We start from the raw sequence: 144,179 nt of genomic DNA on the forward strand, positions 1-144,179 counted from the left end.
ATAGAAACCTGATGTTAGTATATGGGTGTGACGAGCAGACAGATGAAGTTGAATCAATGCCATGCAGCTGTAACTGCCGTGGTGGCAACAGCCTGGCTCTGGCAGCTCTGGCTGGAGAAGAGGGAGCTTTGTGGGCTAGCTAAGAATGCAGGGTTTAAGAATTTGCCATCAGTTGTGCTGTCACCTTCCTGTGCTGGTGCTTGGTGAATTAGGTTTTCAGTGCTTAAATCATGGAAAAGTGGTTATAGAGCAGAGGAACATGGAGCAAACAACAGCAACACAGCTCTTCTAGAGCCAAAGGCTCCAAGTTTCTCATCCTCTACAGTAGTGATGTGTCAGTTCAGAAGGGGTGCTGTAGGCTCCGCTAGTCATGCTCAGTCTAAGCTTATCTATAACCAACTGAAATTCTTTACAGAGAGGTGGATCCATGCCACCAAAGTCCCTCTGAATAACCCTTTCTTTGTGTGAATTACAGAGGATAGTTTTTAAAAACAATTGTACAGTTGCAGCTTAATTGAAGGCATTTAAAAACCTCGCTAAGCCAAGATTCTGTTAAGCAGCTTTTTAAGATTTTGTCTAGAGGAAGCTTATAGCAGAGCCTAGCTGCCATCATGTGGAAAAACGCGAGAACTGCAAGGAAAAAAAAAGTACAGGAAATTAGCGAAGTAATGACATGTTCTTCCATCTCCAATAACAAGGTACATTTTTGCAAGAACTTCCATTACAGTTTTTTGGTTGTTTGACAAAATGCTATTTTATTATTGCATCTGAATTATTCAAAGCTTGGCAAGGTCCAAGTGTGATTTTTGGCAGAGCTGTTTTTAGAAATCGTTCAAATCCAAGTTCTGTTTTAACTAAATAATTGAAAGTTTTAAGACAAAGAGACCTAAGAAGATAGCATCCTTTCCTGCCTGCCATCTCAGTGTTATTTTTGGTTGGTAAGAGCTATTTGCTTTGTGTTACACTCCACAAAACGAATGACTTGCTAGAAGTAGCAGTTGAGAGCAGATAGGTGGGAAGACCCTAAGGATAAAGTTGGGGAGGGGGGAAGGGAAGGAAATATTTTGTTTCAGTCCTGCACCTGAAAAGGATGGAGGGGAAAGGTATGTGGTATGGATCATTCCCTACAAAACACATTAGGCTTTTGCAAAAGGAGTACATTATGTGAGCGCAGTTTGGCAAATCATTCTCTATAGGCTCCAAGAATGAATGAGCACTGCTCATCAGAGAGCTAGGAAATGTACCTGAGCTTTAAGCCAGGCAAAAGCACAGGCAGAACTGAAATTTGACATGATGAGCAAAAGGTGCTCTTAGAAAATGGAGCAAATCTATTAAATTCCTCTCTGGGGCAGCACTTGCAGGGACTACAGGTGAAGGGAAAAGCAACTGTGCCCAGAAAGCCTGTTTCCCTTCACTGTCTGCTGGGAGAATTCCTTGATACTCAATTCCCAATGACAGCATAGGTCATGAATCTGTCTTCGTCTGATCTTTGTCGTGATTGCAAGTTTTCCATTGTGTGTGTTGCTTTTTGTGTTACTTCTCATTTTAAGTATTCTGTATATTTGCTGTTTTCAGGACAAAAGGACTTCACAACTCAATTTGCTGCGGCCTTTTGCTCATTTTTCAACAAGATAAGTAACTGAAACTTGGGAAAATAATCTCTAGGTTTCATTCTACTTATAGTTTTATATATTGAAATATGCCTGTTAAAATTAAACTGTTACCTTCTTATTTAGAGTCCTGGCATGCAAGAAAACCTTATGGTGAAAAGTGGAAGAGAAAGGATACTATGAATTATTGTGGTCTGTTTCTGCACAGTACCTCATAAGTCTGCTGAATAAATAGCATTAGATACGAAGTTCTGGTCATGCAGAAGCTAACTGAAGTTTCAGGGATAAAACTTTGACCCTGATGAAGCCCATATACAGTATGTTACTTAAGAATAACTACCGTAAGTGAGGAAGGTCCTTACCTGACAGAGAAGAGATGATCAAGAAATGCCAGAAGAGAGGGAGAAGGTAACACAGCTACATTAAACACTTCTAGGAAAAGCAAGAATTGCTCTGGCTTTTAGAAGCTGCTTTTAAGAGCCAAGTGATAACGTATCTGTTTGAATTTATCTCCCAGTCACTGCAGTCTCAAGTACCTGCAGCAGACCATCAGCACTTGTGTTGCTCTTACAGCAATAGATTAAATACATATTTACTGTAAGTCAGCATTTCAAACTCCATCCTGTCTAAGAAGTATGTAACAGGTGAATTACTGCCCTTAATTTCAGAACAGAATAATTGAATGATAAACTTTTTCAGTTTTTTCTCCCGTATCTGAGAAGTTTCTGGCTGAAATAGGCAACCCACATTATGCAAGTTTTCCGTTCATTGCTTTGGGAAATAATTGAAAGTGCAAACAGTAAACATGCTGTAAGGCTGTAATAGTCTAGAAAATACTTTTAAAATGCTGTAAAATATTTTAAAAAATGGCTTCCAGTGCATGTCTTTGCAATTGAGTATTTTGTCTTTTATAATAGAGATTGGTCTGCCCACATTGTTGGGGTTTGGGGAGGAGGTGTTGGAATCACAAAACCTGCAGCTGCTCCTGAGGAAAAATGAGTTTCTTTACTTTCCTTGATCACAACTCCACCAAATCAACAGGAATGTAGGAGGTGCTTTACCATTACTGGTATGGGTTATTTGTTTTGTTTTTTGTTGTTCATTGTTCTGATAGGAACAGACTGAAATGGAGGCAGTGTAGATGGCTGTGGTAACTCATCACAAGGCTTCTGCTCTGATCAGCAGGAGTTACCAGCTATTTTGGTGATACTGCCCCATGTGGGTGCTTAGAGGGGAAGGGTTATATACTCCCACGTAACCCTTAGCTTTGCTGTATTTTGCAATACCTGCTGTCTCTATGAAAATGGCTTGATTTTTCTTTCATCCTTCTGGCAAAGGGTCTGATGTAGCTCTTCTTCTCTGCTACAGCAGAACAGGAATTTGGGGGTTCACATGACATGATTTGAGGTGTAGGTTGTTAGTTCTTCTAGTATTGTCATTTTAAGTCCCAGCTTTTTCAGACATCAAATACACGTGTCTGGGATCCATGTGGTACCAGAGGATCACAGCAGCAAGGAAATCTTCGCTCTGGCTCCCAAGCGAGACTCTGTTTCCTTTACAAAAGGTTAGGAAACCAGTTGAGATTATGGCATACAAAGGATCTGATTATGAAATTATGGGAATATTAGCAATCAGTAATTGGTAGCTTTAAAAAGCTGTTTTCTTTTATTCTGCAGCATTGTATTCATATGTCATCTATTTAACTATGAGGGAATGATAGTGTAGAGGATGTGATGTATGACATGCCAGTTTAGAGGCTTTTTTTTTTTTCCTTGTTTGGAAACGTATTTTGGTCAAAGTATGGGAGAGGAGCTGTGACAGCAGCTACTGCACCCTCATACTACAGTCTCATTCAAGAGTCCAACCAGTGTTATCTCACCAGGTATGTGTTTCACATCCCCTTTTCTACTTAGGTTCCAACAAGTTTGAAGTAGAGGTTCAGAAGTGTACTAACATACTGCCACTTTGTGTATTGTTCTGCCATTTTGGGGCAGAATTTGGTATCAGCCATCTTTTTAATAATGGTACTAACATGATTTGTTTAGTTTGTTCACCTCAGATTCAGCTCTACTGCTACTTATTTGAGAATGTGGTCACCTTATAGCTGTACTCTGACCTGGTTAATGATGTGACTGAAAGGATTTTATGCTGTAACTATGCAAATGCATTGAAACAGTTGAAAATATTAAGCCGTTTGTGTTCAGGAGTAACAAAATGTTACAGATACATTGAAACACAGGTGAAAAGGCCCCTGCATGTGTGGGGCATGCATGTGTTTGCAGGCCTAATGTATGTTCACAAATAAAAAGCTGTTACAGATACCTTCTTCCAGCCATCTGATTCCCTGGAACAGTAAATCTTCATGGTCTGGCTCTAGTGAGAGATGAATACCTGCTACTGTGACGGGAAGGAAACACTACGCCAAGTCTGACAAACAAGTGTTCCTAACGCTGGTGTACACCACCCTCATCAGCTCTGTTACCTGTGGGTAAGTAAAAATCATTAGCTGGGAGGATATATGGAGAAACAGTAATATAGTAAGCGGAGCACCAGCAGGCACTAACAGAGAACAAAATGCCGCCAAGAACTTTGGAGACAGAAACAACAGAGCTTGAGAATCTTTAAATACAATCAGAAAGCAAAATCTTCTAAGAAGCCTTGCGGGCTGGGTGGGAATCACTCTTGACTCAAATAAGGCAGGTGTTAGATTTGGAGTATCAAGCAAGAGCAATTAGCTGATTGACAGGGTGTTAAAAGCTGAAGTATTGCTTTCTTAGGAGTCTGCTATCCCTGGCATTTGTTCCTTTTTCAGAAGTTTTATTCATAGATGTGCTTATCTTGCAAGTATCTGTCAGTTCTCCAGTTTGATTTCTTTGACTTGTGATAAAACTGCCTACCTGTGACACTCATACACTGCTGGAAAACCTTGAGGGAAAAATTCTACCAGTTGCCTCTCAGCAGACCCTGGGACAAGCAGTGCCTCTGCTAGAAAAATCACATTTTAATTTGTTGTGTGTTGTACTCAGCCCAGAGACCAGCTCTTTGCAAATGCCTCCAAAGCATGTACTCACAGGATGGTTCTGTTCATGCCTGCTGTTGATGAGTATGGCTAACATTTTAAAACTGCTGCAGGGCTGCAACATTTTGAGCCCAAGACTGAGATCGCGTTCTCTGTTTGAGTCCTGCAGAAAATCCCCTCACAAATCTCGCAATGAGTCCGTTTCCTGTGGTAAAAGTATTTTAACATTGGGAGCATCACTCAGGCTTGTGTAGCACTTATGTAGCACTTGTGTAACACTTGTAATTTGTGCAATGTATGTGTGTTTGATTGTGTTTCACACATGATAGATAAGGGGATTATGTTACTTGCAGCATTGCTCTAACACCTTGTTCCAGTAAGGCTGTGATCCTTGTGAGGTTATTTGGTGCAAGCAAGAAAGAGCAGTTTTGAAAATGAATCAGATTCAGCCAAACCCAGAGAACTGCAACATTTTGACAGCAAGAATTAACTGCCAGTTCAGCAGAAATCCTAAAGCTGAAACATACTTGTAGATGCATTTATTTACATAAAAATAAATATGCACAGCTGCAATATTTGCTTGCCCTGTATCTTCCTCTGCAAGAAAAGTTGGATTTGCTGACCATCCGTGTTCTCTTCCAGTGGACAGACCCACTGTCTTCACTGTGTGCACCAACAGACAGAATAGTTGGCTACAGACTCCGTTTTGCCTCTGAGGGGCTGTGTTCAGAGTCCTCCTAATCCAACCCCACCTTGAAAGGAGGAGTATGTATTCTACATATACTCCTAGGCCCAAGAGCAGCTGGAGAGAAGAGAAGGCAGGTAACCTAGTTCCCCAAAATGTAAACATTTTTTTATTTAATGCCTTTCACTCATCACAAGGTACTTTTCCCCCACCCCCAACCCCCCAAACCAAGATGGCAGCATAAGGCACCGTGTAGACACATGCACAGTCCACATACCATCCATGTAAGATTTAAAAACACAGCTATAGTTCTTACCGGCAGTCCCATGTGTCCTTATTGTTACTGTACACAACATGATTTTCCCCAGAGATTGTCCTGGAGAAATGAACTCTTAATTTAGAATGGCAGGACTCTCCCCACCCACCCACCCACCCCAAAAAGCCAGATTAAAAACACAGGTACAGAGCTTAATACCAGAGTAATGAGATTAGTTCATAAATTAAAAAATACAAACAAAAAAATCAACAGTTTCACTCTTATTTTCAGAAGGTCCCATGTGATATGATGTACTATGCACAGAGCATGCTCACAGACTCTTTATTATGTCCTCTTCCCCTTTTAAAAGAAAACTGACAAGTAGACCCAAGACTTCTAGTGTTTGTTGTCGATGGCAAAAAGGCAGTTACAGCTCTGTGCATCCGGCTTAAGCATGTAACTGCAGGCTCCCCAGAGTTATCTGAAGGCTTTTCCTCTGTTCAAAAGAAGAAGGACTTGGTACAATGTTCTTTGGCTGCAAGTTCTTAGAGGCTTCCACTGAAAGGGTTCTCCTTCAAAAAAAGAAAAACTGCAGTTGCTGTGGGATTTTTTTTTTTTTTTAATAAGAAAATGCTGAGGAATAGGCGGAACCGATGTAATAGTTTGAGTGAAGCCCTCACAGTGCTAAGATGTTGGGGTCTGCTACAAATATTCAAGTTCCAAGGCGTGCCGAAGAGCTTCCAGGTCAGCATGACAAGAGATTCTCCAGAATGGCATGTTGTGCTAGAGTGAAACCAAAAGAGGGTTTTTTGTTTTGTTTTGTTTTGGTGGATGTTGTTGTTTAATACTGAGATGAAAACAAATTTCTTAATTTGGACCCTCAGTAACAGAGCTTTGTACTTGGGCCACCGGGTTGTCATGGTGTCACAGGCAAGGAGGCTCATCTTAGAGAGAAAGGAAGGAAGAAGGAAGTTTCTATTTGCTGAGGCATTTCTCCTATGCAGAGAGGAAGGAAAGATCTGCCACAATTTGTGAGTGTCCTGCTTCAGGGATGATGTAGGATGCAGGAAGACTTTCTGAATGTACTAGCCTCTAAACTTTACCCTTGTATTTTTTTAGGGATTAATTAAGAAAGTTTCTAGAATTTCAGTACTCTTAGAAACAATTTTCTTGCCACTTTGTGATGTTTGTCTATAGTAACAAACTATACAGAATCTTAAGCATTGTAATCCTATCCTCTAACACAAGGTTCAAAGTTATTCTGTTTGCTGTAAGTGAAAGCCAGTGCATCACAGCCAAGTAAACAATATATTTATCACAAAATGAAGTTATTTAAACTTACAAAGATGCAATACCATACAGAGACAACATGCTTTCTAACAATTACTTCCCTTTCCTAATTAACTGGAGCAATAGGTCATGCTACATTTCCTGGAAAGGTAGGAACTGGTATCATTGCTCAGATCGATTTTTCATTTAGTGTAACACCACTGCCTCAGAGAAAGGTGCAATAGGTTTATATGACAATCCGTCCTCAACGAAGTCTCCCAATTCTCATTTTTGAGAGACTATCATATGTACTTCTGCCTTCCTGTTGTTCAATTCATATTAATTGTGATAAATCTGAAGTCATGTATACAAATGTCCAAGTTCTAACCAGTCATGCCACTTGATATCCTAGCATCTAGACAAATCAGCTATGACCTACTATTAGCTTCTTTATGATAACAAGATCATCTAATGAGAATTGTGAATATACCATAGGAAAACAAAACATCTCTGAAAGATTCCAGCTTTTTATAAGTGCTGTGAAACAAGAGAGATTCAATTAAACAAAGGACCTGAGATGGAAACTATAATCTGGTAAGGTATAAATAGTTCTATCAAAGTCCAGTTCTAACAACATAGTTCCATAAAGATTAGCAATGGCTGCAATTGCCATGGCCACTTTTTATGTGAAAATATCAAAATAATTAGAATTTGTTTTTAAATGTTAAATTCAACTCTTCTAGGTATGTTCTGGTCAGCCTGTGGTTTGAGCTGCATTTGTTTCTTATCCAAAACAATTCAAACAATTTTACTTTAGATCAAAGATACGCAGCTCATACTTGCACTTAGATTTTATGATAAGATCATTGTTTTCTTAGCTTCCTCCCAAAATACAGGTATCTGTACAGTCAACGTGAAGTATGCAGTAACTAAGCCTTAATTGACAAAGTGTACTGTCTTTCTAGTGTGAGAATAATTTCTGAATTTATCACTGTAAACATACTGTTTCTGAATAAATAGCATAAACAAAGCTTTAAAGAAGAGATGATGCTGATGAAGGGAGAAGATCCTTTTCCAAGTCTACCTACCTGTATAAAAAAACCTCCAGTGTAGTGTCTATTGACATGCATCTGATGTTTAAATACAACTCAAGTTTCCCTCTGGTATGTTGCCTATCAGTAAACAAATGCTTCCTTCAAGCTATTCATCAGTGTGTGTAGAAACAGCAAGCAAACACAGACCTCTGAAGTGCCTGGACTCCATTGCTCTGCAATTTCACTTTAAGAAGAAGAGTTACTTCCTTCTCCCTTCCCTTCCCCTGGTTATTATTAAACCCCTCCCATTAAATTATCTATTTTTCCTTCTTTAAAGGGAAGAAAGCTTGGTCTCTTGGCCTCTCCTGCTGCTCAGCATTTACAGATTTACCACTCATCAGACAGGTGAAGAAAAATGACCCACTAAAAAAAGGAGATATTATCAGTGCTGTCGGCAAAACAGTGAAAGGCTCTTTGCCTGCCCTCTCTCTCCACTTTTTTTTTGTATAGAGCTCAGGTGTGTAGAAGTCTTGACTAATGATAGTCATCAATCAAAGGAGGTGACAGCCCAGCAAAGAATGTGCTCCACTAATGGGAGAGCTGCTTAGGCCAAGAAACACAAGCAAGAGGACTCTTGAAATCCTGCCTCTATGAGCCCGCTGAACCTTCCCACATCTTCATACTGCCAGGGAGCCTGGTGGCCTTTGATGCAGTCATGTTCACTGACCCACTACCTTTGAAGTATGGTACTGGGCTGTCAAAAGCAGCAGACTATTATCACTTCATTCCCAGTCATGCATTCTGGACTCATCTCTGAGGACTCCTTAACCCTTCATGAACTAGAGAACCCTCTGCAAATCTGAGCAGTTTTCAAAGGGGTGGGATTTGTTGTTTTATTAGTAAGGCTAAATGTATTATAAGAAGGAGGGGTTTGATGATGACTTGAGATACAATTCTGGGGGTAGAACATGTGCTGACCACCTTATTTATTTGCTGGGATTCTTTTGTTCCTGGGTTTATGCACCCACAGGAATTAGATTTGTTTGAAAAGTCTTTGCAGAAGCTTTGTTCAGAATGAGATGTCAGGTCCTCCAGCATAAAGTCAAGCCTCACAGCTGAGTTACCGTGATGTAATATTCTGTCTATTACCTAAGCTACCACAACCATCTGTGTGTCTCCTAAAAACTAATCAGTTTGCTGAAGATGGGCCTCACGCAGTCAATCCCTGCATCTAGATTCAAGTGCAGTGCTCCTGAAGCAAATGCAATTCAATCACATTGCTGCAGGTACAACAGGAACACAAAATTCAAGATGCACAAAGATATCTTGAAATTAATGCTTGCCATTAGCAAACTGTATTCCTGTCTCTGTAAAACTAAATAAACAGAGATTCCAGGCAGGCTGCTGTCCTAAAGATTAGGAAATGAAAACTGTGGCACTTCAAATCTCACGTTGCACAATTTAGTTGATAAATGTGACTACTTTCTGTCTTCAGTTGTTACCTTACTACCACTCTTGTGTTTCTCTAATACACTGACATCATTTGTGCATGTCAGAAGGTACTCCCTTGCTGTAACTCTAAATCTTGTTTTTTTTCCTTGTAAATCATTGTAACCAGAACACGGGCTTTGGTCTTCTTAAACTTTGCTTGTACTTTCTCCGAGCTCTGGAATCCCAGCTTCTCTCCTCTTACAGCCTACTGAAAAGAAAGATGCTTCAACTGGTCCCTGAAACTTCAATTCCTGTTTCACAATGAGTGAACTGTGGACACTAATGGCTGTAGAACTCAATTGGATGCAAGGGTTAGTCCATTTAATTATTTCTATGTCTACCTATGCCAGTGGGCTATTCATCAAGCATGAAATGCTACAAACTGTGGGCTTATCATTCCTGACCATACTGCTGTCAGAGTTTTTGTTCTACTTCAAATTCTGTATACCTTCCCGATTTCATTTTGCTTGTGAAATCAATCACACTGATCAATAAATCATTAATATAGGCAACAGCTCAGTACTGGTCCTTTTGGTATTTACTGTAATGATGTTATGCCCTATGACCTCACTGAGTCATAAATAGAAATAGAAGTGTGCATACATGCATGTTCTAATAGACCATTCAAAACTAATTCCAAGAATTTGGACTTCACAAAACAAAAATAACAACAACAACAAAACAGCTACAGATCAGAAATTCACCCTGCTTGCTCATCTGAGATCACACACTGGAGTTTTCCTTTTCTTGTGTTTAAAGCCATCTTTATTAAGCAAGAATGATTCCTGGAACACGTGACAGAACAGCTACCTGAAAAATTTCACTAACTGCCAAGGTGGAGGGAGGATTTACAGTATGAAATAGCTCACATGGTTGTTAAGCCATTTACTTATTAAGAAATTAGACCAATTCTAAGCTGTTTCAAATGGAGGGAGCTTCATTAAATGCTTAAGTAAAGAATGAGCCATTGAAATGAAAATGTGGAAGAATCCAGGATGGCATCCACAAACTGTACCTTTTTTGCTCCCTGTTCCTCTTCAACACCGTCTCCTATTACAATGTACACGGCTTTCCTTCCAAACCTTTGCATTATTCTTTCAAAACAGCTTTCTTTCCCTGAGAAACAGAAGGGAAGATGCATATTTTATCTGTACACATACAACAAGTGGGGCTGACATTCAGGTACTGGAACTGAAGTTGGAACCTAATTGAACTTGCTGCATTGCTCATTTTCTTTAGAAATTAGAACCCAACTTAATCTTCATGTGAGATGGATTCTTTCCATCCCATGAAAGCTACTAGCACTTTCTTTATCAGCTGAAGACTTCTAAGTGCTGCAAGTTTTCTGTAACCATTGTGACTGATGAACTACTTAGACTGGCCATTGGTAGAGTGATACAATGGTCATCATTTTTAGTTTTGAGAGCCCTCTTCTGCTTGTTCATAAAAAACAAACCTCAAAAGTTCAAACACTTAAACCAAAAGGGACAGAAAACAAAGCAAAAAAAACCTCCAAGCCAACCCTATCAATATTTATTACTCTCACAGCTTCATAAAACTCATTCAGCACACTTGACTCCAGCAAGAGCAACAGGATCCAAACAGTGTTTCTGTAACACGTACAAGCAGACTGCCTTCCTTCTAGCTAGGTGCAGTTAAGACCCAACATACTTTAGCTGCTCCACAGGGTGGATATTTTTCAGACTTGTTCCCTCCCAGAGATGCTTGGGAAGACTTGATTTTTTGTACTCTGTACTAGCTTAAGTATGGTCAGTCAGGATGCAAATCACAGATGTGTAAACATGGAGCTAAAATGAAAGTTCACACATTGCTTGTTGTGATCAGGTTGAGTGGATGTGCCTGACTTAGGGACAAAAATTCAATCTATCTTTGGTGAGGCATAAGTTAGTTTGTTCTTACCCGTTTTTGTTGCACTGTAAATATTTTCAATGGGGAAGACAGTGCCCAGTCCATAGAGAAGAACTTTTGCAAGAGCTGGTATAAGCTGAGTTGTGGTGACCAACACATTCACACAGTTAGGCCTAGAAAACAAAAGTTAGTAGAAATGGCAATATGTGTTTCTCTCTTTTACTCTAAATCGAAAGATGGCAGGAAGCAAACCTTTCTTGCAAATGCAAGTTCTCCAGCCAAGGGGAATTATGGAGCTAGAAGGATTATGCAGCTAGAGGCAGGTAATCTTAGTACTGTTATTGTCTCTTTATCAATTTAATAGAATGAAAAAAAAAATACAAATCATCAGCAGTGATGCAGCCTTACTGCACGCATGCCAGGATCTATTCTGCAGGAATTTAAATGCTATCTAGGTAATGGCCATGCTTTTGTTCTTTGAGTGAACATGTTCAGGGATAGAAGGGCCCTTTCCTTCTCTAAATCTGTGCACAGGAAAAGTGTACTACAGAGGAGGCAGTCATGGAAAAGCAAGAAATAAGGGCTGGTTTTTCTTTTGCTCAGTTCATCATCTCAAGCTAACCCCAACACGTCTGACCAACATGTGCAGACAGGCCTCCCACAAGTTTGGCCAGCAAAGTCCTATAAATGTGTCTCAATTTGTTTAGAGGGAGAAAAAAAAGGGAAGCAAAGGAGATCCTGGATCAAGCCCGTAGGCAATTCTTTAAGCTGTTCTTACCGGGAATGTATCAAATTCAGCGCCTTCAGAGCATGTGTGAGCCAGAGATCAGTCAGCGCTTCAAGTTCTGCTCTTAACTGCAGCCAGGTTTCCCTCTTAGGAGCTCCTATTAAACCTGTAGGCAGGGAAAGCATCTTTGCAGAAGCACAGAAAGAGAGCTGCGTGGCTTTGTATGTAGTATGCCAAAGGCCTCCCGGCTGTGTTCTGAATCCTGCCTCTCCTAAAGGCCTTTCTCTTGGCCTCAGTGCAGGCTGCTCCCCTTTACCCACAGCCACATCACTGCAAGGTTCTGCTCTGAGGTCCATAAACCCAGACTGCAACGCATGCCTGTGCTACTAGAGCTCAGCTTCCTTCCTCTCTGAGGGAGTAGTATCAGTCACCTGCAGTCTGCAGGACCACGTTAAAACATCTTGGAGTTATCACAGAGCTCATACGGGAAATGAGCAAGAGGACAAAAGAGCCGTGTACAGGGGCTGATGTCCTGAGCTGGAGCCAGGAAGGTTTTTGTTTTCCTCCCGAAAAAGCCGTGCACCATTTCTAGTAAACGTGGGAGGGTATTCCTCCAACAAAACAACAACAAAAAGTCTGCGTTTTAACAATTCTTAGTTTTACTTCTTTCTTGTCACAGACTTGTTGTTGAAGTTATAAAAGAGAATCAGAAAAACCTATTGGAAGAACTGGTGGTATTGTTTTAGGGGAGTTAAAAGCAAGTAGTTATGTTTTCAGACAGAAATCAGTCCTGTGTTCTTCTGTGGGGAATAAATAAATAAATATTTAGTTTTAAACTTTTTGCTTGCTTACTAGACATTTTGGAAAATTTGAGAAGGCTGCCCTCTGGCCAAAGTAATAATAAAATAAAGCCCATGCTCAGACTTCAGTCCTTCTCCAACCATTAAACCAAGTATTGTAGCATATCTTCTAAAAACCTCATACTGAATCCTCATTTAAGAATGACTGCTGAAACACTTGCTCAGCTCAGTGTAAAATATTCTTATCACAGTGTTCTCTACACCTCCTCTACAGCATGCTTCTAGCAGGGTCAGAAGTATTTGAGATGATGAACGGCATGCTTGCTGCCTGGCAGTAAATACTCACCCCCTACATTGTTTTTGTAGGTGTTGTACATCTCTTTCACCCGGCGGTAGCGGAATGCTAATTTCCTCATCCAGTCAACTCCCCCGTGAACGCCTGAGCCCAGACATAGATTTGCACTGGCAGTTGAACTGTGAAAGCCATCTGCAGAGAAGTTATATGTGCTGGGAGAAGGAGGAGGGAAGGGGAGAGGTCATTATAATCACAGTCTATACAGTGCCAGCAGGGAGCGGAAACAACTGAAAAGTGATGTGGAGTCAAGTGGCAGCAGAGATGTACACAGCACACGCTGTACAGCCGTGGAGTTCATCTTTGCTGCCTGCTCTCACCCACGTACCCCAGAAGGGTGTGTGCCACCCTGCCTAATGCTCGTTTCCACTGTGTAACTTTTCTGTGCGCAACTAGAACCAAAAGATTTGGAAGGGCATTTGTGGCCCGTTATTTTTCATTTACTTGAATGATTTATTTCCAGGCTAGGGAATCAGCCTGGTTGCCAGACCCATGATCCCACACAGTCATTAGCCTCATCTCTGAAAAAAAAACAGCGACAACTACCACAACTGTAAGCAGTACAGGTTGTTTAGCACTTCCTGTCAGTTCTGAGGTTCTCTGGACTACAAAACATCTGACTGTCCTCAGGTCACTGAAAATCCTTACCTGCCTGTCATCCAGGCTGCTAAGCTGCAGAAATAGTCAAATCTTAAAGAATTTTTCTGGCTGCTTGGCTATATTGTTAAACATGAACTGAACACATTAATCAAGAAAAAAAAAAATAACTAAACAAGCCTTAAATGCCTGCACTGTGTAAAGCTTTTTAAACAAAAACTGAATGAAAACTTCAAAGCAACCCCAGGGTAATTACCACCATGGGTGGGGGCTAGTGGCAGTTCCACTGGCATTCTAAACTGACAATGTCTTGGAAGGCAGCAAGCCTGTCTTCTTCCAGGTGTTTGTTCCCGTCTTGAGCCCTCCTTGATGCACCTCGCTTTCTATCAGTGCAAGCATTTCTTTAGCACTGAGGTGCATCAGATCAGGGAACTGTTCCAGTTTAAAGACAACATAGTTTAAAAACAAGCAAAGAAGTTGCTTTTCAGCTGGATCAATTCCCTGAAAATATGGCTGGGGGTGGGGTATGGAGCAGCTCATGTTATCCTAACATGTTTGCTGGATGGCAGCATCAGGGTGGGTTTCAGAGCTTCAGCAGAAGGCAGACTGGGCTGCAGTTGAAGAGGGCAGCTGCACTCATGGGACACAGTCTGCTGGGTCAGGTCACACACCCAGCGGAGTCAGACAAACTGAACCAGAGCAAGGGAAGAGACAGAAATGCTCAGTGACACAGACCTAGTGTTCCTGGGCTAATCTTGAAGCCAGCTCAGCTTAATGTGCTTCCGGTACCTCACTGGGGCAGTAGCCAGTGCATCTACATTCACATCCTGATTTACTATGCAGTAATTTCCCCTTCTTGAAAGCTCTGAGGGCAATTTATTTCAGTATTAGAACATCCAGATAAATTTAACATGCTTAACGTATTTCATTTAGCTCAACTTCATATACCACACAGACGAACCATAAGCATGAGAAGTATCTACAACTGAAACCACTTAGGGGCTTTTCACAGGATTCATGATACACTATTAGCTTACAGCTTTTGTTGTTGTTGTTCACTCAAAGTAATTGCACTGACTGAGATAAAACCCAAATTATTATTTTAATCAATGTCTGAATATTTATCCAGACTCACCTGCTAACAAGCCACAGGAGCCAAAGGACCAAAACATGCATGTGCCATTTCAGTGCGTTACAAAGCACAAACCATCAATTCAGTTTCAGCAAAAAATCTTTTGAGTGTTCTCTACAGAAGGAGAAAGCTCTTCCAGAAGACTGCTCCTTTGTTTTCTATGCTGCTTCTGCACCAATTTCTCAAAACAACCATCCACAAAAACACAAACTAAAGTTTTTTAAGAGCTCTGCATATCTTTTTCTTGCACTGATTACAGTGACTACAAGCAAAACTTTGGGAAAGGTAAATGTAATCGTACAAAAATAGTTTTTTTGTACATGATTAATGAACTTAAACAGGCAATATTAATAGTTAGTGCAGTTTTGGTGTATGTTTACACCAGTGACAAGGCTGTGGCTTTGGCAAGGACGACAGTCCTTACGAGTAAGCCCATTTATTACAGATTGGGCAGTGGGAAACCTTTCAGTCTGGTTTTGAAAGGGTTTGGCTACACTTGAGCCAACTGGCTGGCCAAATCATGTTGGAAACCAGTGTAGTCAGAGCAAAGTTCACCCTAATTTTAAACATAATTCCTAGAATGGTTCAAAGCTGAGCAAGGTCAGGGCTTGACAGTAGGCACAGGCAAATTAATGTGTGAACAGCAGCTCTGTACTTCTGTGCGTTTAATAACTGCAGACAGCATGGAGCCAGGAAGGGGAGAAGGCACATGGCCAAGGAAGTTGTTTTACAACACTGACCAACCCCCTGCTATTTTCAAACAGCTGGGGACTACCTGGCCTGCAGCTTCCACCCGGAGATCCCATACCTTAGATCTTGACCATTATCATCTGACGATACATCATCTATGTGAATCTGGTCACAGTCCTGAGAAGCGTATGAAAAAAATACATCAGTAAATAAATACTTTGAAAAAACATTTTAAAGAACACTTCATGTAATGAAAAATGACTTCAAGGCTAATGCTACGAGAAAATCTTACACGTTGCCAACATTGTCTAGTACAGTATAGCCAGCTAATTGTTACAAACAATATTACACAGCACTTGCATAAATAACTAAATGTGTGTGAGACAAGCTGCTACCTAAAGGCACAACAGCTCCTTAATAACGCACTAAATGGAATTCCTTCCTATGCAGATATGAGGGAGAGAGAGGGGCTTGTCTTTTAGCCAGGAAAACTGTTTTGTAAATGTTGTTATACATGATAAGGCACAGATTTGGCAGCCTCTCCCACTGTGACAGTACTGCTTTGGACAGAAGGTGTATCCCCACATAATTATAAGGGGAGATCTGTCTCAGAAATTTCCAGAGACACCTGTCCTGTTGGTGTTTTCCCAGGGCATACTGAGGGGGTTCAGCTTCCTTTGATGTGCAGAGAAGCACTGAAGAAGGCACCCTTTCATAGCCCTGTACTGCAGAGTTAAGAAATAATATGTCAGTAATGAGGAAATCTACGGACAGGAAATTTAACCAGAAGGTACACTTAGAGCTCAGCCTGCATGAAGTACGTACTCAAGATCTTATCTTGCAAAATTCTTCATTGTTTGAATCATGGAGGCCCTGCCTCAAAAACTTGAGAAATGTTGTTTCTATTGTTTCCTTCCTAGTCTTAACACCATCATTAGAGAGAGGAAAATCTGTAAGCTTCTCCCTACTGCCTTAATCTCTTTTCTCTATGATCCTTGTAGGTAAGGAGAAAACAGAAAGCCTTCAAGCTGGCAAACACTACCCTTTGTTCTGGCTGATTTTCAATAGAAGTAAAAGCACAGTTGATATAAGGAGACTGAAGTCAGAACAACTACAGCTAACTAAGGAACAGTTATCCTTTACCACCACAGTATTTTATAAACCACACGATCACCTACCTTACATAATTATAGGCTTTATGAATTCCTTTAAATTAGCCCATCCAAAAAAGAAAAAATCCCCAAACAAGTAACTAAGCTTGATATCAATGGCAAAATGTCACACATTGTTCTTGCTCATAATCATGACATTTTCTGCAGAACTTGTTTTAGATAATTCTCAACAAGTCATCCAATTTTATCTTGTTCTTGTCTCCTCAGTCCTCTTCATCAACATATGACTGAGGTGTATACTCTGTATAACCGGAACCAAGTAACTGTATTGCAGATTTCTGCTGGCACCTCTCTCTCTTCCACCCACTGTCATTTTTTAAGCCCCCCTCTCCATAGCTGTTGTAAGCCATGCTGGGATAATATTGATGCAGCCCACTCCATTTCAGTTGTGTGATGCAGGGCATTAAGTCAAGGGAAAGGTATTTGTGGAGGGATCTGTTTTTCTCATTTATGAATGAATTGTTCTGTACACTGAAGTGTGACAACAGTAGCTATCACATTTCTGACTTAATAAAATACCATGACACTTGGTGAGACACTACCTCATAGTCCGCCGGCTGAGCCTATCATGTTACTGGGTAAAACACAGGGAAGCTGGTTAAAGCAAGAATGTGGACCGTGTTTTACTACTTGGTTACGAGACTAATTTTTCATTCTCGCAGAATTTCCTTGAGATCTTAGTGAGTGGGGAATCAGGGCAGGATATCTGGGCTGCTGAAAAGAAGGTCCAGATTGTCTGAATGGAAGTCTGCAATGGAAAACCCAGTTTCCACATCTGCTGACTTTTTAAAACGATACTCTAGGATCTCAGAGGTACGTGATCTGTTGAATGTGCAACCTGTAACTGAGTCAAACGTGTAAGACCTAGTCAATCCTCCAAGCTCCTGGAACGGAACTGTTCTTACTGTTGTGACATCTCCAGGCCAGTCAGTGATACACAATCTGCCTCCAGATGGGAGCAAGCCCTTGAACCCACACAGAAAGGTGCTTGAGCTAGCACAGCTTTGAAATGGTACCACAGGCTTGGAAAAAGCTTCTGCTGCTTCCTTGTGAAATACAAGCTGGTTCTGAGGATGCATGGAGAAGCTCCTTCAGTTACTACTTCTGCTCTCTCTGCATATTCTCTAGATTAGTCTCTTGCACATGTAGAAACAGCTTGCAGACATACAGGTTGTCCATTTTTGTATCAGTACTGTGTTAGATAGTTTTAAAAAACATCTAATGAATTCATTGATCACTTGAGCTCACATCTCTTCTTAAGGTGGGGATAGGGGGTTAACAGTTCCCAGAACAGGAAACCTCCAGGGAGGGCTCTGAAAGGCAATAACCTGTAAACACACTAATCCCCTTGTTTGCTAATTCCTCATCCCCTTCTCGGTCCTGCTGTCCTTCACACCTGCTTTCTAGAGTGCTAGGCAACGATATCTCCAGAGGGAGGATGAAATGTACTATTTTCTAGCTTGTGTTGCACTGTAAACAAAAGGAGCCTGGGAGAAAAAGCACAACCCTGAAAAGCCCAGAGTCCATACTTGAGCTTCACCATGATCTGTAACCGTGGTCAATTCCTATTCTGCCTGATTTCCCAAAAAGGGAACAAAGAGTGAGAAGATTTCCTTTCAAGTGTATTTACTCATATAGTCTATAGTGTGATCAGAGACCTTTATAGGCCACACCTTGTATGGCCTGCATTTGCAGACAGTAGGGATCTAACCTGCCTGTACTGCAACTGCAGTCAGAGGTGATGTGTCCAACAAGCACCAAAGTGCTACATGAGTAGGTGAATTAGTGTGGTACACCCACATATTTATAATTTGAAAATGCGGCTCAGCAAACACACGCCTCTCACTTGCCTGGGTTGTGCTTCTAACAGCCTCCAGAACAGGGCAATACTTGTGTGGCTGCATACCCTCAAAGCTGCCCTTGTCAAGGTTTGGTGCCTTCATTCTTTGTTACAGGGCAGCCACACCATTAAGCTGTGTTTTAATAAGTATCGACCCTCCTCCTGCCCAAATCTGCTGGAAATAAATCCATCTTCTAAGTTCTACTACTCAAGAGTTAACTTGCTGGCAGAGAATCCCTTTCTGTAAGAAGACCAGAAGTATTTGGTAAGAGTCTAGGCCTAGGGCTTCTCCATTCGCCCACCTGCCCTGGAAACTGGTGATCAGCCTCCTGCTATCCTGAGGGCTGGGGGTGAATCTTGTGGGAAACGGGCCTCTGCTAGGCTGCAGCACCAAGAGAGGCTGGGCTGTAGCAGCTTATTTGAATGGATCTGCTGGTTCTACTTTTCACACACGCCCAAGATTCCCCTTCTCTGGCATAGCAGGAAAAACGCTTCCAGGCAATGTATCTAGGAAGAAGTTGCCTGAATCCCACCCAGGAAGACCCTGAAAACATACAAAACCCTGGCCAACAACAGGGTGCCAGGGAGCAGGATGGCACTGCATGTGGTTCAAGGCTATGGCACAGGTGAGGCGAAGGCAGAGTAACAGTGGCCTGACTCCTGTATTCATTTGGCAGTTTTTTTATAGAAGCAAGCTCTGAAAATTCCTGCTATTTATTCATCTGTCATCCGCTGAGCTGACAGCTTGCATCAACTGCAGTAATTCATTCTCTTGATTTTATCTTGATTGATAAGAGCAGCAAAACAAAGGGCTGCCTAGTTTTCTTGGACAAGTTGACAGTGTGTTGCCATAGAGGAAAGCCCTATTTTTCTCTCCTGTCTTGCTGAAACATTAAAAGAAGTATGATGTGCCTGATATAATGCACATATATGCAGATAATATATAATAAATATATATAATATATATTATATATATATATATATATAAAATAAATAACGCCTGATAGCATTATTTCTGCATAAGGCAAGAATCACGTGGCTTTGATAGAAAAAAACAAACAAACAACTATTTCCAGTTCAGGCCCCTCACTCAGAATTTGAAGCCAATTTTTTGCTAGGCTGTCCAGTCACAGCCTTACCAGGCTAATGAGGATTACATAAATGCTAGCAAGGACTGTGTGAACCTTGCTGTATCTATGGGCAAATGATTTATCCTCATCAGGCACCTTCTAGGAATGTTTCAACAAAGCTTTATACCCTGGCAGCACCTTCTGCTCTGCACAGCACTGAAAACTGCAGACAGCATAATAAACCAGTCCTCTGTTGCCAAAACAAGGTAATAATTGATTTCCTTGTCCAACCTGCCTCTCTGGTGAGGAGAGATGACATTTCTTCTCCCTCACAATTGTCCCCCACGCTGAGGCAGCCATACTTTAGCTGCTTCAGTATGCTGGGCACCCCCAAAATGCCTGAACTTGGCTAAGGAAGGATTCATGCCAGAGAAATGTCTTGCTATGTTTAGTATTTCCTAACAAGAGTATTGCTTTAGTACTGAACAGGGTGACAATCATACCGCTTTCTCTGTTACAGCTTCTTTCACCTGGCCCCACCATAGAATATGATCAGAAATGGTTTCAGCCCTGTACAATTTTAGCTTATTTTGTGTTGCACAGGTCAGTGTTATGCCACATGATGGTGCTAATGCATATGGTAATCTTTTCGGGTCTAGAACTTGAAGCAGCTTCTGTGCTTTTTTTTTTTTTTTTTTTTTTTTTTTTTAATCTATTTTTTTCTCAAGTATATCATTCACTGTGTCTTTTTCAAGCCCAGCACTTGGTGATGTACAACCCTTAAATACCACATTGTGAACGCTCAAGCCTGACTTTCATTTACAATCCAAAACCAAGGAGTAGGATGGCTAATGAACAGAGATGGATGACTTCTGTTCTCGGAACACAGAATTTTGTAAGGGACATTCACTTCTTTTGAATCTTTCCTTATCCATCACTTTAATTACTGAAATGCTCAGCTAAAATCGAAACACCTTTGTTTGTCTTTGATTTGAAAAAAAAAGTTTAGTTTGTTTCACTTGTCAAGCATGAGTCAAAAGGGAAGACTGAAAAAAAACCAAACAGATAATTCTCAGTAAGCAAACCCCCAGATTGTAAGGAGACAGGTGGCAGGAAAGCAGGCACCTCCTGTAATGTGTGGAGGAACACAGTGCAATTAAGCAGTGAAGGAATCAGAAGTTCTCACTGAACTCATCAGGCACAGAAAAAGTTTTATCCCATTTTATCCAGCACAGAAACAAACCCTTCATTTTTCAAGTGAAGAGAAAGTCCGCAGAAGCCTACCGAGGGATCCCAGAACTTTTTCCTCCAAACTCCTCCAAGCAGTACTCTTGACTCCAAGATGCCCACAGCACAAACCCATCCTACTCACTGTAGGTGACTCATTCACATAATTTCTACTGATTGCAAATTAAAACAACTTTTCTTCAGCACTATACAGCTGTTTCTCAGCTGGTGACAGAATTTTGCTTGCATGACTTTGTTTGGATTTCACTATATATTCAGAAGAATTTTCACTTTGTATTAGGAAGGCATAGCCAGATCGTAACAATCTGCCATAATGCAGACAAGGAGGAATTTTTCCTCTTGGTCTTTCATGTAGAAACTCACACAGTTTCATCCTGCAATGTGTCTGCACTTGAGCAGACCTCCTGCTCTGCCTCTGTGTGCAGAACAGAGCTTCCTCAAGAACAGACACTGTTTTTAAAACCTCTGCATTGCATCATAGCTAATTGTTACCTGCCCCATAGGATCTATGCTAATTTAGCTTAATAAAATTATTAAATAGCAAATTTCTGGAGAAGCAGCAGTAATGTCCTCATTATTAGATTTACTGAAACTGCCAAAAGCCATCATTGTTACTGTGTATTTAGAAAAAAATTCCTTAACAGAATGAAGATGTCAAAGGGACATACTAAAAGTATGCTTCCAATAAACCATCTAAGGCCCATTTCTTTGGGGTCAATAATGAAAGTTTCTTGGCCAGAAAAACAAGTTTGTAGAGCAGATGCAAATGATTAGAAAGAAAGATGCTAAATAAAATAAGCAGCTACATACCTCCAGGTCATTAAAGAACAGATGTGTATCTGCAAGGTTGAAGATCATTTCTTCCATCATAAGACCTATCCGCACAGACGTTGTAGTGTCCTGTTGAGGGAGAATCATTTTTTTTTCCCATTCATTTCAATTTCTTTTTTGGGGGTGGGAGATCTTAGACACAGGATCTACACATTCCTTTTTCTGAAGATACGGTCATTAAAGTCATTTAATTTACCAAGTGTATCTTAGCATGATTTTCCCATCCCTTTTTTTTTTTTTCTTTTTTTCTATTTTCTCTACTAATCAGTTTCTGTTCTCTGAAGGATGGATATAGCTCACCTTATGCATTTCAGCCTGTACATCCAGATGAGTTTAACAAGAACATTTAAACACCTGAGACTGTATAAGAATTGCTTCAGTAGGTTGGACAAAGAAGTAATTTCCAATAGCATCAGTACACAGCAGCTAGGGGACAGTTATGAACAACAGAGCCCACAGAGGGTGATTCTTTCCAGACCCTGTCCTTTGAATCAGCCGTAAGAGGCCAGCATTATTCTTTACACATGAAAGTAGACTTTCAACGTCAAGCAGCAACACGATGAGCAGAATCTGAAAACAGAGCCCACAAGTTCAAACATAAATTATCTCTCTTTCTCTAAAGCATGCAATCTGCATCTCGCTATGCTTGGGTCTTTACTGCCATGCTAACTTGGGTGATGAGCACAGAGAAGGACAGAAAGACAGACGTGTTGTTCCCACATCAGAGCCCACTGTGTGGCACAGTGTGTACTGGCCTTGGTAGCATAAGTGCACATGGAGATGCAAGAGCAGCCACACTGGTGCAAAGCTCTTCCATCTCTGCTGAAGCTCTCTGTTTGTTTAACAGTACCAGCAGAGTTAAAACAATCCCATCCTCCCATGCAAACTCAATTACAGCAGGATAAAATGCTTGTCAAAGTCTGACTATTCTTGCTCAGGACAGGACATGCTCTGCAGTGGCATAAAGCTTACTTGCAGAGCCAGAGATGTCATACTGGCAGTTACACCCAAGTAACTACACCTATTTATAAAGTGAAGACAAAACAAGATTCCTTATTAAAATGTTGGATCAGTCCATATGCCATTTGAACTGGTGTTAGAAATGGTGACATGCACTTAATGCCCCTGCCTGCATAGATTGACTGTTTCACAATTTGCTTGTTCTGCAGTTTTCTTGTATCAGCAGGTCCTCCAGGTCTGGGTCCAACTTGGCCCCAACTTGACCCCAGACAGGGTCCCAACTGCTTCCTTAAAGGGAACAGCAAGAAAACAATGCAGAAGCTCTGGCTGCCTACAGAATTTTAAAAACATACTTTTTCATGAATAAAAGAACATGAAAACACACATGCCAGCAGTTCTAAAACAGCTCCTGTACGTGTTAAGCACCTGTGAAGTTTTTAACATCCTGCTCCTGCTCCTACCAAAATCAGTGACAGAACAAGTACATTCCTGTGCAGCTCTAATGCAGGATGTCCCAAGCAATATGGGCCTCCTGTGTGTTTAGTTGATTTACTTTAGAAAATGATTTTTCTCCCTGTTCTTTGCTACCCAGCTAAGACACCACAACTGCCCGTGAGAGGGCCACCACTTCACTTCCCCGCTAAGTCACAAACACAAGCTTCAATCAGACCAAAGCAGCCAGGCTGACTGTTTGGCCAGGGAAGCTGCTCGCAGACAAACCCGCGTAGAATTGACTGTTACTGGCTGACTGCATGTGTGCAGCAAAGCCACTTGGTCCCTCATGCTGCCCCTGTGGGTAGGGGGACAGTGGCCACTGGACTCTTACGCCTTGGCGTACTCCTTCAAAGCTGCTTCCTGGGCACGGTGTACAGACCCGGGGATCTGATGCTCTGAAATACAACCAAGGGACATGCTGCACCCAGCCTGGTGCACTACAGTATTAAATAAACCGCAGCCACTTTTCCACGTCTCCCCTCCTCAAACAACCGACCTTGTTCCTAAACTCACAACAAAAGCACAGACATGTTCTGAGGCAAACTAGGTCTCTAGCAGAAAGTTTTATTATTCATTCAGAATATATTCTTCTTCAAAAATGCAAGTAAAAATAATTTACAGTTAATTTGAAAAACAAGCTCAAAAACATTCTGCCCATTCAAACTAAACAACAACAGAACTTGAAAAAAGAGCACTCCCACAACAGGCTTTTATTTGTAATTCATCTTCATTAGGACAGGGATCTCTCATCTTTACATTCATGTGGGTGGTTTTCCTCCGCTAACATTACAAGCCATGCTAAAATGTCAGATTTATATGTAGTCTTTGCTCTAATTTTCTGCAGATTTCTGTGGAGTCATGTTATTGTATGACAGGACAGTAATGAATTAGCTGAGGAACTCTAACAGGGAGCACAATGTTTGGAGGATGAGTACATTTCAATCAACCTTTGCGGCAGATGCTGTTGACATGGATGGTGTATTACACGCTAACCTAATTATTACGCATTCTTGGTGTAGTTCTCTTTAATTAGAGCAGAATGGCTGTGGTTTCAGCCATGTGTGTGACTCACGAGCACTGTGCCCATCTGAAGAAAAGCTCAGTCACTGATGTTTAAACATGCTTATTGCTGTTCCTGAAAGAAGGGCACTTTCTCCTCTGGGCCAAAAGTAAACTCCACCAGGCTTGCCTTGAACATGTCTACCTTTAAGCCCCAAACCTGCTCCCCTGATGAGGGGCAGGGACACAGGTGCAATTAGGGCATCTGACTGTGGCCCCATGTGAACAGCACTGAATCAAATTTTACTACCCAGGTGTAGTTACATGAGGGAACTGTTTTGAAGAAAATATGCTGCTAGGAAGAAATGATTTTGTAAAATAGTTTTTAATGAAGCAATTTATTTTTATACATTTCAAGGATCATTAGCCTTTAAACCTCTTTTAGGAAGTCTCATTCGTTGGTATCTGTCATTTATTCTCTAAGTTTTGTCTTTAGTTTTATTGGTATTAATCACTAACAGGGAGTAAGAAACATTTCCACAGTGTATGGAGTTACCTTCTCTTAAACTAAACAATATGGAAATTAAACTGTAGATGAGAGGAAAAAAAAAAAACAAAAACTCTTTCTCTTGAGATATAGAATATGATGGAATGAAAATAAAACAGAAAAATGCACTTTACCACCCAGAGGGGAAGTCGTTTGGGGAAATGATTTGGCATCAGTGCTTTCACAGTATGGATATTTCCTCTGCAACAAGGCACGCTTCCAAGTCTTAAGCTGATAAAGTTAAAAGGCAAATCAGTGCTCCCAGTATGATGTAGGTGTCTAGAGGCATGAGGCCAGGGTTCCACTAGCAATTATTTATTTGCATTACTGTTGCACTGACCTAGAAGCACTAGTCCCAGACTTGAACCCCACTGTGCTAGTTCTACCCACACAGGAAAAACACAGTCCCTACCCACAGCTTGCAATTCAAGTATGAATAAACAAGAGAATCAGACTGATGGGCAAGCACAAAAATGACACAGGTATATCAATGAGTCATTAGAATTCTCTGTATATGGTATAAAGAATTGGAAAGAGAATTATGATTTCTTTTTTCCTGAAGATGTTAATGGAGAACTCTTCCTAAGTGTACATAGAAGTCCTGAAGGACTAAAGGATAAGGCTGTGCTGCAGGCGATGCCCTAGTAGACTGCTAACGCCTACGTTAGAGCAGTCTGAGTTTAGCAGAGCAATGGGAAGTTGCTGTATCCATAATGATGACTCCTGCCAAAATGTATTACCATAGGAAAAGTGCACCCTGGAGCCCTAGGAACCAGCTTCCTCAATAGCAGATCTAGCCAATGTTTTCTGATGCATGTGAAGCCCAAGAACGAAAGGGCTGTGGTCAGCTTGAAATTGTATCTCCTCTAGGAACCACTTTTTTTTTTTTTACAGTGAAAACAGATTCACCTAAAACCTCGACCCTGAGCGTTTGTTCAGTAACATTAGAAGCGCGAGGTCCTACCCCTCTGCTAATCTACAAGTCATGCTTTCACAGACAAGGACAATGAGAGGCAGGGATAGAAAACAGGCAACAAACTCCTATAAATAAAACCTCCAGCACCACAGTGCGTTTCTGTGTGCCTCACCTCTGCAGGGCACATTGTTGGAGCCTTCTGTAGGGTTGATGTTAAACAGCCCCAAAAATTACACGACAGACCAGGCACCCCAACAGAGCTCAGCTCATGACTGATCAACACAGCCTTAATGGGCTTCTTCCCGTCAGCTGGATGGGATAAGCATCACAGCAGTGGTGCTCGTTTTGAAGTACTCATTCCCAAAGAGCTTGATACTCCCCCTAACTGCCACACCTTCACTTCCATATTTACCTAGTAGTAGTGTTTCACAGCTGCCCATTTCTGCTCAGCGTACATCCTGAGAGAACTGAGAGGTAAAAAGCCCCCACTCCACTTCTTCACAAAGTATTAAAACATAAAAAGAGGAAAATAAGCTTTTTTTTTTTTTTTTTTTTTAAAAAAACAAACAAACAAACAAACCACATTTCGATCAAGTATGTTGAACCTAAAGTGTATTCCTGGACATGTCTCCCTATTGTGTCTGTCACAGGATGTGACTTCTAGCTAAGGAGGACTGATGTGCTGTTGCCTACTGCCGACAACGCTGTGAATGAGATAATTTTCAGTAGAAGTGAGGCACTGCCAGCTCCCAGATCTGTAACTGCTTGCTGGGGGGCAGCTTTACTGCCCTTTCAGTGGATAGCCCTACTAGAGGAAAACACAGAAAAGAGAAGCCTCTGAAACACTCTGCAGGGGAAGGCAAAAGTGTCCATTCACCAAGGGGAATGTTTTCTTTCTGATCCCAAAAGCATAAGCTGACACATTTGCTCTGAATATTGCTTTTGTGCTGGCTAGTTGCATGCACTGCTCCTCTTTGAACTCATTCTGTAGATGTGAATTGTTACATTTTAAAATCACAATTTTAATTCACTTATGTCCTACAAGCTAAAAACATCCTTCCTAAAATTAATTCTGTTTCTGTTTCATTTTTCTCACTATGAATAACAGGATGACAGAAGGTGGCTAGGAACTTGATGAGCAGCCTTCAGTCTGGCCTTGCTCAAAAGACAGGCTCACCTATGCCTGTGTTGCTGTATCTTCACTATTAAAGGTAGCATTACCTACAAAAAAGCCCTTGCTGGATGCAGCCACACTTCAAACTGCACTGTCAGCATCCTCCCAAATGGCCTTCTCACCACTGCTCCTGGAAAACTGAGCTGGATTTTTCATAAACTGCTTATACTTGCCCTAAAGAATGCATTAAAAAGACATGTTTGTTAACACCTGCAGTTACTACTAATCCACTTGGCTGGATGTCCACAGCCAGCTCGCCCCTCTTGTATAGCGTAATTTTGAAAGGAAGCAAGAAGCAGACTTATCTCTGGCAATCTCTCAAGTGCAAGTCACTCTCAACCCCAGTCCTGGCTCCAAATCAGCCAGTTCCAATCCTCTGCCTTACAGGTACCCTGTTCAGACATGCAGGCCATTAGTAAAGGGGCAAAGCTGCCTCCTTTGAGACGGGTAACAAATCCGCTTGTTGTCTGACTCCGCGTCTATTTAGCAACGTGCCAATTAACCCAACATTCAAAATGTTAGGACAAAGACATTTGGAGCGTGAATCTTGGACTCAGACCTTCCTACCTCCCCACTTAAATAAATAAATAAATAAATAAATAAATAAAGCAAGCCCTTCTACTTAAAACCAATCACTGTCTTTAAATCCCTGTCAAATACCTGTTTATACCATGAGCAAATAATTACTTTTCTACAAGGAAGAAAGTATTAATTAAGGTTATTCATCAGACTCCTATTCTGTAGGGTTTATCTGCCACAGGTGTCAGCCAGAGGTGAGAGACGGATTAGTATACAATCAAGGGCTTTCTAAGTTAAATCTCTTCCTTGTGGTTAGCTGTTAATAATGAAGTTGTCACCAAGAGAAAGAATTTAATAGTTTTAATTGGGTTTAATTACTTGGAAACTCCTGAAAAATGGACCGGTTTGGTTGTAGTATAAAAATAATAAAAAAAGCAAAGACACAAACGCCACGTTTGAACAAAGAGAGCCTGTGAGAATAATCATTCTTTGGTTGTAACATTTTATACCTTGATCTGAATTTGAGACATTAACCAGGCTTTCCCATAAAAACAGAAAATTAACCTTGTGCATCAGTTCTAGTTCCAGTAAGTCAAGGGGGGCAGCTGCTGCGCCTGGCCCCATGGCCGTGCTGCCTGCCTAGTATGGGTCTGCCCACGTCCCTTTCTGTCCTCCTGTGTCCCCATCTGTCCCCTTGGTGTCCCTGTGTCCCCCCATCATCCTCTTTGAGGGTGAAAACACATTTAGCTCTTTTACTAGATTAGAGCTTAGTTTTGTTTATCTTTTTTTAATAGAAGCAGGTAACTTCTAGACCCACCTTCTCAGAGCTTTTCAGCTGAGAGTGGCTATTTGTGAGACCACTGGTTTTAAGTACCCAAGTAGTTCAGGAGCTCAAACTCATTTTTTGAAGTGACTTTGTTTCTTTTGACAAAGAATTGTCCTTTTTCAAATAGCATCACCCACTTTTCTCATTTCCAGGCTCTAAACTTTTTGGCCCCCAAAATGAAGACATACAGTTTTACCTAAACATTGACCTATCCAGGTTTGTTAGACAATCTACTGAATTTAAATGATGTCTCTACAGTCATTGGAAGTGTGACCTCATGGCGAGTCCAAGCCAGACAGAAAGCAAGTATCATTTAATCCTTTTCTTCAGATACCTTTCAATATTCACCATTGCTGTGATTTGGGAGGTACTTCCACAGTACTGCGTACTATTTACTGAAGGATTCTAACTCACTGGCATGGTTCTGTTCAGAAATGGCTGGGGACTACACCTTGGAAATTACTACAATAAGCAAATGGATGTGTCAGTAATTAAATCCTCACATTCGAGAAGCACACAGAGGTTGAAAGGGTTTTCCTCCCTCCTCAAATGAGCTATGCTTAGGGAAAAGCAGGAATAACTAATATATACAGCGCCTGAACCCATGGGTGGATTCCAGGCCTGTGGGAATACAGTACCTAAATACATTTTAAAAGCTGGGCCATAACGCTCGAGAACAAATGGAAGTTTTTTTTAGGAATCGTACTGGGTCTGGCTGGGATGGAGTTAACCTTCCCCACAGCAGCTGCTAAGGAGGGGGGTGAGAGGGGCTGTATGGTACTGAGCTGCCTATCACTGTTAAACCACAACAGTAACACGAAAGGTTCACAACCAAAAGTCTACAAATAATTTCTTTTTACCATACAGGGCATAAATGTCAGAAAAGGAGTGGATTTAAACCAAATACATGTTTTAACCCCCTTGCCCTTCTCACAGGAAAATCACCATATTTCTATGTAAGCCCTTGATAGCTCTGTGAAAAATACAAAACTCCCAGAAAGCTTGGTGGAAACATCGTGGTGTGTAAACCTCAGCACAAATGCGCATTTGTAACATGCAACTTCCTAATGCGAGTTACATTCCTTTATTTTTTGATACTACTTTTCCCTTAAAAATCAAGTCACAATTCAGCGACATGGGAAAGCAGGTTCCCTTTACTCATGCTCGTTAGACAATCCAGCATTGTTCCTGACATGTATTTTATGTCAGAAATAATCCTTTAATACTTCCAAATGCCACACATGCACTTTGCTTAGAAAGCCCTCGGTTCACCTAAGCTGCAGTACAAGAGGTTACATCTACATGAGCTCAGAGCATCTCCCATGCCCAGCATTGAAGCTGTTGTGGGTCTGGTTTTGCTGTTTCTGCTGCCGCTCAAGCCAGGACAGATGATAAACACAGATGTTTGCTCCCGAAATACACATTTGAAATAATCAAATAGCTGGAATTATTTACTCCCTTCTCTCCAATAATGAACTAATAATTGATATAGCAGCATGTCTAAAGTAACAGACTTTTTTATTACCTGCAGTGATTGAATGCTTTTTTAATTTAACTTAAAAAGGCATTAAATACAAGGTTTAGCCTCCAGTGGGTAAAAAAATCTCCAACTTCCTCAGAAAATCCTTTCCAAATTGTATTCATCTTGACTTAATCCATGATCTACTGAGTGAATTAGGCTCTGTTTGTTTTGAAAATCTATTTTATGGAGTTCCAAGGACTGTGTTTTCCTTAGGAAGGGCTCATTCTGCCTTTCTGACCAGGATGCCTGCTAGCAGCCCTCCACATAGGCCTCTGCAGGTTTTTAACATCCCAAGGTGCCCCACACATATGACTAACAAAATGTAAATAAACACAGCTGAGCCTGTAAGAAATTGGAAGGTTTTCTCATTAAAGAAATAAAATAAACAGATGTCCTTAAGCACTTTGGCTCATGTTTGTCAAAGGAATGGAAAACTCTCAGATGTTTGAACAGCAATAGTGATAGCCACATCTCAAGTGAGGGAAGAAGGAAAAAAGCAACAGCATGGCACTTTGAATTAACTAATGGTTCTCAAGGGAGGGTGCTTTTGATTTGAACCTTAGCAACTTCTACAGATAGTTTTTAACAGCCGAGCAATAAAATGGGGTTTTATTCTTCCTCAGTTTGTAAAGTAGTTAAGGACGGTTTTGGCCATTAGAAGCATGAATCACCATCAGATTTGATTAAATCCCTATGGTGTTTCAATCAGGTCCTGGCTTTAGGGTCCTGTGAGGGAACAATGCAAGGAAAAGCACAAGCTACTCAAAGCATTCAATGAAAGCAGGGAAAAAAAGAAAAAAATCAACTCTGTGTTTTTAAAAGGACCCCAAGTAGGGCCACGCAAGAACTTTTCAAGGACTTTATTTTTTATATTTTAATTGGTAATGATAATTCACTTAAAGGAAAGCTTTTTGAAAGAACATGTAACTGCCAGTGGAACTTCTGAGGGATCTTAGATCTACATCAACATTTCTGGTGAGAACAAGACAGCCCAGTTCAGACAACCAACAGCAGCTCTGACGTTCATCTGAAATGGCAGAAAATCATTTTCAGGTCCTCTCCTCAGCTGGGCCAAGCAGTGATTTTAGTTACTTTGTCCAGAAGGTCTTAAGGCCCCACTACTGCTGGAGGATGCTCTCCTACTCCCAAGCATACCTGTGGCACTGCAAGTCCCTCATAACATCAGTGTGTGCCCCGTGTCCACCACACTGATACCTGGCTGCTTACAACTTGGAGAAATCTACTGTTGCCACTTCTGAAATGTAAAATAAAATGCATCTTACAGGGAATTTTATGAATCTTAACTCCTGAGTATCAGCAGACATCAAAGTGCTGATAAAGATCCAACACAATTCAGGTATTTAGACTGTCCTCTGGATTTGTTCCATTTAGTTCCAGGATTTCAGAGTAACTCATGCACGGAAAGATTAATTTTAATTCTAGATTTTAGTTTAATTGCATTTCATTTTGACACTAAAATCCCGTGGACGTGTTTTACTAAGGAGTATCTCAACACAGAACAAAAAACTCACATTCTGGAAACAGTACAAAATCGTGAGAAAAGGAATTAGCCTCACACATACCCTTCATCTAGGGAAAACAATGCACTTGGTGCACCCTTTCTTCCTGATACTAGTCCTCTGAAAAGTAAGAGAATGAATCTGCAACATAATACTTACATTTCTATGAAAGAGATGCAGAAATACTTAATGCTTTAACAGATTATGGAACAAGCTTGCAAATATCTCAAGTCAAGGAAAAAGGAACAGACTTATGTGTTCTGTTTTTTTGGCACAGAAATGCTCATAATCTCTTTTTATTGTGTGTGAACTAATACTACTAAAAGAGTCTTTCCATGTTGTGCCTTGCTGCCTCAAATGGCTGAGGCCCCTTGACATGTACTCAATTCACGTGAAATCCCAACAGCACTGTAATAGATTTTGATCCATTTTTCCCATTGTATTTCGTTAGTGATTTGTCAGGCAGATCTCTGCAGACACAGTGAAGGCTGCAGCCACCTTCCTGCTGAATGGGAGCTCTATTATACATGTCTGAAGGGATTGAAAGGGCTTGGTGATCAGCACATTAAGCTATAATGATGGTTTATGTCTGGTGTGGTCTCTAAGCACTTGGTAAATATTCTGTACCCATGCAGTGATCAGAAGCCTGCAGAACAGGTTTCTAAAAACTCCTGAACATAATATCCAGAGTTAATTGGCTATAGAATTTTATTTTTTTTTTCTTTCTCAGGTAGTCTCCTCCTAAGAAATGAGGGGGTGGAGAGATTTCCTCAGGTTTGACAGCTTTGCTGCCCCAGCCATTTAGACTGTGACTCCGTGTGTTTGTGCAGGTATGCATCCATTCAACCATGGGCAAGAAAGCAAAAGGAGATGTGGATCCGTAGGCCACTCTGGCTGCCACTGTAAAGGCTGTACTGCAGGGACCATATGGGAAAGACATTAAGACCCCATGTCTGGTGACTAATACACGGAATAGTGCGCAGAGTTTGACAGAGGGGATTAGAGGAGCAACACAGACTGAGCCATTCATTCGTATTTCAAGCTTGAGTAATTTCTGTGCTTTAACTTCTATTAATGCTGTGAGCAAAGTATTTTCTAAACACCCGAGACCAACTGCTCATGCACTGAGGAACCCATATCTATGGCAAGGATCACCGAGGTTTCCCTCAGATGAGTTTTATACCAGACATACAGAGAATTTTCACATGAAATCAGGTCAGAATGCATGCATTGGAGCACTAATCATTAATGTCCAAGAGTCATGTAATGACTCTAACTGGTAATACTTTTGTGAATTCTTCCCCACAGCTTTTTCTTCTTTTTTTTTTTTTTTACACCTTTTTCTTCCTTTTTCTTTTTTCTATCCAAAGTCAGATTGTTTTGGACAGCTCCCTACTGCCACCACCACCAAGAAAAGAACAATATGCATAAGCACTGTGATTTTGTAGCTAAACTACACAGGAGTTTAGTCCCCAGTCTCTGAAGCTAGGTTGATATTCCTACTTCCCTTTCTCTCCTCTCCCAGGAAAAGTCACCCCAGAAAAAGGTGTTATTTTTCAGCTTAAGTGGCTTCATAGTCCAGTTTTCTGGGTGGCTGCACAGCAGCTCTACCAGCACAACCAACAGGACAATACTGGGACAGGAATGTTGCTCAGGGAACAGTGAATATCGTACAAACTGGCACACTTTCTGGAGGAAGACAGAACCAAGACCTTCATGTGTGAGATTTAATTCAGGGCACGTGCATGTCTAATCACCGGCATGTAAATCTTTTATGATCAATTATATATAAGCATAATAATTTTAGGCCCTGATACTTAATTTACTTTGAGATTAATGCTTCCTATGTTTTTCACAAAGTAAGAGATTCTGAAATACTATTAACCTTTGGCTCACTGCTTTGTTTATATTTGATACTTCAACTCACTTGAACATTTCTGAATTGTGTTACTATTTAATGGTTCCCAGGACAGCCTGCCTGAGTGTGCTCTATTTCCCTCTTGGTTTATGGTCTGTTCCAAAGCCCACTGAAGCCTCTGGTTGTCTTTGGATCAAGTTGTTAGTCTATAATACTTTTATAACACAACCATTACCTTATAGAAAAGCTCTGAGGAATTTAAAACTGATGAAGCAAATGAAGAACTAAAAAAAAATCCTTCTACTGAAGGTTCTGAGTTTTCCCCTGAGTTTCCATTTTCCTGTGCTCTTCTCTCTGTAGGCTGCTTCATCCCCACGATGATTTCTGCTACAGAAATGGCAGCTTTTGCCTCCGCGGCAGCCCATCAGCAATAGCTTGCAGTCACTGTGATGGCAGGGCTCCTCACCTCGGCAAGTCTGTCACAGCTCTTGGCCCATCACCGTATGTCCCCCATGTAGCAGATCCTGATCCCACATCCTCTGAACTTGGACAGGAGGCAGCAGATGAAGGGAACTGCTTCGGAGCTTTTATGCTGGGCCAAAATATCCCCCCACACAGTGAAGGGAATTCTCCATATGCCATTTGCAGCCCCTACTCAATCCTAAGTATGACCACATCGCAGGTCTACACCAGCTCAGTTTATATTTCCTGATCCTGCCTAGTTCTTTCTATTTTTTGCAGGCAGTAGGTTTGAGCTTACACATGTATACCTCAGACTGCCTTATTCATTATGTTCCCTGGGAAAAGTAACCACTTCAATTACTTTGTACAACATGGGTCTGAATAAATCCCTGCTTGGAAACACATGCTTGGTTTTCAGAGGGTGCTGCTGGAAGTGTTAGCAGCATTCCAAATGCTGCAGTAGACTTCCACACCACAAACACCATTTTATATCCTTTACAACTGTGCACATCTAACAGCAAACAATAAATCTATCTTACTAATTACACATTCAGCTTGTTATAAGTGTCGTAAAACAAGTACAGCTGCTAAAGCCATGAAATGATGTCAAATCATATTTCTGCTTTCTAGAGAGAAGCAGGGTTATTTTCCAGTCTCCTGATGAAGTTGACTGTTCAAAGCCATGTGTGGAAACAGCTGCCAACTAGGTCATCCACTTTAATTAGGTAATGATATTGTCTTTTTTCCTACCCGTTTAAAAGTGTTTGACATTGTGTAATTCAAAGTGACTTAAGTGTTTATCATAAAAAGCTGCCTTAGGAAGAAATTGAAGCACGTGGTACTAAATCCAAGACCCAGCATTTTCTCCTTAGCAGCCAAGTTGTGTCTGTTCAGCCACAGAGAGTTGCCTAAAATACAACTGCCAGTGTTTCAAAGGGGGTATCTGACGCACGGGCAGCTGAAGATCTGATTCCTAAAACTCTCAAAAATGTATTCCACTGCAGCTGTATGGGAATAAGAGCCAGTAGTCTTTATGGCAACCTAGACTGACTAACACAAAACTTCTCCTAAAAAAAAACAAAAACCAAACAAAACAGCAACAACAACAAAAAAAGTTGTCTGAGATTCAAAAGAAAACAGCATTCTAACAAAAAATTAAAAAATGTTACCTCATTCAGGCCAGAGTTACTGCTCTCTGGCTCCTGGCTAGGCTCTTTCTCACAGAAGACAGACATTCAAAGAACATCCTGATGTCCTATCTAGCAGCAGCCAACAATACAAGCTTTAGAAAAACATGGGGCTACTTGCAACATGAAAGAGAGGTAAATTAAATTTTCACATTAGAAGGAAATACCACAGGACATATTTATACAAATGTGTCTGAATAAAATCAGCAGCATCTGTTTGAAAAGATGTCTTATTAGCTGCCCCCACAGTTCCCAATGCAATTTGGCTGGGCAAGCAGTAATGTTAAAAAAATTAAGTTTTACCTTCCCATATCTGGATGCAAAGGTTCCCGTGAGTAAGGAGTGAAAAATAATTATCGTCTCATCCAAATCCCACACAAATACACGCTGTGATGACAGATGGGGTGGAAAAGAGAAATACAGTTACACATTACGCAAATGCAAGAATTTGTTCATTCAGGAGATATGTCCTGTTGGACTAGAGCTTTTTAAGATCTCAAGCCCATTTAGAGCACTGACTGCAGATGCTTTGTGAAAGCATGCAAAATGAAAGATGAAGAATTCTGGAACTACGTGCGTTCTGATTGCCCTGAGAGTCTGCTCTCCTAACAATCACAGACATCACCTGTTGTGTGTCAAGTTGGGGGAACAAAACAGCAGACTTACAAGAAGCACAAAGTAAAAAGACGTACATATGAAAAACAGTCTGAGATGCTAATAATACAGAAACTGTGTGATTATTCTGACTACCCAATTTAAAAGGCTTCAGTTGTATTACTGATTTTACTCTGGCTCTTACAACTCACTCATTTGATAGTCGGTTTTGCTAATAGATGCAATCACTTCTCTTTGCTGGATTTATGTAAGTTAATGTCATTACCTCAATCTCACTGTCAGCAGTAGGAGAAGGATCGTTGCTTCTTTTTGACCGGGCTCGTACCTTGCCATCCGAACCTCTGTGATGTCTGTCTGTTTCTATATCTTTTGCTGGTGTTGTTGCATATTCCCCTATTTAGAAAAAAAAGAATTCCATTATAAGCTTAGTTTTTGCACCGATCATTATAATAAAAGCAGGAAAGCTTTTAGCGGAGAGCACCAGAAACATTATGAAAATGCTATCAGAAAATCTCTTTTCATGTCAATAGCTGACATTGTTAGAGAAATGATTTATAACTTCTAAGATTAGTTGCAACGATTTCAGAAAGCACCAAGTCTTTATATAAAACATTTTAAAGTGGATGTGTCACTTCGAGAACCTTAACACATTTTTAAATTAAAAACAAACAAAAACAATATAACTTTTTGAGTTTTACCCCCCTCTCCTCCTTTTCCAAGAGAGAAATTAGAAAGTGGAAAAGGAAACGAGGATCAATTCAACATCTGCAAAAATGATGTTTTCTTAACTCGATGAATACTCATGATTAAAAAGATACTTTCAACATCAACTTTTATCTTTAAAATACATAACTAGCCTGTTTAGCTGTATTCCACTTCACAAGGGACAGTAGTTTAGAAATAACTGAGAAGAGACAGGTAAAACTTCCCTGTATAAAGTATCTGTTTTGATTGGCTGGAGTTTCTTAAACCTGTCCAGATTTCACTTACCTTACATTACAAATCCTTTTCAAACATATTTTTCTTTTCACCTTGCTAAGCTGTGGCCTCTCCAGCTTCCTATAATAACCATATTCTTCTTCAGAGCAGCTTGGATTGTGCCTAACAAGCCTTTTTTGAAGCCACGCTTTCTCAAAAAGGCTGAGATAAGATCTAAGAACAGAAAATCCTCCAACTGCTTTCAGAGCAATCTGTGACCACTTCTTTTTAACAACCAATATTAGTTTATTTTTCTTTCAGAGCAACCACAGATGTTCAGATTTGTTCCATAAGTCAGCAGACCTACAATGGGCGTATACTGTTATCATCCTCAAATTACGTGGCATTTTATGTAAATGTTATTGCATGCCAATGAAAACTTTAGTAGGGAAGTGATATCTGAAGACTGTACTTGAACAGTACATTGGAGGATCATAATCCGTCAATAATTCCATAAACCATTTAAGCCTCAAGACTTTAAAAATTAAGCGCTCAAAGAGAGGCCACAAATTCTTAAGACTTTTTGCATGAAATTCATCCTGAACTTTTAACTTAGACAAACAGTTTATGTTGATTTTTTTATAAAGAGAGATTTTCTCTTAATGAACTTATTTATGAATGCATATATTACATTTTGTTATTAGGAGTGAACACGAACCTTGATGGAGATGTGCGCTAATAAGTGAGGAAACTCTGGGGCTTTTTCAGAGCATGCCACTCATTGCTAAACACATTAGTACTTCTTACTAATCTGGATTTTGCATGTAATTATTTTCTACCTTAAGAGGAGATCAAACCAGGCGTGCTCATGGAAACATCACAGGATAGTCTTACAGAACTTGTATTTTCAAGTCTCTTCCCAAAATTCTGTGTTGTACTGTGTGAGCAGAACTGTTATGTGCTAGGAAATCTCATTTATCCAGGTAAATGCATGTATTTAACTAAATTCCAACAACAAGGTTACAGTGCTTATGTCTACAGATGGCTGGAACTGCAAAACTAAGAACAGAAGAAATGCACCTACCAGACAGTGATTCTGTGCTCTGGCTGGTGATATTGTGAGAAGACTCCTGCAGCGAATAAGTGGAGGTTGGGATGGCTGAAGGGCTGATGCTGTTTGTGGACATGTAGGGAGAGTTGTAGGAGGAGCTGTAATACTGTGAGTACTGGCTTTGAGGAAAGCTTGGGTATGATGAATATTCCTTTGAGGAAAAAAGAAACGTAATTTCTGTGTACGACTGGTGTTATGAATAAATAAGGCACCACATACAGCAAGGCAGTCTTATCTACACATGCAGCAAGTCATGGCTCAGGAATACTTTTGCTAAAGAACCACATTTCTTTCACTTATGAAATTTCTCCTCCTCCCAAATACATTCCTACTTTATTAGAACTAGCTGGCCTCAACAAGAGGTCAGAAATCAGGCAAGTTCTGCTTTTTCTATGGGATTTTATTAATCAGCGCTGACACATTTTGCATCATAGGGTTCAACAATTCTAGTGAAGGAGTGAAGTAGGCTGCATTTTCCCATGATCAGCAACATTTTCTGATAAGCTGTTCAAATAGGATACAAAAATCAAAAAAGCAATCTAACAATTGTTTTGCAGAAATGCTCACACTTGAGATTGTCCCACTGCCTCAGTAAGAACTAAATGCTGGAATAATCTTCCCTGTCTGTAGAAAAAATGAACTAAAAACATGAGGTGTGAGAGATCTCAGAGCTGAGGTATCATGATCTTTGTCTTATTTTAAAAGGTCCCAAATAAACTCTGTAACGCTCTGCCCATCTGTTTTTTGTAAGAAGCAGGATGACATTGAAATACATTAGAAAACTTCTCTCTGGATAACTAAAACATAAAAAAAAATGTTTCTTTTGTTTTTAATTGCAGCCCTTGTTCTTGTCCACCTGGTTTGCTTTTTCAGATACAGAACTATACTGTCTTTCAACAGTTTTTGTTTCCTCAGAAACATTAATTACCATCATTTATTTTATTATAAAATAAAATTAAATAATAGTCTTTAGAAAGACTAAAAGCCCTTTCCTTCTTAACTGCTTACATCTTTGTCTATGACACAGCTATTTCATTAACTCTCAGTCACCATGGAGCTCTCAAGAACAAAGATGACTCAAGTTGTCAAAATAAAATTTAAGCTGAAAATGAAATGAGAGAAATTCATTGTTTTCTCTTAAAGAACATCATAAAATGATGAAAACATCCCACTTATTTTTCTTTTTTGCAGGTAACCTCTATACTTCAATCAAATGCACTTCTATTAGTGTTTATTGACCATGTTTGTAGCCAAAACTGAAGTAATAACAAAATTGCTCACTGTTGTCATTACAAATATGAGTCAGAACAAGTACCTTGCTGTCTAGTGATTGAAATTATTGCTCCACAGCTAACCAAAAAACATTTTCTGGACAGTGTATGCATTTGTTTGGTCCAATCAAGAAAAGCCATCTACTACTGCAAAAACATCTGTCTTGTGCATATATGCTTGCTGTTTATTTATACACACACATTTCTCAAGGTATCTGAAGCATGAAGCCCACAGACAGGTGTACTCTCCAAGAAGGAAGCACAGAGAGACGGCTCAGATGGCTGAGTATTCAGCACCTGCAAACACCTCTTTCAATTTGTTCCTATTTATTACACAGTGCCAAGACAGCAGAGGACAGGATCCTAAAAGGGGAGCTCTCTGTGTAAGATGGAAAACATACCTGAAAGTTGTAAGATGGCAGTGAAATGATGAAACTCCTGGAACTGCTGTGCAACACCACAGCAGAGACTGCCAGGAGCATGTGTTGATACACACATCTTGAAACTAACCGCCAGGCCACCCAAGCAGACCAAAATGGCACATGGCAAAACACACGCTAGAACCTTCCTTAAATATATGTAAGCACCAGGGTAATCTCTCTGATCTGCCAGTCTCCCAGGTGCTTAAAATAAGTGGCAAGGTTACCAATAATAAATGCTGAGCCATACCTGATGCACAGCACTGAATCCAGCAGTATTTGTCAGGCCATTGGCTCCCTGGTAAATCCCTGTTGTGCCTAAGGGAGAGAATATCACGGTCATAAAACACAGCAGCAATCAAAACAGTGGGATATGTATAAATAAAGAATTTCCACCAGGAAATAAAGTACCTGCTCCCCAGAAATAAGCGTATCATAAATCTTGACAAACATAGGCTGTAAAGACTGCAGGCTAATACTGAGGTCTGCTTGCTGAAAGACGTTTAGAGACAACAACCCCATTTAAAAATCTGTCACTTCTTTTTCTGATAAATAATGGAAACTTTTTTTTTTTAATGATCTTTTATATAAGAAAAAAACTGGATTACATTTGCAGTCACACACACACACACTTTCATGCATAGGTATGTCCTGGAATCTTGTCTTTATGGACCAGGTACCTAAAAATTTGTAGGTTGTTTGAAAATTTGTACCCTGGTGTTGGTAACCAAAACATAAGAAGCTTCTGAAGCTTCTGGACCAGCAGGGAGCAAAAACATTGCTTCATCCTATGAAATAATGAAGAGAAAGGATGGACAGGTGAGTTTTACATAGTTCCTTCCCAACAAAGTAGCTGATATCCATCCAAGGCTTCTTAGCTGCGGGAAGCATTACCGCAAGAATTTCATGGGCAGAGAAGTAAAGGTTCAGAAAACAGGAGGTTCGGACAGTCCTCCTTCGACAGATGACTGAAAGCTTCCTGTCCTCTAGACCCCTTTCTAGACCCCTGAGCAAGTTCTAGCCTTGGTTTAACTCCAGTCTATGCTGTTTCCCATTTCAAAATTTTCCTGTTTGTATGGATTGAGAATTTCTTTCGGGACCATGTGGCATGATGTTAATCTATACCAAAAGTCTTCTTTCCATGTTGTCAGGAGTGTTTGCATCAAGGGATAGCTTCATGTACAAGTTGCAAAAACTGGATTATGCTGACTCCATCCTAACAGAAGGTGGTGGGCTCCAAAGGGCACTCAGCCCCACTGCTTCCACAGTGACCTAAATACAGTGAAAGAGGTCAGATTTTGTTGCTGTGTAGCCACAGTGGGCTCTTGCCTAGGCTTCATTTTGTCACCTCAGAGCATGATCAACTGAGAAATTGGCCCTAATAAAGAGCCTTTTCTTCTTAACATGTTTCTTACCCTAGGAATGATTTTGAGCAGTGCTATTTTAGCCACATGAAGATGTGGAGAGAGTCATGTGGCATCTTTTCTCCAAAGGTCCACTTGCTTGTTTTTATTTTAAGACACAAGATTAGCTAGGGAATGGACAGCTGAACAAACTCCACTTTGCCAAGTGCAGCTACAAAGCAAAAGCAGTGAGAAGTAAGTCTCACGCCAAAAAGAAACAAGAGGGAAGATCTGCCTTCCAGAACTAATTAGCTGCCACATGTAGCCTTCAAAAATAAAAGAGGGCAGAGAGGAGGAAAAGATGGTGCAGGTGAGTGCTGGATCTCTGGAGCCTTCTTTGGATGCTGGCTGGGGAGAGCTGAGCTAGCGCAGATGGGTTCAGGTGATGCCTCCCCCTAGTATTCAGGAAGAAAGCCAGCGCAGCACCTGATCCCTCCTCCTCTGTACAGCCCATATGGGGGGGACCGCCCAGAGCAGCATCCTGACAACAGCAACATGTTCAGCTATTGGCATTTCCCCACCTCCTACCTATGCCAGGCTTTGCTTTTCCACATTTCTTCCAAAAAAAAAAGTGATGAGTATACAGCAGGAGGAATCTATTCCTGTGGTAAGCAAGCATTTCTCACCACGGTGAAGGGGAGTAATAGAGCCCCAGCGCTTACAGGCAAGAACAACTTTCACAGAACACAAAACAGCTCTTGTACACCAGAGCTCCAAACAATACAGGGGGGAATTTCTGATCCTCCTAAACTGTCATTTAGAAACAATCCATCATCCTTTATTAAAGCTGTCAAGAGGGGGATAAGTTACCTCAAGGGACTCACACTTTATGTGTAAATTGTGATGAGAACACGTTTATTGCTGTGCTACCTGCGCATGATACCATAGCTTCCCAGTTTCCAAGTGATCTGAGAGAATTACAAAAAGGAGAGACCTGCACTACTGGAACGAGCTTACTTTGAGCTTTGCACCACCTGTGCAACACCAGTGGGTCCGTGCACACATGGTGGGGTGCGAGCAGGGAGAATAGGGTAAGAAATACAGGGGTGAGAGAATGGGGAAATGACTCCACAGCTTCCTGCAGTGCGCTGTGACTAGATGCTACCTGGTGGATTTTGCACTGTGGTTTTGTGGAACACTTTTGCCATTTTAGCTGAGCTACCCCAGGTGCAAGTTCAGGTAACCCCACAAGCTTTCACAATGCGGCTCCCTCTGCCCAGCAGGTTTTCAAAAGGAGGGACTGTGGTGCTGAGACAAACTAAACGTCCTATTTATTTTTTTTTAGCTGTGTATAAGCCTGGTATTTCCCAGAACCTTAACTTCAGCAGACCTGGGAAAAGATTTTGGGAAATCAGGTTTTTCACTGACTCTGTCCCTTGACAGTATCCCAACCGAGTAGGAGTATCACTCGAGTATTGTTTGTCTAAACTGAGATCAAACACAGTCCTCTTTTTCTTTCTTCTCCTACAGTACCACACTAGGAGGAGGGAAGCTCCCCCACCCCAGGAATACTCAGTGCTGCGAAGCTCGGTATCTCCTGGCAGCTCAGCCTTGCTAGAGCAGAACAGGTACAGATAAGGACACTTGAGAAAACCAAGCAACCAAAGCTGGTAAAAATTCAGATTTTCTTCCCAGCTGAATAGGGATAAAAAGCTGGGGAAAAACAAAACCAAACAATCAAACAAAACAAAACAAAACAAAAAAAAAACAAACAAACAAACAAACAAAAACCAACCAACCAACCAACCAAACAATGGAATGAAACCAAAAGATCTTGAAAATCCAGGTTCAGAAATACTTCCTTGTAATAATACTCAACATCAATGTTTGTCTTGGGGACTAGAGCTGTCTCTCACGGGGACGACAGCTCAGTCCCTGTTCCACTTTACAGGCTAGACTTCCTGGAGAAACCACATTTTCAATGTGGAACAATCAGTTCAAATGGAAGGCAAACAAACAAGCACCACAGTCAAAGAAGAAAAGGATAAAACCTCCCTTTTCACCCAAAGAAGCGCAGAGAATGAGCCCTGCTAGTTACAGTTTCTGTGAGCAACCTCACAGAACTGAGCCACTCAGAGACACATCAAAACTGGCCCCAAATGTTTGTTTTTTTCCTTCCTAAGTTGTTGGTTAGAAATAAAAATTTCAGTAATAAAATTAATTTTGCTGCATGAAATTTCAGTTTTGCATCAGTAGATTTTACACTCAAAAACCACTGGAAAACAAACCTTACATACTGGCATTAGCAATTTATCATTTTTCTTCAAATGCCTTCCTAGATAACAGCACTTGAAATATTCAGAGGTAGGTTGAAACGACACTAGAAAAGCAGTGGTTATGTTCCCTGGGGCACTTCTAGGAAGCTGCTGGGGAAGCAATGTACAGAAATGCTTGTCCCCCTCTTGTTTCTGAATGGATACCGCCCATTTTTACAGGAGTTTTACTTTCATATCCACTGGCGTATTTTCCCGACGTTTGAAGACAGCACGCTATCTCAAACTGCAGCTGATGTTACACTTGCAACACCGTAGATGAGCACATGAGTAATTTGTTTCTCACTATCTTGGTAGCTCAATGTCGAGTAGTTGCATTCAAATTCCTGCTTGCAAATCAGAAACAAGCCTACGATCTCTGCTTTTGCATCTTCTCCATATGGAATATGGAGAAGTTCACATCTGCGTTCAATCAAACCAGTTGCTAAATGTCACAATGCCCTCATTCACAGGTAGCTTAAAGAACATTTAGCTGGTAATAAAACAATCTGGATTCTGGAGAAGAATAGCTCTTCAGATGTATGGTATCAAAAACTTTCCCTTTAAAGTAAGTATATCACAAACACATCTGCATGAAAGGACACCACATAAAAGCCATGCATATGCTGTACATATTCAGTGCCATGGCTGCTTGATAAGTAGATGTGGCCCTTCCTTCTGTGAGTGTCCAAGGGCAATATTTATAGAGAAACTCTTTGTGAGCTGTTTGATGTTATACATTCATACAGATGGATTTCATTTGCTATGTTTCCCTCATTCCAATTTTAATTCAAATATTTTCAAATCTATACCATGGTCAAAGATAATTTTCAATGGTGTGTGTGTTGCTACTGCACAAATTTCTGTGCACTGCACACCGGCTCCTCCTTCTACTCAGACTCTCCCCTTTCCTCTTTCTATTGCTGCAGTTACAGGCTGCATTTCTTCCTTTCCCTTTCAGGCAAGGGCAAGTAAGGAAAGAAAGGGAATACTCACAGTTATTTTCAGTATCTTCAGAACTAAGCTCTGGCACGGCTAAAAAAAAAAGTTTTGTTTCAGCTTATGAATACACAGTACAACATAGGAATACTGGTGTCTTAGAGAGTTGTGACTGCAGAGATAGAATGGACCTCTGGTGCAGTTCGGATCAATGCTACAGCAAGCCTGAAAGTTAGTTTGTGTTCTTGCATTACACAGGTCAGAGGGACCCTGTCATCAGAAGGGTGTTTGTCTCAGTCTCCTATGCTGAATATTCTTATATAAGAATAATCCACTATATTTAAAAGAACAGATGGTTTGTACTTCCAGTATTCAATGAGACACTCAAAAACCAGAGGAGACAGCCAGGTTCGACAAAGGTGGACAGCAGGGCACTTAACACAGCTCCCTGGGTAGCCAGCACTATTTGCAACTCAGAACATGGCAAGCTGGACTGAGACAAGGGGGTTTGGAGGAGACCTGCCATGGGCCCTTCTGAATACGCCTGAAATAGAACGACGACATTTAGGTTGAAGTGCTTCCTCTAACTCGGAGATGAATCACACAGCGGTTTTAGGGGGAGTTCTCTCAAAGGATCATTTGATCACTTAGCACTAATAAAATAAATGCCTACAGGGTTCAGTTGAATTGCATGGTATTTCACAAGTTTGCCTATTACGGCTTGTATAATCTTACATTAGCAAGCTGTTTTCCTAAAGGAAACAATGTTGACTATGAGCGAGGCAAGGAAAGGCCATAATCTAACTCCCAGCAGAGTGTGCATTACTCTATGCCATGAAGAACATCTGGATGAAGATTTGCATGGTCATTCAAAAAGGTTCCTTGCAGTGCTTTAGCTCTCTGACAAGCTAATGTTTCCTGTAGTAAATATTGCCTTCTCCAAGCTGCTACTTTTTAGCAATAGGTTAAGCACTCCTCAAAATTACCTCCTACCAACTATACTCCAGTGCCTTGTAATGTTCCAAATCCTACAACATCTGCCTGCATTTATTGGGCAAGAAAACTCATAAAATGTTGCACGGCTGTCAGCTGTGGAGGTATTTCAAGACTATCTGACCTGTTAAAGGAGAAGAAAAACTCAACCCATATGTACTTTGTAGCATATTGCTCAACTGTTTGCCATTAGGCATCATGAACCCTTCCCCAAAAACAGTCTTGTATTTCTGTCTGAACGGGCTCAGACAGTATGGGAAAGAGCACACTATATTAACCTAGATGAAAGCTCGGCTCTATCATGTTATAGCACTTGACATCAGCAGTGTCTATTAAAGAATATTGCTCCCAGGAGCATACAAACACCTCCTGCAGATAATAATCCCTGACATGCAGCCCATTTAAAATATGCCCCTTCTCCTCCCACTACAATCCCATCCACTCCAGCTAACCTGACCAGGTGTTTGTAGGCACTTCACATGGTGATATAAAACACAGTTCACAGCACAGTTTTTCTGTGTCAAAGCTCTTCCCTTGCTGCCTGCTTCTGGGAGCATCCAAGGCACAGAGCCTCAAAGAGCTTTAACGAGTGATAACCAGGCCACTTGTACAGGCCTGGCTCTTACCGTGCTTTGGAGCCTGGTCACCTGCAGAGCTTAATCCAGCTCAACAATGGTGTTAAAAGTGCTGTGATGGTTTACATTCACTCTCAGGATTTGAGCCCTGGGAAAGCAATTCAAATTTATTTTATTTTATTTTATTTTTTGAGAAAGTGTTCCTTTTAACCACTCCAATCCAATGATGTTGCAGCTACAGAAGAAAATTGCATTGGATTGTCTTAAAGAACAAATTGCAATGAAATGTTTTAGGCTAAAAAGTGAACATCCTTAGAATAATGAGGTAGATTGTTTCTGTGCAATCCCTTGTTGAAATAAACAATCAGCAAAACTGACTTTATCTGGGAGACTCCATGGGCACTGAAGATGAACAATTCCTCCTGCTGCAGGTTTGATCCGGGGCACAACCCTGCTGCAGCCCCACCGACAGATAACTGGACATGATAAAAGAAAGCTGGATTTGACACCTCCTGTTCTGTTTAGTGGTTATGAGTTCCCAGGTCACCATTAAACTCAAGCAGGCCCTAGAACTTCCGCTGTCATGCTGTTCTGGCCTGTGAGCATAGCCACGTATCTAGCAATTCCCTTCCCCCTGAGCAAGACAAATATCTATAAATACCAAAAGAAAAGAAAAGAGCAAGCTGGGCAGCATGTTTCCACTCTTTGACCCATCATTTAGGATCATGATAACTTTACTGACCGCTTCCTAGAGCCAGACAATTGCCACAAGGCTTTTCCAGCCCCTCTATGCACTGCTTTAGTACTGCAATACCTCCGGGAAGCTAAAAAAAAAAAAACAAACAAAAAAACAAACAGGGACCAACAGAGGATGCTCAGAGAAAGGTATGAAAAACAAGACAAAAGCAGAATGATCTGCCTGGTACTGCCTCATCAGCTTCAATTAATCTGCCAGACACAGACTTTCTAAGCCAAATGCATATCCTCTTCTTTTTATCCTTAATAACTCTCAATGGGCTCTTGGACTCTTCTTCAGACAGTGCAGGTATTCTTGTAGTTCTACAGGTCACAATACTGTCGAGCACAAATTTCACTATTTGAACCCTGCCAATACAAATAGAAAGTGTATCCAAATTGCATGTAAAAAAAACAACCAACATGCAAGAGGGTTATCTGATGCCAACACAGCAGTTAAGAAAGTCCTGATTTGCAAAGCCTGTGCTAAGTGAAGCAGAGTCAGACCCTATTTGTCCACAAATATCAACGCAGTCTCTGATCATATGATTGCACTCTATTTTTTAAGGCTCTGTTTTGAGCATTACCTCACACAGCGCTTGAAAAGGAGATAAAACAAAAAGCAGTACAAATACTGCACCAGTATTTTGAATCATATGTTTCCTAACTTTCAAGTGCTTGACTATTCAGGTATGCTAATTGTTAATGTAAATTTTCATACGTAATTTTATTCTAGGTCTTCTATTGCCTTGTAGGTATTTTCAAGAAAACATTATTAGGTGTTCCAAATCAATTATTCAGTGAAGCTTCTGTAACACTTTAGCATATTCCATGTGACCTGCGCTATAACTGAATAATGAAGGCCAAGTTCATAATTTCTCAAGCTGTTACCATCTGATGATTTTTTGACCTACAAAAATGAAGAAAATACAATTCATAAACAGAAGTCTCCACAACACCCAAACATCTCTGCAATTCAACTGCTTTCTATGTTGATGTTGCATCTATATGAAAGAGAACAATAATTTTAAAATTTCTTATTTATTTTTAAAGCAGAAATGTTAACTGCAGATTTAAGCTGATTCAAACACATATGCCACCTCTTAGCTACCAAACCTCCATTAAGATATGAAAAATGTTCCCTTTTTCTCATCCACTTCTTATTAGCTAGCTCTCTCTCTTGTACAAGATGTCAAAACTGTGATTTAAGATCTCATTATAGCAAAGACGTATTGTTTCCTTTGAAATACATGCACTCATCTGGTCTCTAACTGAGGTCTCAATAGAAATCTCTATATAGCCTCATGTAAAGGGATTTTAGGGTAATATTTGACCATTTCATTATTCATATTTTTTCCAATCTGTTCAACCGTAAAGGCATCTACAAAATATTAATATGTAAAAAGGAGAACAAAGATCCAGGAAAGGAAACCTTTCTAGGATAAATTAAAATCTTGGCTTTTGTTTTGCAGGTCTCCTTGCAGAAGTCAAATCATTACCTAGACTTCAAAACAGCTAAAATAGACATCTTAATTGCCACTTCTTAAGCCCTCCTTTCTTAATGGCTATGAATAACTTTCTGGCTGTTGCTCAGGACCGTAATCTTGGAAATCTCTCATAGTCATATTATCTAGGTTATACCTAAACTTTAAGATTTTTTTTTTGCCTAATATATGGCCTGTCCGATCCATGCAGACACCTTGTTGCCTGATATATGGCCTGTCCAGTCTATGCAGTGATGATGTACAAACAGGATTCACCACGATCACTGGGCAGCACTCACACTTTTTATTTCAACATCAACACTCAGACAGGCAGCTAGATGCTATGGATATCAGGCCTGGAACAGTCATTCTGATGTTTTGTACAAGACACCCCCAGAATTTTTTGTGGTAAACCTGTGAATTGCCTTTCATTCAAGCACACCTGTCTGAAACTACCTGTATCTCTTAACACAGAGATTTGGACACACTCCAAAACACAGGAACCATGCTAGGAGAACGAGGCCTCATGAAGCATACAGCAGCTCTTCACAGCAGATAGCTGGCTGTGGGCAAAGCTCTTCTCCACACAGCCCTCTCCACACCCTCCTCAAGCACCTCGGCAGACATGAGATACCTCCCAAGCACACACTCTGTCTCAGAGCAGACTCCTGGTTTCAGCTGTGCCACTATCACAACACGTTTTCTGACACTACTTCAGAGTTTCCATGAGTGCAACTCAGCCATGAGAACCTGTGTTCCCATACAAACTTTAAACCCTACCACAAGCCCTGGTGTTTCTTACGGATGAAGGCACCGACAAAGACACGTTACGCTGCTGATAAGCCTCGTTAGAGATGTTTAAGACTAGTTGTCAGCCCCTTTCTCTCCTGCAAATACACATTTGCTTCAGAAACATGCACCCTGGTGTTTACTGCCTCCCATGGCACATCCCTTCCTAAGTCCCTCCTTGTTTAATAAGGACCTAGGAATGTATTTTAATATCAACTACAGTAAGGTTTCTGAATAGAAGCACCAAAAAAAGCAGTAAACAGGAAAAGTTAAGGCAGGGCTTTCTCCTTGGGTCTCAGTAGCACAGATCCTTGAAGCTTACAGTGCATCACTGTCAACACCTTTGCTTCTCCCCATGAGTTCCCTCTCCTGTAAGATAGCTGGTTTTTAAACAAAGTAAATGTAGCACGGTCGGCCCCTGGTGTTTAGAAATCTTTGAAAGGGAGGCTGTGCTGTTATTCTGGGGAAACTTGTATTTACACTGTAAAAAGTGAGGTCTGACCCCTCCTGAAGAGAGGCCTCTCCCCGCTGAACTCACCATGGAGCAGAGGACAGCTTTGCTGCCACAGTTTGAGACTGCAACTAATGCAAACCAGCTGTGAAGCAGCAGCTTTTGAAAGAGGCTACTCATTTGCTATTGAGGTTTTAATTTTATGAATCTAAGGCATCTGATTGACAGTTTGCTGAGAATATTTTTTCCGTCTCCTTTATTTTCTGGGACTTATGGGTTCACTATCTGTATGCCAAAGTGTGATCCACACTTCTCAAGTGTAAATTGAGATTTACCCTTCTTGCACATTTCATCACTAAATATTTAAAGAATCGAGCTTAAAATTAAACATGTCACTTCCTTTGCAAAATTAATGCACGCAGAACTAACTGTTCATGCCAAATAGATATTTACGGGCTCACATTAAATATGTAACACACAAACTTGCACACAAAGTGCAAGAAATTCAGGCATCTCTTTGAAAATATTATCCAGATACTGACATAGGCCAAAATGTTTCAAGCATAATAAAACATTTCAATCAGTTAAATGTTCAGATTTTACTTTGTCTCAAGCATAAGCAATTCCACAAACATAAGCAACATCCATGATTAGTCCATTTCAAGTCAGCATTGCACAAAATATATGCCACTTTCTATTCATTCATTACTTGACAGCTGATCAGAACAGACTCTATAAAGAAAACAAATGCTCAGCAGTAGCAAGGAATTTCACTGCGTAGGTCTTTGGCCCCAAATTTATGTCTGTACTGAACTCAATACTACTTTGCAATTCCTTGGCAAAGGAAATTTATCCCAGTTACGTAACTGAATTTTCCTTTGTAATGTAAAAAGTATTTTGTGGGTAGATGAATTTGGCTATTAAAAAAAAAAGGTCAAATCTTTTCCTGCCCAACAACAGTATCTGCAGTTTTAACTGTTGTGCAATTTCATAGTTTCATACCAGCTGTCATTTTAGCAATAACTGAAGAGCGAGACATTGTCTAGGAATTAATGACAAGCTGGGAAGAGATGGCCTGATGTGCAATGAGGGGGTAACACATGCTTATGTGACCACAGGAAATGCTCTATAAGCTGGCTGCTATTGCTCTCTCTACGCAGCTTATGTTTTTTTGTATTAGCTAACACGCTGGCACAATTTTCTCATAGTATTTTATGTAGCTGATTAAATGACAAGTTTATTACATTCCAAAGATTTCCTCAAGCGTTTGATAATTCATTTGCTCCTATGGAGGGCCAGATTCCATTCTGTTACACTAACATGAAATCCAAAAATGTTCTTTCCAAGTGAGCAAAGGGTTGCCAGGCTAGTATTCATAGGACTAAAACCCTAGTCTGCTCTTCGCTCACCATCCAAGGGACAGGAAGATCAACACATCAGGAAGCGAACAGCGCGCAGAGGGATGAGAGATGATGCTGGATGAAGCACCTACTGCCTATGCAAATCCAAAGCAACAGTTTGCAGCATCAAGAATCTCCTCCAGTAACCAAGGATAAATACATACGAGGTGTTACAAAACTAGGTAAGGGTGTCTGTAATATGCACAATGGCTAGGGAGTAGATGCATAAAAAATATCTCTGAGGGTTGCTGTAAAAAAATGGGGGGGGGGGGGGGGAGAGGAGCAGAGAGGTGTTCCAAAAACAAATAAACAAAAAAAACAACAACCCAACCCAAACAAACAAGACACATTTTAGTTGGAACATTTGTTTCATGTTCTGACCAGCTATTTACAGCCTTATGAAAACAAAAGGAAAGTAATAATTATCAAAAGGTGTGGAAGTGTATGGTTTTACTAATCTTAATTAGCTCTACCAGACACAGTATCGCAGACAGATACACACACCAGTGATTCAACCAGAGAGTGCTGGGTTTGACAGCCCTGCTCTTCCTTTTTGTTGAACCATGGAACCATTTGGGTAAGATTATGCTTGGCTGGAGTACAAAAAGTTTGCCCTACTGCAACTCCTGTCTGTTTGTGCTGTTACCATTACTGCAGTGAAGCCAGAAAAGAGAGCGGGTGTGTGTCATTAGCTTATCTGGGCCCCTGCCCAACAAGAACCATTTTCCTCAATTAGCAGTTTAGACAGTAAACTCTTTGGGGCAGAGGCTGAATATAATCTTTGTGTCTTGTATTCCATTTCTACTACTGAATAATTTTACGAAAGGTCCGAGCAAATCACTGAACTGCTAAATTTTCATAAAACGCAAACTTAGAAAAATGTGTGTTAAAAAGTAAATATATTTCTAATATTTCTAATATCTAGACTATGGTGCTGTTCAATGCTGCAGTTGTGTACTTACATAAGGATCCATTAGGAAATGGCATATCGAATCAACACTTTTTCCCCCCAGCATTACAGAAGTATTACTTTAAAGACAGAAAAACCTAATTCAAACTGATACTTCTGATTCATGGCTCTGGAAATAAGTGGCATCCCTCAACTGGTCATATGCATACTGCAAATATCTGAGCTTCAATATCAAATATTATTTTTGTAAATACACTAATGGCCTGAATCAACGCTGTAAACAGCACTGATTAAAAAAAAAAAAAAGAGAATACAGTCCCTCCTTCAGAGTAAATAATACTAGATTTCAGTCTATTTGAATGTTACTCAGTCTGCCAAAATACTATCACATCCACTCTGTTACATGGCAATTAAAATCATTATTTCAATCTATAGTAAGTTTGTGACACAGTTTCATGTCATTTTTGTCAGCTATGGAACTTGCCAACCTCATCTTTTATATTTATATGTGTGTGTGACATATTGCATTAGCTATTTGGCTTAAAATCCCTTCCATATTTAATTTATTTTCATGCTATGGGAGCATGAAAATAGATTTCCCCTTCTGGCTGTCCACAAAATATTTTTTTTTCTTTACCACTTAGTGATTGAAAGAAGGTTTTATCCTCATTATTACTTTTCAATGTATTCTGTTCTTGCTAAAGAACGAGGATACAGGTGGAAACAGCAATTAAAAATGTAAAGCTGAACACTACATTGCATCTGCATTATCTGTGTTTGTAATGAAAATGAACAGATTTAAGGGAGCACAGAATCTGGCTTCAGAAGCAGCACATTACTGACAACAGCCATCAGGGAGGTGAGGCCCTGACACACAAATCCCAGCCAGAGCTTATGCTGGTTCCAAAGAAACATGAGAGCAAACCAACCAGCTCCAGCTACCTTGGCACTTACTGAAGGAGAACATTTGTCCTAGAGCTCTGTGAGACAAAGTGTTTGTCACCCAAAAGTACATTAGTCCGTGATTGCATAACACACCTATTTCCTGGCCATGTAATTCATAAATGAGGGGACCGCGAGGATTTCACAGTCTGCACAAGCTGCTCAAGATTCATGGCCTGACCACCCACGCCTGCATGCAAACAGCTTCACTGTGTTGCTCTGGGAGCTGATGCTCAAGAGAGGCCAACATCAGTCAAAGTTATTTCACTTATAGGTACTTGAGCTACTACTGTCTTAAAATACTTGCAGATCTAAGCTTGAAAAAGTCCTTTTTTCCTCACACTGTAAAATACAAAACTAAGCAGCAGGCACTCCTGGAGATTACTTTCCTTACTGATCCACTGCACTTGTCAGCCTCTTCAAGATCCTTTCTCTCTTTTGACATGACATAATAAATATTTTGTCCTTGAAGTGAGGGTTAAGAGCTTGACTCTTCAAGTCCCCCTGAAATTTGATTTTATGAAAGCATTTAAATAAAAATTTGCACTTTCAGCTGTTTTATCACATCAGTAAGAGTTCCTGCCTGGGGCCAGTAATGGGGTGGCCAATAGGACTGATGTGAACTTGGCAGAAGTCCCAACAGTCCTGGAGTTTGGGTGGCATGGAGAGTTGCTGGATTGGGTTAAGGAGATGGAACAATTGCCTCCCTGCCCCCAGGTGCTGCAGCGTGGGAAAGCACAGAGTGCACATTCCTCAGTAGCACTCAGCACAGGAAGGCTCCTAGCTTCTCACTCAAACCTTTCACCAGCACTCAACAAGGTAAATAAACTGTATGGTCAGGGAGATTCAGACTGTTCCCCTGCATGAGCAAGGAGAAGAAGGGTTGAAATATTTATTTACAACAGGAAGACACATTTACTTCTGCTCCCTTTGCCTTGGAGTAAGCACCTGCCACTTACAGAAACTGCTTTCCTATGTTTTACTCTTGCATTTCAGCCAGTTAGCTGGCTGAAATGGCATAAAAATCTGAATGAAAATAAATGATTTTATTTAACACCACAGCATTGCCCTAAGAAACAGTTTATGAAGGTACCTTGGGCACATTCATGCCCATATGAACACGCACAAAGTTCCTCCCAGTCTGCTTTGGCACAACACACGCAGTTACGTCAGTATTCTTTGCAAGTGTAAGATTTTCAAGTCCTGATGCATAAAACTTGTTTGTCCAAACCTCTTGATTGAGCAAAGGGGCCATCTTAAAAATTTCAGTCCCAAATGAGTCAAGAGTTTGCCTTCCCAAATGGCTCAGATTCTTCTAAGCTAACACAAAGCACGTGTGGGAGCTGCATTCTGGAAACAAAAGAAAAACACAAAACCAACACCCAAAACCTAGACATGAATATACCGATCTTCCAAGGCAGTAAAGAAAATGCCCATACTTCTGTCAAAAGTGGCGCAACAGCCATCAGTATCTCATCATATAGCAGCTAGTCAGGCTAGAGCGCAACTGCTGTTGCTCCAGGAGGGCATATACATGATACTTCAGCTCACTGACAAAGCAGCAAACAAGCTGCAACACTCCAGAGCCTCTAACTGCTGTTAACTGCAAGCCAGTTTTACCAAAGAGAGAGGACTTCCACTGCTAACAGCATAACACAATCTCAAAATGGGATTGAGACATTCAAGGAGTAAAATAGAAGCCAAAAACTGAACTCCTAGTTGGAGTAGGATGGATAGAGCATGTAGGAATCAACATTAAGAAAACCACAGCCCTGTGCATTTTTGGTTTTTGTTTTTTTTTTTTTTTTGGTGACACATTCAACTCCAGTGTCTCGAACATGTCCCACATGGAATCTAAGCCACAAAAAACACCTTAGTGTTAGAGATGTGCGCTTTTACAAAACTAGCACATGAAGTCTCAGCCAAAGGTAACTTCTCAGTCTTTAGCTTTCCTAAACAATTTCTGGAACGAAATGGATTTTACCTTGTTTCCTGGTTTATATAACTGTTTAGGATTTTATTTGCTCTTGGATTTAAAATCAAACCAGATGTGTCTGTCCACCTTTCACATTCAGGGCTGAGAAGAAATACAATTTTCTCCTTCCGTTCCTCATTATGTGGGGGATAGCTAAGTGTAGTAACACAGAAGGACACTTTGCCTAGAGTTTTTAAAAAAGACCCCCAGCAATATCAAAAAGCAAAGTAAGAGACTTGATCTTTCTCCTTTCCATGGCTTCCACATGAACTTGGACAAGTCACATAATTCTTCTGTGGTTTCCAACCCTCGTAAAGTTTTCGAGGTAAGGACAAAGACAAGGCAGAATGCATTTGCCTTCCCTCCAGCAGTTGGATCTTGGAGCGGATCAGCCTCTCATGCATATTTTGTACTGACAAGCTCGCACTGCTGCCAGCAGAGCTGCTGCAGTTGTACCTGAGCTGCTTTTAAACTAGGCAGTTTGAATACCTGTAGTCACAGCAGGAAAGACTTCCAATTCACCAGAACCTAAGTTGGGCAATTTTTAACTACCTGAGGCATGTTCATTTGTGTTACTGTTACGTCATCAGCTGTAATGAAGGTATTTGCTTAGAAACAGCAAGAATATTTGCATTTTAATCTCTTGGAATTGTTTACTTAATGCTTGGCTCAGTTCATGCACTCAAGGCAATTCATGTTCAATGCAAGGCATGTTCAAATACACACATGCTAAGGATTAGCAGAAGACAAAAAAGCAGAAGACAAAAAGCAGAAGTCTAATTTTACTGCATTTTACTAGTCAAGTTCAATACAAATATCAAAGTGGACTCAAAGTAAGAGACCTACAAGTGAGGAACGAAAATGCACTCTCCTGGGACTCAATGTGGAAGGACAGAGATGAAGCGACATTTTAAGGACATGATCTCTTTCTCAGAACATACTCATTATTCCTTTTTGTATGTAAAATGATTGACAAAGCTGAAATGGTTATGCTATGGTTCCTCTAATGCAACTGCTGACTCCTTGAAGAATTCCCTGGACGGTATTTTTAAGTTCAGATTTCACAGAGTTTATCCAAATCTTAATACTCCTCCTCCGATTCATGCATAATGGCTTGGCAAGTTTCAGGAAAGTAAATAAACAAACAAACATAATTCACAAAGATCAGGAACAAAAAACACTGGAGGAAAAAAACACATTACTATAGCTAAGATAATGGAAACCTCCCATACGCACTTCAGGATTCTGACCAGCAGCACCAAAATGCTCAAAGAAATCAAATTCCATGCTAAAAATGAGTTAAAGTGAATCATAAAATGAAATTTCACCATTTTCATTTACTTCACTCTTTTTGGCAATTCAGATTTAAACCCTTTCAAGACTTTCTTGGAGTTGGCAAATCAACACTGAATCATGAAATCTGGTGTTTCATACAGCTTCTGAAATGGAATGATGAAAAAATAACTTTAAGTTTTATTTTTAGGAATAGGGTATTTTGGCCTTCCTGGTTGTACAACAAAACAAAGTGTTAGAAAGCTCCAAGCACAAGGCACTGTCATCGATGCCATAAGGAAATCCAATTCTCTATTTTATAACCAGTAATTATTTTGACTGTAATAAAACAGCTACTCTAAACTTATTAAGTCTCAGCTCAGGAACCTTGGGAAAAAACAGCTGCTTTCAGCTTTGCTTTTCTGAATTTCACCTCAACAGCCTGTACTTATTCAATGATGTTGGTACTTCAGGAGATAAAACAGGTAGATGTATCTTAGCAGGCACTGATTATGCGTTAACAGTCAAAAAAAAAAGTAATATGAAGGTATCTTTTATTTATTTATTTATTTATTAAACTTTAGTGGTGATAATACACAGCAGTTTTACCATGCAACAGATTGTTCAGAACAGCACTGGGGAGAAGCGTAATACCACCATTAGTATCGGCACAAAGTGTAAAACCACTTTTGTTTTGTTTCCACTCAGAATACAGGAATTCACACTAACCCAAGAATCCCAATGAGGAAATCACAAAATTAATTTAAAAAAGAACAAAACAAACAAACAAACAAGAACAGTCTCTGTAGAAAGGCAAAGCCTATATTGGTCATATGCGAAGTTTTGCTAGGGTACACAAGTTCTAAATCCAGTACTTCTGCCAGAAATTAATTCCTTGATGAGGCACAACAGAACTCTACAGACTTACCGTCTCTCCTACCGTGACTGCCTACACCTAATCTTTTCATTCTAATTGCAAAAGGAAAAGAATTGATCTAATAAGGGGCATATTATTGTGACTTCTCATAGCACATCACACAAGGCAACAAGCTGTACTTACCATGCATCTGGTAGGTGTATGGTGCTTGTCCAGCAGTTGGGGTACTGAAGCTGGATCCATAGCTAAGAAACCCACTCTGTCCTGGCGAATGGCTCAGGCTGTCCTCCGTTTTGATGCCTTTGGAACATATGGTAGAAACCAAGAGCAGAACATAAGTGTTTGTCACATAGAGGTATAAAGATGCAAGTTTAGGAATTCAGAATATTTCAGATTTTAAACCAATGAACTCTTTTGTTTTTTCTTATAAAGTCTTTTTTTTTTTTTCTTTTAGAAAAAAAAAATCTACATTACTCAAACAGGTCTCAATATAGCCAAGTGCATTCACCATGAATGGTTGAGTCTGCTACATCCTGTATGCACACCTGAATGAACTTTTGCTAAGATAGAGAGGCAACTGTGAATAACATTGTTTTCAAAAACAATTTATGGACAGTTTTGTTTTAGAACCACTTAAATTCATTGACTCAAGAACTTTCTGAACAGTTATCAGATGCAAGCAACGATTAACAACAGGGCCTGCAGCAAACTAAGCTCAAGACTTCTGTTCTCAATAGAGGTATTATCTTCTACTTACATTACATTTTCAGCTTTGGTAGTATAATATTTATTATCAGGTCATACAGGAGGGGTTATCACCTATTCAGATAGGTATAACATACAATTCAGGAACAGAAGCCCTGAAGCCACAAAATCTTTTCATTACTAAATTTGGGCAATTAAACTGACAATTTACAGGGGGAGTGGCCCCAGCTGAATGAAGCACTGCAAGAGGAAACCTTTACTTGCAGTGAAAGGGGCTGATTTTTTCTTCCGAGACGCTGCCATGATTTTACAGCTGTATTATTGAAATAAACAGCTGAAAGGTATGTCTTATTATGAACCCTTTGGGTGCGATCCTCCCCCTCCTTTGCATGTCTATTTACACAAAACCATAAATGACCATTGGACACATCCTGAGTATGGGGGCTAAACAAAGACCCTGTTGATGTTGCTGTTCTGGCTTTGGATTTATATGCTTCCCAGGCTGCTGTCGTCTTTTAGCACTTGTGGGCAAACTTGCCAAAAGACAAGTCAAATCCATGTGCCTTTCATGAAGCATGCTGTTTTCTAGCTTAATGACTCTTAGAAGTAACAAGTCTGCATATGCTCAGGTTGGGAATAATTTCTCCCAGATTATGTCTTCTCTAGTAAAATCTCTTCTTTTAGCTTTAGGTGAGAATAACTGCAAAGCAATTTGAGTACTAGTTAGCAACAACATGACAATGCTGCATTGTGAAACACAGAAAATTTATTTGGATAGTGAGTGAACATATTTTGGTGCAAGCGTCTGGGTCCATTACTGCTGGGGGAGCAAAAGGATTTGTGAGTGTATGTAAAGAAGCCTCTTTTCATAACATCCCATGATTTTCAATTACATCAGCACTCTGCATGCAAACACTCAACCTACCCTGGCTACAATTAATCTTCAGCAAATGGGCCTTTTTGGAAGTCTAAAAATTGTTGTCAGACAGTGAAATAACTTAGCACCAAATTAATTTCCACACAATGTTCTGTTTTGTCTAGAAACTGGCCGAGTTTTATTTTTTTTGTGCCTAAAAACAATACTGCTTCATTGTTCTTGGTTGTCAGCCAGGTGGAGTTTTTCATATGCTGTGTCAAGTATCTTAGAGAGGGTATATGGGTTGGGGGAGGGAAATCACTGCTCAAGGATGCTAAGAGGTCATCCGCAGGATTTATAAGCAGCATATGGACCTGACACATGTATGCCCTAAAGACTCAAGGCAGTAGCAAATGGCTCTACTTTCACCTGCTCTAACAGGACAACTGTTCAGAGTTTTTCTTGGAAATCAGCCAGATGATGCAAACACACAAGTAGCTCCAGGAAAAGGTCTCAAAACATTCCTCATATCATCCTGGTAGAGCTTTCTCTCCTCCAAGCCCATTTCCCTAGCCTTCCAGACTGTTGCACTGAATTTCCCTTTGGTAAAAGCCTTATCAGTGGCTCTATAAAAGCTTCTTGTTGGAAAAGAATACTCTATTTGCCAAGCAAACAAAGGTGTTTAAGAGCATGAGAGAAACCAAGAGTGGAAAAGGAACTTATGAAGCCATTTTAATGCTTCAAGACTCAGCACTCATGGGATCAGCAGGGAATGAGAAGCCCAAAGCTTTCTGTTAAAGAACTGTGCCTAAGCAAGAGTAATATCTCTTTGGTCTTCAGGAGTGGAAAGAACTTCCCAATTGCCTCAAGAGCTTGGTATTTACATGCACAGCTTGAAGACACTCTTAACATTTGGTTTGCCAGGCTTTCCACCATCAGGAGTGCTGGTTTAGTTAGTTCTCTGCCTGAACCCTCCAGCTGCTCCTGGCCTAGCATCATCTCCACACAGCTGCTTGCAAGGCTGTGCAGGAACGCAGGGAACAAAGCTGACCAGGGTTAGAAATGCTCACGGCACTTATAGCTAATAACCATCCATTGAAACATAGACTGTCTTCCAAAACTGTAGTACTCCTTATCTTTTCACCCATGTCTTTGCTCTGTGCCTTGGTTCTTCAGTAATAGTATACAGATTTTTTTCCTAACATAGCTTTTATCATTGAAACCCCAGGAAGAATCAAAGAAGGCAAAATGTATTTTACCTAAATATCTTACTTACTACAAGAGACTGTGTTAGCAGTGAGCCATGGGAACAGTCACAAACTACTACTATAAGTAGCACATACCACTGAACCTGTGTTTTTCACGCTGTCTCCTACCTTATTAATGACCAGCTCCAACCTTACCTAGTTAGTATGACCATATCCCAGAATATCAAAGAGTAGATAGATAATTCAAAGTAATCCTACCATTTCTAACAAAGTCACATTTTCCTCCAAGCTTAAGAAGAGAACACTGACAAGACAGAAATGACCTTCCATTCTAAATCTTCAAATATATTTTTCTAAGAGCAAGAGGAAGATGTCCTCAAATGTAACATGGTATCCGAGTACTCACTGTAGGAGGGTATGCCGTAGGGCTGCCCGGGAGCAGGGTAGGCAGTGTATGCAGCAGCCTGTTGGATTCCCGCACTGTACTGAGTCTGTCCATATGTTGCCATTGTTGGGAATGATGAGACTGTCACTATATGGGGATAATGTCTATTGAGAACAAGAAAGCAGAAGGCATAAGGCAATAGTTATTATACATGATCTTCTAGAGTACATGTAAAACATTTCTAGACATTTTGATAAAATACTATCAATATACTTCAATGATGGTGAATATTTTGGAGTGTAGAGTTTACTAGGCTGGGGCAAAAGTTTGTTTCAGTATATGGCTCCTCATATAAACTATTAAGATAAAGCTGCATATATGCATTGGGTCTATTTCAACTCTGCAAAATACATGCAAATTAAAAAAAACACAACTCAGCACTCTGATTGCCATATTTCATGTTGAGTCTGCCAAACAACCAAGTGTCATGGGAAACCTCTGACATTTTAACATATTCCTCTATGGTCACCAACACACAAAGCAACATTCAAAGTGATAAGGTTTGGATTCCCAGGGGTACGAATACACAGTACCTCAAACCTTCTTTCACTCCATATCTAACAAGATTAGGGGAACTGGTTACTTCACTGGGCCTGAGACATGCAGAGGAACAGGTAAAGGGGTTTAAGACAAATGTATTTTAAGGTGACAGAAGTCTACAAAAAATGGTTATTCAGCAAAACATCATTGGTAAAATCACAGCACTTGGCAGAAACACTCACTTTGTGGAGTACAGATGGAGAGGACAACGTGGAGCTGCTTTGCTGTTGCCTGGAAAAAAAAAAATTAAAGGGTCTTAGATTTTCATTATGTTCTGTTCTACAGCCAAGATGATACCATTGCTTTTACAACTGGTAGTTTGAGAAAAATATACAGTAATTAGGAGACTTTGTTTTGGAGTGAATTTCCAAAAAGCTGAAGCAGATAAACTTATGCTCCACTTAACAACAAATAAATACATCTTTAGTTTCTCACTGAGGGTGCTACTGATTGACTGAGTTACCATTTTCTTCTTCACATGGAACTGGTACCAACCATGAAGTTGGGCTTTGGTAGGATGAATCATGCTAAAGGCTATAAAAGCACCTGATATGGTCACTGAAGTGATTTAAGATCACTGCACTTTTTGCCCCCTTTTTTTTTTTTTTAAATGCTCTCCTAGATCATGACTGACTTTCTTTAAAATGCTAGTTAAAACATATAAAATCAAAATAAATTGAAAAAATACAACACTGTAAATCTCCTCATTCTTGAATTTTTTGAGTTAACTATCTACCTAATTGACCTGCCAACAATCAAAATATTAAACCATTAGAAAATGTAGCATATGAGTTAAACATGCAGGATGCTTTCCAATGTATCAAACAGTTGTGTTCTGTAACACTAGCAAAGAAAAACATGCCGTCTTAATCTAGAGATAGATTTAAAAATAAATAAATAAAAATTAAACCTAAATGTAAGTCAAAACCCACAAGTCATAAGGAAAATACCATACTTAAACGCCACCATGAGTATTATTACATAGGTTGGCTCCATAATGCCATTCAAATTCTGATTCTCCAGTCCTGGTTGACGTTAGATGTTATTAAAGCAGTATAAATGCCAACACACCTTCACAATCATCAATAACGACATTAGGCACAACACATTCAAACTTTTTATCTGCTGGCTGTACCAATCAACACACCAAACTAATTGCAAAGAGTTTCTCCAGGAAGAATAACATCAACCGTTATGTTCTCTGCTGACTATAGCACCACCGCTCTCCACGTTATGTGCTGGCATCTGTCATCTAATTTCTTACATGGGATAGGAAATTCTGCCCAAACTCAGGCAGAAAAGAAGATCTCTCCAATGCAGGAGCATGCGCTGGGTGAAAAGGGAGACTCCTGCAGTGTCCCCCCTGCCTGCACATTGCCACTGCCAGGCACAAAACATCTGCAGTGCTGTCCCATGCATCAAGGTGGATGTACCCACAGTGCTACAGAAGCATTATCCTCAGCACGGAGTCGTCCAAGACAGAATCACTTCATTTGTTCAGCAGTTTGTAAGTTGGTGAATTAAACATTTAAAGTATGTTTTATTTAATGAAATATACAAAAACACATAAGATGTAAATACATGCAAGTAGTCCTATGGGTTTAAGTAACTTGTTATGCCATAAACGTGCAGAGAATTTCCAAAAAGCTTTGACATGCTTGCATATGAAATATTTAATCTTCCTGATTTAACTCTTTTTAATATTGTTTCCTCCACACGCTTCTTTCACAATATTTTACATGGCTTTGTCATTCTATATTGTAACATGAAAATTACATCAAAATAGTTTTAAAAAGAAAAACATTTAATCTGACAAAAAAAAAGAAAGTAAATTGAAGTAAAATGCATTTTTATCTTTGTTCGCTTATGGAAGTGATCAAATAGAAAAACTCCAATGGAGGTACATGAGTTTTAACAAAATAATATGTATTACAAGATATTATTCTCTTTTTAGAATGTTTCTATACGTAACAATAAAACTAAAAAAGAGCTGCATTTTCTCAGAAAGAATTATATTTCAATAAGAGATGAAAATACCTAGAACACACACTTTCTCCAAAAAAGAGGCCCTTTTTCCCACAAACTTAGAAATCATCAAAGATCACTTAATAAAAAATACACAAAATTAGAAAAAAATATATCTGTGTACTCCTGTCTCTTTTCTCTGCAATAACTGCAGTGTTTAATAACTACTCTTAGGTTAGAACAGATCAGAAATGTTAGTGCAGTGCTGAGTTATTCTAGGAAAAATGGCTCTGGTAACAAAGGCACTGATGACCACGGGGAACAGGTTTCAGAGTGAGCTGGGCATGACTGCATTGACATTGCTGCCTACTATTATTACTAAGAGAAAAATCCAACTTGAGGACATGTATCTGTGCTGCACACTGACCCCATCTGCCCACAGGCCCATGCACTGGACTCTAATTTCTTTCCTAGTACCACGCTGGACACCTGCTTCGCCCTCTTCTCTCTGGATATCAAGAAGAAAAGGAACAAATTCATCCCAATGCAGCTGCTGCGGTAAAATCAACTTCTATGACCCACTCTTTGCTCTCCCTTCTCTGAATACTTTTCTGTGCCTTTCCCCTTCTGCACAACAAACTCAAGCCTGACTGTGCATCCTCTACATCCCTAATGTGCTATGGGCAGTAACAAACCAAACCATAAAGACTCTATGCTCCTGTATTCCAGAAGCACCTGAGAAAAGTAAAACCCACCGGTATCTGTGCCCTAGTTCTCTACGTCTACAATGTGGCTAACAGTAACGTATTTCCCCAGCAAGAGGCAGAGAGGTTTTGTTTTTTAAAAAAATAAATAAAACTGAATAAAACATAGTAAGGCAAAAGATAGTGTTATGTAAATGTACACAAGGATTTATACTACAGATATAGGAATACCAGGTATAGAAAAAGACTGCTTTTAAATTCAAAGCTGGGCTTACCTGACTCACCTTCATACTCACTGTGAAAAATTTGCTTTGACTTACCTGAAAGAAAACAGTTTTGAAAATTAGGATTTTAGATTGTGAAAACAAAATCTGTATGAATTTCTACCAATCAGTTGCTCTTTACCAAAAAAAAAAAAAAAAAAGTTTTATAGAATACTTTTTACATTTGAAAAACAGCAGAACAGGAACTTTGAGCGTAAGCTTAGTTTCTTTTCTATTTCAGAAATACAATACCTTCAGATTTTTTAATTTTGAAAGAGATAAATACAGAGTAAATACATGTGCCAAGAATGCCAAACAGGGATTTACTGTGTGTGAATATTCAATATGCCACTGTCACTGTCGAAAAAGGCAGGTTAAAGCTATTTGTTTCTATCCAAATGTGTACATCTACAGGCAAAATGTGTATTTGAAAATTATACTGATACGATTGTACATCATGATAAGCACCCATGAAAACAGCAAGCTAGACATCTGAGTAGACGTCTATGTAAATAAGTATTGCTATTAGACTTGCTGAAATTAAAACTATATGTGTAATACAGAGCATATACGTGTGTGCATTTATCACACTAAAAGCTCTGGCAGTCTGAGATTTTCAAAAACACAGGTATTTTCCTGTTTTCCAAATTAACAATAAATATTTTCAATGAAAAGAACATTATCATGGTAGCACAGGGAATCACTCTGTAGAAAAAATATTGTATTATTTCTGTAAGAAACTTATCAACATGAGCTGTCACTCACAGATTGCTGATCTGTGGTACAAGTGTTCTGTTGGCTCTTACTTATATTGCATAATAACAAATAGTTCCTGCACCAAGGAGTTTACAAAATGATGTATTTAAAAATCATTTCTAGCTCTAATCTTTTCTGCAAACACATACATTTAAAAGGATGTTTCCTTTAGATTCTTATCCCTTCGACTACTTTTGTAAATAGGCAGTCATGATGTTCATGCTTTAATCACACAATTTCTAATGCCTTAGCAAACATGCAAGCAAAACATCTCCTTGGCTTCTAAGAGCCTATAAATGAAGGGTTAAACCTACTACTAAAACATAATAGCCAGGGTCTTTTGCTAACTCTGCTCCAACAGGAAGGCTGACAGATCCTGACCGCAGCAAACAATAGCTGGAATTGTACTAGCAAGAACTAGTTCAGCTGCATCACTTGCCAATAATTTTTTTAGCAGATTTAACATTCTTCTGTTTCCTTCACTTGAACAGTATGATGGGGGGGAGGAGGAGGAGGAAGAGGAGGAAGAAGAGAAGAGCAGATAGATTTTCATCAGAGCCTCAACCACTGAAAGAATTTGTCCTTGGTACCTGCCAAATGTGAAACTTCAGACCAGAGATCAGCAGGACAAACCATTTGGAGATGATAGCAATGACCTCAGAATGATGCAAACTGGGGCACAGGGCTGCTTTGGCAAAATGTTTTTTTGGCTGCACAGTGTGTTGTTGGGCCCAGGAGCCCCTGTGCTCCACACCCCACCGGCAGCAGCACAGCCACCAAAGCACAGGGCTCATGTTCAAGCCACCTCTGGGACTGGGGCTCCAGTAGGGTCTAGACCAAAAGTACAAGCTCTACACAAAACACATTTTATACCTGCTATTATGCCAGTGAACAGATACATACATGCGTGCATGTGTTTACACCTCCAATAAAAAGACCTCTATACATGTAATACATTACAATTCTGTCTGCCTTCAAACCTTTTCTGAACTAAAGAATTCAGCCACAACTGGAGTAGCTACAAATGTTCTCAAATAAAAATCTCAATTGCTCGCTACACAGCAGAACTAATTATCAGAAGTGGAGGCCATGCATGCGGCCAGCTCTCCTTTTACATATACGTATACATTATGCTAAAGCTAACAAACAGTGAGCAAAAGAGGCAGCCTACCTTCTATGTCATCTGGAGCCGCGGCATAAATGTTAGAAAGGTTAAGCTTCAATCTGTCAGGGCACTCTCTATTTACAGTCAGGCTGGGTGATATCACTAGATCTAGCATTTCCTTATACCTGAAGGAAAACAAAGGAAAAATATAATTTATTCATTAATTATGCATGCTTACTAATGATTCAATTTTTTTCCCTAAGAGTATAAATATTAAAGCTGATTACCTAAACCCAGGCTTCATATAAATTCCACATAATAACATTCACTAAAGTTTTCATCAAAGGGAAATGCTGAATTGCAATGAACTACTTCTTCCCTTGGAGATTACGCCCATCTGATTAATGCTTTCCCTTTCTTCCTGGATTTTGCCATCCAAAAACTAAATTTCCATCTTTCCTTAATGTCAGCAGCACAAGGATGCACCCACCAGTGTCCTCTGAGGTTCCAGAACAGACTACTAAGGGCTGAAAATGAATCTGAGGGCAGTTAACAGCATTGTGTATTTTTACCGGATAGGAAAGTTGGTACCTGTGATAGGAGAGATTTAGGTGTCTGGGCTAATCCTGCTTTCTGCTGGATATACCCTGGAAGACTGATCCCAACTACAAAGTCTTGACCATTAGGTGGCAGTGATACCAGGGCTGTCACTTTCACATAAAAAAAAAAACAACTCATCTGATTTAACTGAAAATTTCAAGTGAATAATCTATGTCATATAGCATTTGAGTTTCCAAAGAAAAACGTAGTTATTTGTGGGCATGCATGGTTTACAAAATAATGAAAACCTACAAACTGTGCATCACAAAGAGTTTAAGAAAAGAGACTGAATAAATCATTCTTTCAGACCCTACACATGTGAACACATCTATTCATCTAAATAGCACAGCTTTTGATACATGTGCCTAACTCCACCTGTGCAGCTTTTTGGAAGTGGGCTCCAAGGAAACCTGCTTAAAACAGAGCTACTTGCTTCCTTTGAAGTGTTGGATGTTTTTGATGGATACCAAAATACGGCAGCAAGATCTGCACATCTGTTTGCACGACTGTGTAAAGTCATCTAGGTGAGTACAGCAAGGAAACTGTGTGTTATTTATCTGCATGATACACAATGGTGTTTACGTAAGGTCAGCCTCCTAGGCACCTTTACTCCCACAAGGTTCTGCCCCTGTTTACTGCACAGCCAGTGGCTGCAGCTGGAACTACAAAGAAGCAGCCAGCCAAAGAAAATCTAAAGCTAAAGTTGCCAGTTCTCTTTCTTTCTCTCTTTCTTCCTTCTCTCTTTCTTTCATTCTTTATTCTCTAAAACACACATGATAACATGGAAATCTATCTGAAAAGGGCTCAAACTTCTTCCCACAGCCATACCGAGCAGGTCCTCCAAAAGCACAAATGTGCTCTTAGAACAGCAAGAGCAAATGAGAGAGAGGGGACATGGTGGTGAGCAGATCCTGGCAACCTGCATGGGCTCCCCTTTCTGGTCAGCACTGAACACGCTGCCCATACGGGCGGCTGGCACATCCCTGCTCTCAGCAGGACCTAACTGGGCTATGAAGACAGGAGATGGCACAGCAGCAGCAGGCCAGTAGCAGTGCACAGCACTTACTGCACAGCATGCCTAAATCATCATGAAATTGAAGACAACAGCATGGAAATCTGAACTCTTGACACCGGGCTTCTGCAGCACTAGGCAGTTCTGTAAGAAGCAAGGACATTTGTTTTGAGTTTTTTGTTGTTGTTGTTGTTTAAAAGCCAGTGTATGACTTTACCAGTTTTGAGAATCAGAGAACAAACTACATACTTTTTATCTGAACTTCTCCAATCACTTTTATAAAGACTGCAAGTTCCTGAGAGGGAGGGTATATATTGTTATTAACAGGCACAGATCAGATGAAATATTTTATCTGTAGCTAAACAGCAAAGACCAATGCTGATTTCATTTTCACTTCCCCTACCTACCAGCTAGGAAGACACTCTGCACCCATCCTCTGGGAATTTGCAGAATTGCCAAAAAGGGGAAAAAAGCGACATAACCATGTGCAAGGTGCACAGCCCCAGTCCTCCTCCTTTCTCCAAACAGAATCTAGACTCGCCTTGTCTGCCTCCCTTACAAATTCATGTGGGCATGTGTATTTTTGCCCTCAGTGTAGTATCGAGTCCAGAGGTTGGCAAAGGCTGTCTGATTACCTGCCACGAAGGAGACCTCAAGTCAGCAGTGAATGCCAACAGGGTAGAAATACAGTGTACTGGATCCACCGCTTGTGTGATCCACATTCCGCAACTGCTGTGCCCTGTAGATTTGCTAAGAAAGACTAGGGTAGAACTAGGTACTGCTCCACAGCTGGCTCTTTGGTGCTAGAGCCCCTCAAAGTGCTCCACCTTCAGGCGTGTCCCTGCAAGAGCAACACAAGTCCTGCCTTGGACACACACTAAGGTAGAGCAGGACAGAAATACAGACACAGGTGCACAGGGGACACCAACCGTGCCTGCAATCACTGCCCATGCTACCAAACGCGTGAAAATGTGATGAGGCTTCAGATTTGTACAAGGATACCAAAACTGCCTCTTGCTTTACAAATCTCTCCCTAAGCACTATAATTTAATAACAGCACTAAAATGGGAATCCAGGCCTCCTGATCTGAGCCTACACAAAGCACAGCCCACCAGCAACGTCACTCAGCCCTAGCAGCACCGTGGCAAGGTAAGCTCTGAAGCAGTACCTGCAGGCAGTGGTTGCTCTGAAGCCCACGCAGCAGCTCTGCAGGCAGCCTCAGAAGAGGGGTGGTAGGGGAAGCCCCGAGCCACAGGCTGGCAGGCAGCAAGGAATGCCTGCGGCCCTTCTGCACACTTTGCCTGCGCCTGAGGAAAAGGAGATTTTCCTGAAATGGCTAATTTCACTTTTTTTTTTTTTTTTTTTTTTTTTTTTTTTTTTTGCCTGCACAGCCAGGCTGCAACAGAGGAAGGAGTCAGGAAGGATGTGGTGGGCCTTATTTCTCCTCGGGCAGGAACAAGGTCTCTCCTATGAGCGACTGTGGCTCCTAAGACTTCCCCTGAAAGCAGCAGGTGAACAGGGCCTCTTTTCCCCGGGGAATTACTTTATTCAAATCCACTGGCACCAAAATGAAATTTTGCTTGCACTGCTTGAAAAGCAGGGTTCAGATTTATAACAGGTTTTCCTTTCTACTGTAAACGAGGTCTGATTTTTTCCTGATTTCCTTAACGCTATCGCCTGAATCTAGGAAAAGCACTGCTATCCCAGCTCCTGTCAGGCTGGGGATGTTGCACATTGTTCCTCAGGTACCACATGCCCTTCAGCACAATCCCATACCCTATCACTCATGACACTGCCCAGACTGCTGCCAAGTGAACGGGAGCAGATGTTTAAAGGGAAATGATCTTTTATAATGATTAATGCACTTTAATTACATCATTGTTCAGAGATTTCATTAGCTAATCTCTGATGCTTTTCTTCTTTGTTTTGATCACCTTTATATTCAAAGTCACCCTTCCCTGTATTTGTTTTAAAACTTTTTTTTTCTTCCCCAGCTTCCATTTTTCTTTAGGGTGTGTGTTGGTTGCAGGTACAAACAGGTAGCTTTCCAGAGAAAAGCCTGTCTGGCCGTGCACGTCATGTACACTTTTGCATTGTTAGTGGCTTTGCTTGCTTTGCATGCCCCATTTACCAATTTGTTCACATGAATTTCATGCTAATGTACTTCTTCACAGAGTTTCTGAGTTTCTTAAATTCCAATTTTAGTTGTGGCAACCTACAGAAAATCTTCTGTAAAATAATGGGACGTGGATGGGATGTTAGCACAATGAATGACATGCTGGAGTGCAACTGATGGAAGTATCACGACTTCATTTGCTTGCTTTTTAGAGCAAAAACATTTTCTGGTTTAAGTAATATACAGTAAATCAGTAGTAAATTTGCTGAATATGAGCTTTTATTAAAACCAGCAATGGCAGCATCTAGCATGCTGGGCTGACAGACATCTGGAAGAGCTTTTGGCTTATATAATTAAGAAGAACCTTGTGTGAATTTGGTGCTCAGCTTTTCCATTAGAATTCCCTACTCAAAAAAAAATGTATTTTGCCCTTAAAGTTGGCCCACAAAATCTCTGCCAAGAACAGAGCCTTTTCTTTTCAGGAATGTTTAGGAAGAAAAAAGAATAAAAGCCTATTGCAGTCTCTCTGAAGCTTGGAATGCCAAATTAAACATTTTAAAGTTTCAAATTTTTGTTCAAGGTGTTGGAGTAATCTACAAATCACATTTTCTTTTACAATGAAGTTCTGAAGGCGGTGAAGCCAGACCCCAGCTCAAAATACTCCAACATGAGCTGAGGATCAATATATGGGGGAGTCCCACATCTCTCCAGCGAAGTACTCAAAGGAGGTGCAAGTGCAGCGCCGGAGCAGAGCCCAGCACAGCCAGCCAGCAAGGTGCCTGGATGCTGGCTGTGATGAGAAGCAGATAGCAGCTTGATGGATGGTACCCTGAAAAGCTGAAACAGGAAACCACCATGGTGTTGTGGGCACACGCAACCGCTCCACAGCTCTGCTCAGCACAGCTGAAAGGCCAGAAGGCACCAGCAAGAGATGAAGGAGATTCTTTCCAAAGCTTGGGCTCTGCTGCTCGGGCATAATTTAAAGCATCTCTCAGGCTGCTCTAAATGGTTTTGCAACTCCCTCCTCACAACACACTAAAGATATCTCAGGACCATCAGCATTTCCATCTCTACTCTGGAGGCATCGGATTTTGTCATGGGAGTCTGCCTGGAGAGTTTTCAGTTGGAATGTGAATGAGGAGGAGCAGAGCATTTGCCCCATAACAGCGGCAGCCTGTACGAGGTTATTTGAGCCCTGGGAGGCCGATGGTACACTTCAGAAAGGACATACCGGCAGTAGAAGACAGCTTGGGGAAAAAGATGACCTGGTTGTGAGAACAAGCTCTGCATCTGCCATCAGTAGAGGAACTTATGAGCTAGGAGCCCTGCACAAGGAAGCAGATAAGAAACAAAAGATGGGACTCCTGCCCATAGGAAATACCTCGCAGATCCTACAATGAGAGAAATAAGATAGTTTGAGGGAGTAAGAAATTGCAAAGAAAGTTTGTTGGTGAGGACACAGGCAGATCTAGAAAGGATTCTCCCTGCAACAGCCCCATGTAATGATCTTCTCAATTTTTACTGATACCTGGCTAGAGGCCAAATAAAAGCTAAACCCACTACATCTTCCTAAACATATGCATATGCCAACACAGAGCCCTAGGCAGGGCTGGTACTAGCCAAGTCCTCTGCTTTAGCTTTGCTGGGAAGAGAAGGAGTAGAGACAGACTGCAGCCTAATTACAAGGGCTGCATTTTTGTCTTGCTTCCATGACTTTATCTGGTTTTCGTTATTTGATTAACTGCTTTCACCTTTCTTCTCCTTCAAAAATGGTGCAGATTCCTAAGTAGAAAGCTTAAACTTTACAACTCCAATGCTTCTCATCATAAAAAGTAAGACAGTCTGATTTCTTCCTTGCTTTAGAAGTGAATTACTAAAAGGTAACTGAAAAAAAAAAAAAAAAGTGAGAAGATTGATTTCTCACTCCCTCTGATACAAAGAAACAAAACAAAAAAGCCCCAATCCTAAATGTTTGTCTTTCCTTAATTCCTAGGAAATACCAGATTTGTTGTTTTTATTCCTTGGGTCAATTTTTCAAAAGCACCTGCTACGTCTCATTAATTTTCATCAGGAATTAAGATTTACAGTTCGCACAATTATGCTCCCAATAGTATCTGGGAGCCATGCTTTCCCAGTGCAGGGAAAACACCATTATCTCGCTGTCACCTTCCAGGTGGTAGAACAGCAGGGAATCTCCCATCCTGAAGATTTTGGCTACATCTCTCCATGAATTTCAAGCAGCGGAAAGTAATTTCCCTTCCTCTGTCAGTACATTCTTCCTCACACAGTTTGGATGCTCTCTCTCCATCGATAACATAATAGATCCTTTGTTCCTCCCACTTCGAGAACTGAAAAACGCTTCAGCAGGTGAAACCCACAATGCATAATGCCTCTCAGCTCACGCACAAGTTCAGCTGATAGATGTATGCAGGAAAGGCTGAAGGGGCATAAAGTTAAACCTGAGTTGGCAAAAATGCTCACGTACGAGACTGACAGTCCAGATAAGATAGCCTTTCAAGGTGACCTGCAGGGCAGCGTGCCTCAGGCTGTTTGTGTTCCTGAGAGCTGCCTTTCACTGACGTAATCGGACAATAAAAGCAGCAGTGCGTGTCTGGATTTATCATCGCCCAGCCCATCGCAGACACAAAAAGTACAAGGATTCATAGTACAGCTTGTAGGGCAGCATCTGGGGCTGGGCCACTCAGGAGCGTTATTCTCCAGCACAGAATAGATAAGACAGGAAAAAAAAAAAAAGCCACATCAGACCGAAGTATTCATTTTGAATGAAGCAGGATGTCATTTGCTTTCTGAAATAGCCTGGCAAAAAGTGCCCCCCAGCAGAGCAGCAAATTCATGCCCTCTGCTCACTGCCCTTGGGCACATATTGTCAACCTCTTTTCAAGTCTTACTGGGTCTTTGGAAACATAACCCTTTTTGCTCAGTCCACCACCGGAATAGCTGGCCACATGGTTACTTCAGCAAAAGGTACAGCTCTAATAAACTGAAAGAGATGCACATGCACTGCTTCAGTTTAAACAAATAAACATAAAAACCAATCCAAAACTTGAAACAGGAGCCCAAGCACCCAAGACCTTGATCACTAATTAGTTTGTTAATTCAGGAACAAAATGGGAAAAAAAAAATCACAATGAGAAACAGCCCTCCCTTTTCCATAATAACTGCGTACATCTAAAATTACTTCACTGACAAAAGAAAAAAACTGACTTGGATTTAAATTAAATTTCCTAAATTACTTTTTAAAATGTGTTAACTCTAAACAATTTAAGGAAAAATATCTGAGAAGAGAGACTACAAGCCAGATCATTTCTGACAAATTCTGAAATCACAATTTAAAAATACCCAAATTACTCCAACAGCACTAAAATACCTCCCCCTTTTTTTTAAAAAAGATGAGACAATTCTTTTTGATCAAAATTTTACTTCACTGGAAGCTTTCCGTCTTGCTCTAACTCACAGAGTAGACAGTAAAAAAGAAAAAAAAAAAAAGATGAAAAATCCTGTCTCAAAAGTGTTTTGAGCCGACTTTTTTTTTTTTTTTTTTTTTTTTGAAGGGAAGCCTGGGAAGCCTGCCTTAGGATTTCTGAGTGCTTGGGACTGGCAAAAATAATTGCATTACTCGTTTCCCTGGAAGCCCTGCATTTCCAGAAGCATTGGCTTGCTTCCCCAGGCTTCATCACCTGCTATACTAGACTAATTTCCAGTTACTTTTTTTTTATTAGTATTTATTTAGAAATTCTGTTGCTCGTGTAAGACCTGTTGATTTAAAGAAAGCAGGCTGTTTTCAAATAAATAAATATTCTTCCTACTCCTGCTCCTTCCCTGACCCTCACATTGCAGGCACAGAGCGGTGCTGCGAGGGGGAGAGCAGGCAGGCTGCGGTCCCCACGCTTCCTGCAATTAACCCGGGAGGAGATTGAAGGGAGACAGAGCGGGGAAGCATCAGCATCTTCGGGCTGATCAGTCCGAGGTAAACGTGGGAATAAGCACTGGAAGGGGTTCAAGAGCAAATACAACCAAAAACTAGCTTTCTTCCCAGCTGGTTATTATGAAGGCGCAGTCTGGCAGGGAGCTCAAAGGTTCAAAGTGATGGGGTTTGTGCCACAAGCTCTCAATTTGGCAACCTAACCAGGAAATACTTATTAATTGCTTTGAATCACTGCGTTTTGTTTTTTAATTTCAACACTAATATTTCACTCAAAATAAATCAAAACGAGAAACTCTGATTTTTCCAGAACGCCCTTCTTGCCCGTTGAACCTGTTTGCTAAAATGGGAGCAACATTTGCAAAAGACCCTCCTATTTGCCAAAAAATAAAAATAATTGCTCAGCTCTCTTCCTGTGAACAATCAAGTACCAAACAGAACAGACTAAACTGGTAAAGAAACACTACAAGCTTATAATCTGCAGTCATTTGAAAACTAAAATTGCTTGTATATGCATGTATGTACATATAATCTCTCTCAGTTTCAACACTTCTCTGTGACATTCACAAGCTTTTTAACTCCATTAAAGAACAGGTCTTCCTACTCAGACTATGGCTGCAGAAAGCCACTTAGCAGCTCCAGCTGCAGCATCAACACCCGTAACACAAAATGACTGCCTCCAGAGACCAACCCGGCTTCTCAGGAGCTGGACCTTGCAATAGACAGTTTGTGATTTATTTGTTACTGCTTCGGCATCTCTTTTCACTGAAGAACTATGCTTGTTATCTCTTCTCTTCAGAATCACAAATGCTAAAAACGTGCTTAAAATTAAATCACAAAAATATGATTTAGAGGAAAACAATGAGATTTGGAATGAGGAAGTAACAGCTGACAACTTAGATATTCAGACTGAAATCCTCTGGGTTCTATTACAGACATGTGCAAGAATGTTTGCTGTCTTGAAGCCCTCTTGTTACTTTTATCCCTAATACTAGTTACTTAGCCCTTTCCCACATGGCACGCTCTGGGTACACCCACCTAGATCCTGGCGGCCAAGGAACAGCGCAGCCTGAGAGAACCTGCGCTCAGATAAAATTTGTGTAAACGTACACGTTATGCACAGCAGGATGAGACAAAAAAGCTATCGCGAGTCGTGGAGGGCTCAGGAGGGAAAGCACTGTGCCAACAGCACAGCAAAGCCATCACTGGAGGGGTGTGAAGCGGTACAAATGAGTTCTGCAGCAGAGGATCAGCAGATCAGCTCCCGGGCTGAGCATCAGGAAACCTGGGTCCTTCTCCCCACTCCGCCCCTGGTAACTCAGGCGAACCCGAGGCGAGCCCTTTGTGTCTACTGTGCTCCCTGACCTTTGTGTGCCTTCCTCCTCTGCAAGGACTACAGACGTCAGGACATGTGCCCTTCTTCTGTGTATGTGAAGCATCCATCAGTGCAACAGGCTCCTACTGGAGGCACTGCTGTACTAAATAAACAGCAATAACAAAAAAAATATATATACTTAAAATTCTCCTTAGGGCTGTAGCTTATCCCAAAGTAAAAGAAAGCAGCTTCTACTGAGTTTTTCCAGTGAACAATGTGCAATATTTTGTTCCCTCTAACAGGACCACATCGGACTCAGCACTGCTGCCACCACTACGTCAACAGTAGGAGATTTTAGAAAAATATGCTTGGGTGTCAAGCATCTTAGCATCCATGCTGTCGACAGCATGGCTAAAAATTGCCCCGCCAAACATCATTTTTTTCACGGATAGAAGAGGTGGACCTGTGCTAGCCCTCACATTAGCCAAACATACATCAACCCAAAGTCTGTGCTGGCCTTGATATCTTCACCCATCACATTTAGCTTTGTGCTGCATCATATGAATAATCCAGACTCTTAGAGGACCCTGACCAAACCCAGCCTGCTGAAGGACACCTGGGGCAACCTCAGCTGCCTGCACACACCGGAGCCCGGTGTGCCGTAGGGCTGAGAGCTGCCCCTGTGAACGGCAGCGAGGTGAGGCACAAAACTGCTCACTGCCACACCGCTGGCTCTGACGCCAGCTATGGAGAGACGTGTCAAGGAGGCAACCAAGAATTGAGCTTTCAGTTTTGCTCCTAGGCTCTGTCACTAGCAGATTGGATAAGTTTCTCAGGACTATATTAGGGCCTCTGTGGAAGTGGGAAACACAGTATAAACTGCCAATTAAGCTCTTTTTAGGGGCTGGAAAGTGCTCGGATATCTACAAGTGAAATTTGTTACACTGCTGCAGTACCAATATTTGTGCTGATGAATAATGACTGTCCTGAATGCGAGACAGCCAAGGAGGAGGTGAGGCACGAGAGCTGTCCTTCAGGGCATGTTCTCTCACTCATTTTTGGTCTAAAAGCTCTCCGTTCCCAGACTATGAGAATTTCTTCACCCTTCTGATTTACTCCTTAAACCTGTCAGAGTCCTGCAGCAACTCCAACAACGTGGTGAGAAAGGTAGGGCTGCCCCTTTATAACAGGCTTGTGTCAGCACCTCCATTCTCAGCCTGTAAAGGACTGACATTTAGGGAATAATAATTCAAAAAGAGCTATGGGAAAAGAACTATGAAAGGCAAGTTAGTAAAAGGACCTTGGATATGAGGAAAAAGTCTACCATAACAGCACAGGTGAGGCCGGAGTGAGAATGACGTACGTTCCCCTTGATTAAATCCCCTAGGTCAAACTTGCTCCAGAAGCAGAGACCAGAGAAGACAACAAAGAGGAAAGTCTGTTGTACGTGTGAAGTGCTGAAAGCATTTTTTTTTGTTTGTTTGTTTTGCTTGGGATTCTCTTCTTCCCCCCAGTAAGGGAAGGGAATACTATCTTGTCTGTCTGCAGCTCATTCTCAAGGATGCAGAAGCAAAATATGCCTCAGTACACTAAAGATTTATGATACTTTTCACCTATTTATAAAGTACCTTGATGAGGGAAAACACAAATGCCAGCCTCATTATCCAAAGTGTAATCGATGTCCTACATATCAAAAGGAAATGCAGAGACTGTGAACTCCCTAAAATTGAAGACACTTTCTTAATAAACTGAAGATACAATATAATTGAACAAAATGTTTGAAAACCCAGTACAATTTTGTCTTGGTCTCAAAGTCTGGAATCTAAGCAGCCTCCCTCAGCTCCTTGTACTTATAAATAAAATATAAAAATCTTTGTGGTAGCCCATTACTACACATAAGGAAGAACAAAAACCAACACCCCCCCACATACCCTCACTTGGCTTCTCTATTTGCATCTTTGATAGATTTCTGGTATAGGGTTTTCATGGCAGGGGAGGGGGATTTTTATATATATATTTCCATTTTAGGGTTTCCTTGCTGTGGTCTTCACTGAAGAATCACTACATCAGAACCCATGACTCCTGAGTAATTGCTGATTGAACACGTTTGTGGTGGCAGTGGGATGCAAGCCCTGTTAACTGGTCCAAGGGCAGTTTGCCTGCCAGGGCAATGGATTCCCATAGCATGCCTATGGAGCAGACTTCTCTCATTTTAGGAGCTACGGTACAACAGTAGTAAGCAAAGTAGTGCAGTCCAATCATTGTGTATCTTGGAGATACTAGGAGAAATAACTAATGAAAAGCAGTACTGGACCAAAACCTGCACTGTGATTTGTCACTCATGCTCATTAATAGCATGAAAACAACTAAGCAGAGAACAAATTTTCTTGGAGCAAATGTTCATATGGTATTTCCCTTCACATTCGTTCCATTAACATCCTGGTTCTGTGGGCATTTGAGAATCAGACTAAAATAACATGGCAATAAGAAATGTGACAGTTTGATTCACTTCATGGCTTCAGGTGGGCTGAGGTCTGATCACACAAGAGTTTTGGTGTGGCAATATGTTGAATCTTTTTCTTGAAGCCCAGGTGAAAGCTAAGATGAGCCAAAAATCAGGAAGTTGTTAGCATTAGATTTATTTTCAAGACTAAGGGATTTTTACCAGGATGACCAGATGATATTATCCAACAAGGAAGAAGAGTTTGGAGAACCTTTGCAGCGATCCTGCCGTCCAGTCACTGAGACACCACAGAGCAACATGGACATGGAAACATCAAATGACAAATGCATCGACCCAACGCCATTCACACAAACACCCTAGTTATACTTTGCAAAGTCTGACCTGAGAAAGAAAAGCACTTCCTCAAAGTGCCCTTCTGTGATATTAGGCAGGCTTCAAATGACTTGCCATAGTACAGAGGGACACTGACATTTGAACTGCAGGAGTTTGGGTTTCTGCCTTCTTTTTCTCCCCCGTGACAATTGTATTTGAATAACTTGAATTTTTAAAATCCCTATTCCTCCTTTCAGGGTGATGTAATGCAACGGTTGCAAAAGCCTAACAATGTAGAACTGCTGCTGCCAGAGCCAAGTCTGGCACCAGGAGAGATTAGAGTTGGCACCAAACACCATGATCTTTAAAATAAATCTGGCAGACGCACTGAAAAGGTTTGCCACTGCTGCCATAAACAGCATACAGAGCACTAAATGGAAAAATGCTGAGAAAGGCCATGGTTTTGTTGCTGGAACAAAGATGCCAATTAGCTAACCACTTAATCTAGCACCTATTAAATGTTTTTACAATGGCATGTCAAAATTAAGGGCAATGGCAAGGACCAAACGTAACACAGCAGTGCCTTTCATATGTCCGTCACACCAAAGCGAGCCCACAAAACCCACCAGCTACCTATCTGCCAGGAGAACCTCTGTGCACAACCGCAAGTTACACCAGATCACTCACACAAAAATACTTTTTCCAGAGCAGGAATTTGCTTCCAGTCAGTGATGCCGGTGCAGTGCTCTGGAAATAGATGTGCATGAGGATTTTTTTTTTTTTTTAAATGCAGACATAAAGGAGAAGAGAAATGCAAGTTTTCTTCTCCACTCTCTCTGTCTCTCTCCTGACTTGAACTGAAGGAGCATGGGCTGATTTTGTCTGCTCTACATGAGGCTCTGATGATTTGTGATGTGGACATGTGTCTGCCTGCAACTGGACAGACAACACCATCTTCCTTCACACAGACAACCAGGCAGCCACATAAGAGCAGCATTTTTCAATTGCTATTTTATCTTAAAAAACAAAACAAACAAAAAATAACACACAAACAAACAAGCAACTCATTTCCTTCAGCAGGAAATCCCCATATTCCACCCCAAATTCTAAAACTCTACAAGCTCACCCAGCTCTCAAACAAGGGACCACTTTCACCAGGCAGACAAACTGCACTTAAGTCAGAAATGCGTGTGGTGTCTTAAGAGCTTTTTGCCAATCTGGTTAGTACTAAAATTTAAAAGAATGCTAAAAGCAGACAGCAGATTTCAAGCTACTTATCTGAACCTCAGTAGTAACCATGCAATTTTTGTAAGTAATATTTACAAGCACTCCTAGTGGGATACCCAACGTGCTGTTTGCATGGGGAGGCGTATAAAAGTTACCTCCTGTCCCAACTTACTTGCATTCCACCAGCTACTAGGAAGAAAATTAATTCTGTGCTAACTGAAACCAGGACACACACACATGAAAGGAAAGACTTGGTTTAAAGGTGAAAACTCCACTTTTTCTTCCCCCCCCCCCCCCCCCCCCCAAAAAAAAAAAACCAAACAAAAAAAACAAGCAAACTGAGAAAAAGAGGATCTGATTACCATGACCCAACTTTTTCCCGGTGGCTTCAAATTCTCCAAACAAAACTGACAAATCTGAAAACCGAGACAACTTTCAATGACCACAAACCATGTTGTCTTTTACCAGATGTTTACAGCTGCAGTGACAAACCTAGCACCCTGAAGCCTTTTTGTTTCACCAAAGAGCAGTTTCCTCCTATCACATTATGCACCACTCACCCTTGGGATCACCAGTCCAGCAGCTCATCACCTCTGAGCCTGGCTGTCAACAGCAACTGCTTGAGCACAACGCCAAACGCGGGGACTGCCATGAACACAAGAGTACCAGGATTCGGGGCAGCAACAGAGATGATGGCTTCATTTACAGGACTGCAAGGCAGCTCTGGAAAACCTCCTGCAAGCAGAGAAATTGGCAGCTACCTCAAGTTCATTCAAATAATTTAAGAAAACTTTATCATCTCCACAGATTAGGAAATCCAGCTGCAAGCAAAAGCCAACTTCAGCCTCTTGGATATATGAGAAGCAGCTTACATATGACATTAAGAAGGTGACTGCCGTAGGCCTAAAACTCAGATTTGATCTGCAATATCCTTAGCTTAAAGGCAAAGCTCTCCCACGCACGTGGGACTTCAAAGGCCCTCCCCTTCGACAGCCCAGGAGAGGAACCCGACAGCCCGGTTCAACAGCTGATGCCTTTGCTGACACCACATTAAGTCCAGCTCATCGCCTTTGGCACAGCTTCTCTCCGACACTTTGATGGAATAACTTCAACAACAGACAAAAGAGTCAAAATCATTTATTTCCTTTGGCTACTACAGGATGGCACAAACGCAACAAATTCACAATAAGCAACATGCAAAGATGCTCTCGCTGACCCCCACTGTTTGCCATGGCTACTGCAATATGAGCTACCAAAAATCAACAACTTGGCTAAATATCTGAACACAATGCTTAGCTTCTGAAGGAAATACAGTGGCTCATCTCTTTCCCTTCCTTCCAGAATAGTAGTCCTAGTAACTAGTGAAACACAAGAAAAATGGAAAGTGTGCCTCCTTTAAAAATAAAAACAGCAGAAACAAACAAAACAACTAACTACTGCATGGAACAAAGCAAAAATTGGAGAAAAGGGGTTTCAGCTCAGATAAATTACAGACTTACAGTACTACATGAATCCCCCTGAACAATTAAACAGCCATCCTAAAATGCTAACACCAAAAACCCCGTAATTATGTAAAAATTTACTTTTTTCTCAAGTGGTATTCTCAGAAACGGCAATTTTGAAGCCACACTCGCATGGTAAGGGCTCTCATTAGGCAGACGTGTATTCAGTTCCACATCAGCCACAGGTTTCCTGTTACCAGAGCATCTTACAGAGACAATTCATATTTAATCTGCCTGCCTCTATTTACCTCTGTAAAGCAAGGCTTCCTGCATTTTTTTCACTTCTGAGTAAGCTGAGCTCAAAACCATGCAGATAATGGGTTACATTCGGGTAAATCAGCACAAGGGAGTAAGGGAGAAAGCTATACAAATGCCAAACCCTAAACCTACTAAGAATACCATGAAACTAGTGTATTTTTGACTTTCCTTACTACTTTCTCCATTTATTTATTTATTTATTTATTTATTTATTTTACCAATGGTGAGAGCAGATACTGCCTGCAGTTGTCAGCACAGACCAGAATCTCACATTCCTATTTTCTCCTAGACCACATAACCCCTTTCTCCTATGCCCAACTTCTGCACAGCTAAATTCTTTTAATTCACGACTGGCTGCGTAACTCTCCTCTCCCAGTCATTCTACTCCAGTTGGTCTGTTTTCACCCTGGAGCAATAGGTGCTAGGTATGTTGTGCATCTTCCGTTAGCACATGTCCTGCCGTGGTTTGCATTAAGCAGAACCAATCTGCTAACCCCTAGACAGCTGCTGGTTTTACAGGCTGTCATCACAAAGACTGCCTGTGTGCCTGCTTGGAGCACTTCAATTCTTCAGGAGCCCAGAAACTGAATTCATTCAGCTCAGCTGCACATTTAAGCACGGAATTGAAATGCCACAATTAGAGAACCAGCTTCCCTTCATTTAGCTTCTCTTCACAAGCTAGTGCTGGGGGTGTAACGGCTGAAAGTCCTGCACCTCCCACTTCTAACACAGTTCCTGAAGGTACATTTTCAGCAAGAGCCATTGCAGAGCAAATGGGCTCGACAAAGATCCAGAAATGCAAGCATTTAACAAGAGAGGACAGCCCGTACTAGAACTTCTCCCTCTAAACCTGGCCTAGGAACTAGTGGAAGCTGAGAGACACAAAATCAGTGAGCAAAAAAGTCAAAAACAAAACAAAACAAAACAAAAAAAACAAGCTCCTGAGACACGGGCATGAGAAAGGCCTATGGAAACCTCACAGAATACTACTGAAAACCACAATCTCTGTTCCTTTTTGTGCACTGGAGAAAACAAAAACAAACCAACAAAGCACATACAACCCCCCTTTCAGTATTATTTGTAAACAAACAAAACATGCTTCTGCAAGAATTACATTATTTCCCTCTGTCAAGGGACTGCCCAGAAGACGTCAAATTTCTGGCTCATTGGGAAAAAGGTTAATAAAACCTAGCTGAAAAAGGAAACTTTCTTCTTGTCCTGTCACACACCACTCTGCCAGTAAATGCATGGGACAAATATATTGAAAAGCACGTATACACACTCAAAGCAAAAATCTAAGTTTCAAAAGCAATAGCCTGACCCCAAGAGCTGTAAGAGTTAAGATTTTTCTCAAAAGCTAAGCATACATTTTTCCATACAAGGAGCTGAATCATGGCTATTTTAAAAAGTAAGCACAATATAGCATATGTCCAGTTGAGCTCTATAAATGTGGCCAGTGCTGTACAAAGCATCAAAAAGCATTTAAATTTGAAAATTGCTGGCACCCACTGGCATAGCAGAAGAACTGAGAAGACTAATCTAGCAGCTAGTATGAAACAGAAAATGTACACTGTAGGCTTAGTCACTAATGGCAGTTACCTGATTTATGCCACAACACAGAAGAGGTGGTGGTGGGCTGTGGAGTAACATAGTATAACCTGCTGGCTGTATTGTTCCTCAGTAAAATGATTCATCTTTGGATGGATGGTATGAAAGTCTAATCAAAGGATAAAGCCAACTAAAGGCTATTTACAATGCAGTTTATCAAATATCTAGATACATAGTGTTCTGCTGGTGTTTTGTACTACTATAGCTCAAAATTTGCAGGTAACACCCAGTGATTAAAAACTGGCAAGATTCAATAGTCCAGCAGCTTGCTCGTTTGTTTTAATATGTGGTTTATGTTTGTTTATTTTTTTAAAGGGGAAAGGAGATTACATCAGAGAAGCAGCGGTATAAACATTATCTTTTGCTGTATGGAAACTTTTATCCAAGTATGCATTTTAGAGTGCAATGCATGGGAAATATTACCAATTGGATTTAAAATTCAAAACTGAAGCTCAGCGAATTCAAGGGAAAAAGAGAATGAACACTGCATCAATTTAAGAAAAACTGAGTGTATAAATGAAACTCTAGACAAGCTGGCAAGATTATCCTCAGTTACACCAAAACTTTGGGTTTACGCCAAGAAAAGCTGGTTTTAGACAGGAGCGCTCAAGTGGGCAGAACTTCACGTTTAGTTCTCACTCCAAAATGGGGTTTTCATGTGTTCCATATAAACACTGCACTTCCTAGCTTCTCTATTCTTCCTTACGTGAAGCAGCCTGGTGAGCATTGGCACTCCAGGGCTGGGCCATGGCAGGGATGTTACAGACTTGGAAGACCAACGAGCAAACTTTTGTGACTTCTCCCTGAAGGGGTAGAAACAAAAGATGACAGAACCTGGAAGAATTTCTCCATCATACTCTGCCAGCAGCATAAGTTAAAATGCTGAAGAAGATTTTCACTGTCATTTTGTTTAAATATTTCTAAAGTTTGCAATCAAGGACAACACTGAGGTAATACGACAGCTGAGCTCTGGTTTCCCCACTCCACCTCCCAACCCCCAGGCCCCTCTTTCTACAGTTGATTTGGCAGAAAGGCATTGCACAGTGTCTCATCCAACACTGCTACGGGAGTGTTCCTGAATGTGATTAATTTGCTAATGATACAAATCTCCAAACAGCATGTTAGTACTGCTGATGATTTATGAAATGCCAGAGACAGTTCTCTCACCAGTGATAAGCTTGTTCAAACTGGTGGTTTTGCCTGAATCTCTTGCAGTGGCTAAGAGCGTTCTCATCTCTGCATTGCTCCCAGATGGTGCTGAGACAGGGAGCTGCACCGAGGATTTCTTTAATAAATTGCAGCCTATGTGTACATACAAATAATACAGAGGGTCAGATTATGAATTCTTGCATAGTTTCATGTGCAAAAAGCCCAGAGTTTGCTTTGGAATGGGGACAAGCCTTCCTGGTCAAACGCTCTGCTGGTCTTGCTCTCCTCCTCCCAGGATACAAGTGCGCACTAATGATTGCAAAACTAGGCAACATATTTCCTTTTCTCAGCTGCTCACAGTATTGCCCTTGGCACCCCAATGGCCCAAGATACATTATTCGAGGTTCCAAAACTAGTATCAGAAACAGTGGTTTTTCCATGTTTCTTAAGCAGATATTCCCTACATCACACAACGTACCTGAGCCTGACCTATGACCGCCACGTGTTGCCACAGTCTCAGCATCCTGTTGACCAGAAAATGCTGGCGATACCAAACTGCCCTCAGCTGTGACTTGATGACTTTGATCAATGGCACACAGGGTATGGTTTATTTCTTTAAGCAACATTTGCAGTCAGCTTGCGGTTTCCCTCTGTTTATTCAAATTTATGCAGACTATGAGTTATTTTTACCTATGTGGAATAATCACAGATAGCTGAAAATACTTAAGATGTGAGATCTTCACTGTGACCAGCCAAAAATCTTGTGGCTGCTTTTTCTCTTCTGACAAGTTAGCCCTTGCTTAATGAAAATATTTCAGAATTGGAATAGCAGAGAATAGAACAGCTTTGGAAATTTTCCTGAAACACAGAGACTGACATTATCTACCAATTCCTGTAAAACCAGGCTACCACAAGATACCTTTGCAGAATGCCCTTTGAGCTTGTTTCTCAGTTCCTACCTTCCCACAAGTGTGCTGTTTTTTGAAGGATTTGGTTATCTCCCTCCCTAGTGCATTTACTTGTCTCCAGTATGGGTGTGCTGAGACATATCTGGAGCTCTACCCAGTTTCCTTGTCTATAAAATAAGCCGCTCATTTGTAAGCACTAATAAACATGCCATCTATCAGGGAGTGCACGCTCATGATTACCCAGGGGGGTTTTCCACTAGCAGTGCCTCCGAAGCCAGACATTCGCACACCACACACTGTGCACACCACAGCCATGGAGTTGTTCTGGGCTGGCCCTCCGGGCTTTCCTGGCACAGATAAAAGTCAGTCTGCTCAGACTTCTATACACGTGAGTGATTTTCATATTGTTAAAAAGAACTTCTCGATCCTATCACTGTTCTGCTATCCACTCCTTGTGCACTTTATGCTACTGAAAATTTTGAAAGAATTCCAGTCAGCGATGCCATGTATTTCTCTGCACTGCTACAAGAGCAGCATCTTCTCTAAAGCTCCTCAGATGATAACACCACACTGAGGCCTTCTCAAACCACCTTCAAGTTACGATTCCACACCAGCGAGGAGCGCAAAAACTGACCTTAGGACCCGAATACAAATAGAAGGAACAGGCAAAAGAACACAAGATATGGCAACTCAGTATAAAAAAAAAAAAAAAAAAAAGTAGCTCTCTCGTTCATCTCATAACTAAAACTGACAATCCAGAATAGAACTACATATATTCTGTCTAAGAATTGTTTCTATTTTCTTTTCACTTTAGCATACCTAATTAATATGTATGCATTTAACACTAGTGTACTATCAGTTATAAAACAATAGTTGAACATTTGACCAAACAGGTTCTGTAATCCTGCAGTTTGTTTTGTAAATCAGCACACCCCTAGCTGCATTTAATAAGCAAAGCAAGAGAGAACTTCCCATATGCTTGTTTAAACCTACTGCTGTGCTCAAACAGGCCCCTGAGTTTTGGTTGTTGCAACTCCACAGCTTCTTCCACAAGCTGGTAAAGCCATTATTGCCACAGAAACCTCAGAGGAGTAATAAAAAAACACCCAAACCCATCTTCATTTGCATGCACATGGTCTTAGTGAATGATATGCATGCAATTAAGTTACAATCGGCTCTTGACACAAACAGCAATCTATGATGCCACAGGTTGCCTGCAAGTCAGGTGCTACATCAGACTTTTAAAACTACTCAGCATTTCCTTTAACTCCGAATGGGCTCCACCTTGGTGCTCTGTTTCCAGCCTGAAACGATTTGTAACTTTATTCAGAGAAGCAAGGCTTGAGGACCAACACTGCTGCACTCCTGGAAGCAGAAGTGTTTGAGCAAAGGTGAGGAGGTCAGACAAGGGCAAAGTCCAAAGTAATTTTAAGTGGTTCCCCTAAGTAGGGAAGGCTAATGGGAAACCATTTTAATTTATTACAGTCATCCCTAGTGAATAAAAGGACAACGTTTTTCTTCAGCAGCTTGATTACAAAGCAGTAAATCCCTCTGTGTATATAAAAGACCTATGGACAGTACAGATCAAATGACAGATAAAGGTTTGCACTGTTAGATGTGGGAGAATAATATTAGAGTTGGTAATAGCTACAGATATTAACTCTTATTCATTTTGTTCAGTATTCCCACTATATATTATCTGCACAGGAAAAGACACTCATGTTATTCTGCCATTCCCATCCACAAAGACATGGGATAATGTCATTTTTGCAGCATTTTTTGGACTTTCCAAAAACCTAAGCAAAAAAAACAAAACAAAACAAAACAAAAATTCTTAAACATACAAACACGTATGTTTAATTTTTTTCAATTTTTCTCCTTTCCCCAACACTTTCTGTCTCTTTTGCTGGCAACAAGCGCTGCTTCAAGTACTGGCCTCAACCTCTGCTTTATAGACCCTAGACAGAAGCAAGAAAGCAAACAAAGCACGCTTGAGGTGACAATTTACTTCAGAAGTATAAGCACATTAAAGTTAGACTAATAACAGAAAAGGATTTCCTCCAGTTGCTTTTTTTTTTTCTCTCCAGTGTTTCAGTTTGATTTTCCCAAAATAATTGCTTGTTCTGACAGACACGTATGCCTGAGTATAACTAATAACTATCTCATTGCATTGGTCTAAGATGGGATTGAAAATATTTAAAACAGTGAAAGTTGCAGCTACTCAGCCTGGGATTCTTCTCTTAAAAATAAGCTCCATTTAATCAGAAGCAGGATTTCTACGTTTAGGAATAGGATGCTTCAGCAATGAGGAATTATTGAGCTGTCCCGAAGTTGTATAAGTCACAGGCAAAAAAAACAAATATTTGGTTTACTTAGTAACAACATAATTACCTGGCCATAGCAATTTTATATCTTGTGTCCACCCTGTTTTTCCACACATTTTTCTCCCCTCATGAGAAACAGGATATTCTGAGTCAGGAAGCACTTCAGTTACACGCTGTGTGGGGCTGGGACCTCTACCTGCTACTGCAGCATAACAGCCACCAAATACTTCCTGAATTACAGAACACCTTTTTAGAGTAGTTTCAGTAACACTTACCGAATAGTTTTGTCCATTCACATTTTCAAAAGCCTTGTATTCGGTTGGCCTTTTGATGAGAACATCAGCCTGTCCTACAACATTGGAAACCCCTAGGTTATAAATCCTAACAGCCCTCAGGGAGTGGTTACAGATGTGCCAGACTCTCAGCTCATGCTTACAATTGTACAAGGGGCCTTTACAGAGTTCTGGGGACACAATCATGTACCAAAAGCTCACCTATAGGACAGTAATGCTCCTTGTGAGCTTTATTCACCTTTTCCTAAGGCCAAAATGCACCCACTGTTGGTACCTTGACTGCCTTAGGCATATTGCTCCATCGCTTCTTGACTTCACTGTCTTGAGCTAGTACTCTTAGCTGCATCCTCAACCACGTCTGCAGAAGATCAGTGGTGTCTTCAGTGAACTCCTCTACACAGGAGCAAAGTGATACTGCTGCAGGCATAGTGCAACTTTTTAACGTGTTGGATTTTGAACTTTCAAACCAGTTATAGTCACTTAAGGACCTCATGGCAGTTTAAACAGGTTGATGTTGCCTCTTGGCCAAAGCAGGCTCTGGTATTTGCGTTCCGTCTGCCCACAACACTTCCTGCCATTTCTACTGGCTAAAATCTTCTCTTCTGTGGTTTTGCAAAGTGCCCTTCCCTGCTGTGGACTATACAACAACAGTTGGGTTTCTTCTCATATAGGGCTTTTTCGAGCTCATGGGGAGCAAGGAGGAAAAAAAAAAAAGAGAGAATAAGGGGGGATGGGACCCAAAGCTAAGTAAATCAATGTTTCTTTGATCCTTTGGGATCAAGATGCTGCAAAAACACATGGTTATTAGAACTGTGAATTTATTGGTGAAGAAGTTGGTTACTGGCACTGCATTTCAGCATGAACTTACATTATAATAGCAAGTACAAAGCGTTCATTCTGTTTGTGGCTATGAGAATTAATCTCTTCCATGGGCAGAGAGGCTGTGTGATAATTGAACTGAGACTCCTGTTGGTAGTTCAGGCAAGTACTCATCAGCTGCAGGACTTTCAACAACACACAAGCAACAGCTCCAAGAGAAAATGATGTAACCAATGTCTTCGAAAGCTACCAAGCAGGACTAGAGCCTGCTCATTTCAGGGTTTTCATCCAAGGAGGTTGTCAAAATCCTGAAACTAAAAGGTGAGTTTCTCCCAAAACACTCCAAATACTTAACTTTGGACAGGATTCAATAACTAATGGAGTCTGAATGAAACTGTATGCTCCTAATATGTTGCTGTTGCCTCAATACTCAGAAAAGGTCTGATCCTGATTATTAAAAATGAAAAAGTAATTTGAAATGTTTATGTGGATGGCAGCTTTATATGCAGGACAAAAATGTTCCAACTGCCTTTTCAATCCAGCTGGAACAAAGTTTTCATTTTTCTTTTTTTTTTACATGAAATTTCATTTATTATGAGTGCTATGTCTTAGTAAGGCAGCTGTTGGCAGCAAGCTGTGAAATTAAAGTTGAGCTGGTTATTAGTAAGAGCCAAGATATAATATGCTTTTGTCAGAGAGAAGTTATTCTTGTAGATATGTAACCTACTTTCAGTAATTAAAATAGCTAGTCAGTCAAACCCATCAAGCCCACTTCACGGGAGAGTTAATATTAATTTAAAATACAATTTCCAAATTGTATAAATTGCAACCAAAAAATTGAGATTGCTATAGCTTGTTTCAGTGAGGTCTTTAAGCAGTGAACACACCAATGCTTTCAGAAACCCAGGAATTAAGAATTCCTCTTTCTTACTGCTATCCTACTAACACGGTGTTAGATTTTAAGCAAGGCCCTTCTAACAAGATCCCGAACAGGAATGAAATCAGGATCAGTGCATTACTGTTATCCACTGAAGATGTCACACACAGCCTGTGCCTAGAGGGAATCATCCCTGGCTTCCTGCCACTGGGGCAAGTCCTTTTATCAGTTCAATACACAAACATGACTCTTCTCCAGTTTCTACGGCTGTCATCAAAGAAAGCAGTAGTAAACTTCATGTCTTGCTCAGAATCTCCTCTAGGACGTGCTTAAGACACATATTTCAAAAATACCTATCCAAAAATGCCTTTGGGAACCGGTGAAGGAACACGACAGGACTTGGCATGTGCTGTTGGAAATCCAAGCCTGGTAAGGGATAGAATTTTATATATTGGCTTTAAATATACATTTATATATAAACTAAAGCATTAAACCAATTAATCCTCAACAGCCAAGGTGACTACATCTTGTAAATTGACTTATTTTCCAAATTGCTGCCTTGAAGTTCAGTTATCAAGGGTAACAGCAAAACTGCATCATCATCCAGCATTCTATCAGCTTCTAATGACTATAAAAATCAAAACCTCACTTCTGACCAAAGATGCAACCCTTCTATGTCCTTGCCTGAGCCACAAGCTCCTGCAACCACACAAGTCTGTTTTCAGCTACACCAGAAAACTTTTTTTTTTTTCCTGGTTTTCTTTTCAGCTAGATCAGTGAGTTGATCTGATTTGTCGCATGTCTGGTAAGCACCAACACAAAGGAGGAGACAGGAACATGCAGCCAGGCTTAGAAGGCCACTTCTTTTGATGTCAACACAGCTCTCAGTCAGCTTCATCCAGTCCTGAATCCACACCTGCAATCTATCAACATGACTGCTGCAAGGAGGGCCTTGTTGCTTGCAAGGTGACTGCAGTTATAATGCCAAGTAAGACAGTCCGACCAAATTACTCCACTGCTTAGGTGACAGCAACCTTTACTTCCCTGTAAACAACATATTTCTATAAAATGCCCCTATATATTTGAAGCTGGCACCACTTTTACTACTCTAAGTGACAAACATTTGCATGACATGGATTTGAGGACTATGCCCACCATAATCCATAACACTAATCCCACACTTGTGCAGACTGAGTCAGCAATTCCTACTTGACATCTACTTTAGGTACTTGCAGCACTGTCCTATTTACAGGGCTATCAAACTACTTTGCGGGTTTACTTCATGTTATGCATTTACCCTGGCAGCCATCTACTGCAGTCAAGAGAGAGCCAAAAAGCTCTACTAGATATCTAGAAAATGAAACAGCATTTAGGAATTAGTGGGAAATTGCTCAGTAGTGTTTAGTATCACTGAACATTGTAGCTGGCTACAGGGCACCCTTGTAAGCACAGCATTTTAGATGCTGTGAACAGCTGGACTTTCAACAGCTCGGCAGCTACCTAGAAGGGTGGAGAGAATAAAGATTTCTTTGTCAGGCAAGTGGCCATTGCCATCTTTCTTTTTAAGTAGAGGAAATCTTGGCAGGTTTTCCACCATGCAATTCTTTTTCATTTTTAAATGGATAAGAATAGGGTTCTCCTCTTCCGAGATTACACGCATTGTTAAAGACAACTGGATTGTATGTCTTTTGTGTCCAAAAAAAATCTTACTTGTCAGTAACTATAGAGTAAAAATCCCCAGATCAAAAATACACTTAGTATGCCCATGAAAGCTGAGAGCCAGCGGCCCTCACTCCACAAGTATTACCTTGAAATACAAACTCATAGCAGTATAAAAATACAAGGCTGGCAAGAAATTGGAATGAGAATAAAAAAATACATGAATCATGCACAGAACTAATTAAATATGAAAACTGACTTTACAGTCACTTACCTTCACCATTATAAGTTAACATTGAACAGAACAAATTTGAGCAGTGTATTTTGGACATTTACAATCTGGGATAAATGTTTCTTTTAAACTCATGTCAGGATAACACAGCTTCTTTTCCAAGGAGTCATGATTTCAGGCCTTCCTAACTAAAGTGCAAAACACTTAAGACTGAACACAAGACTTGGTTGACAGCACTTAAATGAGCCTGGAAATCTTCAAATTTACAGTGTCAGGAATTGCCGCGTAACTTCTAGGCTAAGACCTCAGGGCAAAGCCTACCTCCTATTGAGTCAACTTACAAGTTAAAGTAGTCAGATTTTGGCAACTAAACCCTGGTTTTCCTTTCGCGTATGTAATAATCCAACTTCTAAGCATTTTACCCTTAATTGTCAGGGGACCATCTGAAAAATGCTTCCACAAGTCACATCCCAGCTACTTCTTCTTTACTAATATTTGATTTGTGAATTACAAGTTGCACTTCCAAAGGTCTCTAGGGTATATAAACCATGCACTAAAAAAAAAAAAAAAAAAAGAAAGAGATACAACTTAAAGCCTGATTTTCAGTGACTCTGAAAAAAAGCCCAGTATGCATTAACCTTTAAGATTATATGCAAAGAATAATCACAGAATTGTAAGTGCCAGTGACCACACGATTGCAGGTTCCATAATATTTCTTCTGGTAATAGTATTTGCATCAACACAGAAAGCGTCCATTTGAGGAAGGACAGAACATCGTGTTGGCATAACGAATCCTATTTGTTAAGGACACATCTGTGGCCATTAATAGCATGTCTCCTGGGGGAGGCAGCACCTCGCTAGATTGGGTATCAAACCAAGTTCTGCTTGAGGTGTTGAACAAAAGAGAATTGGCTGCAAGCAGGATAACACAGGCCTAGAGGGTTTTATTTCCCATATAGTTAAAAGACCACTGCATGATTAATAAAAGACAACCAGTCTCTCTCTGGAGCAGCAGACAGTGTTCTGGGGAAAGGGTCTGGCTTGTCTGAGTAAGCATAACAATGCTCATGTAGAGCTCTTTCCTGAGCCTGTTGCTGTTCAAATGACTAACTTAATTCCCAGGATGAAGGCATAAATATAAGGCTCTTTTTCGAGAAAAAGAAACCCCCCAAAATGTTAGTTTGCCAACACAGTAACTGGGCCATTAATAGGTGCCAAAACACTAACACCATTTGGTCATCTTCACTTACTATCTCGTTAGTAACTACAGGTTAAGTCTTTGATTTGACTCCTCTGAAAGTAAGCCTGCTTCTCCTGCAAAGAGCAGGATCCTTTGCCCTTCTCATCCGCAACCATCCCCGCCTGCTCCAGGCTCCTCCTAGGCACAGCGCTGCCATCACCACCAGGAAGGCCAAGGCCCAGGGGGAACTGAACACAAATATCACCTTGTTTGTAACGTAAACCAGGTAGAAAATGGTGCCATACAAGCATCAGGTTAATGGCTTGAGAAGTCGTGAAGCCTAACATCTGGAAAAAACATTAAATGCTATTTAAGGCCTTGAGCATGTGATCAAAACCAGAGGACTGCCACCATTTAATCTGATTTGAGAAGCAGGTCTCACCTGTTTCTTCCCTCACGATATGAATATTAGCAGAACATAAATAATACAAAAACAAACAAACAAAACAACCACAACAACAAACAGATAAAAAGACCTGGCTTTTGGAAAGCTGGGGAGGAGATGGTAGATGCTGCCTCGCTACAGGAGTGCATCTCATCTTCAAAGCAGTTACACGCAACTTAAAATCAAAAATACACACACGCACACAAAAACAAACAAAAACAAAAACAAAACACCACAGAAGTAGCATGTATCTTGCACCTGGAAAAGACACATCCCTAGTTAAGACAGTCATGTGAAAGACAACAACACATTCAACACATTTCAACAGCTAGCACACTACTGTACAAATAAAATTAGATTATTTTGGAAAACATCCAGTCCTTAAAGATCAGCAAAGCACAAGCTCAATTTTCTGTGCCCACAAGATGCTTAAAGAGTCAGTTGGACTCAACTCAAAAGACTTTTGAAAAAGTGGTTGCAGTTTTAGGTGACCAAGCACTGGGCTAATTGTCTGACTTACCTCAGGTGGGAGGCGGGAGTGTGTGCAACCTCCCTCGTCACCTTTCTCCTTCGTTCCCTGTCGCGATGTGCCTTGAAAACTGCAGCAATTCTCCCAGGATGAGAAGTGCTGCTGCTCTATATCAGTCTGATATCAGTTAATAAAGCCCTAATTTCGGCATAGTGTATTGGTTGCCCACATGGGCAGCCTCTGTGAGGAGAGGTCAGGGCTGCCCCGGGCCTGCTCCCGCTGGCTCCTTACAGACCCGCGGCGCAACCCGGTCGAGCCCGTCAGGCAAGCTGGTGGCACCTCCGTGAAAACGCATTGAAGAAAAGAGCAAAACGGGTCAGGGCAGAGAGGAGTGAGGAGAAAAGTGCGAGAAACAGCCCTACAAGCACACAGGTAGGTGAGGGAGCAGGGGGCGGCGCTGCAGGCGCCGGAGCAGGTTCCCCCGCAGCCTGTGGGGGCACCACGATGCGACAGGCTCCCCTGACAGGAATTTAAAGCCCCAGAGAGGAGCAGTGCTCTCCAAGCGAGCTCGAGCCCGCAGGCACACAAAAACGTTCAACTGAAGTTAAAACTGAAAGAAACGTAGCAAAACCAATTGTTTCCTTTCCAATAATCTGCTTCTGACAAAATACAAAATCTTCCTTTTCTTCAACTATGGAACAGCTAACATTAAAACTTACCAGCAAGAAACAGAGGCCTGTGTTAATATGGCCTGGGGGCTGCAGGACATGCCAGGGCTTTCCCTGCTACATAAACACTTTTACCACAAAGTTGTCAAGCATGTTGTTTCCAACATGTATGGTTTTTGCTGTAGTATTCACTACTACTTTCTAAATCTCTAACATCTCTGCAGTCCTGACACTGAATCACTACTATCACATACAACTGGTAATGTCCAGAGCCAGCTCAAGGGTTCCAAAGTGAGTTTTTAAGTTGGATTAAAAAGTAGGGGAAGAATAAAACAAAGTTCTTGAGAGGCAGGACTGCTGCTGCAGAAGCATGGAATAGCGGCACCTGCCCTATCTGAGAACATCCGCTGCTGGGGGAGAAACCAGACCAATTACCACACTTCTTGCACAGGTAAATCACCCACAACAGGGCCGGCCGCCACAGCTCAACACATTGCTGCCATAGCAAATTGCCTAGTTCACATTTCTAAATCTGGTTTTAAGCAGAAGTTTTCTGTCCAACATTAACATACATGTTTTATTGTGCCTAGTGACATATTACACTGGTGCAGAAGTGTGTTGTTTTTTTGAGGGTGTGATGACTACTCAAGCTCCCCCTCTTATACTAAGCTGTCATGAAACTACGATACTGAAAGGACAGGAACTGAGTCAAAATTTTGTTAACGCAACAAAGGGATGACACTAAATATGCAAGTGTCTGAACACCATAATAGTTCTCCGCTGGTAAAAAGGACTTATTGAATCTTTGATGTAACAGAGATGCTGTGATCTTTGTTGTCAGGTTTGAGCTGTCAGTAGAGCCAGGTATTCTCTAGTAGCATTTTCTTTTGAACTGTGGTAAGTCTTGGAGGCAGTTCATTTAACATTATGATGAAATATAAAAGACATCAGTAAGCAGAGTGTGACTTTTTTTTTTTTTTTTTTAAAACACAATACAGTTCCTCCTCAAACAGTTACCAGGATGCAGTACGTGCAGATTGGAAGAGAACTGAGCGTCAGTCTGGGTATTACTGCTTGCCAGAGCTCCTCCTCTGGAGTCATATCAAGTGACTTTCCTCCTCAAACACGTCCCAGTGAATACGACTGAAGCCTGCAGGTAAAATCCTTCTCCATTCATTTTACCCTGATTGATAGCTTTTGAGCCTTCCTTCACACAGCTTCAGCTGCTTTCCAGACCTTTATTTTTCTCTTTTTTTGTGTCTGCAACAGGAAGTTGCACTCAACTTTTTTACTGTATGTTTCTCTTAAAACTGACATCTTTGTGTTGTAATGAAGGAACCCCTGGGTATTAGTGACAAATTAGTCACCGGCTAAAGACTACTTTCTTTTCATTTCTATACCAGGTGGAAGATATTAAAATCTCAGGAGGAATTTCTCCCACTGTGCCACAATAAATCATCACACCTTTTTTTTTTTTTTTTTTAAAGTGACTTAATTTTGCTACCTTTAAAACTCACAAATAAAGAATCCCACAACTTTGTTAATGTAGAATTAAAATAATCTTATGAATTTGATAAAGAAGATATTATCATGAAGTATAAAGAACACATTTTGAATATTTATGTTAAAAATAAACATCTTTTAGAGGAGTTGCTCCCTCCCAAGAACAAAAAAAAAACCCTGCACCTATAATGGTTAGAAGTATCATCTTCAGAATGATGGAAAAAATCTTTTCCCTTTTTTGTTTAATTATCTAATGCAATAGGGAATAGTACTTTAAAAAATCTACAGAAGATAACTGTAGTCTGTACGGAAAGGCAAAATCTTCTGCTGACTATTCTTTGTTGAAGAACTTGTTAAGTAGCAGCCAAAATAGAGGGAAAAAAAAATCTTAAGTGTTAGGTTGCTGAAATCACAGGCCACTGAAATACAATACATAAATAAATAAAAATCACTGAAGGCAGAACTTTGCCTTTTAATTTTTTTCCCTAGAAAGTGGTCAGAGTAATACTTTAATAGTGATGTGTTTATTAAAAATGCGTTATTTAAAATGTTAACCTCACAATTATGCAGACTGTGTCATTTCAGTGGAGTTTTCTTATTTATAACACAGAAAAAATACTTCTATAGTTTATAATTAATGCTGAGTACTACACAAGTGCCTTATTTAGGATTTCTGATTAAATAGCTTCACAATTATGTGCTCTTAATCATCAATTAAGCCACTTTTCCACATTATAGTAGGCCTATTAAATAACCCAGGCAGTGAAAGAGTTTCTTTTACAACTGAAAGGAACACTAGGACCAAGATGGAAATTCAGTCCGCCCCTACAGGGAAAGGCAGGCAGGAGATGTCTCTCAATAAATACAGAACATTAAGTCTACACGCAATTGTCTCTTCCTCCATTAGCCATGAAAAAAAATGAGCAGAAGATCAATTAAAAAGCAGAAATGTAAAACCAAAGCATTAAACACAACTAGATATTTAAAATCCCACAGTGCATCTTACAAGTGTGGTGCATCACTCCCCTGCTTCTCCCGGGGGAGTTCCAGCTCTAATAATTACTTTCTGCCTGCTCACGAAGTTCAAGTTCAAAACAACATTCATTTTCCACTTCCTGTCCTAAACCAGGGCACAATGCTTCTGTGCATTGTTAAGCAACCATCACACTCCACCACAGACGCAGTTAAACCACTGTTGTGATTGAATAATCCTGATTTGTGGCAGCTTGGACTGGGGGAAGAAACAGCACTGAGCTTTAAGAAGGAAAACACCAGACTAACGTCAATGCATCTTATAGCAGTAGCACCCTTTATTACTTCAAAATTCTAAACAAGCATTGTCTCCACCCCCTACCTTGCAGGGGGGCATAAGTGGATTTTCAAAACTAATCTACTCCAGAGGTTTTACTGGATCTCAAATATTTTACACAAGATTGCTTCCCTAGTCTCCCTCCACAACCATTTCTCTTCCCCAAATTATATTCATCTGTTGCAGCAAACAGGAAGGATCGCTGCCAAACAAACAAAATCAAATTGTATGTTAAGGGTGAAATATGCCTTCCTTCAAATTACAACTTACAAATGTTCAGGTGCAGAGAGATTGAAGAAGGCAAAGTCATTTTAAGGAGAGACAGCAAAGGTCTGTTTAAGATTGTAGACAGAAGAGCCTTACATTCCCTCGTACACACAATTTACAGCATTGCTGAAAGATCCCGTAGTTTAGGTCTGAGACCTAAATTTGTCCTTTATTCAAAGAGAACAGAATTTTATTAAAAACAAGGTTCCTCTGAAGTAGATGTTTACACAAGAGTCTACCAAGGCTAAACAGAATGAAAATCTTGATTATTTTATATCAAGAAATAAAACGAAAATTGGTGCCTGTCTTATTTTCCTGCTAGACTCCTGACTCCACCAATATGCCCCAGAGTATTTGGTCATAGAAGATGCTATGACCGAGTACTAAGTCAGACCACCGCAACGGTCTTTTGGTGCAGGAGGTTACATCCACTGTTACTGCAGGGGCTGTGGTACCTCCTGCTGGAGCTTTACGGGCTTCCACTGGATTTGGATTTCTCAGCTTTTGCTAACTGCTGCTGAAGACCTTTGCCAAGTTGCAAGTAATGTCTATGAGTGTGGATAGCAGAGAGACATGGCAATTCCTGCTCCCGTTTTGCAAGACTCAGGCCCTGAAGAAGTCTGTCGGACTTGCACGGACAGTGGTTACAATACAAAACCATTTCTTTAAATGCATTTAAGCAAAAAGTACAAAAAATTTAAAACTGCTCCCTCTCAATGGGTGGTGCAATCCTTATTTAAATGAAATGACTGGAAACTGTAGTGAGGGCAGGACTGATCTGACATATATTTGCCCACAGTTAAGCACAAGAAAGGAGATAATTTTGCAACAAGCATTAAAACTGACTGACTTCCAGTTCTGTATCTCAGTGGAGAGCAGGAGTGTCAATGTAACATTTACCAAATGTAAGCTAACAAAAAGCATACTTTAGGCAAACTAAGGTGCTTTATAAATTCAGAAAAGAAAGTGTTTCATAAAATCAAATAAATCCTTTTTAAAAAGTAAAATTTGGACACAGCCAATATAACATTCAAATGTTTTACTTACAAAAGTGTTACATTTCATTAAAAATGGTGCTTTTTAGTTTGTTAAAGGGTGAATAAACAATATCTTTTCAAAGAAAAAGTATTGCTCAATTCTAAACAAAATTTTGATTGTTTCAGCCACAGAAACTGAAAAAAAAAAAACAACACGCATTTGCATAGCAGTACTTTAGCTTTGTAAACTGAAGTGAAGATTTTCAACACTTACTGGAAGTGAAGTATTTTGTAAATATGTTTTGATTTGAGTTACAATCTTAAAGAATCATTAGGCAGTTACAATTAAATTCTGAAGATGGTAATCTAGCACAGAAGCACAGTTGCAAGGGGAATCAAAACTGGTGATAGAGATCTATATTCAAAACCGATTGTTTTTTTCAAAGTAGTTGTAGGACAATTACATGGCAAAAAAGCTGAATCAAGCATGTCATCAAAAGACAATTCGCAATAGATGCAAAACTTGCCTCTAAGACAGCTGATGAGCATCTCTGCATGGTGCACAGTCTAAGTTGTAAATAACTGGGGCCCTCAGAATGCTTTGCTTACTCAACCTATTTAAAAAATAAATAATAAAAAAAAAAATCAGATGCCTGCTCCACTTTTCCCTCACTGTTTCTTGTGGGTGCTTGAGTAATCCTAGAGGCATTTCCAGTTTTTAAGGCATTTGCTGAGTTTAAGAAAATTTCCCCACGTCCTCTTGCCTTTTGTTCAGAAATACATTGCTTTTTTACTCCAGTTAAGTTTCTCTGGTAAGTCTGCTCTTTTCAGCATAGAGTGAAGCATCAGTTCTCTGTGGGTTAACCAATTACTATCTGAACTGACTAGTCCCAAATAGTTCTTTTTCATCTAGGATTTTTATTTACTTATTTAGCTGGGCTGTTTTCCTCCTCAGAAGCAAGGATGGCAAATGAGGATTTCTGCACCATGAAATCGAACGTCTAGAGTAAGGCACCAAAGAGCGTAAAAGTATGTTTTCTTAAACCTGTCTGCACAACTGAGAAGGGGCAATTAAATCTGGACCTACTTTAATTACCACAGCCCAGAAAAGTAGGAGCCCACTGCTGGAAATGGCCAGCAGAGATGAACCAGGTCTGCAGAGTGACTTGGCTCTGACCAGGTTTGTTGCCTGTAGCACTGGTTTATTTAAAAACATCCCCAAATAAGTCTTTTATTGTTGAAACAATTCAAGACTTCAGTTTTGCTGAATTAGCTGGTGTTGCAGCAGTAGCAAGTTGAGCTTCTACTATGCATCAATTTCCTCTCAAAAAAGCAGAGGGGAGATGAATGACACTGGTATTTCACGCAGCACTCATGCAAAGACACGGACGTGAAAAAATCTTACGTTTGTAACCAAATACCTTAAACCTTCATTTCCTTAAGAGGAAGCCAGTTGGGAATAAGTTAGAAATGGACTATCATCGAGGAAGTTTCTAACGTCTGAAAAACAAACTTCCATCAGTTCCTACCAATCTCTGTCCATCAATAACAACCCCTTCACCTGCTTTTCAAATTGCTGAGGCCCAAATCATATCCAGGCTCTCCCTGCCTCAATCCCATTTTCACTCTTTGTATTCAAACTGGCAGCAACAACAGAAGAAAAAACAGCAGTCTTTCAAACAACAAAATCCCACACCCCAGTGAAACATGCACTCTGGTTCTACAAAAAATGTCAGTCAACAAATAGGCACAAATTTCACAATGGCTGAGGTCATTCCCTTTAAGTCATTAGGGTTTGTGGGTGAGTTTTCCTGGTGGTTTTAACATTGGTTTCTGTGATTGCAGTTATGCTTATTTATGCATTTAGAGCATATGATCTAATACACTTAGGTTTAACTACTTCATTCTTTTGACATTCTTTCCAAATTATAAAAAGGATTCTTGGTGTTTTCACTGCCTTGGTAAAGAAACAAAATTGCTGTCCACATAATTTCTTAAAAATACAGAACAGAGTAAGTACTTGTTGAAAATAATTCAAAGAAAAAAAATCCTGCACCAGACATCTTCCCCCAACACAGCACTTATTTTTGTTTTCTCTCTAGCCACGAGAGAACCTAGTATTCTTTAGAAACAGAAGTTTTGCTGGCTCAAAAAAAAACCAAAAACAACCAACAACACAAAAAGCCCCAACAACATTCTGCCCCTCAATGTATTTCATTTACAACAAGCAATGCTCAGTTTATTTTTTAAATCTATTTCTACTGTTTTGCTTTTTAAAATACTGCACGCTTCCAGTAAGTTTCATTCAAATTGCCTCTTCTATAGCTACTTTGACCTCTGCCATAATGCTCATTTTATTCAATGCCTTTTTGTTATAATCTGTTAAGGGTCCTTCCTTGATAAAAATCATAGAGGTCAATTTTTCTAACCAAAATTTATCTTCTTTTCCCTCCAAAGCAAAAAAAGACCAAACAACCCCCATCTAATTCAGGTTGGAGAAATTCACTAGCATGTCAAAAACATTCAGAAACGTTTTTTTTTTTTTTTTTTTTAAGTTTGAAAAAGGATGTGCTTATCTCTCCTTCAGAATACTGTGTACAGTACATGGCTGTTAGGTTGTATACATAAATAGCATTAAAATACTTTTTAAATAACCTTTTCAAACTCGAAGCTATGGTTATTTCTATACAAGATATTTCCAGCATCCCCAGTTATTAACGTTTCCAAACACACTGCTAGTTAACAGAAGAAAGAACGGACAGCACCCAGCAAATCTTGTAGGAGACAGAAAGGGCCCAATCCTGCTCTGTCCCGTGCAGACAGAGGTACCAGCTCACCTCTTGGTTCTCAGCTCAGCGTCACCACCAGCTACAGCCATTTCAAGTCCGGCTGTGACCCAACCGCATTGACAGTGACAAAAATGCTCTTTCAACAGCACACAAAACATTCTGAATTTCTTAACACATTGAACCCCTTTTGTCTCCCTGTTTCTGTAAGATACCACAATTTACAGCCACACATTTTGAGGGCATCACAACATTTTCCCAGGCTCCCCTTTCCTGTACTGCTCTTCCCTTTCTAAGCACCTTTCCTAATCGAACTCCAACTAAACCAATCCTTCACAAATTACAACAAAGCTTCCTTAAAATTCCTCATAAACCTTACCGCAGCCTTGCAGCATACTTCTGGCTTTCTGCAGAGCCTCTGCACATAAACACGAGGGAAAATACCTTAACATTCCACTAATGAAGTATTTTCTGGAGACAGCAGAGGTGACAAACAGAATGAGAGCAAAGCCAAGATGCCATCTCGACTTCAGGCAAACAACCTCTTCTGACCTCTGGCAGCTCCCACACACTATTAAACAAAACGTATTCTCTCCATGTTAATGAACCATGTACAATCTAAGAGATAACACTGATGTTAAATAAACATGTTTGTATGTGACTCCTAATGCTAGGACTTAAGCAGCTGCAGACAAACAATTTTAAATGGGAAGGATTTTGCCCATGTAACTTTTTTCCTCTCATTTTACGTACTTTTAAAAATAATTCACATAGATACTTAAAGCCCAGCTAGGAAGAGTGGGTGAAAAGAAGCTTGACTATTTTAAATTAAATATTCACTCTGTGACACATTCACTGGAACTGTCTATGTGACAACAGTTACATAGACAGCTATTTTGGATCCAATTTCCCTTTCACACCATTTTTAACTGTTAATCAGCAGCTTGCTGAAGAAGGAAACTTGGTCTAGTTTTATATGCTGCGATCACAAATATTTGCAAGAGAACTGAGCAGTCCTGTATCCTTATTCCCGTTTTCTCCTCCCTCCTGCTTCAACACTTCAGTAGCACCAAATCTACCTGCAAATGGCAACACCCCCAGGCCCCAAATGACACAACCACGATATACAATTATTTGCATCCTAATTGAGGGGCTTATCCTCACCTGATTAAAACAGGTTGTTTGTTAAACATCCTTACTTGAGTTAAGATCTGCAAATAAAGATGAAGTATTGTTTTAAGAATTAGGCTGCCACGAACAATTGTTTTCTGATGAGACCTCTTAAAAAACAAACCTAACCAGGATGGTCTCTGACTTTGCAGTAGAAAAGGGAGGGTGGGAAGAAGAGAAAGATTTGCTCAGTTCTCCTTGTTCATATCAAAGTGATTATTATGCCAAAAGGTTTGAGTGGTTATACTTTTAAAAACATACATACATCATATCTTATACTAAATTAATACACTGAAAGGGAGAATGCACCTAAACCTGAATGGCTGTACTTTTGCATGCGTCATTGCTTATAGCTCTGAACATATTTTTTGTTTTTCCTTGGTGTAACTATTTTTTGTCCTGTGTAGCACAATGACATGAAATCTAATGAAAAGAACTGGATTGTTAGTCCAGCATTACTGCTGTGAATAATGTACATGCATACAGTAACCATCCATCAGAAATGGTAGTAGAAGTTTTCCCTGCTCAGTCTAAAAAATAAGCCCTCAATTTCTGGGATGTATTTAAAATCATCACATTAAAATTGCAGAGTTCCATGGTTTATGAAAAGGATTGGAGTTTGCAACTTTGCTTAACAATTCATCCCTAATAAAAGTTATTCCAGCTAGGCAAAATAGATTCAAAAATATTTTCCTGGCATTCTAAGAACTTTTGCTAGTTTTCACAAAAATTTAAAAGCATTTTTCACTGCACAAGTAATCTTAACAATCATTTCCACAGATTAAGTCTAACAACCTGTGAATTTATTGCAGAAGAAATTTACTGCAAGGAATAATTAGTCTTCAGCACTGTTCTTGCTTGCTCTCCAGCTGAAGACACCTTAAAGCCATCTGGTTACTGCAAAATTTGGCACAGAAGAAACAAATCTTACTGACGAGAATTATAGCTGAATTCAGAATAGCTGTTTTACTACTACACATCATAAATAACACTTAGGAAGACAGCAGAAAATTACTAACTTCTTTAATTATTTTATTTATCAGCAGCATGCACACATACACACTGACAAACAAATACAGCCACACTGCTTCAGCAGGACATCTTACAGTCCAAGTTAAAGATGCAATTTGTTTTTGCAGGATTAACAGTTAAGTTATTTAATTTTCAGGAAAAAATCTGCAGATGGCTGACATAATAGGAGGACAACAACACAGCAACTCATGAGATTTTTAAATGATATTCTGAGATCAAGTTCTTCATATTGAATACGTGAGTTTAATCTTTTTGTATAATTAAGGTGCAACTGCACACATTATGTTGAATGTGGGACTTATTGTTGCAGGGAGAATTATCAGCAACATCTTTATTTCTCCGTAATGAAGCTTTTCTAATGAAATTTAAGACAGCCAAGGTTGCAAGATATTTGAAATCGGAGCCAATTTCAAGCATTTCAGCCAAATAATGGTGATAATATTAGCGAGTTGTGGGAATCAAGTCTCTGCACAGTACTTGTGCGCTGTCACAAGAAAATGAGCTAAGGGGAGCGGGCTAAACAAAGCAAAGCAAAACAAAACGATGTGCCCCAAACCAAAAGAGTACACTACTTGTTATTTAGCCAAATGTTTTGACCTGTTGGTGGGAACGTAGAAGAGGCATGAGAATTGTCTGGACGGTTTGACTTAATAACTTTACAATTTAACTCTGCATCGCACTGGAAGATTATTTTTTGGGAGGAAAGAAATGCAAATTACACTAATTAAATCAAATTATTTGCTGCAGACTCATTTTAAGTGAATTTTCAAAGTATTTTTTTAAAGGTTTTGGGATGTTTCTAAAGCTACAAGCACTAATTATTTGCAAGGTAGCTGTACTTTAAGTCTTTCTTATTTACATGCATAACATTTGAGGCCACACAATGCCTTAAATTCCAAAGCAGAAATAAAAATTTAACTTTGTTCAAGAACAGAAACAGTTTATTCAAACCAAAATGGACAAGGAGATGACTTATCCTGTATGCAGCTACATGTAACAAACAACAATGCAACGTGGACTGCAGGAAAAGTGCTAAGAAACATTACTTTTAATAGCGTAGAGAAGAATTAGCTTAAATCCATACTGTCATTTAGGGACCAGATCACCCAGAACACACAGATGTAGGCAGAAATTTCACATGCTTTCTAAATATACTGGGGGGCAAAAACTCTCTGTGGAGAGCACTGCAGAGGGAGGAAGCTCACAGCAAATTACTGAAGTCTGCGAGAAAGATGAAACGATGAAATGTCCCTGCCCTTACCAGCGCTAAGGGATGTGCAAATCTGATGCTACACTGCAAAAAAAGTCCTATTAATAAATTTGATGGAGGCCAATAAACTCTTTATTGGTTAACCGTATGCATTTTAACAATTAATATCTGATCCAACAGCACATACTACTATTTGAAACGTCTGAAAAGCGGTAGCAGACCATAAATAACTTCCTCCAGCGGCTCATCACGGCGCTCAAGCACAACTCAGCGCTCCCAAAACTTCACCCGAAAGCGCGCAAGCCGCGCTAGAAATTTTCCCCATTTGCGCAGCAGCCAAAAGAGCATTCAATAACTTTATTTCAGCGCGCACCTCAGCTCGCAAAACAGCCGCCCGAGGCAGGCGTTAGCCCTGCGCCCCAATTAACGCCGGCAATAAGCGCTGCTCGCAGCTGCGCATGCAGGACCCCGGCGCGCCGCGGGGGCTCCGCGGACGCGCAAAGCAGCGCCCTGCCCCGCGAGCACCACCAAGGCGGGCTTAGCGGAGCCCCCCCTTGCCTCCCAGCCCCTCCGCGGGTGCTGAAGGAGGGCTGAAGCCGGTAAGGAGCCGCGCGGAGCGGCCGCCCCCCGCCGCCCCGACTCACCGGAGGCGCAGCGCGGAGGCGCAGCGCAGGATGCGCACCCGCGGTGGGCGCAGCGAGCATGTGCGGGGCGGGCGCGCATGCCTGCGGAACGGGGCGGCGGCTCCGCACCCCGCGGTGCCCCCACCCCTCTTACCCCCCTTTACACTCCCTTACCTCCCCTTGCACCCCTTTCCTCCCCTAAACCCCCTTCTCGCCGCGCACCGACCTGATGCTGGCCCCGCACCTACCGCACGCCTCGGGCCGCCCTCGGAGGTGTCCCGCTGCCCGGCACGGCACAGCACGGCTCGGCACGGCCCGGCCCGGCGGAGGAGGAGCCTCCCGCGGCTCCCGCACGCCGCGGGGCCCGGCCGGAGCGCGGGGACGCGCTGGCAGCCCCCCGCTGCTCCTGGCACGACCCTGCCCCGAGTGCCCAGCCCCGCCGCTTGGGCTGGGGGGAACGTGTCCTCCTCGCCCCCCCCTTGCTCCCTAAGGAGAGCCGCGCTGTGTTCTCCCAGGGCGGCAGGTACTGCCAGCGTGCGGGTTTGCGGTCGTACCTCCAGTTCTATCTCTGTCGCTGCTATCAATCCGCACGTAGCTGGAAGTTTTCAAGAGGGGGTCGTGGTTTGAAACTTGGATGCTTGAATGCTACCTTGGCTCTCCGCTTCCAGGAAAATAATCACTGCAGTCTTCGTGTTGCTGACCTCCAGTGACAATTTTTAAATAGCAATTTTAAAAGGAGCTGGGGGGATGCTTATTTTTCTTACGCACCCTCTACCACAGGGATGCAGGTCCCGCAGACCCTCAGGAATAGTCTCATTCAAGCATGCCAGCCCTCTGTACTCATGGACACATGGTGTCACAGCTCCTGACTCTCCAGGGGGTCAACAACCCCCACCCATGCAATCTGCTTCTACCTCTGACATCCTCAAAGGAACCAGACCAGATCTGTGTCCAAAGGGAAGTGCCCTGCCATCTCCTGTGGCAGCACAAAATCAGAGGCACCCTCCCACACCTCGAGGGGGGCTTCTGCTCCTGCTTGGTGGTGGGAGCCTCACCCGGGTGCATTCCAGAGCATGGCCATGGGCATATCCAGAGGGCTCCCACCGCGTGCACCTCCGTGTGCTTCACCTTGCCCACACAGCCTTGTCCCCACACACGGCACAGTACGGGTACTGCATGGCTGCCCCTTCCCACTGGCATACCTGCTCGCTGGGGAAGCAGCCTGGCCACTGCGGCATTGGGGTGTTTCTTTTCTGCGCCCTGCTCTTCCTCTTTATTCCCCCCTTTTCACCAATTTGAGGCAGCCTGCAGCTCTCCTCTTCCGTCTCTGCAGCACTGGCGAGGCATCAGAGGAGACCTGCAAGTCCTTGCACCGACGGCTTTTATTACACCTAGCCCTTTCCTCAGGAAGGGGATATATCATGAACCGCAGTGGAAAAGCCAAAGGAGCACAAAGGGTGTTGAGTTCAGGGTTTGAACAAGCTGCAGCCCACTCATGGATTTAACTCAAAATTTTGACAATGGAACAAAAACATCATTGCAACGAGACAGCTGTTTTTACTATCAAAATCTCTCAGATCAGTTTGACTGCAAAGTGTGTTCCTACAATCCAAAGGAGACAAAGCTCCCAGCATCAGTTCGGAGCTGGCAAGCGTCCTAGCATGAGCTACCTCCTGCCGGCCTAGAAAAACCGAAGCTCTTTCAGTTGTTATTCCCCATCAGTTCTCAGCACTAACCCCGTGATTTCCCCATGGATTATCTGCAGTTCTGAGTTTACACCGCTCTCACATGAAACTCGGAGAGATCGCTGCTTTGGGGGACTTCTTTGCTGCCTTTTTTGCTTGTAATCTCGGTTCTGGTGAGGAGTCTGTGAAGGACAAATAAGCCTTTAGGTCTCTCAAGATCTGTCTTGAAAAAAAAATCCTTTCCTTTCTCCCCAGTTCTGCCCACCCTGCCCAGAAAACGGATTGCCACATTAGCTGCTTTTGAAGCTGGTCTAAACAAGTAAATTCATATATACTAATCATCTAGAAATGCCTTGCATGCAAAATTCACTCAACCCCTGATTTCACAACATATTTAAATATATGCTTAAGTTTTATGCATGTGAATAGTCCTACAAGAATCAATACAATTATTTACTTAAGTGCTTAAAGCCAGGCAGGTATTTAAGAATTAGTATTGTTTGTGGTAATGCCACAGAAAGCCAGTCAGAGACCAGGACCTCGTTGTTTGTACAGCACCCTGCACACAAAAAGACACTCCTTGTCCCTTTCAGCATAAGTAATTTCTGCAACTTGTGAATTGGTGCCAGAAACACCTTCCTGAGCTGGTGGGCAAACATTATTTGTCTACTCCAATATTCTTTCTATTTACTGAAAACATTGTATGCAATATTTAGAAAAGCAGATAAGGGCTCACTGGAAAAAGGGTGCAAAGAGGAAGATAAAGGATATTTTTTCAATTAGGAATTTTAAGTATTTTCGTCATTGTTAGTAACCAGCAAAATACCTGTAGATCTTAAAAAGCAACTTAGAAAGGTGGGGAAACGAGGTGGTTTCTGCGCCACAGATGGGATTATGGATTGGGGTACTCTCTGTGCTTATTCCCATGTATGACAAAATGAAAGAATAAAGGGAAACTGGAGAAAGCTCAGGTATTCACCAAATGGAAATGCTCCCAGTCACCTGGCTGGGTGTCAGTGTCCTGGACAGACTGAGGAGCTAATGGTCCTTCTCGGACATTCCAGGAACCCCAGCAGTGAGCCCTTATCCTTCCTTTAGGGGAAGGCAACAGGTCAGGAAGCTGCTTTCTGCCAGGGAAAGCTGCTTTCTGTGTCTACAAGATGTGGACTGCTGTGCCTGTAGTGCAAGAGAGCCCACAGCCCACCTCTGCCTTTCCTCTGAGGAGGCAAGGAGCTACATCCCCAAGCGTAGGTACTACAGAAAACACATTTTCCTTCAAATATTTCCAGTTTCTGCTGTCCACCTCATAGCTGAAATGAACATAATTACAGCAGTACAAACGAGAAATGGGCCAATATTTTATTTTAGCAGCTTCTCTGACAATTAAGATCTTGTGCCACTCTCTGGTGCGAACCTAGGCGAGAGGCCCTCAAACAGAGGTACCAAGGCTTATTGGAGTGCTGGACATTGTTAACCCCAAGCACAGAAGCACTCGGATCAGACCCTGAGCATCACAAAGTTGTTTTACCAAGTGTAAGATTTTAAAAGCAACACATTTTGAGCTCTTACTAATTGTTCTCTGGTCCGAGGGTTCATGTTTTCAATTCTTCTTTGCAACCACAATGCTGAGTAACTTACTTGTCTTCTAAAATTAAAACTGAGAATCTCACATGAAAACATGATGCCAGAGCTCAGGCTTTGTGAAGAGAAACCCTCAAATTTTAGAAGACTTTCAGTAAAATTGCGAAAGTTGGCAACCATAAGAATTTCCTAACACATTATTTTGTGGATTGCATTGAAATTTCATTCTCAGGGCTAATGGTTGCTTCCTTTCTGGTAGATACCCAGTATTGCTGCTGATGTTATTGTTAGAACATCATTACTTTTTGCAGTGCTTTAAAAACAGAGGAGAGGTACCCTGTCCTCAAGTAATTAGAGGATAAATAATGCAAGCTAGAGACTATTTTGAATCTTCTGTGTCATACAGCTAAACAGAATTAATTTTAAAAAGAGCTATTTCATATATTAGTGCTCAATCCTGTAAGGTACTACAGGTCTGATCCTGGAAAGACTTTAAACATATTTAATTTTAATACTACCAGACTGCCCTCTGTGCAATAAAGCACTTAATATGGGGCTGGCTATTCAACGGCAGTGGTATGTGAAGAGACTTAACGACGCTCCACTTGGCTGCACTTCTGATGCCACAAACTCTGTACCTTGTAGGAAGGATTCTTCTAGGGATGCACGAGAGCTGCATAAGGATCCCAGTGCTAACATCTCGCACTCAGCATTGTGAACCAGAGCTATTGACTGTGAGATTGGTTTTCTTATTCCTAAGAAACCCTTACTTGCAAAGTTGCAGGCCACGATGTTAAACAAGTTGTTAGTTGGGTCTTTAGTACTGATGATGAACCAATATGTGCTGTCTGATCTACTTCATCAACATTCAGAACATTTGTAACTGATAAACAAAGTGCATGTTAGCTATTAAAGCTCAAAATTAGGCAGGCAGTAAAAAGTAATCTGAGAGGAGGACTGTAGCTACTGATACTATTGAAGCTGGTCTTAAAACATATGGTTTCCAATCGTTGACACAATGCACAAAAATAAAACCCTGCAACTGAGGAGTGCCTGATCTTTTCACCACTAAATGATCAAATGCGCCTGTTTGTTTTTTAGTTTTATGTCCCCTTCCTCTTTCTGGGTTTTAAAAGTGGAAGCTTGCTATTTTATATTAGCTGAAGATTTGGCCCTTTGTACCAGGTACAGATGGGCTTCATTAATCAATTTCCATTACTGGCTTGAAATGAAAAAAAAAAAAAAAAAGAAAAAGAAAAAGATTTTTTTCTTTTTTTTCTAAACCCTCCCACTATTTTGCTTGGAATTTCTCCTGTAGAAACAAAAGATCTCTACTCCATCCTTCCTGCTTCCTTCTGCTTTAGCAGAAAAATGATGTGTACTATGCAGACAATGAAATTTCACAGATAGCACACCCATTGAGAAAAAAAATTATATGTTGCAGGGTGGTTCTTTACTGTGGACACCCATTTCTGAGAACAGGAATAAGAACAACACCTCTGGCTACAAGTGCCTAACAATAAGTTTGCTTGGAAAGGTATTGAAATGGAAAAGTTCTGGGAACATTTTGATTGTTTTCTCCATGAGTGTAAGAGCTCTTTAAATAGCAATGGGAGAGTGAAATTCTTGTTGTGCTGCCTTCCTAGCTTGTGATGGAGCATTATATGCAAATCCTGCTGGCTTCCTGCTGACTCACTGCTGCACATGCGGTTACCAACCCTGTTCTCAATGGGGAAAAGGCTGTGGCTTTGCTGGTGGAAGGAATTATGGTCTGCAGTAGAAACTTGAAAACCTGACCTGGGACAGAGCTAGAGTAATATTTTAAAGATTTGATGTGTTATTTGAATTACCAGTAATACAAAATCACTCAGAGTTTGGACACTGATCCATTGGGAGAGGAGGTAGAAAAGTATGGGTTTTGGTGCTAGAGCAGAGCCGGAAAATTGTCAGTTTACAACTCTAATCAGTATGTGCATTACAAGTCGGATTAAGAAAACTTGTATTAATTTTTAATAAAAGAATGTTCCCTTTGAAAATAGGATGTGTTTGTGGTCCAAAAGGAAGACTCATGGTCCATTTATATGGCTGTGAGTGCACTGAGAATAAAAATGGAAGGCATTTGTGCAGTTTTCTCATGGGTTGTTTGTTTGTTTGTTGTTGGTTTGTTGTTTTTTTTTGCACTTCAAGTGCAATATTTTGTAGATATCAGCTTCCTCCTTAGGGAGGACTTGTGAATTCCACAGACTGGCAAACCTACTCAGATTCTTGGCTGTTTCTTTATGACTAGAGCAGCATGCATGAAGCAAAATGTAGTTCAGGGACATCACTGGAGTTGCCTCTGACCCACATAATGTCGCATCTGCCTGCAGGTAGTTGATGTTACAGTAAGCCTAAACCAGCTAAATGTTGGGAGGGCTCCAAATTAGGTACCGGCTACCAAAAAGTGTCAAAGTCCCTCAGCTGTTGCTGTGACAGCAGCACCACTGGTACAGAGCGGGTGAGTAGTTTTCTACAAGTTTTCCATTTAATCTGACTGTTAGAATTGCCAAGTGTTTGGGAACTTCATTCACACATGAATCAAAAGCCATCCTGCTTCCAACTTGACATCTGATTTTCACTGCAAGGAGGAGTTTGATTTTAGAACTCTGAATACAAGCACTCTGGAACTTTTTTAATGTGCCTGTCTGGTGGGAATAAAGCCTTATTATTATGTACATTCAAGCTGATAATCAAAGACAAATGCTTCAATTTGTTATTTTAAACTTGGAGAATGTTTACCTAAATTCTACCTACTTTTGTTCAAGAAATCTCATCTGGCTTTCTAAACTCTACTCATGTCTTAGCTAACTTCTAAGTCACATTGTACTTGATGGAAAAATGAGGGACAAATTCAGCTGTACTTTCAATGTAATTTAACTACAGCATAGAAACAGGCTTTCAAACCTTTCATCGAACTGATTTACGAGCGGAACTAAGGCTTGCTTAGTACAACATTTTCACAGTAAGGGTTACATTCCCACAAAAGGGAATGCTGTCAGGTAGAATGACCATGAGTCAATTCTGCCAAACTCATTGCTCTGTTCAGAAGAGACAATTTAGTTGTCTGAAAACTTCCTAATTAAAAAAATCGGTATTGAAAAAATGCTCCAAAATATGATGATTAAATCTTTTTAAACAAACTAAGAATACAGTAGGTGCATTTGCTATTTTCCCCACTGTTAGGATTGGTTGGACTTTCAAATTTGTTTTACAAACTAATGAAAAGGCAGAATGTTATATTCTGAAGAACTGGAAAGCACCAAAGGAAACATGCTTTTGGTGTGCAACTTGAACTATATTTAATGAATACAGGTGACTGCAAGCTGTGAAGATCTACCCCAAGTTAAAAGAAGGAATACTGTTTTCTAACTACCACGTAAATATAGTGAAATTTAAGAAACTCAGATCTAATCAGATAGTTCTAGGAAATCACCAATAGTCTGTTTTGTTTGTTTGTTTGTTTTTGTTTTGTTTTGTTTTTGAAACAATAGTTCACTTACTGTGATTGAGATCATTTGAATCTTGCTAATCCATATTAAAGGCAGGAATAAGTCACATCCTCAGTCTGTGAGACTGAGCGCTCAGTGCACCCGTCCAATAACTCATTGGTCACCCTTTGGAAGTGTAAAGCAAGTAAATCAATATGATTTATAGTTTTGGGAACAATTCTCTGCAGATCAATTTACCTAGGATAATTCTTTTAAAAACTAACTCTGGTAAAATGTTTCCTTTTCATTCTGTGCTCAATAAGATAATTTGACTAAAGTGTTCCCTTATGCTCCAAAAATGTGACTTCTCGTGATTTAATTTTTACTTTAAGCTTGCATGCACCTTTCTCTCACCACTGTACAATTGAGCAGTGGGTGCCCAGACAAGAGGCTGCACTTTTTACTCTTTCTTTAGCAGAGGGAGGGGACAGAAGTGTCTGTTGCACGTGACACAGCCCAGCATTCACCCAGGAGATTTGCTCATCTGCTGCGTTAGAAGCAGAATAACTTGGGGCTTTCAAGAAGTTGCTCTAAGTTGTGGGAGGTAGTATGATAAGATCTCCATCTGGCTTGTGGCAATTTGAGTACTTCTACTGCCTTGTTTATACCATTTAAAATATATAATGAATACAATCTGCTGTCCCCCAAATTATATCACATGTAAGGCCTGTAAGTTTAGACTAAAAAGTTTCATAAGAGAACTTAGCACATTACCTCTCTGTAAATGTTAATTAAGTGTTCCTTGTAATGCTTTTTTCAGCTTCTATTACACCCAACAATCAGATGGAGAAATAGGGGCAGCAGGGATGCCAAAGCAGCAGTGGAGATTCAGTCCAGTGGTCAAGCTTTCTCTTATTCCTTTGTGTTTTTTTTGCTGGCTTTCCACTTCCTCCCCCAGATTGTCACAAAGTTCTATATTCTTCAGGGAGCAGCAGGTGCCAACAGCTTCCTAAGGGAAGGTGACCCCGCATCCAAGTGTGACCCCAGCACAGGCAGCGATGGATGCTGGTAATGGAGTCCATTGAGACCCCAGGTACAAAGAGTGATGAACTTGGGCCTGGGTCCATCCAGGGAGCCCTACTAGGAGCAAAACAAGAAGAGGCCAGAGAGAAAACAAGATGAGCTGCCTACAGCATAGGGTGAAGGTCTATCCAGGAGTCAGAGCTGCTCACAGAAACACCTACAGCTCAGGCAGGGGTAAGTGTCCTGGTGCTGAACTTAACTAGAGCTCGTGGGCCGTGGGCAGGAGGTGGGGTCCCAGGTGAGACTGGTCGAGGGAATTAAGGCCTCTTGGTAAATTCAGGGCCCTGACAATATTTAGAAATAGGTGAGTTCCAACTTTGTCAGTTTGTTTGCTTGAGTTTGGTACAGGGCATGAGCAAACAAGTCAAGGTAAATGGGAGCTAACTGACAACTTAGGCTTGAGTCCAAATTCTCAGAAGAAGGTGGTTGTGCAACTGCAGCCTCAGCGTGAGCAGAGCCAGGGACCAGGCATGTGGCAGCTGGAGACCAGCTTTGTGAAAACCAAAGAAATGTCCCGCAATAACCTATGCAACTGTACACTGCAAGTACCTGCTATCTGGTCACCAACATTTATCTGTGTTTTTTATGATTCGGGTGAATCTACTAAATCTTGACATCAATCGAACTGGCTTTAAGGCTTACACTTATTGCTGGAATTCTACATTAAAGGTACAACAATGTAGGGTAATTCTTTTTGAAGGGACCTACAAAGATCATCAAGTCCATATGAGAAGGCCCAGGTGGAAGAATTTGTTCCCTCAAGCTTCCAAATCTCTGTTTGCTGCGTAAAATCTCTGAGAAGACCCAACTCTTTTATGTTTCTCTAAAACATATTGAGGTTTCTTTATGTCAGATGCTTGCACTGAGTGAGATGGATCATTTTGCTGAAAAAATGTTGTGTGGTATCAGCATTGCTCTCTTAGAATGTGTTTATAGAAAATGTTATCTGTTTATATGTATTTACACTTATTTTTTGTCTTTATGAGCTGATGGAAAATAATGTCTTGATTTGGGCAAAACTGATTTTGCATTCAGACTTCGTGAACCCTTCCTCATTCATTTCAAACATTGCCCATTTTAGCATCAATTTCCAGAGGCCTTGTATTCAAGTGCAATGCAGACCAGAAATACTGAGTACATTACAAGTAGCAGGTTACACTTCAAAACACTTGGTTCACAGTGTTCAAGGCCATTAATCATTTTTATTATTCTAAAGGACTGAAAGGGCTTAGAAACTTTGCCTAGGAAACAGTATAGATTCTTAACAGCTGCACTATGACTCCTGCTCACATTAGATTTTGGACAGACCATTGATTTTCAGTAAATGTTCTTGGCGGCCAGGAAGTGCTGAAACTGGCAAACTTTCTCTTGCAAACTTTTTTTTTTTTTTTTTCTTCTGAAATGAAAAACATGCTGGTTTTTCTGACTTAGATCATCAGTATGGTCCCGCTTTACCACTACATCACACCACCATAAAACTGAAATATCAGGGGAATTTAGTTACAGACAAAGTCAAATTCATAGCAGGGACCATATATATTGTATTTAATTTAATTTAATTTAATTTTGTTGTATTTTATTTGAGTCTGTGGACATAGGCACTGTATAGGTAAACTTTTGCATATGTTTTTTCTTTGTTCTGAAAACTGTTGGTAAGGAAGATAGTTGGTAGAATTTGTAAGTGAATTTAGATTTTCAGAACTGCAAAACATTGCACTTCTCTAAGTATGTCCACAAGCTAACAAACAAAAGTATTGTTGTTACCTATGCAATTGTACGAATGCTAAAATTACATTTAATGTCTGTATACATTTTTGTATACTTAGCTTGGCAAACAAATACACCAACTGCTGTATGGAAAGAGGACAGGATACCTTAACTGGGGTTTCTATACTGGAAGTTCCATGTTTCTGTTACTTGTAAACTGAAAAAAATACAGTCTCTATTTACATTTTTTCTTTTTCTTTTCATCCTTTTTACAAGTCTCATTGTTTTTTTGTTGACGGAGAAAGTTAAGAAATTGGAAACCCTCCTGCTCTGCCATCAGAGCTGCAAAACAAAAATGTTCAGTTGCTAAAACTTGAAACAATGTTCTGAAAGGATGCAGTGTGAAGTAGCTGTATTTTGATATTTTCATTTGAACTGAAATGGAATTAGAGTTATACCATGTTTGAAAACATTTCTGGAAAAGAAAAAGGAATGGGCTGTCTTTGTACCTTCATTCCCCACCCCCCCCCCCCCAAAAAAAAAAAAAAAAAAAAAAAAAAGAGAATTGAGTATTACAGATTCCTTTAATAATGAAGAGTGCTTTATGCAAAAAAGAAAAAGTAGAAGCACTACAGGCTGGTAAGTGCAGTACTGCAGTCAAAGAAATAGAAATATTTTCTGTGATTGGCGTTTGCAGTCCAATGGAGATTTTTACGGAGCAAAAGTTTGGGGAAAAGTGAAGTCAAATGGAACATTTGATTTGTTTTTTCAAATATCCACTATAAAAAGAGCCCCGCTTTCTAGCTTTGTAAAAGCAAACTTACTGTTTGTCTCTGTTTGTTTGTTTTTGTTGATTTTAATGGTAGAATAAGTTTCTGGGTTTTGCTGCTTTCATAGGCTCAAAACCCCCATGTGCTGAATTAAAAAAAAGCTCTCAAATCTCTCAAACTTCATAACTTTAAAAATTTCATTTTTTTTAAATTAATGTCACTATTTTGTGGTGGCGTGAAGGCCTACCCTATTATGATTTAGTAGACATGCCGTTGACAGCTGCAGAAAGGTATCAGACAGCAAACCCCCTCTGTCTTATTTATAGAGCCCACAAGTTTTTCATCTCTGACTGGTATTTTTATTTCAGTAGCATTTGAGATCCCATTTTCCTGTACCTCCACATGAGAAAGCAGTGCCTGTCCTGAAGAACTGAGATTCTAGCAGCAGACTGACCGATGGCGGTAGAGGGAATAGAAAGGCTCCACTGTCCTCACTGCTCAGCTCCAGGTCCCCAACAGCAAATTGCATGTGCAGGATACAGGGTCCTGCAGATTTCCAACTTTTTAAATACAGTAATGCTTTGGGATGCTACCAAAAAATAATTTGATGTACAGTGACACTTTGAACGTAAACTTGAGTCTGGACAATTTTCCCCCAAAGCATGTCCAACTTCCCAAACTGCTTTCTTTTGTTGCTTTTGGGATGAACTCGACTTTCATAGCAGAGAGCCCTCTCCTTTGTTTTCAAAGGCTTTTTCTGCCAAGCAAAGTAAGTGTATTTCTCAAGCACAGTCCTCTGAAGGCACTGAAGCATGTTGAATACAGAAGAGTAATTTGTTCCCTCAGGCTGTATATGTCTTGTATTAAAAATTACAAGATGAGAATCTGTGGCTGTGCTGAGAGCACACACTGGATTTGTTGTATGGTGAGAAGAAAACAGGTTGTGGCTAATCTTGTTCATTTGTTGCAGATAAGAGAGGCACTATCCTTTCTGCTTTTTTTGTTTTCTTGGGTTGGGATCAAATCCCCATCTGTCCATCAAAGGGAACAATTGTGTCTGAGTCAAGAGTGCTTTGATTAAAAATGATATGGTTGGAAACACCCTCTTTGCTGAGAAGAAGTGAATAAGGAAATGGCCCTCATGTGTAAGCTTCTGGAGAGAGACTGTCTGCTCAGCTCACAGGCCAGTCAAAATATGCTTTCTGGCAGCAAAATTAATAAATAGACCGGCTTCAATAGATGGAGATTCAGGGGCAAGAGATTAGTGTTGTTCTAAAATTCTTTTGGGTTGGAACTTAAGTCCAATTTTAATGAGGTCATAGTAGAAAATTAATTTATTTTCTATCTTCCAAACAATGTCTTCTTCGTTAAACAAAAAGATTGCAGAGGTGATTTATTTATTTATTTATTTATTTTTAATTATTAGTATGTGCTTCAAATGTGGAAAAAGTGGCCCCTTTCATTTCCTGAAGACAATCTTGTGATAACCTTAAGTGGACCACATAAATGTATTAATCTCATAACCTTAAGTGGTATGGAGAACTGAGAAACCTCTACACTTTGGCTTCCCTCTCTGTGGCTTGTCAAAAATGATACGACGGGAGTTGTTTTGTAGTAAAAATACAAAAGTGCTGAATAACAGAGCCATGAGTATACAGGAATCTGTTGTGGAGCAGTCTCCACTGAAAGTGGTAGAAACTCCATCGCTCAGCTCCATTGCTCAAAACATCAAATGTTATGGCTATCGAGAGTTTCCCAGTACCAGTGTTTTTCATAACCTTCAGCTTCTGGAGCTGAATGAATTTGTCAACATTTCCATGTACCTTACATAAGCAAGCCCATAGCTGAGTTACAAGCTTCCCTACTCGTGGAGAAAAAACATAAACATGAAACTAAAGGATTCAAATGTTAGGAAATAGGAAGAACTATCCATTTGAGATTTAGCAGATCTGGCAGTTCTTTGTGTTCTGAACCTGCAAGTTTGCCCATACCTCAGCAAATAAAAGCAGTGGCTGGTATGTGTCTGGTACGTGTGGCTGGTAAGTGTCAGTTGTGAGAGGTGGCACGGGCATCATGGGGTACTAACATCCCTTAAATGTTCCCTGCTTCTTTTCTGCCCGTCATTTATTGATAATCCATGGACATTTGCTGTGTGTTTGTACAGAGCTGGTTGTGAGGCAGTGAGGGGTACTGTCCGAGTGCTCAATGAGTACCAAACTGCCTGGGCTTCTGGTCTGGGATCCACACATGGGGCTTTGCTTTGGGTCTGTCACAACTGGGATGTGAATATCACCAACAATTGGGTTTATGAGTGCTTTCTGTGTTCTTGTTCCCCACATGAAGCGTGAGAGTCCTTCTCATCAGAATTAGGGTTTATTTGACAACACTGTACTTGGCAACATGGCCTCAAAGGAGCAGACAGCTCTCCGATGGCAAAGTCATGGCTGGCCAGGGGAAGAGCAGAGGTAATGATGTCTGCTGCCTCCTCACTAATACAGGCAAGTACACATCACATATACAAGTCTCAGATGGATTTCAGATGGAAATTCATTAAAGGCAAGACAGAAATTTGGAGTAAGAGCGACGTGATAGAAGTGAGAGCATAACAATGATGCATTAAATTACTATGGTCAGGAAATGGCCTCTGTATTCAACAGGTCCGGAAAAATCTCATTCTGTGTCTCATTGCTGCAGACCTTATTGTGACTGATAATTTCCAGGAAAGGCAGAAACACGTGCAGCTCTGTTACTACAAGTACTTTTCAAGTGGCTTCAGAGATGCCTGGAGTTCGTTTACACACACCCTTCTACAGAATCCTCCCAGGATCTAGTGCCAGTGACCACATGTCCGGGGCACCATTAACTCTCTGGTGACTGTACCAAGCACCTCTTTTGCACTGAAAATGAAGGGTACATCCTGTTAGAGCATTTCATGCAAATTGAAATGCATTGACAAGTAGATTGCTAAAATTTGACTTCTTAAACGGCTGAGCCTGTCCTGCTGGGAGATTAAGCCATTACTTCTGACCAGATTTCAAACCTGCTGCTTAGCTCCTTAAGGCATCACATAGCAACCGATGCCTGCACTAAATGGAAAAGTGTATTCTTTATGTGCACATGCAGTTTAATGTCTTTGCCAAACTTTTTTCACCTCCTCTGCTACTCTAAGCCATCACCTGCTAGTGCTTGTGGTGTGCAAATTGGAGAGTTTTCTTTATGAGCTGCACATAAAATCCACACCTCTGGTCATGCATGAGAAACTGCTAAAAGAGGTTGATACAGCCCTGAAACATGTTCCGTGTTTTATGGACAAGACCTTAAGGTTGTTTGCTTTTCAAAAATGCACCATGTGTCATGCGCTGACCCTGCTGGCACTCACAGATACTAAATGACATGCTCTTGGCAGGGAACCCAGCTGGCTAATTATGCATGCAGTTTACCTACATACTGGCTTTAAAAGGAGCCCAATTAAATGATCCAAGGGGTCAGCAGAAAAATGAAGGCGTTACTAGTGGAGTGAAACCTTTTCTGCCTCCCCAGGCAAAACCAGCTATATTCATAATGTCCAGGAAAAAAAAAAGAAAAAAAAAAGAGAGAAAGAGAGAGCATATGTTTTTCCATTAAAAAGAAGCATGCTTTGCTCATTATTGGTATTGATCATTATCACTCTTGACATTTATTTTTGTTATTATAAAAAGACTGATTCTCATATTATTTGGGTATTATTTTAATGCTGATCTTTTTCTCATTCAACAGCTGTCAGCTTCCACGGAGCTATTTTTACAGAAGTGCTAGTTTATCTGAGCAAAGATAACAGAATCTGTCTCTTCTCTGCCTTGGCTGTTGGTATCTTATCTGGCTGTGTTGGTTTAACATTAGCATCATTTATAGAATACAAAGGGCTTTCCAAATAAGTCTGTCTCCTAATCAAACTTCCAAATCAAAGTTGTCTGTCTAATAAAAGAAAAAAAAACCCAAGAACTTATTACAACTTTTGACAGCTATGGAGGATCTTCTGGAGTTTCTAGAAGACTCACCAAGGGGCTTTGCCTGTGCTGCTGCCAAGCACATGATGCTGAAAGCAGTGCTGGTGCTCCATTGCAGTGCCCCACATTCTGTAAATGCCTGAGCACAGGCTGTGGTCCTGTCCCCACAGGACCAGGTCTGGTCACCAGGCAGCACAGAAGCAGTGTGGGGATATTTCCACCATTAAAGCATTTGGCCTCTCCCTTTTGCTCCACAGCAGTGATGAGTTTTCTCTGGAAGTGTGCCCAGGCCTGCTGGGGAATATACGTCTTGCAAAACAGGACACAAAGTTGAGTTCCCCTGATTAAATCTGGTGGCATGCACACTTCAAGAGCTGCCCAACAAATGCCTTCTGCATTCGATGGTGTGAACCCAAAGACAGCTCACTCTGCTGCTGTCCAGGTAAAATGTTTTTCCTTCTGGTGTCTGTAAAATAACTGGAAAAACTTCTTGGGGGAGAAAAATTTCTTAAGTGAGCAGAATTCCCTAAATCATTACACTTGGTTAGTGTCTTTCACAACACTGCTAAGCTCTAGGTAATGGTATGCATAACCCCGAAAAGCAGAAACAGAAAGACAGGAAATTATGGCTGAACTTGTGTTTTTCTTAGGGTGTTTGTGCTCACTGTTGGAGCAGTCAGTGCCAGGTATTGTGAAACACAGTGAGAAGCCTCTTTTCAGCTAAGTTTCTGTTTAAAACTCAGCCAGATTATCGTGAGATATGGAAATCTCCAGAAGAGGCATCCTGTAAAGGCAAGCAGCTGCTTCGAGAAGTGCCACTTGCACCTCTGGGAGTCTTGTGTACACCCAGGCAGCAGCTCTGGTGTCTCAAAGAGGATCCCTCACTAGAGAGATGTGTAAGAGAAAGTCATCTGGTGCTTAAAGCAATGATGATGTGCTCTTTCAGCCTTTAAGGGTTTATCCTCATATCTGTGATTTTCAGTACATTTGTATTTCAAATGAACTCGTATCTCATTATCTAGTAACATTACATTAGGTGCGTTTCCTTAAAGAGAACAAAACCTCTGCATATTCCAGTGGATACTTCTCTGGTCAGTTCTGTCTGTCTTAGGAACCCCTCAGAGTTGTGCTCAGAGTGCATGCAGATTCACAGAAGTGGGAGTCCAACTGACAAACCTTGTTACTGTGAGCATGCACAGTAACAAGGACACCCAGAGCATGCACAGTTTCAGGACACCCAGAAGATCTGGTGAGCCCCTGGTTCATGCTGGTATCTGATGTGCTCAGCGCTCAGGTGAGTGAGTGCACCATTGTGCTGCTGAGCCTCTTCTCGTGCACCTTTGAAACAGCCTGAAGTCATGCTAAATCATCTGCCATCAATTTTCCTGAGGAATATAAAGCACAATAGGGTGATATTTGCTGAAAGCCATGTTAAGGGCATGGTAAGTTGTTGATCATCCCCTCTTCCTCAGCCTCCTCTATGGCTTTCCTCTTCCTGGTGTCTCTCTGCAGCCTCTCCCAACCTGAAACTTTGCAGTCTGCACGACTGGCCAGCCAAATCCCTGCTTTCTGCAGGTTATTTGGGGCAGAGAAACAGCTCTTGCTTTGGATAACAAGGAGAAGAGAAAGCAGTAGCAGGGTTCCAGCCCTTAAACCTTCACAGGAGTTTAAAAAATCAAATACAGTTGTGGGGTAGCCACGTGAAAGGATTAGATGCAAAGATAGCAAATTGTTCCCAAATACATATTGACAAACATAAGCTCACAGCTTTAAACACTTCCCAATTAGATGTGGCATCCTCCAAATTTTGTCAGAGGAATGGTGGAATCTTACTGAACCATTTGGATACAATTGTTTTTTAAGATCCTGACATAGCAGCCAAATCATTTTATTGCAAAACAGACGAGTCCTGTGTGGCCTTGAGAGCTGTGCAGATGAATACCTGACAAAAAGTTTAGCGAGAACCATAAGGAACAGATCAAGTCCTGCTCACGCGTGTTGTTCATTTACACCTTGCATCACATACAGCCCAGTGCCTTCATCTGAGCTTTGTATTAAATGTAGACAATGAGCTTGATTCACCACCGCATTCCTTTATTTTTACCTCAGGATAATTCCATTTAAATCAGAGTATGGACTGGACTAACACAGTGCTTTTTGTGCCAAAGAAATCAATGCTACAAGCCTTTGAGCTTCCTGACCTGCTGTTTTGCTTTAGCTTTCACTTTGGGTTTTTTTATCCTACTCGGGGATCTTGATGGGTTCATATTTGTCAGAGGCTCCTCTGTTGTCTCAAGAGAGCCAGTTAGGTGCTAGAATTAAATACCGAATGACAGATTTTTCATAGCATGGGAAGAGCAAAACAAAACAGCTGTCTGCATAAACCTGAAGGAGCAGGAACTGGGCTGCTCTTTAAAAATAAACTTGGCATTGGAGATGGTGACTGTGATAAAGTTATAGCCAAAAATGCTGAATATTTAGGATGCTCAAAAATATTCTTATGTTAGTGGTTTGCAAATGTGGGAACAATATATTCAAGCTTTATTTTCTTTAGCATGTTCTTTGGCTTAAAGTGAAGTTCAACATTCAAAACGACCATGTAATAATGGAACTCTTTTAGTCAATCTGCTGTTTTCCTGTATTCAGTTAGATCCTCTGCCTTTCATGCCAAAAATAAGTTTTTACTGATTTTTACTTCTGGTAGCCTGAAAGAACAAAAACAATGGAGGATCAGCAAACCGAGGATTCAAATTCACCTGCTAAGCTCAACAAGGCAGTGGGGGATCACGAATTTTGCTAAGATCCAAATTTGACCAACAGAATAATATGAGACGAAGGTATAAGACTGGAATAACTCACACACACCCCAGACTTTGTTCTTGGTAACTGGGCTTTAATTAAACTATATTTACTTTTAATATGCATATATTTTAATACAGAAGTCAAAGTGAGAGGGATTAAATGCTCCATGATGGTCTTTTAACAGAGATGCTTTTCAGAGCCAGGCTGTGCTTTTGCTTCCATCATAGCATTGCTGAGTTTTCCCACAGTAAGTGAAAAATCTTTCTGCAGGGTGGCACTTGGTTTGGAGGCTGTGACAGAATCAGAAACCAGATTAATTTAATGTAATATCAAGTTTTTCTGCAGGCGTTTGCTATGAGTGCATTTATCAGAGAAGCTGCAGAGATCTGGAAAGTTGTTCAAGAATTTTAAAACAAAGCTAATGTCTGAAGGTGTTCCTCAATGCCACAGCTGATAGAAGAAATAGGTGCCTGTTTGTCTCTGTGTTACACATGTACCTCTCCTTTCTCTCATGTGCAAGACTCAGTTATAATCTAACTCAGAGAAAAGTTTGGGGATAATAGATACTATCTAGTGGTATCTGCATGCGCTTTCACAGAAGTCAAAGAGTTATCCACAAAACTTATGTTACATTTCACAACTTATATTGAAGTTGTTAATTCAAGCACTCAAAAAGTAGGATGGTTGATATTTAGGGTTGTATCTTTAATGTAGCTTTTTTTTTTTTTTTTCTATGCTTGATTCACTTAAAACATAATTGCATTATACTGTACTGCCTCATCCACTGGATGTTCCCTGTATTCAGGATTTTTATATGCCCTTTTAATATGTGGTCCCAGATGTTTTGTGCTGTGCATTATTCAAAGGCTGCCGGAATATAAAAGTTAATTTACTTGTGTACATTTCCGTGGTGGCATCACCATCATATCTGAATGCTTCTCAAAGTCAATTACTTCATCTTTGCATCACTGCTGCAATAGTCAATCATTATTAGCTCCCTTTTATGACTAAGTGCAGAAGATAGCTGCTCAGCTTCCACAAATCTCCAGTGAGTATTTGCAGACTAGCATGTTTGATCTGCATGAGGTAGATCTAGGTGAAAGTCTGGTAACATTAGGGATTGCAAATGATCCAGGCAGTGTGCTGATTCTGACATCACCAAATTTCAAGCCCTTACTAGGGGCAAGAACTTCTCAGTGAATACCTTTGAGATTGTTATATTTACAGTATTCCTAAATTTCAGAGACATCACCAGGATCTAAATGTCGGTGATCTAAATGTCAATGCCAGGATCTAAACAGCAGTGCTTCTTGAGATGCTTAATGTGATGAAAACCTTACACAGACCCTCTGCTCTTCCTTCTCCTGTTTTGCCTCCTTGTACCATGGTTTTGTGACCAGAGGAGCCTTAATTACCTTTTGAACATGTCCTGAAACAGCAGGTGGAATTTATTCTTATCATTTCTTTTTGTCTGTCTCTAAACACAAAAGCAAACATCATGCTGCCTTGGAGGACACCCCAGCTTGATTACTATTACTAGCTGTGTATTATTACATAGCTCATACTCTGTTTTCTGCACTCCTAGGGAGGAGCCACTCTGACTTTCTGGGTGAAATCTATTTGCACTGCTCAGAGTGGAGTGTGTTGCAGCTTGGGTGGCAGCCAGTTACACAGCCCATCTGTGAAATCTGGGGGCTGCTTAGTTCGAAGCACTGTTGCTATTATATCATGTCCAAACTATTTGTGAATGGGAAGTGGTGGTGATACTTTCAATGAAGAGATACCTTCTCTGAAGCTGCATGCAATAGCTGCAGCTGTAAATGTGCAGAAGCTATTTAAGATTTTCAGCATATTTGTGACTTCATATATGTTTGTGAGCCTCTTAATAGCTGAGAGATTTCAGACTTTTCAAATAATGTTAACATTAGACTACAACATGCAAGTTGCGTATAAATTAGATAAAATAAATTATAAAACCTAAAATATTAAGAGGCCTGTTGGATCATCATCTCCTGCCAGTGTCTAATTGTTTCCTGCAACGCTTTCTTCTATGTGATGGCTTGCTACCATTCGTGAGAGCATTAGTATGCTAATCAAGCATTAACATTAATCAAAGAGATATTCAATCCTACTCTGAACATGTCTGGATGACAGAAGAGCCAAGATGCTGACAGATATATATGCCTTACTTGCAAAAGCATCATTATTAGTAGATCTTACACCAATCACAGCAGTGGGGGAGGAATTTTAGGAAAACAGGTTTAAAATAGACCAAGTTTAACAGACATGAGCAAAATGGACTGACAGTTGTCAGAGCTAAATACACTCAGTTACACAACGGAGCTTCTGCTTTCTGGCAGATGACTGGTTTATTTTAAAATCATTTTATATATCTAATTTCTTCTCCTTTGCCTTTGTGACCCTTCATGGATGATACAAATTTTGAGAGAGATCTAAGATTCTGACACTGGAATTCTGGAAGTGCAGGCAGTATTTTGCAGATTTCCCACAAGAAAGTACCCTCTCAGCTCAGAAGTTTCTCAAGCACCTATGACTTGGCTGATAGAAAAGGGAGCATATTATTTTTAACCGAACTGCCACGGATATAATAAAGTCTGCAATAAATTAAATGAGAAAGTCGGACACCTGTTCTACCCCCTTGTTCACTACAGGGCAGTCTTTGGAGGTGAGCACAGGCATGAGGGAACATTTACGGTGCAGGAACAAAGACACCATTGACCCCTGACATCATTTAAAGCTACTTGATGCCAAGGACTTCCTCACTTTATACGGATATTGAAACAAATAAGTCATGGAAATGATGACTGACCCCAGCCATATGGGAACAGAGAGATTAACTGCTAATATGGAAAGTTACCTGGCCAGTGTTGAGATCAGTCCCAAGGGAAGTGGAAAGATCACAGGGAGGACTGCCGAAGCCGTGAGGTAATGTGGCCTCTGGTGATGAGGAGCTGGAGCTTGTGGCAGCTGAAAGACAAGAGGCAAAAGGTTTTCTCTGCTGTAGCCAGCAGTGTATGTAATAACATGGCTGAATGACAGAGCTGCATTTTCTAGGATGTTCTTGATGATATGGGAATAGCAAGCATGAGGAAGTTACTGAATTTAGACTGTAAAGCGCATGAGAGAAAAGGCAGTAAAACCAAGGAGCAGCAGAAGGCTGGAAAGCCAATTGTTAGTGAAGTGGAAGCAAGAACCAGGAGTCTGGGAACAGAAAAAAGTCTGCAGGAGCAAGCTGCCAGGGGAGCTAGAGCAAAGAGGCAACACAGAGCAGTGTGGTGCAAGGGTGTCTCTGCTTCCAGAAATGCTCTTCACATACAGCCAGAGGAGACCAAACTAAGATCAATACTGATCCAATCAAAAATGGGAAGTATATAAATACAGCAACTTGATTGCACGGTTAAGTAGGTGGTACCGTTCTTCTTAAATGCACATCCCACTGAAACCCACATGGCAAACTTCATAGTGTGTTCTCTGACATAGTGGGTCACAGCACACAGGGAGATGGTATTATCTCACTGGAGGTTATTTTCATCTAGAATTTCCAATTTCCTTGAGCATAAGGTTCAAATCCTCACTAAAACTGCTTAAATTGATTACAAAGCTGAGGTTTGAAGAACTGATGAAACAACAAAAAGAGGACAGGTTATAATCCAAATTATGGATGTTTTCTTGTGAGAGGGTCAGACAGACCCTACCTGAAATATGTAGACCTCAAATTTAGCAAACGACCATTGATATGAATCACCTTGGAAACTTGTAAATGCAGCTGCTAAGAGGACCAAAGCTTTAGAGATCTATAGAACTGGAAAGGCAATAAAGGCTGAGAGAAAGAGAAAATAGGAAGCAAATCTGAAGTCAATTTTCTACTTCTCACACTTGGGATAATCATTATGTAATCCTGCTGAAGAAGAATAGTCAGCTGGAGAAGATGTTCTCTGCTGACCGGGAATGAATGAAATGTGTGCATACCAGTGGAGGGTTATGGCACAGACTCCTCATTCCAGGAAAGGAGGAATTAGCATGGAGCCATTCATGTGAAAAATCAGAAAACATATTGTGCGGAATAATATACTGCAAGAGGTTATTCCTTCACTTGTTATGAATTATTTTAAGATACAAATAGACCATGTCTACACTTCTGTCTGTCCACACACAGTGGAACTTCTAGTGAAATCAGACATCTTTAGTTGTTTAGTTTAGTTGTGTGGTGTTTTCTGTTTGGTATGGTTTTTATTTTTTAATAAGAAGATTAAAAGGATGTTTAATGTCCTCTCCAAAATATCATAAAAATTATGTTTTTTGTTAGAAGGAATCTTTGCCTTAGGATTGCTTCAAAGTCATTGTGTGGATCACAGTGCAGCAAACAAGTTAGGTCTTGTAAAGAAGAGCCATAAAGCAAAATGATACAGAACACAAGTTGGATTAAGGCATTTAAAACTTTACCTCTCTCTCTTTCTCTCTCTCTCTCTTTTTTTTTTTTTTTTTTTTTTTTCCCTTGCTTATTTGCTATTCACTCCTGATAATTCATGATTTTATTTTTTTGGATTATTTTCTTTCTGAACCATGATTTACATAATTGGTATATACTGTATGTGTTATGTTTGCTTAACTTTTTGGTAATTACAGAAATCTGTCACCCTTAGTGCTGCCTTCAGCTTCCATTCTTGTCTCTGACCTTGGTGGCCGAAATTTTTTTCAGTGTCATAAAATTTAGGGTTGTAAAATTCATATTGTAACTTTAATAGCCACATCTGTTTTAAACATTTTTGTTTTAAGAACTCAATGTGAATTTAATGACAAGGCAATAAAAGTAAAAGTTGAAGGAAATTATCACAGATTTGTAAAGCCATAAGATATGTTTCAGGACTTCTGTGGGCCTTCAAGTTACAAAGAAACGACGCATTTGCTTTTACTGTAGCTATTCTGCTCTTAAAACATTTCATAGCTTAATCTATTAGCAAGAATTAACATTTCCTTTATGTAAGTATTAATAATGACAATTATACCCAGATGTAGGATATTGCCATTAGCATACACCCACATCATGTTCAGAAAAAAAATATTTCTCTGCAGTGCTGCCACTGTGTTTAACAGTTAGCAACAACTGATAATTTATCATCATATTTTGAGTGCCATCATATCGATCTAGAGAATAAAGAACGTAACAAAACCCACTTCTATCTTCTTCCTTCAGTATCTCACTATAGACCCAGCCTTTCAGATGGTGTAAATCAAAGTAACAGGGCTGTTTGTTGTGGCAGGGACCCCATCTGCAGAGCCGAATCACAGAGTCTTTGAGGTTGGAAGAAATTGCCTCTTGTCCTGTCACTGGATTCCACTGACCCATCTTCTTGTCTGCTTCCCATCAGGTATTTTATGCATTAAAAGGTGCCCCAGGAGGGTTTTCTTCTATAGGATAAGCACTCCCAGCCCTCTGCACCTCTTAGTAAATCAGATGCTCTGGTCCCTGTTGCCCTTTGCTGGACTTAACCCCAGTATATCCATGTCTCTGTTGTACTGGGAAGCCCAGAAACCTTTAAAAACAGCCCATCAGACATTATAAACTTAATCTGTTCAGTACTTCTGACACTGGATCTTCTGGTCCTTTGCTATCTCTCGTGGGCTTTGTTGATAAATGGAGACCAAATGGAAAGCTGTAAAAATCTTTCCTACGAATCCCTTAACATCGCATGTAATGTTTATCAAATCAGAGTCATATAAACATTTATGTAAATCAATTAGGAGCAAGCAGGCAGCATTCAGGATTGCTTTCAGTATCACTTTCATACCTAAAACCCTTCTAGGCAGACCCAGTTAACCCAGTCAATATGTTAGAAGCTGTTTCAGTGCCATCTTTTATATATGTTTGCAAAGCTCATTATGGCAGAGGAAAGGAAGGGGTTTTAAAGAAGAAATTCAATGACTAGAAGCATTTCAGCAACCTATACTGCCAAATATAATTGCTGCAGTGGCCTGACTCCTGGCATCTGGTTGTGGCTCAGTTGTTACGGATGTCAGTTTGGAGGACTCTCAGTTTTCTACAATATTTAATAAAGCCATTATACAGACCTCTTTCTTAGATAAGATTTTGAAGAGAAACACAGGCTCTAACTCACTGACAACTACTTCAGATAAAGTGATTTACTAAGTATTTACAAATGAGTTGCTGCTCCTGTTGTTCAGTGCTCACCACCAGTTCAATAGTTAAAAAGTTTGTTGAAAATAGGCCCACTCAGGACAGACTTTAAATTGCTTTATACAGTAGATCAAAGATAAGAAAAGTAGTAGCTCTGCAGGTTTAAAGTAATTTGATCCTTCAAGGGGCAGCACTGAACTCAAAGAAGTCTCTGTTACACTGGTAAGTGATGCAGTAAGTTACCATAATAGAGGTTTATCATGCTCAGAGCTGTAGTGCTTTCTTTCTCTATCACTTTGAGATTATTGTCTTCAATTCATAGATATGCCATGGAGCAAATGCATAAGGAATACATACTTCACCAGCTCTTTATATAAGAGTTCAACATAATAAATAGTACAACATAACTCATGTATACAGAGGATATGGCTTTCCACTGGCAAGTTGGCATACGCTTGTGTAATTTGTCTGTTTTGTCTGCAAAATTCCATGGATTAAGTTAAAAGAATCTGCTTCAAATTTGATCTTAATGGCCCTACTTGCATATAGAAAGCAGCTAATAACTTGCCATTTATGGAGCCTAATACTGTATTCTCTGATAGACTCTGGAAACTTGATCTTTCAAAATTGATTTATAAGTTATAGATTGACTTCAGTGTGATAGTTTGTCTTGTCCATGTAAGTCAACTGAAGGCACACAAAACATATAATTGTTTTTAATGTAAGAGTGTCCCCAATTTTTGAGCTGTGTGCACAGATTCCTATTTTGCTTGTGCAATAATAATTAAGCACATCTCACACGGGAAATTTGCACACTCATCAATTAGTTCCCCTGTTATTTTTGGATGATCTGGATTGGTACATTCTAGAAAGAGCACAATTTAGTATAGGAAATATAATCTTCAACTTTATTCTTTATTTCATATGAAATCACAGGTCAAAACTTGCAAAACAGCAGGTCACCTGAGTTGTGGGGGAAAATTTAGGTTAATCAACTAAATTTATGCAAAATACTGGGTCTGTTCCAATTCTCAAGAAAAGTGTTCTGAGGTCACAGAGGAGGCAGTCATTTAGTTGTCTAATTTTGTCATTCATAATGCAGCAGTGTCATATTTTTTGAGTGCATTCTAGTTCAGTAATTACACCGTGAACAAAATAAAAGGTATATAGAAAACTTTCATTTTTTCAATTATTTTTAATGCTATTTTCTATCATTGGAAAGACTGGGATGATACCTGCTGCATTTTAGGGATGAGAAAGCAAAACCATGAATTGTGCTCTTTGATTTTAATGAACTTGGGACTTTCAAAATCATTATTTTTGATTTATTTGGTTGTAAAAGGAATACCCCAAAGACCACTCTTTCCTTCTCACTCATATTTACCTCCTGACTTCAATACATTTTATTACAGTTTGAAGCTGAGATAGATTTTTTTCATTAAAAAAAAAAATCAGAAAATTGCAGAAAGAAAAGAAAAACTCTTATTCTATTTTTACCAATGGCAGTAGGTTACATGCAGTAATAATGAGAGAGGAATTTGTATCAAAAAATATTAATTTGGTTTCTTATTTGTCTTTTCTGTCACTTCCACTGAAGAAACGGGCTTTCAGTACGTCTTTGCTTGCTTAATGCTATTGCTAATTGCCCAGCTGGGACTCTGAGAGACCATTAAGTGTCTATTGATTGTAATCAGCTTGTCTATGACAGATGAAGTTGGTTCTGTTATGTCCTTTTTTTCACTGTCTGGTGCTACAAAATGAGGACTTTGTGCTCTCTCTGACTCTGACTTTTCTGCATTGACTCTCATACCTTTTTCACACTTTCCAGGTGCTTTTTGTTATTCAGAAGCTGGATCTGCTGGATGGCAAGTGCTGTCCTGCAAGAATGGTACACCTAACCCTCTGTTTGTTTAACTCCTGAGCATCAGGGCTGTATGCTTCCTAGTATTTCCTACTGCTAGAGTTCAAATGTTGAGAAATTTCAGGTGGTGTGTTTTGGAGAAGTGATGACTGCTGGGGGCTCTTCAGCTGTGTGTACCCATACTACCTTTGTAGGATCTGGAGTCTGCTCTAATGAATGGTCACTTTTCCCAGGTAAAATATCTCATTTAATATTTTTTCCAGAATCATCACTGCTTTTGCGGGTCAAGGGGAATCAGTCCAGTTTGCTTCTTAGCTAAGTATGTCTTTAAACTGTTTAATTCGTAATTCTTTTTTTTTTTTTTTTTTTTTTTTTTCCCTAGAAGTGTCACATTCTCCCTACCCCTGGAGAAGGGTAAAAAGAATCTGCTCAGCCTCCCTCTGGGTGGAAACCTAAAGCTTTGAGCAGTGTTTAGTATGTTGTCCAACAGCCAAAGAAATAGCTGTTAAGATAAAAATAGAAGCTGTTTGCAAATAAAGATGAACTAACTTTGGATAAGTATGGTTTCACAAGCACAGCAGATGGTAGGACAGCAGAAAAGAAAAAAAGAAAAATGTGGGAAGAGCAGATGCAGAGGAAAAATTAAGAGAAAGTTATCTTCTGGAGAAAACAACAACAACAAAAGCCAACTGAAATGTAAAAAGGATGCCTGGAGTGACAAAGTGAGGAAAAATAAGCATGATGGCAGGCTGTTCGTGTTTCCTGTAACTGCCACTGGTGACAGAGACCTTGGGATGTGACTTCATCCAGGTGAAGGGAAAGGCTGGAGCTCAGTTGCACAAATGGAAACAATGCTCCCTGGTCTGCAATGTGATAGTGATGGCATCTGCAGGCAATGCTGCTTTGTAACATCAGGCTAGTGAAATCTACCCAACAGGCAAAAATGTCCTGCTGGTACTCATGCTGTGACTGGTGTTAGTGAACTGATGGGCACCATGTTTATTACTGCCCCCTATTCACAACTATTACTTTTTGATCTTTTCCAAATGGTCTGTTCAAATCCTAGTTTGCTGATCCTGAATGTGCCTTGCGCAAACCTCGTCCTTTTCTGGCTATTTCCTCAAGAGACACAACTGCTTGCCCTGCAGCCCCTTGTTTTCTATGCAGTTGAAAAATTGTTGTAACACATTGAGCTGCGAGATCAGATTTCGTTTCTGTTCGGGGGCTGCACAGGCTCTCATGAGATGCCTTATTGATTCAGAGCACTTACAGTGACCTGCTGGACTCTGTGTAATATAAGGTCTGTCTGTGTCAAGGAAATGTTCCATCTGTATGTGCTGTCCTGGAAACATCTCGATCACGTCAAGGTCAGTGCCGGCAGCTCAGCCCGCAAAGGTGTCGCTCACGGGTCTCTTTGTATGATGCTGTCTCGAGCTGCATGTGGAGTGGGCACAGACACATGTGGGTCCAAGAAGAGAGCATGAAGCACATGCAGCTGAATGGTGACAAAAACTGGAGAGAGACCTGAATTTTTATAGCTGTGATTCAGATTTTGCTCTCAGCTCAAGGGCCATCCTTATCTTCACGGTGGCTGAAACATAAAGCTGGGTCTGGCCTCAGATGCTTAGTAAAGGCCAGTGTTAAATGGCCAGTGTTCAGCAAGGACCTGACTTGGCTGGGTAAGACCTGCTGCCTCCTGACAGAGGACAGCTTTCCCAGTGCAAACAAATAGATCCCCTTAGGCAGCTCAGGGACCTGGTGCAAGGCATGGGCTATGCCTCTCCTCCAGTGAGCTGGCCCCACTTGTAAAGGGATACCCAGGGTTAGACACAAACAGCAGCACCATGCACTCCTCCTCCGCACCAGGCCCTCTGCAATCCCCCAAAGGGAAGGAGCACGTTTGCCATCTGCACAGCACAGGTGTGAGTCCCCTTGCTGACACCCCGCACAACCTGGCAGGCCTCGCACACTGCCCTGATTGTTCTGCGGGCTGCCCCGCTGTGGTGCACAGCTGCGCGACCACGGCCATCTGCATGGGGAGGGGTGGCTGCGGCCAGGCACGGACAGGCCTTAGGCTTAAGTAGCAGCTATTCAAGAGCTGACATGAACTAATTTATGAGAAATTGTTTTTAGCAGGTGCTAACCTGTCTTGACCACAGATAATAGGGTAGTTGCTATTGGGAATCAAACCAAAGAGCCGTAAAGCCCTAATATCATTGCGCAGTTTGCCAGAGAGCACAGCTGTTACACTGTCATCATTTCTCTCCATAGAAGACACACCAACTCCTACTGAATTCCAGCCAACTAAATGCCAGGAATTAGAGCCATGCAATTACAGAGTAGCAATTGCCACTTCAATATTATTCAATTATATCTGTATGTGTGCCTGACTGTCTGGCTGCTGGACTGCCACATGCTCCTGACACCCTCAGCAAATCTCTGTTCTTTGCTTACCCACTCACTTCTATTTCTGTGCTAGAGCTAAACCAAGAAGTGAGCATTTTTCCCCTTCAATCTCACCATGTACGTCTCTAATAGGACTTTTCAAAACTTTGCCAGTCACCTTTCATAACAGCCTGAGGAATACTGTAGGGACATCTCTAGTAGCTGGATACAGGATATTGTATTTCTTAGTTTGTCCAGTTGAGTAATTGCTTGTAGTAGCTTTGTGGATTTGCACAACAGTTAGTTGGAAGGAAGAGAAGGGCCGGTTGGGGAATCTAAATATTTGTAGGGTGACTTACAGGAGAACCAGTTTAAAATCAACAGGTCAGGGCTTGATTCAATATCATAAATTCAGTGCTTGGAAAGAATTTATTGGGAGAAACAATGTTCAGCCTTCTGAGTTCATTTCAAAACCAGTTTTTTTTGATGCACCATATTTCACAATTAAAATAAAATGTTGCTTCGTACATTTTATCTGCAAGATACTGTTGAAGAAAAGGATGAGAATCAAAACTATTAAGCTCTCCCCTTGTCTGTTATTCTAGAGAAGGCATTCCTGGAGGAGATGCTCTTCAACAGCACTGTAGAGCTGGATCAGCAAGCTCAGTTCTCACCCTGGAAATCATCTGTCTGCATCAGGTAGCAGCAGAGACCTGAGCCTGGAGAGAAGCTTGCTTGGGCAGCAGCCTGTGCTGTGAGCAGTGAACTCTGCTTGTCAGCCTGGCATCTTTCACTAACACCAAATTTGCTGTGAGGATGAAAAAAATGAAGTTAGAATGCCGCTGAGAGTGAGCATATGTTGGAAGTTCAGCTTAGGTAATGCATTAAGCTCTTCAAGAGTGGATTCTCTTTCTTCTCAATGTAAATAAATACTCATGATAGCCCCAGACATATTCATTTTCTTGCAATTCTCCCTCTTCCTTATCAGAGGTGGTGTCCTGTGCATTATTGACGCAAGCTCATTTGTGAAACTGTGCTCTTGTCCATATGTGCAAGTCACTTAATAAGATGAGAAGCAATGTGTAAAATAACAGGAGTGTTGATGTAAGGTTCTCAAATGGCCAGCACTGGGATTAAAAGTTAATGGCCTATTGACACAGAATATTTACTGCTGAGCAATGCAAGAGTTCCAGTAACACCAGTACAGGGTTGTTTTGGAGGGCTGCATGCTTCTTTTTTCTTTCTTTCTTTTTTTTTTTTTTTTTTAAATCATCATTTGATTGGCAAAATGTATGTTATTGTGTCTGTTATGGAGTCTCTTACTATGGTTTTGGGGAAGTGTTCACTTTGAAGGAAACAATCTGAAGTAAGAAAAGACCCTCTAAAATCGTAGCAGTTTTTTGAAAGACCTGATGGGATTGTTACAGCTAATAACTCCTTTAGATTTGCTTGATAAGATAATTACAAGGAAAATCAGATTTTGTGCTTTGGGGTATAAATTGATCAAAAAAATCTTTCCCTTGCACAGCTGTCTAGTTAAGTATTCAAAATGCAAATGCATGAGCATGGGAGTTAGTGTCATTTCCCCATCCTTGGAAGCATTGGTAGCAGCCAGCAGGAGCAGCAAAGTGGACCAGCCCGGATCCAAGGGAAGCAGTGGCTGAGTGGGACAGCACCAGCTTGTGCTGTGACTTCGCTAGCTCTTCAGAGGAGGTAAGGGGATTCCTTCTGCCTATGTTCCTCCTGGTCAGTCTGAATCGGGCCACCAGGAACAAGCAGTGACCCAGTCCATGTCCTGTGGGACTCGATTTCTTTCTTGGACTTGCTGGGAAGTGGCACAAAGTCACAATTTGAGTCTTTTGAAAGGAAGCCAGCACCACATTTTTTTTCCTCCCCCAGACTGGCTAATGTAAAGAGCATAATTTTGAAACTGAAAAAGCAGACCTGCTCCCGTTGGAGAATCCTTGCCCTAAGCTACAGGAGACCTTAAGATGTGGCAAATTGGTGGTGCTTCAGCATGCCCCAATTCAGGTATGGAATATGCATGGTTGTGCTCGGGAAAAGAAAACAAAAAACCCTTTACAGCACAGCATCAGATCAACATCAGATCTGTTCTGCTGCTGCTAGCATCATCCCACTGATGTGTGCTCCCCATGCAGGCACCTGGAGCCACAGGCTTCAGCTGTTCCAGCCCTGCAGCTCCCCTGAGCACCAACATCACTTTTCTTTCTGCGGAGACCATGTGAGTTAGCAACAACTGAGCTTGACCCTCTGCTCCCAAACTGGGGATTAAACTAATTGTGTTTCTGTGCTAACTGAGCAGATTTGACCCAGACTTGACGAAACAAGCTGGAGTGAATGAGCGAAGTTTTAGAATAACTCTTCCAAGATCACCAGTTCTTTGGGGGAAATGTTCCCTAGACTAGTTTTTTAATAGCAGTGCACTTTACACAAGTCTTTACAGCAAAATGCTCCCAGGATATGTAATCAACAGAGCTGCTGACTCCAAAACTGCCTCCATGTAAATAAGGCAATGTGTTTTAAATAAAGGCTTAGTGCTCTACAGGAGGCAGAGGGGTTATAGTGGCCAGGATGGGAAACACAGTGAAAAATCAGCTCAGTTTCCCCAAATGACTCTGTGGGTGCTGGTCAGGACTGAAGCAATGTGCACTTCGTAGTCCTTTCTTGATCACTTACATAGATTCATTATCTTTACAGCTCATGTACGTATTTCCTGACTGATTCCTACAGGAATTCCTGTATGTGCTACTGTTTCAAGCAAAACAAACGAAAAAGGCAGTGAGAAAAGACAGGCTCATTTACTGCACTTAGAAGAGTGTGCTGGCACACTGCTGTGGGCAGGAATGCCAGTACTGATATATACGTGCATGGATGTAAAGCAAATATAGCCTTATAGATGCAGATGCACGAGTGCTAACAGAAACTCATCTACACATACACAGATTTTACAAATCAACAAAGATATGTATACACCCATGTGCCAATCTGAATAAAACAGTGTGATTTATGCTCATTCTTGCTTACAGACAGGTACTTGTGCCCTTCTGCATGTGCACAGACATGTATGCAGATGCCACACAATTTTAGAACACGTAGCACATGCACGCAGACATCTGTTGGTGAGTTCTGGGCAAAACAGTGAGCTGACCTCTAAGTCTAGGCAAGTGATCTGAAACCTAGAAGTAGCAAGGCTGGGGCTTTTAATGAAGTGAATGAGAAATGAAAAAAGAGAGTTTGAAAGTGCCTGGTGCTGTGATACATAATTGATGAGACTCCAAGCAGGGCTTCAGCGTCTAATAAATTATTAAACACTGACTCATTAGGGAAAGATTTCATTATAGGATAATTTAATTAAATGATAGGCAAAAAGAGGAAAGAGCTTTAAGGGACTGAGTCCTTCTGTTTTTTTTTTTTCCACCATGACACTGATGATTTAAAGACAGAGGAGGTGAGAAATGATCCTGGAGGTGGGGAAGTTATTTACTGTGATTCTGAGCACGAGAGGTCTGATCTCTGTTTCCTCAACGTTTCCATTTTCATCTACCAAAGTGGCCGTGGACTTTTGTTGTGCTGGTTTAAAGGCATTTTGTAGGCATTTCCCTGGTGTAAGACTGCTGACGCTGCAGGGCGGCTGGGAGTTGACCCCGGCGATGCTGTCCCCAGTGGTGGCAGAAATGAGGTTAATGGCCATGGCCCCTAGAGCCTGCAGGGCTGGGGTTGTGGCTGAGGACTGGCTTCACTCCCTGGGGCTCTGATGGGACAAAGACGGGGTGACTGCTGTGTCCCTCAGCAGCTCCTGGGAGCCACCACCCTGCTCCAGGGGACAAGAGTGCATCCAGTTTTCATTTGACATTTTCAACATTAGGACAAAATTTGTAGTAAGAGTATCATTTTATTCTGTTTTCCTGCAGGGTGCTTTTTACCCAGATGAGTTTATTGCTCCGTCTTGGCTAGGCAAGGACATCAGAAAGGGCGATTGGAAGGAGACAGCGGTTGGGTCAGAGAGAACCTCGGGACGGCAGCAACTGTGAGCTGAGCAACCCAAGGGGACTTTCTTCTGCATCTGTGGTTCATCTCTGCCTGTGCTGGTGAAGGTTAGTGAACCTCATTGAGTTCTTTGCCCCCTCTTTTTGCTTAAACAAGGTCTGAAACAAGTGTATCTCCAAACCTGTTGGGTTATTTGTTTGCTTTGCTTGGGACTGTGAGTGGGACAGTTGTCCAGCTGCTCTCTCTGCACAAGGAGGTTTTCAAGATGGAACGGACAAGGTCAGGTGCATCCAAACTGATAAATAAAACAAGAACTTCCAATATGACAAGCATAGCAGAAGCAGAAAATCCTCATTTCCAAGCAGCTACATTCAGTATCTATTTTACTTTGGAAGGATGCATGCAGCTGTCTAACATTTGCTCGAGCCCTCAATTTTGGGCCCCATTTCAATTCCTTCAGCCTTTCCTAGAACCAAAATGTGTCTGAAAAGTATGCTAAATTAAGACTAAAGTTTTGCAAAAGCTGTGGGGTTACTGCAAAACCAACAATACCTAATTATACGTATTTATTCCTTTATTTGCATAATGTAAAGATAAAGAGGACATAAAAAATCTTTTCAGTTGAAAGAATCTGCTCATTTATTCACCAAGAAAGCAAGGTGAAGGAAAGAAAGATGAATGCAGAGGTGACAAAGGCACATGGGGCTGCATTAATAAAAGGGCAGCCAAGAGGTTGGAGAAAATGGTTATTTTCCTCTGCTCCATGCTTCCTGGAGTGAAATGCTGGTTCTGGGCTCCCCATTTCAAGACACTGATAAACTGGAGGGCGTCCACAGTGCAGGGCCTCTAGGATGGTCAGGAGGCTGGAGCAAGCACCTTGGTGAGAGCTGTGAAAGGCTAATGGGCATCTTAATTGCTTCTAATTACCAGGCTGTTCATAAGGACTGTAATGGGTAATTTTATCCTTCCAAGGGTATTTCTGGCAATCGGATTGAAATAAAATGCTCAGCTAGATGTGGTTCTTAAGTGAAGAGTAAATGGGAAAAATACCTTTGTCTTTTATCATGAGAAGGGAATTCATAAATATAAGCTCCTACTTAACGGCAGTCATTTGCCAGCAGACTATCCACAGCTCTTCCCTAGAAATTCTGATCTTTTTGGGGCATTTGTTTGCTAGTTGTGACAGAAAACAGGAAATAGCTGGGATTTTGTGCTGGAATGCAATCCTGTGGTGTGGTCAGAAATTTGGGAAGTCACCCAGAAATGCCAACTTTTTGTTATTACTCAGAAAAGAGAAAGCCAAGGGGAAAAAAAAAAAAAAAAAGCCTGACAGACAAAGGAGAAATCTGACAACATCTATCTCTTTAAAATCACCTATAATTGCCTGAGAGAAAGGAAACTGGTCCAAAAAGCACTTATGTGCACTATGAGAAGAGATCATTCTGTCTGAGACTGACTGTGTCAGATTTGGTTCAGAGTCTCATTAGATCCTGCCACAAAGTTGAGAATAAACATGAAAGAAAAAGACAAAAGACTTAGAAAAAGTATTTTCTGCAGAGAAAGTCAAAACCAAGCTATTTCATCTAAAAAAAAAAAATGAGATGATAGAAAGTAAGAGCTGTTGGCTTACTGGCAGAGCCTGTTCAGGTTAGCATGGAAGCTGCTGCTCTGCTAAGGTGGGGAGGAGACCTGTGGCAGCCAAAGGGGCTGTCAGATTGAAAAAAAAAAAATGAAGTTTTGTAATCGTACCTGAACCTGTTTTAACTCCTGTTCAAAATTTAGGAACCTACTCATAAACCTGGTAAGTCCCTTTAACTGGAGGCCTGGGAAATGAAGCTGGGATGCTTAATTTCAATAGATAAGCAAGTAAAAAACAATTAAGCAAAGATATGATGGGACAGATAAAGCAGATCACAAAAATGACAAAAATTAATGTCTTCCAAATCATATTATTGAACAGTCTTGCAGCAGCTTGATGGATGCTCACTAATTCCATTACTTTTGAGTATTGTTCACTGGTGAACTGGCTGAACTTGGTGCTAGGTGCTTTGCACAGGAACACAGTCTCCTTCATCTCTGAAGAGCTCAGTCTTTGGTGGTATATTTTCTTCTCAATCTCTACCTGAATGAATTTAAAATTCCTTTTCTTCAAATGTTCTTTGAGGGATCTTTCCCTTTGAGCATTTCTTGCTACTGTGTACAAACTACCTAGGATCAGAATGTGGCTAGATGCGATGGGTCACATCTTCCTTCCCCTGGATGACAACGAGCGTCAACCATTTCGTTTCAGAAAGGAGAACAGACGCTCCCATTCTTATCGATGTCAGAAGAATTACTTTTCTGATTACTTTTACTTACTCTCAGCAACAATTTTGGAAACAAGACAGTCAATGAAGCTTAAGAAAACTGTCTCGACAATGGAAATTAATATTTTGCATGACTGCTCAAGTGCAGCATTTGCTCACTTCTAAGAATTCAGTAACAGTGCTACAAACAGCTCTCAAAATCCCTGAGTTTTATGCTGTGAATTTTAAATTGCCAAAGATTTATATGTTTGGCTTAGCCTGCATAGACGCTTAGTAGATGATGGTCTGGTCTGCAGAGTGAGCAGTAAAATTTCTAAGGAAAGGTGTTTCTGAGGAGACTTTCAGGGAGATCTGAAATCCTGTGGATTGTCTGTCCAACTGATGGATCAGGCTTTTCATCTGGGACGAGGAAAAAAAGAGGTCTGAAATGGTTAAAGAGGAGGGATAGAGGTGAGGAGAAGTACTACCCCCATTACTCAGGCTTTGCAAACATTCACATTTGTCTGTACATGCACAAGACCAATTTTTTTTTTCTCTCATTTACCCCAGAATAAATCTGGAGTCAGTCTACAAACGTCCATAGCTACCTTCTTGCTTCCAAACCAGTCTCTCTCTTTTTTTTTTTTTTTTCTTTTTTTTTTTTTTAGACCTTCTCCTCAGCTCAGCCCATCCTCAAAGGCTTTGCACCACAGCCCAGGTAAGCCTTTACCTACTACTTCTGCAAACTCTAGTTACAGAAGTGCTAACATTCATCCTGGTGCTCCTTCCCAGGGCTCATCACTGCAGTGATGTTGGCATGACAGCTTGCAGACTACATTTTTCCTGGCCATCCTGGTGACAGGGGATTACTGCAGCCAAGCTGAAGTTGGCACGAGCCACCAGAGCCAGGCTGGCAGGAGCACAGTGGTGACACATGGTCCTGGCAAGGCAGGTGTCACAGCTTCCAGGTCCACCAAGCCCTCTTGCCCTCTCACTGAACTTGCATGAAGGTTATTGGGAACCCTGTTCCTCAATGAAACTGGTTTCAAGTGCAAGTGCCCTTTTCTGCCTTCTTTTAGCGGAATACTGGGATATTCTTTGATCCTTAATGGCAAATAACTAGAAGAGAGTTTTATCTGATGGTCATTAGAAAAGCTTTAGATAACTACGTTTTTTTCCTGTCACTCCCACAGTTTCATTCAATGATCTTTAGAAGCTATGTCACCATCTCCTGTCTCAACTTCTTCAAATATAAAACACAGAAGTCTCCCAGACATGCTGTGAAACTCACTGGTTGCTTAAAACTTGCCTGGGATGGTCCTTTGCACCAATGGCACCTTTTGAGCCAAAGGCCTCAAGCTGCCTTGCACATATTACATCACCCCAAGGCCTGGAAATAAGGCAAAGAAGATTGACTCAAGAAGTGTGAGGGCAGGACAGGCAGACACCCATCTCAGCAGTGCCACCACCTGAACAAATGTGGGGAGGGTGGTGATCCTGCCCCACAAGCAGCCCAGGGCCTCGTGCTTCTGCTGGAGAGATCTGAAAGCGAGGTGCTTCTGATGGCAGGGAGAAGTGACTGCAGCATGCTGCGGAGGCTGTCGTTGACATTCTTCCCCAGAGCCAGCTGCCCTACACCGAGGTTTGATAAATAGATTCTGCAAAGCCTTGAGAAACTTTTTGGGTGGAAGTCGTGGTGGCAGAGTAGTCTTTTAACATTATTATTCTTCGTTGTTATCATAATGATTGTTTTGAAAGATTTGACTTGCTGTTTTTCAAAGAGATTTTCTATCTGATATGCAGGAACCCACCCCGAGGGGGAGGAAGAGCCTGCTCAGTGAAAGGCTCCCAGTTACAGCCCAGGGCAGAGACAAGCCCCTCTTTTATTTTGCTAGTCTACCTGCTTTGCAGGCTGATGACTTGAAGGGATTTAAAACCTCTCAGTCTCTCCATTTCAGAGGTGAAACGTTGGGCTTTTTTTTTTTTTTTTTTTTCTCGCTGTGACCTCCAGGAAGCTTGGCACATTCCTTAAGTAAGATTGACCCCAAGTTCCTTTTTCTGATGTTTTTGGATTAAGCCAGTCTTGGCATTCATGTGGGCTATGATACAGTCAGCATTCCCCAACTGTGATAGTTTGTCATGGGTCAGCACAAGTGAAAGTCTGTTCAGCAGAAGGTTGCAGTGTTGCAGCAGGACTTCCTGCAGATTAATACTGAAATAAGTTAAAGCAAGAAGAGGGGAGCAAGTCTGAGGAGGTTGAAACCCTGCGGGTGCTGCAGACCATCCCTGATGTGCTGTGACATGCTCAGAAATGCATTAAGAGCTGGTTTATGAACAGAACATCTCTTGGGGATTTCTGGCTCCCTCACAGACTGCACAACTCCCCTGTTGTCCCATGCTGGTCTGTGCAGAGTGTATTTCTGTCACACAGGCTGTTGCTGCAAAGATGTTAAGGCCAATTACACATCTTCCATTAATCACCTAAATTCTCAGCTTGCTAACCATAGCTTTACTTCTAATTGAAATCAGACAAAGGAAGCTGGAAGTGCAGGAATAAATGCTGCCTGGAGTACAGCAGGAGGCACTGCTGTCTCGTTGTGGGAAGATCAGAGGTCTGAGATCTCATCTCTTTGTTGGTGAACCAGGTATGTGGCCTGTGAGACCCCAAGGAATGCATTTGTGGCACTGCACCAGAGTCAGATAGCAAGCTTAGATTCATGGATCTTAATCTTCCTTGAGCAGTGCTTGATTCTGCTTAGATGTGTATATATCATAGCACTGATAAATTCATAGCATCTTGTACTCCTGCTGACATTAATTGTGATTTCTACGGGTTGTTGGTGAATGTGGATGTATCTATGGCTTTTTTTTTTTTTTTTTTCTCTCCCCTTCTTTTTATAGTTGATTGAGAAGGTTGCAAGAGTTTTAGGGGTTTAATTTATTTTCTGCCCATCCATGTTTCTAAGTTAAGAAACTCAGAACAGTGTCATGAACAGTTTTATGGCTTGATGGTTAGATTTGGGAAGAACTTTTTTTGATTTAGAGAACTTGGAGTCCTTACATCTTATCTGAGCAGTGAAAGTGCTGGATCTTTAAAAAAGAAATTCTTTCTTCATTCACCACTGGAATTACTGCTGTTTTGAAAAAAAAAAAAAAAAAAAGAAGTTTGGGATTTCTGAGCAGAAATAGTGTTGCCTCTTCCTCCTGACCTTTTCCAGCATCTTCCATCCCAAGAACACCTCTAAAGGTTTAGAGGCACTGGAGCAGTGTGGAGCAGGACTTGCTGGCAGAAGTCGAACGAACAAATGAGTCCAGGTGCCAGAGAGCTGAGGGCTGGATATTCATAAATGGAAAAATACAAAAACATTCAAAATGCAGCGTTAAGAGGAACCTTAAGCAACCACTTGCTGGGGCCAAAGTTAGAGTTAGCTGCCTCTGGGACACCCTGCCCTTCCAGGAGCCCTTCCTTTGCAGGCAATACAGTGGCATCATCATTAATTTTCTTGCTGTGGCTCATTCTGGTTGAAACATTGCAAAGTGCCTTTTGTGAGTTTCTTCAGTTTTGATTTTTGTAAAATAGATTGCCAGGATAGGCCATATTTCATATGAAAAAAACAGAGCAGAAGAAGGAGTGGAATCAGTGGAGTGGAGTGGAGTGAGAAGAGAGCTCTAAAACTCCAGAGACCTTTCAGTTAACTGTCCTAAGGGGCACAATAAATAGCTATCACAAGCCCCATTTTTCACCCCTCACTAAATATTCCAGTCCAGCTGTAGTTATTGATGGTGATTCTGAAGCTGAGCAAGACTTCACCATTTGTAGCACTTGAGTAAGTCAGTAAAAGAATAAATGCAGAGCTGCTAGACAGAGTACAGACCATAGCCAAGAAAGCTGCACTTTTGGCTCCAAACATTATTTTCCAACCCCCTTCATAAGTCAGAGACTTGCCAGATCCCCACTTAGCTACTTAAATTATTGTATGTAACACCTGAAATCAAATGTAGACATGACTTTGTCTTTAAGCAGGGAGTCAGGTTTAAAATTATGGCACCTAAGAGCCAAGGGAAATTTTCTAGGTGCTAAATTTGGCTCTGGAGCTGCCATTTCCCAGCACAGCAGAATAGTTCACCCCAGTCCAGGAGGTCACAGCAAAACATGAATGAAGGTGTTAATGTAAAACACCAAAACGACAGCCTTCTTGATTTATGGAGCTGACTTTGCTTTCTAGGAACTAAGAACAGGATTCATTAGAGATGAAGATGGAAAAATAGTTTACATGTTTTTCATGTCACAAGGCTTAGATGTGCAGTTTGTTGCTGCCACTGGTAGTTGTGGACACTGCAGATGAGATATTTTGTGGTGCTTCATGGAGGATCCACAGACTGTGGCCCTGGAAGGACTGGAGGGGCTCTACCAGGCAGGGAACAAGGAAGAAGAAGGACTAATGAAGATGTGAATATGTATATATGTTAATAGAGGCACACGGGCCTCTGTGGAGTGAAAGTAAATGGAGCAAAAGCCTGTCTCTGTTGACAGTCTCCAGGACAGAAGTGCTCCTGTTCTCAGCATCCCCCTTTGCTGCAGAGGTCTTGGATGGTTGTAGGTCAGGCAGGGCAGGTGTACCTGCAGTTGTTGAGGTCTCCAGCTGGTGAAAAGCCTCAGGCATGCACTTACTGAAAGGGAGCGGGCAGTGCAGGGCAAGGAGGGACAGATAACAGCACTCCTTCCTCTCCTTCCCACATGAGCATCAGTCTTGTCCTGGGTGCTTTATGCCGCAGGATGGGAAGTTGTACTGCTTCAAGGTCTCTCCCCATTATTCCAATGAAAACTATTGCAGTCCTGATGGCTTTATCTACTGAAAGGCTCTGTGATCCTGAAATATAGCAGAAAAGGGGGAGAAACACATAGATAAAAGCCTGTATTTGAAAGATTGGAGAGCAGGTAACCAGAACATTTAAGCATTCCTGTTGTTGCACAGGGATGAGACCTCTCATGCCCTGGATGGCCCTGTGATGCTGTAGAGTTGCTGTAACTACAAGCTCCTGAGGCTCTGACCTCAGCCACAACAGGGGAAAAAAAAAAAAAAAAAAAAGCCCTAGAAAGAGTTTTCCTGCCATAGATCCTTTTCTGCCCTTGGTATCTGTAAGTTACGGTGGATGACCGCAGTGTGAAGGTAAACCTTGCATTGACATGGAGAGTGATGAATAGTTTCTATCCTGAAATCCAATCTCTGAAATTGATTGCACCATCACAGTAAATCCATTACTGGAGCAACCCATTTTACCAATACCACATTTCAATAATTTATTTCAGAATAAAAGGCTTTTTAAAGTATCAGATGAAATTAAGACCAGTTCTTTGATACCTGTAAATACTGGAAGCCCTGCTTCAGATGGAAGTGTCATAGATACTTCCTGAAAACAAAATTATATTTCATATAGCTAACCGGGGGGGGAGGGGGGGGGAGGGAGAAGGGAGGAGGGGGAAGGTCTAGGTGAAATGGGAGGTATCTCATTAAATGTTAGCAAGGATAACTAGGATTTGTATGAGCTTCTTAATTCTTCTTGTTAAGGTTTTCAGTTTGTAGCTATCTGTAGAACTGGTTGTTTAGCTCAGATATTATCTGTGGCTAGCTCTTAGGAGTCTATGTGTTCCTCAAGAAAGCATCACCTACAGATCCATTAGATCTGCACAGTCCAAAAGCTGCTTTCTGATCCTACATGCCTGTGTGTGTTGACCTGGGTGGAGAAACCCAGCCTACAACGGCACTGAACAGCATCAAGTGAGCCCAGAGGTCGGAGGCAGACAGATGGTCTGTCCTCAGCATGCGTACAGGCTGCCTGCAGGGCTGGCCTCCAGGTCCTGTGCCTATGTGATACATTGCAGAGTCACTGGGAACTTAAAAAGGTAAAACTGAGACAATACTCTTCGTTTATGGGTCAATTTTATCTCCATTTGAGCATTTTCAGATGTAAGCCTCTTCTGGCTGAGGAGATGATGATTTGTAGAGTTCTGTGCCTTTTCCTGTAGGACTTAAGATAAAGCAATATGAAAGGAGCAGCAGCACCCTGCCTGGGCACACACCTCACCTCCGCAACTGCAAATATTACTTCGAAAAGAACTCACAGCCAGCTGAGAATAGGCCCTCCCTTCTGATGAGAACATCCTTTTTTAATGGTTGGTCCCTGGTTATGATAAACACACTAACCAAAGGCTGTGCTTATAGCCACGGCTATTCCCCTGCACTACAGCTGCGCTCTGTACTGCGCCCCTCGTCCAGGCAGAGAGGCGCTGACCTGTTGTAAAGCAGCCAGGGCTGGGTTTAAGGCAGTTAGAGGCTTCTGTGTTTGCTTTGTGATGCTCTGCAGCTATTGGGGCACTGGGTAATGAGATCTAAGTTTAGGAAGCTGAAAGAAGGAAAAATGTGAAAAAGGGATCTATTCCCATATTTAATAAACACATACCATTTTATCCTCCATCTTCTGCCTGTTTACAGTACAAATAAAATGAGCCACCCTTGGTGTGACATTCCTTGCATTTTTACATCAGCTTAACCCTGGAAAAGCTTAATCCTGGTTTAATGGTCTTTTAATAGAAGTGGTCAGTAGTTTGGTAAATGTTTAAGTGACAGGTTGACAGACGTGAAGTTAACACTGTAATCCTGGCTGCAGGCCAAATGGCTACCAAGCTGGTTTTTCTTTAAACCTGATAGTGGGGCATTTATTTCCAGCTCAGCCTCAGGTTAGAAGAGGTGGCTTAGGCAGCAAAGTTTGCTCTGAATATTTACAGGTGGAAAATGGCTCTTGCACTGGGTTTTCAAGAGTTACCTTTGTGTGGTGTGAAGCATTTCTATCCTAAACCTTTGACAGACAATTTCCTTTTCCTCTGCAGAACGTAATAACATTATTACAGGCAGGTTTGAACTCTCTGTTGAAAGGTTGTCTTTCTCTTGAACCCTGTAGACTTTCTCTGTAGGTGATTGCTATTATATCAAGAACTTCAGAAGCAGAGTACTATATGGAAATTTCACAGAGGAAGAAGGTAATTATAATTATTGTACAGAACAGCATCTCTGCCCACCAAACATCTTGAATACATTTCTCACAAAATCAGGTGTACGTTTAAAACTGAGCCTTTCTGGCAAAGCCTTGGCTGCAGAGCTGAAGCCCTTCTGTAAAGCTGAACCCAGATGCCTCCACATCTTGTCACCTCCCTGAGCCAGCTCCTGCCCTGGCTCCAGCAGATCCCTCCCTGGCTGTGCCTGTGCTAGTAGCACACAGCACTGCTCATGCAGCCAAGGACCAAAGTGAAATGAGTTAAAAGAAAAAGACTTATGCCTCAGACTGCCTTCGAGACCAGTGCAGTTCTTGGAAGAGATAGATGCTGAGCTCAGGCTCTGCAGAGGCACCGAACATCCCTTTCTCCCTCTGCCCTGGTGTCCAGATGCCTACAGGAATGCTGCAGCAGCCCTGTAACCTCCGACATGCCATCACTTAATTTAGTGCATTTCTTATATCAGTAGTTCTCTGAGAAGGATTGAAACGATTTCTTTTGTGTTCCAAACTGTATTTTGTTTAGGTTGACCTGTTAAA

At 40.9% G+C, this 144,179-nt stretch overlaps 1 protein-coding gene across 3 annotated transcripts; it reads right to left on the reverse strand.

Moving 5' to 3' along the window:
• Positions 1-5,761: 5,761 nt before the first annotated feature.
• Positions 5,762-104,142, reverse strand: EYA2 (EYA transcriptional coactivator and phosphatase 2). 3 transcript variants are annotated; one of them, XM_084296878.1, is made up of 17 exons: positions 104,015-104,142; positions 64,622-64,740; positions 59,945-59,993; positions 59,184-59,326; positions 56,192-56,308; positions 39,262-39,329; positions 37,295-37,472; positions 35,558-35,685; positions 34,981-35,064; positions 21,672-21,761; positions 15,650-15,708; positions 13,107-13,267; positions 12,012-12,126; positions 11,285-11,406; positions 10,380-10,480; positions 6,251-6,353; positions 5,762-6,142 (listed from the first exon to the last, which is right to left on the reverse strand). In XM_084296878.1, the coding sequence occupies exons 2-16, from the start codon at positions 64,728-64,730 to the stop codon at positions 6,273-6,275; spliced, it is 1,605 nt and encodes a 534-aa protein (XP_084153004.1). In that variant the 5' UTR covers positions 64,731-64,740; positions 104,015-104,142; the 3' UTR covers positions 5,762-6,142; positions 6,251-6,272. The 3 variants fall into 3 exon arrangements, with proteins under 3 accessions (XP_084153004.1, XP_084153002.1, XP_084153003.1); XM_084296876.1 differs by lacking the exon at positions 5,762-6,142 and having other exon boundaries at positions 6,143-6,353; XM_084296877.1 differs by lacking the exons at positions 5,762-6,142; positions 104,015-104,142 and adding an exon at positions 78,105-78,175 and having other exon boundaries at positions 6,143-6,353.
• Between the last annotated feature and the right edge of the window lie 40,037 nt (positions 104,143-144,179).

This window comes from Netta rufina (genome assembly GCF_964035555.1).
Source record: "Netta rufina genome assembly, chromosome: 16".
Lineage (NCBI taxonomy): Eukaryota > Metazoa > Chordata > Aves > Anseriformes > Anatidae > Netta > Netta rufina.

What these genes read in the sequence shown, in the direction of transcription:
- EYA2 (XM_084296878.1), bottom strand. Translation starts at nt 64,730, where the DNA reads ATGCTAGATCTAGTGATATCACCCAGCCTGACTGTAAATAGAGAGTGC. An exon ending in TTGCATCCAGATATGGGAAG is followed by an intron (nt 21,762 to 34,980) that starts GTAAAACTTAAT and finishes CTCCCTCAACAG; the next exon opens with GACACTACAACGTCTGTGCG. An exon ending in TTACAGTGCAACAAAAACGG is followed by an intron (nt 10,481 to 11,284) that starts GTAAGAACAAAC and finishes TCTGTTTCTCAG; the next exon opens with GGAAAGAAAGCTGTTTTGAA.